Raw genomic sequence first — 121,896 nt, 5'->3', positions numbered from 1 at the left:
AACATTTTTTAACACCTACAACACTTTTTAACGGTTGTATGAGGACTTGTCCAGCACTTAAAAACCGTTGTAGGGGTCATTTTTCCCGTACAACGATTAAAAAGCGATGTATGTATTAAAAAAATGTTATAATCCTGATCGCTGGATATTTATCCAATAACCCAAAAATAATGTCACATATAACTCGTCCACAATCATAATAACTTGGTCCACAAACTTTAAAATAAATACATCAATACATCAAATTAGTAACAACCAAATACATATTTTACCTTCGAATCAATAAATACATACATCAATACATCAAATTAATAACAATAAATACATCCATACATCAAATTAATAACAACCGAATACATATTTTACTTTCGAATTAATAAAATATGAAAAAAAATACACAAAATCAAAGTACATAATAAAGAGAATTGACAGCTCTAATCGTACAGGAACAGCGTATGTACTTGCAATGAAATTGTTACAACTTCAACTGGTTTCCTGTTACTGTGTTTTTTTACTTGCATTCCCTATATCTGTTTTTAACCAGAAAGCTCATCGGACGGCACTCATTCACAGCCGTGGCTATGGTAGTTACGTCGCTCTCTTATTATGTGTGTATGGGATTAATAACGAGCACTCCAGTTGTTTGTATAAACTCCTCGCAGAGTAATTCCTATTGATTATTATTCTAAAAAGTAACCGTAAATATCTATTTGCATGATGAGACTATACTTGCTCCTTCTGTTAATGATTTGTCTTTACACTATTGTTTTCCTGTGTAAAAGTTTATGTGTGGGGCACTCGGGCTTATTAAGTTATTTGTTCTTGCTTCTACTAATAAAATAAACTAGCATAACAGTATCTTAGTTAGTAACCCTGTTGCTGCATTGAAACAATGTGTGTGTTTTGTTTACAAGATGTAGTAAAACGATGCCTATTAGACTCTCTGCCTTTGTTGTGCCTCGAGGCAGTTGGATATACGGGTGTCGTTCGACTTGGTTCCAAGCATTTACACTCGTTGTCACTGTGGTAATGAAATCAGTATAGTCTTTGATGAGTATAGACGAAAGGATAATATTCTGTGTACTAGATATTCAGTTTAATTATTTTGATGTTAATATTATGGTTCAGGTTTCTCATTAATGCTTTCGAAATTGTATGATACTTGCTGGTATAGGCGTATAGCAGACAAGAGACTTGAACTTCTGTCAATAAATTTTGTATACTGTGTTCTGTTGAGTTTCAACTTCCAAATCACGTGTAATTAGTGTTCTTCATAGCCTTAATTTTAATCTTCTCTTATTACACTGGACATTGATAACAAGACTGGCCTGTCAGGGACATTGAAAACTGGAATACATGTACAATCAAAGTGGTCACTACGCAAATATACGGACACTTTAGTCAACCAACTCTTTCTGAATGTGTTTTCAGCATGTTTTCATAGGAGGTTATAATATAACAACTTGTTGATTCATCTCAATTTTATTTGTCTCATTATATGTTTGTTTAGTTATATTCATTTTATAGGTGTTTTGAGAGGCAACTGAATCCACATTTCAGTGGCAATGGCCTCAGGTATGCAGTAATCTTCATTGTATTATTATATGTTCACTTATTATTACGTAACAACATTTAAGGCTTTACCAATTATATTGAAATAGAGCATGTTGCTTAGTCTAGACGATTTTTCTCAAATCAAAAATAGGTATACTTAGGAAACTAAACTCCTGGCACAGTTACAATTAAATTTTTATTGACCATAGTCTCAAAAGTCAAAACTAACAATGGGTTTTCTACTTGCATGAAACGTTACATGGTCCTTTTCTATTGATTGTTGTGTGTTTTCCTGTATCAAAGTGTATGCCTGGAGCTATTTTTATTTATATACTTTTGCTGTTATTAATAAGAAGATTAGCATAGTAGTATCTGACTTGGTGAGTGGTTGTGTTGCGTTGGGATAAATGTTTGTGTTCTGTTTACAAGGAAGATATTGTAAAACAATACATATTAGACTCTTTGCCTCTGTCTTCTTTCAAGCCAGTTGGATATAGGGGCGTGGCAGTGAAATCAGTAGAGTCTCTGATGAGTATAAACAAAAGGATAATAATATGTGTATTAGATATTCAGAACTTCCTCACAATTATTTTAATTATTTTTATGCAAACATTATTGTTCAGGTTTCTCATTGATGCTTTCGGATTTGTATAATACTTGCAGCTGGTAGCAGATAAAGGACATGAACTTCTGTCAAAGAAATTTATATACTATGTTCTGATGAGTTTTAACTTTCAAATCATACATACATAGTGTTCTGCATTCTCTAAATTATATTTGTTTGATTATATGCTTCTTTATTTAATTATATTTATGTATAGGTGTTTTGAGATAGAACTGAATCCTCATATAACTGGCAATGACCCCAGGTAAGTAGTGATCTTCATTGTATTTATATTTGTTCATTTTTGTGTTAATTTACTGCTATGATTGTGTTGGTTATTATGACAAAGTACTTATGTTGTGTTCACTTGGATTGAATGGAATGGAGGGGGAATGGAATGAATTTTATACTCCAAAATGGTGTTGTTTAGGGAGAATGTTTATAATTTTATTCCTTCAATCATTCCATTGCTACTATTTTACCTAAAATTCTAACCCACATGTTTTGAAATGAATGCTCATTCCATCTCTACATCATGTTTCCTTACAATCTTTATCACAAGAAATTTAAACTCATTCATATTTAGTCTATATTATCTCATACTTTTTTCTTTCTCCATGAAACTTTTATATAATTTAATATTCCATTCCTCTCTCATTCCATTCCATCCAAGTGAACACAGCCGGTAATAAGTATTTTATTGCGTAGTAATAGCCTAAATCTGTGTAATGAACTGAGATAACTATTGCATCACTACCAACCCTAACGATGCAACTCAATCAAAAGACAGCAGTACAACAAAGAACAATCACCAGAGTAATAATAAAATAGATCTGCAAAGTCTAAACAATGATAGATAGATACGAATTACAATTACTGGGCGAGTTCAAGAGCCCAATTCTCTCTCACAAGTCGGCTAACAAAACACACAAATAGGATAACCCTTTTGTTCTCCTTCCTTGGACCCCACTTCTTCCAGCCATTTCATCTCTTTTATCCTTTATTTATTTTCTAAGTATTGTTGTCTCCAATAACTGAAATGCGCCCGATAACCTTGGTGCATTGCAATCTGGCACTTCTTGGTTTATAGTTTCCTGTATTTAAAATTTAGCTAATCATATTGATGGATTCCAATCTGTAAATTGCTTGATTTATCTATTTGTGTTTTCTCTTAAATAACTATAATGTCTGTAAGATGATTGAATTATCAAAATGTGTTTTTTTCAATAACTAGAATGAGGCAGTAAAATAATTGGTTGTTAGAAATGGGATGATCGATGGCTATGTATGTTGGAGGGGAAGCTGCTTGTTTCTGGTTACTGGTACTATTTTAGTGTAGTCTATTATTTGTCAAGTGGTCTGGCTAATCTCTATAAACACTCTGAATTAAAACCACCAAGTGTTTGGCATAATTCATTACTATTTTACAGGGAATCTGCCCCATGGTTTTGGTTTTCTTTTGTATAAACCTTTCTTGAGTAGACCATTTACACTTGTTAATCAGAAATGGTTATCCGTTATCCACAACATATTATATTGTTATTGTCTCCACCATCAGCTAATTAGTCCACCATCAGCTAATTAGATGCCATGATTATTAATTATGATGATAAATTAAAGAAAATTGAGATGATGTCTTTGTCATTTCCAGCAAAGTGAGATACTAGTTGATGCTGAGTTACCATTAACGGCCAACATGTGCTGTTAAACTAAACCAACAGATGATACCTTCATAGTAATTTCAAATGCTTTAACGTGCTTCTTCTGATATTTGACATTTTGTTGTATTATGAACTCTTAAGTACCAGCCTGCCTCTTTTCTTGAGTACTGGTGACTGGTGAGCGTCTACAGGTATAATTTTACATGTCCTTTAGGCTTTATCTGGTCTCTGTTTACAATGCTTCAGCTTGTGGAATTCTTGTTTCTGGCTTTTTCGTTAAACATTTCCATCAAATTTGTTATAGGGGGATTGCTATAGCCTGTGGTTAACTTGGAGATATGTTATTGGACTCGGCTAGAACAAAAGGATTTCTTGTTGCCATTGTCCTTCGGGTTGCTTTGTGTGATCAGGTAATTTTCCCATTAATGTTTTGTTTCTTATGCAATGTTTCCGTTATTTTCTATTTTTTACATTTTTTGCTAGATTCCTTTGTATTTCCTTGGTACAGTAATATATGTCAAGAGTCGCAATAAAAACCTTAAATTCCAACAAAAGCTTTGCGGTTCCGGTCCTTATTTATTTCCAGTATTTCTTCTTTTCAAGAGCCTGATACATTTTTGTGGTCAAACATGATATACCTGAGGATGGAGTTCCAAATTTCAACTAACAAAATTAAGGGTATTTATGCTATCATCCTTGTTGTAATAGCTAGTATTGTATCAAGTATTAACTGTTTCCTTCACTGTTACCTTTTAACTAAGGTTTTTGTCCGACCCTAAAATACAGAAACACCTAATTACAGTAGAAAACCTTTATGTCTATAATTTTTATGGCTCTATGTCACTGTAAGAAGTGGGTTTGACGATGAAGCAGTTCATTTGCTGAATCTTTTGCAAGAGTGTTTCTAGGGAGAATTCAAAATCTTCATTTCAATTTAAAGTTTCAAACTCACAATCTTGTTTACAGGCCCCTCTATCTTCTATTAACCACATAGTTGATATCAGGCAAATTCACATATTTTAGTGACACCTCAACATAAGTATAACTTCGATCCAGTTGTTATTTTTTTTAACTGAAAGAAGTGTGCCGAACACCCATGCCACCTACTTGACCTACACCAAAAACATTAGTGTCTTTGAAGAAATTTTACATCTTCAACCTCTTCTGAAATCCCAACTTGTTTGGAAGCTCTTTTTGGGTGCTATCAAACACAACCCCAGTATTTGTTTAGCACTGCAGAAGCAACCATACATCACAACCATGTGTATCTGTAGAATCTGTCAACTATTAAGAAATTTTTGCCCCACACCGCCCAAATCCAAATTTTGAACCACGAATATAACAATTTGTAGGGAAAAGACAATTTAATCAAAAAAACATATATCAAATGACCTACCAAGAAAAAGGCAAATATCAAATAACTTGAAAATGAGAGACATGAGTTATTGTTCTTCGATCTATGCTAGCTTTTCATAGAGAATATTTGTTAATACACACACCGACACACGCAGTGGTGCTCCATGTTAGCTTTCCATAGGAAATATAGTTTTTTATACGCACACGCACGACACATATGTACGTCGTGATAAGATAACGTACGTATCTTGATAAATCTGTTATGCGCTTTTCTGCTGAATAATCTTTGTCATTTGACTGTCAGTCTTTTAACGGAAACATATAGTCACTTTTCTGCAGTTCTTAGTGGCCGAGTCAAAATGGTAGTCCATGGAAGTGCCACTTGGTGTCACAATTAATCACCAAAATTTGTTAAACCGTATTGTCAACATGGAGAGGAAGGAAAGATATGAAGCAAGGTGTTCCCAGAAGTATAGAGAAAAATGCAGAATATTGTATGTTTCTTCCACAGAGAATACTCCCCTATGTTTATTAGCATCAAAAGTCAGTCATACTAGCTTTACTGAATAGCTGTCATGTGTTGCACAGTTTCTATGACAAGTATTTATTTTTGGGGAGCCCTTTGCCCCTTTCTATGAGAAACTGAGATGTAATTATGAGCAGACAGAATTCAGAGCAGAAAAAGAGAGAGGATAAAAGTGAAATGCGATGCTTTCACTGTATATGTTGAGAATATGTACTAGTATAAAATATGGATTCTTTGTTAGGATGGGTGGTCAAATAAGAAAAACTGTGGGAGCAAAAGTAAAGTATGGCACAATTTAGCAGAATGTTGCAGTCTAACATTATTTAGGGGGTGGTTGGCATCCTTCAAAACTACACCTCCTCTACTGCTTCATTAAGAAGTCGCTCACTAACCAAGAAAGGAAATTTTGAAGTGGCTGTGGCTCCCTAATTCAATGCCGTTTAATATGTTCAATCATATTTTTTATAGTTGAACTCTCAATTTGCAAGTGGACTAGAACATACTACTGTCCCGTGTAGGGTTAACATGTCCAATGCACCATCAAACACAAAGGAGGATACTTTTAAACGGTCGCCAGGACTAGTCTAGCTAAAAAAATATTTTGTAAATTATAGTCGAAGAAAATATTCTATATATAACACACATACACCATGCACTGAGCACCTAACTTGTGCTTATCCACATAAGCCGGCCCCAGAAGATGTATTGATGGAGGCTGACCACGCTACCAAACCAACACTCACCGAGAGTTTAAAGGGTGGGTACAAAATCAGTAGTACTTCGTAATACTCCTTCTGTCCCCTTCTTTACGTTACTTTTGGCACGTATTTGGAGATTTTTATAGAGAATACTTACACAATATATATATTTTTAAAAAAAAATAGAAAAAAAGTTTGATGTTTTAACTTTTATTAAAAAAAATTAAAAAAATATTATAGAATTATACTTTATAAGAGTCTCAAAATACGTGCAAATAGTGCACGTAAACTATCTGGTGAGACGGAGTGAGTAGTCTTTTATCATAAAAAATGATAAATTAAATTCTGTATATATTCTAATGCAGTTTAGAAGTAATGAAAATATATGAATCATAAGTATATAAATTTTGCATATAATTTCACTAAACATTAAATGCCCAGCATTTACTAAGGATATTGATGTAGTAGAGAACCCTTAGAACCTTTACTTTATTTCTAGTACTACTTAGGCTTTTGCAGCGGAACTTCTTATTATATTTTAAAATTATTTTTGAACACACACAATGATGAAAAACATGAGAAAAATATGTATTTCGATTTAGATCCTAAAAATCTATTTAAAATTTAGGGTTCTGCAGCTTTAGTGGTTCTCTGGTTCTATTTTAAGCACTGGTTCCTTCTTGAACGCGGCCCTATTGACGTATACTCACTGTTGCACATATTTTGAGACTCTTGTAAAATATAGTTGCCGTTATCGTAACAGAGCGGGTAATTTTTAGTAATGTTTATGACAAAGTATAAATAGAAAATGCAGGTGTCTTATATCAAAACAGAGATTGCAAACAAGTATTGCAAGAATATGGGATATTACTCTGGCGCATTGTTATCCTCTCCTGCCGGAAACGGGGAGAATACCCCTTGACCAAAAAACACAAACCAAAAGAAACGATGGTTAGACCGGACAATTTGACTTAATAAACTAATGTATTGAGATGGACCCACGTAAATGTTTCGAGGATAATATAAATTGACCAAGGTAGACCTTAGGCCTAACTCCCAAGCGAGGCTAGGCCCTCATCATTAAGCACTCATGTTTCTTTAGAAAATACTCCTACCATCATGTCAATACTTAACTGTTGTAGTGTCACTGCACTGCATAAAAATACTCGATTCTTATATGCATATCTTCCCCCCTCCTATTTATTTTTATATAATCTTTCGACATTTTTTAATTATCTATTAAAACTTCAAATTAATATAATTCTAATTTTTTTAATTTTAAATATTAATTTTTGTTCAGAAAATATTTTCAGAAATAATTTATTATTTATATTTTTAATAATTTTAAATTTTACGTTGAGTCGTCTTTACTATTAAACCGGAGAAATTTTGTATTATATCATACCAATATACGACTGCAATACTATTTTGTGATATCAAGCGTTTAAATGGATATAAGAAGACATTTATTAATTTTGTGTATTTAATAATTATTATAAAACTTTTTTTTAATATGTATGGGACTTAGTTTGATATAACTTTTATTAATGAGAATTATAAAATAAGTTTTTCCTCTATGGCTCTTGGATGTTATATAAAAAAAATACAAACCCCAGGGATGGCAAGCAGCTTGCATGATCAGAAATTCAATTTACATTTGAGATAGTGAGAATCAACCGAGAATATTTTATTGGTTTCAAAAAAAAAACCCGAAAATATTTTATAATAATTTATTACTCTCAAATTATCTGTCTTGTTTGACTTTTGTGGTCAAATTGACTAAAATTTGACTCATGATCTTGAAAATCGAAAAAAATACATTTTGAAGTAGAATAGATGATGATTTTAGTAAAATGTTTTTCATAATTTTTTCAAATATTTCTATATGTATAAATTTCATTCAAAATTTGGTCAATTTGACTAGAAAAAGTAGACAAATAAATTAGGACGGAGGGAGTATTATTTATATATTTATAGATTAACTATTATATTATATGTTTTCCAAAAAAACATTTATTAGGTGCATTTAATCAAAGTATTTTTAATATGTGTGTAATAAATTTATGAATAATGACTATATAATGATAAAATAGATATTTAATAATTTAAATATTCTTCATATTTCATATAAATATTTAAAATTTAGAGCTAGTAATTTTTTTTAGTAGATCAACATCATAAAAGAAAATTGTTCAATAGCTAGAATTATGTTGTTTATATAAATAAATAATTTCTAATAAAATCACCTCATTAATTTATAATTACTTTTGTAAATAAATTAACTAAACGACTTCATTAACATTATAATAAGTTATTATAAATTTTACAAAACCCGTGATTTGTTTTTAAAATACCTTCACTAATTTGTCAGACTTTCAATGCTACGAGGCTTGCTGCATGTTCATCGTTTTTGTTGTCCAGACACGTGGTAAACTATATGATTAACACTTCACCGTACCACTGCTAACATCTCAACATTTACTCACATTTACTCACTATAACGACCTAGCCATAATATTATTAAAATAATTTACTAGAGCTTATATATTAAAATATTCAACAAAACATTAATTAATTAGATAGCATCTGTGTCAGTCTATAAATATATAACTTCTAACCAAATTTGGTCATAAATTTCCTATTTCACCTCATCTGCTGTTAGCCATTGCATCACACACATTCAACAATTAAGTGAAAGTCTGATCTTTGATGATAACCAAACTCTTTCTAAGCGCCTACCTAAGATTAGATTCACTTGTGCTTCTTGTTAAACTGTATGTACAATTTTCTATCCTAGTTTCCATTATTGAAGGAAGAAAGGTAAAATTGTAATCTGTCAAAGATCACAATTTGTGTTGCATTTATGTTTGTGAGGCCTCTTTATTTCTCTAATTGTTCTGCTGTGACCAATTTATGAGAGATCTGTTGAGTATGAGAGTTGCTACTTTGTTAATTTCAAGAATTTTAGCTTGTTTTTGAGTGTTTTAGTTTTGTAGCTCACTGATAATTGAGGCTGTTTACATGTGGTATGTATTGATGAGTTCTTCTTATATGATGTTATGTGTTCTTCCCTAAAATTTAACTCTTTTGTTGCAGATATTGACATGGATATGAGCGGAGATAATTCAAGAGCTTCCTGGGTTTCTATTACCCCAGTGAAGCAAAATCGAGACCCGATCTGTAGTTATCAGCAAGAAAATCAAACAACTCAGCCTTGCAACTTTGTTCCTGGACAAGTTTGCAAAGAAACTGAGCTGCCTGAATCAAGTCAGGTCTCCCATGTTCTTCATGGAACTGGGTTTCCTGAATTATCTGCTCACAGCAGTTTGACAAATCCTGTGAAAGCAACCACTGAATTGAGTGGTACAACCTTCTCCATGGATTGTGTTGATAAAAATATTCCATTTTGCGATCTATTGGCACTTGCAAATGCTGCTGCCAAGACAGCTTTGGGGTCAAACGATGTTATTGGTTCTATACCAGTAACTCGGTTTGAAGGTATTTCATCACAAGAACCCAAGTTCATTACTTTTCATTTCTTGAACTGAGTGTGCTACTTGCACACATGTACTTGGTTGATTCATGACATGACTATATGTTTATATTGAAAAATATGCACCACTTTATTACTGGGATTAGAGACAGGGAGGGAGGGATTTTTTTAACGTCGACATGAATTTGGTAATCAATTTACAAAGCATTGTTTAGCACCCAAAAAAGGAAAAGGCACTAACTTGCATTTACACTTGATACAGATAAAGAAGCAGAAGAAGGGAATGAAACAAATCAATTAGGAAAGGAGAAACAATTTGATAACAATATGGGTGTTGTCCAGCAAACAGAACAATCAAGTGATGCCATATCCTCACAAGTGTTAGAGAAAAACAATTCTGGTCCAGGGGGTAATGTAAGTTTGGGCAGAAGCACACCAGCGCAGCAAAAACCAAGGAGAAAAAGGTACATGCCCAAGGTAGTAAGAGAAGGCCAGCCTAAAAGAACCCCCAAACCAACAACCCCAAAACCTGTTAAACCAAATGATACCCCAAAACCTAAGAGAAAATATGTTCGAAAGAAAGGAACCAGCATTCCACAAAATCCTCTCTTTGTAGATTTAACTGAAACAGATGAGGAAACTCCAATAAACTTAACTAACACAACCAGAAACTTTTACCCAGACACTCCCTCGGTAAATTTAGACAGCAGTAAGTCAGAGACAGCTGGCCGTCCCCAAAGATCCTGCAGAAGATCGTTGAACTTTGACAGTTTGCAAGAGGAAGAAGAAAGTTCTCCATACAGCAATGCCTCAGGATTTCAATCACAAATTTCTTACGCAAAATTTCAATCTCAGCTTGGGCAGGGACCGGACGTGAGTGCTGTAAAAGGTCAATTGGATCAAATAGCTGATGTCCAAAGTTGGAGTACAAGAGCCAAATGTCGCATTGTTTTCTCAGACGTAACTCATGACAAGGAGTCGAATGTCATACAGATGATAGATTTAAATTCTCCTCCAGCGTCTAGTAGTCCAAATGATTCCAACTGCAGCACCAGTACCCCATTATCCAAAGAGGAACATGCTAGAAGGATGAAGAGAGGACATCCAAGTCCCGCTGATGATCTCTATAACACCAATATAGTTGGGGCACGCCAAAATTCTGTACAAGCATATCTAGCAAAGTTCCCAGTTGATCAGGATATCGATGATGGTATTCCTGGAATGCACTTTCCAGCGATTTATAAGAAAAAGAGAACTGAAAAATGCCAAAATGTAATAGATCAGACAACTGGATACTCTCCAAAGGTTAACTGGGGGGGTGCTTTCACACCAGAGTCATTTGCAGCTCAATGTGCTAAACCTCTCATTACTGGAACCATGATGGATACAGGCAATAAGGGAACTAGAAAGAAGCGCTCAAAGGCCTCTACTAGAGTACGGGATATCGCTTCTCTGATTGAAATTGCAGAGAGCATACAATCAACAAGATTAAGTATCCAGCAAGTTGGAACTTCCCGTCAATCATACTGCCATACAGCAAAAACAACCAAGAAGCGAACTAAGAGAAATCATCGGGCTTCAGGTAACAACTTGATGTTTTCCTCTTAAGGGGACATTCACTCATCAACTTTTCTAACCATTTTCTCATTTGTTGGGTATCTTATCCAGGTGCGTTTCCTGTTGATGCGCTAGTTGAACATTTAAGGCATCTAGATATCAATGCAGAAAGAAAGCAGGTTGCATACCCTAATGTGTGGGCACGCAGCTACAATACTGCACAATATCAAGAGCAAAATGCAATCGTTGTTTATCAGAGAGATGGCACTCTTGTGACTGTTAAGAAACGAAAATCACGCCCTAGAGTTGACCTAGATGATGAGACAACTAGAGTCTGGAAACTTCTGCTGCAGGACATAAATAGTGAAGGTATTAATGGGACAGATGAAGAGAAAGAAAAATGGTGGGAAGAGGAGAGAAGAATTTTTGATGGAAGGGCAAACTCATTTATTAAGTGCATGCATCTTATTCAAGGTAATTATATACTTTCCATATTTTATAAACATGTCAACTAACTAGGAAGACCTTTGGTACTTCTTTTGCAGAGTTAACTTTGGATTTAGAAAACAAATCTTTAACTCAAAGGATGTACAAGTAAGCTTCCCATATAATAAAACCACAAGAGATGATTTTCGAGCCCAGTGGTACTTTTATATGATATTATATGTGTAAGCATTTATCTGATAAAAAATACAAGCACCTTCTGACCAATCTCAAGTTCCAGACAGTAATTGTGGAAGAGTTGTCGGGGTGAAACTATGAAAAATAAGAAGAAGCATTTAAGGCACTCCAACCTTTTATATGAAGCTCATGTATAAGAGGCATATAAAGCCACCCTTATATATGTAGCTCATGAATAAAATGCGTAAAAAGCCATAGTATAGAATTGGAGATATTACCTGGATTTTGATGGTGACGCCACAAGAAATCAATCCTGACCATCCTAACAATGTGAAATATACCTCATCATAAATGGTGCTTTTCTAGCTTCCAGGTACCCTGATATTGTGAGTCGTGTGATGATAAGTTATGGATGTTATACTATTATAGCAACAATGAAAATGTTGATCATTTAAATGGTAAAACATGCTGCCCCATAGGTATCATTGTTCACTTTATTACATTCCTTCCAATTGCATGTTCCAAATGGTGTTTGTGAAAGGTGAAACTATAATAATTAGTAAAAGGCCATTTTAATTAGTCTACTCCGTATGTTATGAGTAACTGATGCATAGAACTTCTTAAACATGAATAAGAATTGCAAATCTTACTTGGATTTTGGTGGTAACTGCAGAAAGTCCGTCTTGTTTTTACAGGAGACAGGACCTTTTCCAGGTGGAAGGGGTCAGTTGTGGACTCTGTTGTTGGTGTTTTCCTTACACAGAATGTCTCAGACCATCTGTCCAGGTCAGCTGGCCATTTGTGTCTTTTAAAGAAATTGATACAATAAAATGTAAGTGAAAGCACTTTTGACATCTTTAATTTTTGTCCTTGAAGTTCTGCCTATATGTCACTCGCTGCACAATTTCCCCTTGTTGAAAAGAGCAACCATAATCCACTTTCGGAAGACGTGGTGAACATTACAGTAAATGACTTAGAAGCATGCATACTAAATCCAGATGATACCATCGAATGGCATGGTATTAAGTCAAAGCCACCCACTTTAACCCAAAAATCAACAATACTTGAGGATGTTGAAAGTAATGAAGACATAGAAGTAGTCAACAGCAATGAATCCTCTGTAAGCAGCATGTGTTGTATTATACCAAAAGATATTTCAAGCTGCAATTGCTCGGACATTGCTGGGACCACATCTTTTGTTGAGCTTCTACATATGACAGAACAAAACAAGTACAATGGGACAGCCATATCAGGCATACACTGGGAAGGAAAAGAAGTTTTTTGTAGTTCAGAAAGTGGATTATCAAGAGAAAATGCAAGCCACAGTGTAGTTCATCACATGGTGGAAATCCAAAGTAAAGAGGTACAGAGCTGCACTCGAAATGATTTCCCAGATTGCAGCATTCAAACTGAGTTGGATATAGTGTGTCATCCTCAAACATCTTCTTCAGACCTTAAGAATGAGGTCAAATCCTCTGATCAAGACCAGGTCGAGAGAATTAATTATACTGAAGGACCTAGGACATTGGAAGAGACAGGTGGCACTGGTACTTCTGATATTTCTACAAAGAATGAGCAGGAATCAAGTCTAGAAAAACACAATTCTCTTTCACCCACGATCACTGATGGCAAGACTTATAAACCCAAAAGGGGAAGAAAAGGTAAACAACCTGCAGTTAAATGGGATAGCTTAAGAAAGCAAGCACAGGTCAATGGTGAAAGAGTGCGCACGCCTGATACATCTGACTCGGTGGACTGGGAGGCAGTAAGGCGTGCTGATGTTGAAGAAGTTGCTCACACAATCAGAGAAAGGGGAATGAACAACATGCTTGCCGAAAGGATTAAGGTATGACATACCTTTCATAGTTAAGAACCTCATTTTGTGGCACACCTATCTTCTACTAGTAATGTGTGAAGTCCTTCACAGCAGTTCAAAATCTGTTTGAAATTTATACAGGCATTCCTTGATAGACTTGTTAGTGATCACGGAAGCATTAACCTTGAGTGGTTGAGGGATGTCCCACCTGACAAAGCAAAGTAAGTATTTACTTCCACTATTCTTTATATTCAAGACAACCGTACATGTAATTAATGAAATGCTTTCTTCAACAGAGAATATCTACTGAGCATCAGGGGGCTGGGTTTAAAGAGTGTCGAATGTGTTCGGCTTCTAACGCTGCACCATATTGCTTTCCCAGTAAGTTGCATACCTTTGCATTTCACAACATCTTGCACCAACTTGGTATAAATGAGACACTAAACATGTCTTGTTGAGCAGGTTGACACAAATGTGGGACGTATAGCTGTTAGACTGGGATGGGTACCGCTTCAGCCACTGCCTGAATCGCTGCAGTTGCATTTGCTTGAATTGTGAGTTCTTAATCACAGTATATACTATCAAGCCAAACTGGAAACGTAATAAGCTATAAAATATTAGGTATCCTGTGCTGGAGTCGATCCAAAAGTATCTCTGGCCAAGACTCTGCAAGCTGGACCAAAGAACATTGTAAGCCAACTTTCCATTCACATATCAAAATACACTAAATTCATTTAGTAGATCACTTCTCTATTACTTGCTTATAATGGTGCTTCTACCAGATATGAATTGCACTACCAGATGATCACATTTGGGAAGGTAACTCTATCATTTTAAGTACAAGTACATATTTCCAGTTTTATGTTCATGATGAAATGGCTAAGAGAAAGTTGTGACCTGTGCAGGTCTTCTGCACAAAAAGTAAACCTAATTGCAATGCGTGCCCCCTAAGAGGAGAGTGCAGACATTTTGCAAGCGCATTTGCAAGGTATGATATCCACCTCATTAAAAAAACAATCAAGTGTATCAACACCCAGGCAGATATTTACAGGTAGTCCAGAATACTTAAATGTAAAAGGGGTTGATATTCAAAATGGCTACCCAGCATATACATATGCAGAGACTTCAGACTAGTAGTTGACCAGAAATGCAGAGATGAGCATAATAATAGCAAGCACCGAAAGATATTGTTAGTGGTGTACTGATGGATTATTCACAAAATTATATCATTGCATCATAATAACTGAAGTTATCTAACACAAGTATCCATGTTACTTTTTGGTCAGATGTGTAACAAACTTATTTTATGCAGTGCAAGGCTTGCCCTACCAGGGCCAGAGGAAAGAAGTATTGTTGCATCAGGATATAATGTAGTCAATCCAAACCCTGTTGTGAACATAAATAGATTACAGCTACCTGCATCTCAGAGTGATCAATTATCGGAAAAGAATATGCAGATCAGCCATTGTGAGCCTATAGTTGAAGTACCTGCATCACCAGAGCCCATAATTGAGGTGCCAGCAACACCAGAGCCTGAAAGAGCAGAAGGAGGAGAAGATGACATTGAGGACCTTTTTGATGAAGATCCCGATGAAATTCCTACAATCAAGTTGGACATCCAGGAGTTCACACAAACCTTGCAGGAGTACATTCACAGGAATATGGAACTTCAAGAATGTGATGTGTCCAAGGCTTTGGTGGCTTTAACTCCAGAAGCTGCATCCATCCCAGCAGTAAAACTAAAAAATGTTAGCCGACTAAGAACAGAACACCAAGTGTAAGTGTGTACTTCAATTCATTACATAGTAACCAGCTAATTTGCGTAGTATATAAAATGTGGGAGGGCCGGTTTCCCAAGTTGAATAATTTACTGAAGTAAAAAACATGTTCAAGGTTGGCTAGAATAGTGAGCAGTTTCAACAATTGCTAATTTGTATTAAATGCTTCTTCTTTGTATGTAGGTATGAGCTTCCTGATACACACCCTCTGTTGGATGGGGTTAGTATAAAACTAGATTGAGCATAAATTTCTGCAATTACTTCTTTTATGTTACAGTATTGTCTAATTGATATAATATTACAGCTGGACCGAAGAGAACCTGATGACCCATGCAGTTACCTTCTTGCTATATGGACTCCTGGTACGCATTTGAACTATTGTTAAAGACCTAGATCACTAATATCGTATATTACTTTAAATTTCAAGGGTCATGACTACTATCTTGTGTTAACCTCATCTAGTTCCATGCATGAGCAAAGGTGAAATTGACATGCATCCAACATTTTTGCATCAGGTGAAACAGCAGATTCGATTCAACCACCAGCAGGACCATGTAACAACCAGGAATCAGGTGGATTATGCAGTGATGAAACCTGTTTTGCATGCAGCAGCACAAGGGAAGCACAATCCCAAACTGTTCGAGGGACTATTTTGGTAAGAATGGCACTGGTTAGTTTTGGATAGGCCGCTAGTACACATGTCAACATTGAATTTAACGTCTTATGTACAGATACCCTGCCGGACTGCTATGAGAGGGAGTTTTCCACTCAATGGGACATACTTCCAGGTTAATGAGGTAACTACGGAATCAGCTAGCTAGCTTATATTTTCAACAGTGATTATACTGTGATGTAAACTTTTTGTTATATATATCCATTTTTCTACAGGTGTTTGCAGACCATGCTTCTAGCATAAACCCACTCAACATACCTAGATATTTGTTGTGGAATTTGCCAAGGAAAACAGTGTACTTCGGAACCTCTGTAACTTCTATATTTAGAGGTAAAAAATCTTAAACCACCATGATTTTGAAATAATCGTCGAATTGGGATAATAACACTCTCTTATCTTATTAGGTATGGAAACTAAAGACATCCAGTTTTGCTTCTGGAGAGGTAATAATAAGCCCGCCTACTCTTGATAACTAAACACTAGTTACGAATGATATTTTTTTATAAGCCTGTGGCACCAGCAGTGCAATAAAATTCTGTTGGATGTCTACAGGTTTCGTTTGCGTGAGAGGATTTGACCGGGAGAGCAGATCTCCAAGACCACTTATGGCGAGGCTACATTTTCCGCCAAGCAAGTTATCCAGAGGGAAAGAGAAGAAAGAAAGCGAGTAGATTGTAACACTCATTGAACACGGAATTCGGGTTCATGTAACAGGCTCAACTTTGTAACCATTAATCTTTAACTGCTAATGAGAGTGACTGATTGTTTTTCTTCATCATCCCTATCAATCTTCAACTAATTTGAGTGTATAATTGCGTCTAAGGGACTTATACTTGGTAACAGCATTCTAGCTGCATCACACTCTGTCTAAAGTGACAACTGACAAGTAGAAGTCATGGATTTCATTTTGGTATAAAAATAATAGTCATGAAAATTTAATTGAAATTGTTTGCTGATTCTAATATATCCACATCAACAATTAGGCAATCCAAAATCATTCGTATCCAGCAAATAAGGCATATTACGGTAAAAGAAAAATAATTTTCGTAAAATAATCGAGTCGGAGTCGAGATCAAAGTTTTGAAGCAATGTGTATTACCTGAGAATCTGAGATGCTTGTGTGGAGTAAAGGGACCAGAGAGGAGACACCAAAATGATTTTCAAGAATATTTGGGCGTCTCGAAGAAATTAAAGTAGATCGGGCACCTATTTATAGGTGTTTTGGCGGGTTCCAGATTTTAGATTTCCCTCCATTCCATTGGGAATTTGTGATTACTGATTTTAGTCCGAACAAACTACTAAGATTTTGTTAGATTAATATTCTAAAAAAAAAAAAAAGATTTTGTTGAGCACGATTGGATAGCCCAGGTGGTGGGTCTATCCTCTGTTGTCCCGGGAGATCCGGGTTCGACTCTGGCTCACCCGAAAAGTATTGGAACAGATACTAATTTGTAAGGCATATAAGCCTGCATTTAATTTGTAAGGCATATAAGCCTGCATTGTCAAAAAAAAAAAAGATTTTGTTACTATAAAAAATAGTTTAACTTTAAATAGAACTGGAATAGAAATAAATATAATGAATATTTTAATATTTTTTATCAGTTTGTTAGCACAATTGCTCTTAAAATTTTACTAGTACTAGCTTTTAACCTGTGCAAAGCACGGGCGGATATATAATTTGTAATTTATTTATTATAATTTAAATTTTAACTCCATCTTATTAGTATTTTAGTATTAATGAATTAGATTTTAATTAAATTATATTAACCATTAAACAACTGATTATATTTTCCAACAGAATTTTAACTTTTAAAATTTATTATCTATCTATAAATATTTTTCTGATATTAAAATGTGACCGTTTATTATTCAATTAGTTTTAATCAAAATTTTCATACGTAATGGTTCGTGTTTGTAATGAAGTAGAACACGTTAGAGTTAAATTTTGAGAAAAATACGTTATAATTAAAAAATAACGTCTCTTATTATTTATATGTATTTTAGACAAAAGATATTCAAAATAATATATTTATAATTTTATTTGTAACGTCATTATAATTTTCTATATGAAATATTATATGATAATGTATCGAAATTTGATAAAATATTGTTAACGAAATTTTTTATTTGACTTCCGGCTTGTCTTTATAAGTTATACATTTATCTATAAGTGTTTTTCAATATTAACATATATTATCAACAGTAGTTTCACCTTCTTTCAACTCATTATAAATATATTTAAAAGGACATCAATATACGTTTTTAGTATATGAAACTGTTTAATAATGCAAGAGTTTCAATTTCAGAGGAGAGTACCAAAACCAAGAGATACATATAAAGAGTGTTTTTAATTTTTTAGTATATGAAACTGTTTAATAATGAAAGAGTTTTCCAGAAGAGAGTACCAAACCAAAATTTTGTACCACTGCAAATTATATCCATGTTAGCTTTTGATAGTATAGTATAGATAGTATAGATTCACTAATTTCCCAAGTGAAGAAACATGGAGGGCAAAAAAGAAGTCCAACACGACACTGGAATTCATTAATAGACAGTGTATTAATATAATTATATTTTTCTCGAATATAATACATTGATCCAATTAATAGAATAGTTAATCTAGGATTATTTTATTTCAATTTTAGAGTTCTAACCGAAAAATTTGAATATTTAAGTAAAACTGAAAGTTGGCCTCACCTCCCCGAAATTTAAGTACCGTATATATATCTTCACTAGTGCGTAAACCGATTCAATATATAAATTGAACAAGTTTGTTTCCTTCATCTTATTAGTATTCTGTTTTGTCTTTGAAATTTATCTGAAAAACTGAAATCGAAATTGTACTGATAATTTTTGAAATCGAACCATGCTCTCCCATACTCTGCCTGGCCTGCAGAGCTTGTGACTTGGGGAGGGAGGCAAGGAACTAATGCATATTGCATTACAGGTTTTACAGAAAGTCTGCAACTTATTCCCGTGAGCTGCTTTGGGAGAAGCATGTTGAATTTTCTCAGAGTTGAAATACTCGTTAGCAATTACTTTGAGAGAGATGCATTGGAAAATGAAAAGCATGACAATTTTTCAACACGGCACCTACAGATAACTGAATATGCTCGTTGTTTTGTGCATCCAGCCAGGTTATGAATACTCCATGCTTATATATGAGTCTTGTGAGCTAGCTGCTTCAAATATCAGAAAGGCTTGTCCTTATGCTACTGTTGGCATCGGATAGTCTCGAAAACAGAAGTTTTTATAATTCTGGGTGCCAAAAAGGGCTAGCAGTAGTGCAGTTTATAGTGGAACTTGTGCGGTTGTGCCATGATGCAACAGCATCCGGGCTTTGGGAATATGTAGTTTTGACAATTTGTGTATTGATTCAATGCATGATATTTCGTCTGTTTGTGCAGGGTTAAAATTTCCACAATACAACTGAGCCCACTTCTGTGAATTTGAGTTTTGTTTTTTCAGCAGCATGTGAACTTGTGTGTTTTACTAGCTAGTCATCCATATCAGTGTAAGTAACACAGAGCCATCTCATCTGTGGTGTCATTCGAGATGTAAAGATATCTGATCACTTGTGGCCCTCATTTTCCGCTAATAAGAATTTTGTAACTTTTTTCCACATTGTAGGTTGTTATGAATTATGATGGTAATATGGATTTTGGCAAGCAGCTCTACTAAAACTAAAATCTTAACGAAAAATATTGGTGAAGTGTCATGTCCACTTTGACGACAACAATGTGTCAAATATAAACTTAGAGGGAAGATGTGTTAATAAAGCATGAGATGGTGTCCATATTTTTTATTAATCAATATGTAATAAGAATCGGTATTTCCGGTGTGTGCCCATGGGCACACACCAAGCTCCAATTTCTATAACTATGGCGGATTTTGATTGGCTTCTACTTGTTTATAACGGTGGACCCCCTGCAAATCCACCAACCACACCAATAAAAATCCACCAATCTTATAGAATTTGGTGCTTAGCATGTGCCCATGGGCACACACTAGACAAACCCAATAAGAATTAAATCATACTATCGAATATCTGTTTCATAAATATAAAGAATCATAAATTAGTTTGACTTATAAATTATTTATATAGACCCTATAATATTACTGTTTTACATTCCAAGAATTCTATGTTATAGGCATGAATAACACAGTGAGCAAGCTGGGCAGTCTCTGGTGAGGTTGATGGACTGAATTCTGAAGTGGAAGTTGATGAGGAGATCCAGATGAATGATCAGGCCTAGCCTCTTAAGACCTGGATGCAGTTTACTACTTGATTGGGCTAATTTACTTCTTAGGATGATCACTTGTTATGTTTTTCTTACAAGACTACGGCCTTATTTGTTTTCCAGGCTGATTTTAATTCAAGGCTTTTGAGGGCTTAGCCCTCATCTTTTACTCTCCATCAACTTGTTGTCCCTTGTTCTTAATTGGTTTGGATTGTAAATTTTTGTTAATACACATTCTTAGATCATTTTGTATCAGCATTTGCCTCCTTGCCTTGAATTGAAGATTATCATATTATTCATATCTCAAGAAATCGGAAAAATCGAATCTTTAAAATCCATATACTAAAGTATTTATTTCTTACAAAAAGAATTATTTGATACTTACCAGTTACCACAGATATCAAACATAATAGAAGAATACTGTTACAAACCTCAGGAAAACATGCAAAATAAAATCAATAAATGTTTTCAGTCTATGACTGGGAAACGACAGTTATATCCATCACCATAGGCAATGAAATTATTGGAGCATCACAAAAATAAGAACATACCTGATAAAAAATGATCAAAACCAAACAAAAATTCTTCATAGGTTTTCAAACAGAAAACATATCATTCCTCTGCTTCTCCTTGATTCCTGCTCTGATATGATACTAAGGAAAAAATGCACTTGACCACATGCCATTCTGCGCATCTCCATAAGGCATCATCATCTCCTCTCCGCGACTAAACCCCATATTCGGGTGCTGCTGCTGCTGGTTCTGTATCTGATCATTACTGCTATTACCATTATTTGTGTTCATCCATTCACTAAACCAGTGCGGTCTCTGCTGCTGCTGCTGGTGCTGCATTGGCTCCACATCCCCCCCTGCTGCCTTTTCTTCCACTCCCTCGACACAATTAGCCACACCTTTACCTTTCATCATTGCAGCCACTGAGCCTGAGCTCGAATACGAGCTGTTACAATTGACATTAAAAGGCTGCATCACTACTTTCCCACCAGCTGCAGGAGCCACCTGGTTAATAATCTGAGCAGCAGTACTCTTCTTCTTGGCTGGTGAAAGCTGATCAATTCTCTTATTAATCTCCTTCAGCTTCTGATCAATCAGCCAACCAAGATCATTCAAATCAGGAATCATCAAATTCTGCAATCCCAATTTCCCCGTCAAGCACTGGTACATAACCTCAATCATTTCCTTCTCCCTGTTATCCTTGTGCTGTTTCTTGAGCTGTTCATTAGCCTTCGCGATCCTCTGACGGATAAAACTCTCCTGATTAACCATCTTTTTGCTTTGTTCCATCTCAGGCATCCGCTTGAACTGGGCTAACACGCGTTGGACCCCCAAAGTATTAGGCCAAACCTCAGGCTGAGGCTCATATTGGCTATAAATGATAGCACAAGCATCAATACCACATAAGGTACTCAACTCACCAACCTTCTTCATAAGACCCTTCTTCCTTTTCTTGAATGTTGCTTTTCTCGACGCGTCATTACTGATGAATGCTAGCTTCACCTTCTTTCTTGTCATGGCCTCTTTAACTTTGTGTAAACACCAAACAGGGCAAGATCAAGTATATGGAAGCTAGGTGTTTATATATAACTTTTTCTGCTCTTTCACTTCCAAGTATGAAATGTGGGGATTTGTTTGCCAATTAGGCAAATCACTCGCACTTAATGACTTGATGCATAACTTAAACACAAAGTTATACGTTGAGATCTTCTTCTTTGTGTGTGTTACTTTTTTATATTAATTTGTAATATTTCAGATGTTCGCTAAAACTTTTATCAATTGCGAAAGTGAATTATTAATCGAATTCCATGATTTGCTAATAATTAGTTATTATCTCGTTATATGGCAAGGTAATTACATCAGAATCCTGCTGAATATATTCAGTAGGAAATATATTAATGTTGTTGATTGTTTTCCTAATCTGTAGAGAATACTTGCGTGATCCTTAGGTACAATCGCGTACTGGTTGTATTGAAATATTAAAATGTGCTTGAATTGAAATTTGAAAGACTAGCTTTTCATTATGAAAAAAAAGCTGAGAATAAAGGGCATGCAGCTGAATATAAATCTGTAATGTGAGCTGTTTCACTTGTTTTTGAGACTCCTAGCTCTCTGCTTGATATATAGATTGAACTTGAACTTTAATATAGCATTACAGCATTCACCACTCGTCCACAACGGATGATCTACATATTATCAGGAAACATTGAAGATTCGTGGTTTGATAACTAGGGCGAGCACGGTTCGGTTTGAACATTTTTGGAAGTCCAAACCGAATCAAACCGATTTTTCAGGTTTCGAAAATTTACAAATCGTACTCAAACCGAATGTTATAAAAACTAATCCAAATCGACCCGATTCTTAACGAATTGGTTCGGTTTGATTTCGGTTTAATACGAAAATATTTTAAAAAAATTATACACTTTTATTAAATTATAATAATCCTAGGTGCTCCCTTTTTTTGTCACTTAATAAAATATTTAATAAAAAATAAAGGTGGAACTTTTTAAATAATCTCGTGAAAATATCACCTTTCAACCCTTCTCTCTTTGTCTAACTTATTTTTATCTAACCCCTTTTTTACTGACCCAACTTTTAACCCATGTAAATAAGCGTTTCTTCTGTTTTTTGATTATTTTTTTTTTTTTTATGATTAATTTTGATTAATTTAGGATTGGTAGACTAACGGGGCTTAACGGGAGAGGTATTATAGAGAGTGGTATAATAGTATATGTCTATCAATCGGAACTCAACTAGAAAAGCAAAAATTATTCTGTTGAAAAGCCAAAATCATGAGTGTATCATTAAAAATTTCTCTTATATACTCTCTCCGTCCTCTTTTACATGTCCACTTTAAAAAAAAATTTGTCCCGAATTAATTGTCCACTTCTCTTTTCAAAGCAATTTTTTGTATGTTTTTTCAAAAAGTAACAACTTCCAATGTTTGACTAGCATATATATATATATACACAACTCTATCTAATTCATTACATTTATTAGGGATATGTATGAAAACAAGATATCCAACTAACATTTTCCTTAAGATGCGTATTTTTTCAAAAGGAACAAGTAAAAGGGGACGGAGGGAGTATAATAAAATGCAATTTATATACTCCCTCCGTTTCAAATTAGATGTCCACTTTCAAAAATTCACATAGTTTAAGAAAAGTAGATTTTGAGAAAAAAGAGGCGTAATAAGTCATTAACTGAACCCAATGTGTGGTATATGGTTGATCTTGGAAATATAAATTTGAAATATGTGGAGGAGAGTTGATTTTGGAAATATAACTTTACATTGAAAGTTGAAGTGGACAAGTATTTTGATACAAATTTTTGTTTTCTAAAGTGGACATGTATTTTGAAACGGAAAAAGTATAAATTATCATATAAGAAACCAAAAGCTAAATATAATATAGTATCCGAGGGATCCATTGAAATGGATAACATTAATCACATGAAATCTACAAAGGCAGAGTAGAGGCTGTCATGCATATATAGAAAGAGTAGTGCTAACAAATTGTAGCCTCAGTCTTCTCCTTCAGTCATATAGTTATCTGTAAAAATGACATTCTCCAGACTCCTTATTTCCAGCATCTTCTTAATATTTCTTTCAATTTTCTGCCTAAACTCGGAGGCTGCAGTTAGCCGAGTTTCGACTTTCAACCAAGTAGGAGCCCTTACTGATCATCCTTTAAAAAGTAAGCAAGCTATAAAGGAGTCTTGCCATTATGTTCTTGAAAACTAATTAATTCATACTTTCCCACATTTAAAGAACTTAAATTTTGTTATATTTATGGTGCAGGAAGGCCATGTCCCGATTGTATTCCTACAGGAGAATGTTGTTGGTTGATATTTTGCTGTCAAGATACTGGGGATAACAAAGAAGGTGTCACCCCTTTGAACCATTTTGATGCAGGAAACTGAAATTAATCAATTCAACTGTGCATCAAATAAGATCACATAGCACAAATGTAATGTCTACAAATAAATATGACTAACTTTTAATTTATTTCTCCAAAATCAATTTTATACAATGTACGGATGATTTTTGATAGTTAATGATTGTCATAATATTTTTAAATTAATATTGTTGACGGGAGTCAACCTTATACTTTTTGACAAATATGGCTTATAGCCTTACAAATGAGTATCTGTTCTACGAAATTCAGGGTGAGTCAGGATCGAACCCTGGGACGACAGACGATAAGCTCTTTACCACTTTAATACAATAAATATAAAAAATTTAATATAACATTTCTCAATTTGATGTGAGTAATCCAATTATTATAGAAAGATCAAACTTTACCTGTTTAATTATTTTAAATAGTTCAGATTTGTGGTCCAAGTCCTTTAACCCAGTCCAATATCCAAAATTACTTTGCATTTAACAATTCAATATTTAGTTGAATTTAAAAAACAATTTAACATAGGCTCAAATACCATAAATATCTGATCCGAAACAAGACTAATATCTTATTTCTATTTTTTTAGCCCAACCCGATTATTCTCAACAGAAAAAGGAGCATCCCTGTAAACAAGAATATAATAATTTTGTGGATTTTATAATCCAATAATTTTGAGAACCAATTATATTGACAATAAGTGGGTGGCGTAAAATATTATAATACTGTGAAGCGCAGCCATTGAGATTCTTCACGGCTCTTCTAGACATGATGGAACCACTTGCAAATTTTGTATACAAATTTAGTAGGTGGCCAGTGGATTGAAGTTAGAGATAGACACCAAGGCAAACAAGATATGGTGCAAAATAATTGTAGTAATGAATTTCTGGGTCGACCATGACTTAGAAAGCATCTGGAATCCAGATAGGGATGTCACCGATTGAGACCTCCTCATCTCCTTGTCCATATCCATATCCATTTTCACACTCCATATTTTTCTCACTGTATTGTTTATCATACATGTCTCTGTTAGTGGTGGGCGTTACGTGTCCCCCAAGTCTGAAATAGCTTAGCTTTTCCATGACATTGGCCTTCCCGTGAATTTACACCAACAACAAAAGTCAATATTTTGCATAAATTCAGCCGCTCAACTATGTGCTCCATTCCTACTCTTTAGAGTAGATATGCACTCCTGGTTCAATGGTATCGAACTCGCTAAATGGTATCGGTCTCGACCTCGACGACAAGTATATAAGAAAATATCACATCTCAAAACCATAACACTACACACACAAACTTTCAACATTATTATAAAATTTACAAGTATATATTCCACCTCCACTATGCATAGTATCTACTTTGTATAAGGAACATAGACAAAGGTCGTTCCTCCCTTTCTATAAAGCCAAAAGCTTAAACTACTTGTCTTGCATGATTATATGTACACCAGATACTAACAAAAGCCAGTTACATGTATATGTACATTACAGATTCTTCATTTTGGATTATTCATTGAAGCCGCTGTTTTGTTTCTAACCTTTGGTCCCTGTTCACATCACTCGCTCCACAATGGGCAAGATGGATGATGGAAGAGCCTTGACATTATCAAAAAGGGGCACGATGCGGAATGCCCTTTCTCCTACTAGAACTGTGATGATTGAATATTGGGGGTGTTCCGGGGGAGATACTGTGACTAGTTTGCTCATCATCTCCTGAAGTAGAGCCATGGAATTTGTCGAAACCTCCATTATGGAAATGCTGAAAAACAGTAGGAAACACTGGGGAATCAATGAAACGACTAAAGCCATTGTTTTTGCGGATCTTTCTTGGGGTTGTTGGCTCATCGGAGTCGGATCCATAAAGTCCATCTCGACTGTGTTTCAACTTCGGTGTGAATGTGAGCTCTGGTTCACCCCGCATAATGGCCCCAAGCTGTTATAATTCAAGAAAGGCAACCAACACTGTTAACAATCAACATCATACACGGATGAAATATAATGAAAATGAATTCCACATTTAGATAATCAAACAAGGACGATTCTAAATCTTCTTTCTAATAGAAAAGGGATCAACTATCAAGAGTAATTCAATATTACAAACACCAAAGCTAATTCCATCATTGTAATTCAGAGTTCCTTGAAGTAGGACATCCTGAAATAGTATTACTTGGGACCAAGATGAGATAAAATTGAACTACAAATCAAACACTAGTCAAAAGCGGCCAAAAACTTATACCAAGAACTCCATCTTCGTAATGCTTGAATTGCTAACAATTTCAAATTTATAGTGCCTAGAATGTGAAAGGGAGAAAAAGTATTCACCTTGCAACCAAGAGAACAGAATCTGAAAGTGTCAAGGAGACTCCTTCCGCAAATTTCACAAGTATTGGTAACCCCTTTTCCAGGCCTGGGCTGTGGACGCTCATTCAGAAACACAATCTTGGCACTGTTGATGATATATGTTTGAACACAAGCTATGTCTATGTATTTCTGAATTTCACTCACTCTCACCACATTATGGTACGAAGACCTCCTTATCTGCAAACATCAATCAATCTCAATCCCCTAACAATTCAAAAATTAAATTGAATAGAAGCATATAACTCTAAGTATTATAAACAAACCTGAATAACATGGTGATCTTTGTGATGAACTAAACAGTAAGAACACAGGGCATTTCCCATGCAATCCAAACAGTACAGATTGCATTCACTTTTGCCCGAGACGCCATGAGACGGGCAGGGAACAAAGTAATTAGCTTTTAGCAGTGGTTTCAACCATGGCGGCCTTATCTCATCAGTTGCCATTCCAACAATTGGACTCACCTACAACATAATCAATATCAAAACCACATACATATATCAGTTTTCATTCTGAAAGACTGAAACAAACTAATTTAATCTGATCAGTAACTTGTAACATCTATACAGCTGATCAGTAACTTGTAACATATATACAAACTAACTAACAACAAAACAGGGCATCAGCTCTTGGAAAAGTGATACAAACGCAAAAAAGATTAAAATTTAAAACAGGGGAAAACATATTACCATAACTTCACTTGACAACCTGAAATTACAGATTAAACCTGTAAAAACATCAAGAATTTTACCATTTTATAGATTACAATACAAACACCAAAGAAAACCCGCAAATCAAACAAGATTATTGAAATTTATACCTTGGAAATAGCCTGGTGCAAAATATGGATGAACTCAAGTTGGTCTTATCACTTGGTTTCTTGTTGGCTGGAAGAGCAGGGGATGTATGTAGAAGAGGTAAAGACTGTATAAAGACAAGGACATTCAATGAATAGTTATATAAAGAGAGTTTACTAGAAACATTAAGGCGGTCCAAACTAATATTATTAAAATAATATTTTCTTTTGTTTATTAGTATTTATCTTTGACCAAAAAATTTATTGTTTTTATTTTTTATTTGATTTGATCTTTTATGAGAGGAACATTATTCAATATTCATCTCTTTGTATTGATGACATAATAAATATATTATTTATAAGTGAAAAGATTATAAAATAAAATTCTTAGAAGTAAATGTGCATTATGGATTAAGAGCATGTAATGAAAAATGAAAATTATAGTTTGTATTATGGATATTGTACTATATTTTATTTAAGCATTATAAATATCTTCTCCCAAATAAAAAAGCATGATATCCCAAAATATATCATAAATTTTTTTATACTTATTTCAGTGAATATATTAATTGCACGTATATAGATGTGGATAAGACAACATGCTAAAATTAAAAAAAAAAATGCACACCTAGGGATTAATGAGGTCAATAATGGAACAGAGCAAAGGATATGAACGAGTTGAATGGACCCTTCTTCGGTTGTTTTTGTATGACACAACCTTATAACTTACTGGGACCTTATACCTCTGTACATGGTCACAATCATCATATCCTTCAACCCTCAAACCAGTTTGACACTTTCATCCTATTTTACATAATATTTTATAAAAATATTTCAAGATAATCAAGTTTTATAACTAATTTATTATTCTATCTGTTAAGTAATTTGAAAATAAATCGACTATTTTATGTTTTATGTTCAATAAAATTTTATTATTCGTAAAAAAAAAAATGTCAGATCACATCATTCTCCAAATAATGCTTATTCGTATAACTAAACATGAATAAATTTGTTGCATAATTTCTCCATCTATATAACTTATACGGACAAACTTGTTAATATCATGTACATCTATGATCTATGATTAATGTTTAATGTCAAGCACACCAGGTGGTATCATCCTGTGAAGAAATCATGTATATGTTTATATATTTTTTCAACATGTGTCCATGTACACATGTGAAGTACCAAAGTTATAAGTTTAATGTATTTTGATCAGTTCCTATTTATTAATAATGATAACCCCCTCATATATAAAAACTAGCCAAATCAAAAATAAGCTAAACGTGGTTTATTCCTACTTATTAATAATGATAACTCCTGCATATATAAAAATTAGCCAAATCAAAAATGAACTAAATATGATTATAGATGCACACTATACAAAGAGTTGTTAGCCATATCAAAAATGAACTAAATGTGGTTATAGATGCACACTATACAAAGAGTTGTTATATACAACCAGTTTCACTCTTAATTAAACAAGAAAACAATGCCATCTCACGATTCTCACCCGTTTAGCATACTAAAAAAACCCTAATTTAGCTTGTTACTACATTTAAAATGCACATGAAAATAAACCGACAAACAGGATTTATGTTAGTACATATCTGAAATTTTTATATTTTCCTATTTTTTTACATAACATAGTTTTTACATAACATAGTAAAAGAACCTTTTTCTACAATCTACATGCGACGAAACCAAGGCAATGTTGCCAACTGAAAACAAGTTCAACAAATAAAAGACTCAAATTAGTCATGGTGAACACCAGACAAATAGGAACAGGATTTAGAAATGCCTCTGCCTAAGATTGCCAAATAGGCTGCGCTGGGGGATGGTTGCCAAACAAACTGTCATCTTTCCGAGATCTGAGGTTCTTAAAAGCTCCACCATTCCCCGCCAAGAATATAAAAAGAACAATCAGCCCACCAAAAATCCACCACATTAATTGTTTCAAGCGTCTCTTCCCCCTGTTTCGAAGAGCAGGAGGGATAGTAGCTTTTGCTTTGCTGTGCTTGTTGAAATGTGAAGTTTTATTAGGTTTTGTTGGAGCACTATCCTTACTCTCATCCTTAATATGGTTTGTCTGAGGTTCTAGGCCAATTTCACCATCACCATTCTTCTTTTCCTTCTTTCGCAAACGCTTTTCCCTCTCCTACATAGTCAACAGTTTCTAACATCAAGACAAGGGTACAACACAAGGTATTCAACTTGTGGAACAATTTCATGCTTGTAAAAAAATTTGAAGACAGATAAATGCACTAAATGGAATTATGTTCACCTTTTCCTTCTGTTCAGCTTCCTTTTGAGCTCGTAACACGGCCCTCATTTGGGCCTTGTCTGCATTTCTCTTTTTCCTCTCAATCGCTTCCTGAGCTTTCACTTTCTCCTCCTGTCGAAGTTGCTCCTTCAACTTTGCAGCAATCTCCTCTTTTCTTAATATCTCAGTCTTCATCGCCAATTCCAGCTCCTCCTTTGTTTGCTGTTTCGCTTCCTCCCTTGTGTCCTCAGTCTCAAGCTGGCCAGAACCAGTATGCAAGCCACTCTCCGGAATAGGGTTGTCAGATGTTTTAATTTTCAACATCTTGCTCTTTGGCTCTGACACCACCAAGATATTACCATCTATCTGTTCCCCTTCAACCACTTCCACTGTGTTTTCTTGTTTCAAAATTGTAGGTGATGATAGGTTGGTTGTTCTTGAAGGATTATAGAATTTCGGAACCTCTCTTGCACCCACATTAACAGGGAGGACATGTACCTCCTCATCAGGGCCAAGTGAACGGCCATCCAATGTCTTTAATCTCCTAAGAGTACTCTTCATGTTGCATCTAACATAATCTTCTCGGAACTCATCATTCTTGTTCCAAAGGTCCATGAACGTTTCGACCTATATAATATACTTTCAAACATTATTCCAAGGAAAATCCAACAGAGAAAATAAATAAAATAGGGGAAGGCTGATAAACCTGTTTAGCGCAAAGACGATAAAGTGCCTCTTTATCTCGGTTTAGCGCATAATCACTAGCTGCCTTTGCATCATCCTTGTACATCCAATAATGCTTACTCTGCAATGTAATATTCATTTTTAGTCAAATGCTCCATTATACTACTTTTTGTTAGTGTAATTTATGTTGCTTCAGTCAATATATCTACTATATTGATGCTTCTAGTGTTATATTCTGTAGTTCACCAAATGTGTGACTTTTACCAATGAATTCTGTTGTAAGGCAATCATGAGTATCCACCAAGAATATAACGAACAACGAGTAGGCATATAATAATTGTAAATAAACTTTCAACTTATTGAGTGTGATTTCTAATAATAGATGTTAATAAACAGTGTAATTTAATTGGAAACTGTACTTCGATTTTTAGCAGTGCACTAATGTTTTTAAATGACTCAAAACAACACCTTAGCCAAAATGATTAGATCTTTCATAAAATTTATAGAAGTTCAAGAGTCAGCACTCTGATTTGATATATTTTCTCAATATTCTAGACAAATTTAGGTTGCAAAAGCAAAAATATTGACACAGGGACTTTCAGAGAAGACTCCAGCAGTCCAATACTATCTATTACCCATTCTTTGGCACTAGTTTTGGTATATTGCACCAGAGACATGTGAAAGACTAAAAGGCATAAATCTAAACATTTTGGTATTGCTGCAGTAAACTTAACACCAGCATGAACAATATCTGACACTGACAGGGAAAATTGAAATGTTCTATTGCCATCCAATAATTAGTAATTATCATGAAATTTTGTTTCCATTGACAAGAAAACAGATAGAAAGGACTCAAGTGACATCAATATCTTTATTACAAACAATGGTATAATATTTAGATAGCTCTAGACAGGGGAGGACCCAAGCCAAATAAAAAAAACCTGTGTGTGTGTGTGTGTGGGGGGGGGGGGGGGGGGGGGGGGGGTAACATGGAAGAAAAAGAAACAAATTCAGCCCGGATAAACACAAGGCTTTTGATGGTGTGGTCATGGGTTTAAGCTATTAATGTGTTGTGAATACAAGTCTTTACACATTTGGTTAATTTAGCTAAAAACAATCAATGAGCAAAACTTAATTTTTGATGTTCTGTGTAACAAAATCATACAAACCATTTATACTACCCAAATAAGTTAAAATTCACAGAATTTACAACTACTTATCTACGCCCTGGGTCACTTCAGTGTTCTAAACTTCTAATCTCCTTGTACAGTTTTTGAATTCTTTGGTTCAATATCTTTCTAAATTCAACGTAGCAATAAAATGTATAAGTAGAGAAGCCAGAGTGGAGCTCCATCAAATTGGTAGAATATGCTTGGTTCAATTAATATAGGACAAAGAGAGAAATGTGCAAATATGAGAACAAACCTTCTCATGCAATTGCCTTTTCAAACCAAAGAGATATCTGTATGCATTTTGCCGAATATCATTTGCAGCTCGGAACCGAGCCTGTAATTCTCTTAGCCTTCTACTTTCATCATTGTAATCCTTTCCTAGCAGTATAACAGCAGCTTCAGCTTTAGAAACCTTGTTCTTGAGATCACCAAGTTCCTTCTTTAATGTCTAAACATGCCAAATACAAAACCAACAAACAAGATTATATAGTAGATTCATGCGAATAATGTTCCGCCTTCTACATAAAGAATTAACTGCTAATGTATAACTGGAAGTCTGGAACTCAGAGCAAGGAGAAATGAAGTGAGAGATATAAAGATCTGACCAGAAATTAACAAAGAGAGACCAGAGGAACACGTACCTTTAGCTGGATCTCTGTAGGTTCTACTTCATTCAGAGCCTGAGTAACTTCCTCTTGGGAACAGACATTTGAAGATATTTGACCTCGTAGCTTCTTCATCACATTAATTTCGTGAAGCAACTGCCTTTCCTCCTTTAATGGACGGGTCTCATGCTCCATCATGTGTTCCATATGTGCTATCTATTGTTATGGCATACGAAATCACCAAAGTATAATTTATACATAATGAACTAAATTTAAGTCAAATTTGATTTCAGTTGTTATAATTGTGGGTATCATATTATAAGGGATCAAAAAGCGAACGCGTACCCTGTTAGTAATATCCATAACTGAAACTGAATTCTTTACTCTATTAATTTTATCTTGAACAGAGTCTATTTCCTGCCTCTTTAGCTTAACTAGTCTCCTTGCAGCTCTCTCATCTGACTTTGTAGCTTCAAACTCATCCCTAAGTGACTGGAGACTGGCCTGTTCACAGAAGCATTCAAATGATTATATTAACTAAGATATGATTATATCATAATGCTTATTACAACAAGATTACATACCCTTGTTATATCGATTTCACGTTTAATATTGTCTCTTAGAACAGTCTTATCCTCAACTAAGAGCTGAGAATCTCTTATCTGTTCTCGAATCTTATCATCATCAATTCTAGGAAATTTTGCGAGGAACTGAAATGGCTTTGCTTTCGCCACATTTACCAGACTTTGCCCATCTACAGAGTCACCAATAGAACGTTTAGCTACAGTTGAATCTTGGCAAGGCATATCAGAATGGTTCATGGCAGAATGATTTTGAACATCAGTTTTAAAACTCATATCAGCACAACTTTCAGACTCGACTGAATCAGTTGTGAAGATAGCCTGTTTCTGGTTACATTCAATGTCTCCATTCAAGACTTGGGATTCGGAAAGTGAACTGTAACCCGATTCAATAACTTCCTCTGGCGAGTCTATAGTACCAAACTCAATCTTCATCACAGACCTCATATCATTAGGAGCGCAACTCGAAAGACCATTATCAACTCCATTTTTGAATTTTCTGCCATTAGTTACAGAGAAGATCCCAGTCTTCAGATCTTTTGTATCAAGAGGCTTAGTTTCCAATTCAGACTTGTCTATAATCGGACAAACTAGACGCCTAACTTCTGGTTCAATTATTGTAGCATCATTGCAATCAGAGCACAAGATGTCATCACTTTGAACTTGTGGCACTATACAATCATCATGAGCATCTTCAGGATTTCCGTTCAGCTCGGGTGATTGTGTGCAGTCACTTCTCTGTTCCCCAAGATCTAATTGTGAAATATTACACTGATCTGTGACGGATCTGGTGTCAGTATCATGGGCTACTCCTGCTTCATACCCCTGAACTAGGCCAGCTCCGCAGTTAGCATAATCAGGTCCTTGGTCTGAAACTGTACCATCATCAGTTATTGTAGCATCATTGCAATCAGACTGCAAAATTTCATCGCTTTGAACTTGTGGCACTATACCATCATCAGGGTTTCCATTCAGCTCGAGAGATTGTGTGCATACAATTCTCTGTTCCCCAAGATTTAACTGTGAAATTTTACTTCGACCTCTAACAGATCTGGTGTCGATATCATGGGCTACTCTTTCTTCTTCATACCCCTGAACTAAGCCAGCTCCGCAGTCAGCATCCACAGGTCCTTGGTCTGAAACTGTACCATCATCAATACTAGCAAAGCTGCTTCTAAAGATTTTAGCTGGAACATGCCCAATCGATTCAGCATAAGTTTTAGTTATATTGGAGTCGAGTTCTGTCGAGTTTACTGCACCAATTTCCTGAGCTACAAAACTTCTGGATGCCTCATGTTCCGCTGCTTCACAATCATCTGTACCAGCAGTGAATTTTTCACCACTTTCAATTGGCACTTTGTCCATGGAAAAAGGATTTGCAGCATCTGAGAGAGTTGAATCCTGTTTGTCTACACTTTGGCTTCCATCAATGCATTCATCAAGGTGTTTGTCTCTACCAACTATAAAATCATCTGCAGCAGCCGTGCAATTGACTCCTTCATCCGCTACTGCATTAGTCTGACTACCCAGTTGAACACTCCCATCAATCTCACTATCCAAATCCGTCATATGTTTAGACTTGTCCTGGTTTTCTTCAAGATCATGGGACGCACAGTTAACAGATTCTGTGGTCCTGATTTCAGATTCCAAACTTTCTTTTACTGAATTCAGCTCATTTTGCTCCTTCGGATCTCCATCTCCAATATCAAGCTCAATTCCAGCCTGAATCTCTTCTAACTCACATATATCAGCCCACGAAGCAAAGGTGTTTGACCGATTACCCTCGAAATCTGCAGGCGAGCCTATGAGATCTTGCTCGACAGCCTTTACACTCTTATCAATTTCATTTGTGTCGTCTAATTTAATCACCCCCTCCTGGCTCTGTATAAGTTCTGCATCACTACTCAAATCTTTTATTTGCTTTAAATTGTTCTGATCTTTCTCAAATTCACAGAGCAATGGATCAGCAGATATTCTAATTTGAGATTCCATATCTCCCACTACAGACTTCAGCTTAGTTGGCTCCTGTGACACTTCCTCCCCAATCTGAGCATCAAGCTTTCCCAGTCCACATTCAGAAGCCCCCATACCAATCATATCCACTTGCTCACTCTCTCCCACCTCAGATACTGAGACTACAATATCCTGATCCACATCCTTTATGCTCTTATCCAACAAATCACCATCCCCTACTGATACAATCACTGTCACCCCACTCTCTCCAATTTCTAAACCATTTCCATCCCGAGACTCTGAATCCTCTCCAGGCTCAAACTTAACTCGATCCTCAACCATCCCCTCACTCTCTCCAATCTCTAAACCATTGCCAGCCTCAGCCTCCAAATTCTCTCTCGTCTCAAACTCAACTCCGCCCTCAACCGTCCCCTCAAAATCATCCTTACCATTCTCCACCTCACCGCTCGCCACACTCTCAACAACCTCCCCAACAAATTCACCATGCAAGTCCACCTCTTTATCCACCTCCGCCGCAAAATCATGATCAATTCCTCCACCACCGTCACCCTTCAACTCCACCCCATCTCTAACCTCCCCATCAGAATTCCCCTCAACAATAAAACCACCCCTAACCTCACCGACACCGCTAACAAAAACATAAGAACCACCAAGATCATCACCCACATTGCCTTTCCCATTCCCATCACCCTCAAACCTGTTCCCACCACAATTCACCAGATCCTGGTGTGAACACAATTCTGTCTCACCCTCTAAACCCTTATAACCCCCAACATCACCTTCACTGCCAGCCATCATTAACAACTGCATGATCACCAGCAAAACAAATAAATATACCAACAAACAATTAAACACATAAAAATTTTACCCACATAGATCCACAACCAAGTGCAACAAACAAAGCATAATTAATCAAAACAAAACATCCCAACTCGTGCAATGTATGCAAAAACATGTGTGTCAGCATATATACATGACAGAGAGAGAGAGAGAGAGAGGGAGAGAGAGGGAGGGAGGGAGAGAGAGACCTGAGTTCTTGTGATCCAGAGAAAAGCAAGTGATCAAACTTAGAGTTGTATGAGCACATTCAATTGAATTACGAGCAAATATATATTTATTTATTTATATGTATGTATAATTTTTTTTTCTTCTTTCTTGCAGAAACGTAACAGTTGAAGAGAGAACTAGCTGTGCTTGTGTGCGGTTTCAGCTTGTGTTCATATAAATGGTCTGTATATAGCTGTAATCTGTATGTATAGCTGTAAGCACTGTTACATATTAGTCTCCTGTTTCTAATACGTGGGCCCCTGTTTACCTTCTTTTGTCCAAAATTTCATTTTTATCCTTAAGAAAGGAGGGTCAATTCTGGGTCATTTTCGATTGTGGCACAACGTTTCAATTGACATGTGATTGTAACAAATTATTTTTACTTTATTGGCGTAGACAGAGAATCGTAGTGTTTATTTCGTTTGAATCTTTATTTTTGTACCCTAATTCGGATGTTTCTACCTAGAAACAGATGCCAATTACTTTGGTACTTGAGTGATTTAAGAAACTGATGTGATATTTCAATTTCGAATTTTCTATGGTGTGTCCATGGGCATACAATAGTCGCTAACTCTCATGAGAATACTAACTTTTGATTGGTGGATGGATAATAAATGTTGATGGCCCCCCTGCATTCACACCAATCCCACCAATCAGAAGAAGCCATTTTCATGAGAGTCGGTGCTTATTGTGTGCCCTTGGGCACACATTAGAAAGACCGTTTCAATTTTGATCAATCATAGGTCGAATAATAGAGAGAATCGATAAATTATCATCAGTGAGTGAAAAACGCGGAAAATTTAAAGTATAATTGAATTTAGTTATAAAAGCAGAACTGTACTAAGATTATTTAGCTACCAACTTGTTTCTTCATGAATTCTAAATCAACGGTTGTTCAACTTCAATACAAAGTATATAAATTAAAATTACTAATCATAAATTTGATAGAATGTATTATAATTTAAGAATATTTTACAATCTTGTATTATTGAATAAAAAATTTGTATGCTATTCAAATAACAATTATACGCCATTTTTAAAACATAATCAGTTAAAACATAATATCTTACACATTCAACAAAGTTTACCTATTCAATTTAATCAATTATTTATACCCAATCCAATATGCTCTTATTATGATAAAAAAATAATTACATAAAATCATCATGACATGTTACCATGATCATAACAGATTTTTATTTGTATCTAAAAAAAAATTAAAAATAATAATTTTACTATCCGGTCAAGTGTCAAAAATCTAAGACGTTAAATAAAAAACAGAAGAAAAAAATATTTTTTATAATTAAATTAATTTTGTTTATCATAATCGTTAAAATTTCGCGGGAAATGCGGTAATCTTGAGGCAGCAAAACAAACGGACGCTAAAGATTTCTCTTACCTAACCCACTTTCTGTTGGGAAAACGTCAACGGGGATGTATCCTTGCAATTGATTGCTCCCCTACTTTATCACTCTCCTTTCTCTCTTTTTGTCACTACCTATTCTTTTCCTATAATCCCCGCCTTTTTCTTTTTCAGTTTCACCCTTTCACGGTGCTAACATACAATAGTATCTAATAACCTTATCTGCCGAAAAAATCTTCTCAACCATTACAATATTAAACCCCGTAAATTAACATACATTATTATGTTATAATATAAGAACTAAGTCTCATCAAGTTCACATTTAAGCTACACTATGAAAATATTCATTATGATTTTATAATATAATTTTAAATTATATTTTTTACTATCAAAATTAATATATAATTTATTAAAGGAATTGACATATTTTAATATTTTTATAAAAATATAATTTAATTTTTTTTAAGTTTTTAAGTTTTTTAAGTTTGAATGAGAAATGAAACGTTAAATTTTTATTAAAACAATTAAAATAATTTATAAATTTTAAAATATGTGAGAAATCTTCGTTCCCGAATCCTGAATACAGCTAAGGTAAAATACAGCTATGCGAGAATGCTGTTGAAAAGTAATTCAGCTTTTGCAAAGCACATGTAAGAGCTGTTCACTTGCACAGAATTTTAGGCAATACTATGACCAAACATGCGTAAAAAAGCAAAACTCACGTTCCTCGGCTCAACAACAACTCAATTACTACTTCACAATGACTTCCGGGAACCGATCCGACCCGGTACGAAAATTCAAAAATGTACTCCCCTATCCTCCCTCTCCCTTATTTTGTTACGTTATTTTTTGCACGTTTTTCCACACTCATTTAGAGTATAATTTCATAATATATTTTTTAATTTTTTTCTTTGAATAAAAGTTTGATAATTAAACTTTTACAGTACATGTAAACTACCATGGGACGGAGATAGGGCTGAGCATAATTATCCGAAACCGGTCCAAACCGGCCGATCCAAACCGTCCAAACCGAATATTTCGGTTTATTAACAGTTTGGTTTGGTTTTGGTGATATCACTATTTTGTATGTATCACATGTGATGCCCCCGATCCGGGATGACCTCAGCAACCCGACCATGGTGATGTCATTCTACTAAACATATCGAAACATATTTTCATAATCTCGAACTTAATATAACTTAAAGGCATATTTTTACTTTACATCAAAAGTCTTGCATCGCTCCTCTGAACGTCCAGAACACAAGTCTAATATGAAATACACATTTAAAATACTTCTGTCTCTTTCTAAATGTGTCATGGATGTTTAGAGGAGCGATGCAAGACTTCTGGTGTAACGTAAAATATGCCTTTAAGTTATACTAAGTTTGAGATTATGAAGATATAATTCGGTGTGTTCAGTAGACTAGCACTCCGGATCGGGTTGCTGAGGTCATCCCGGGTCGGGGGTGTCACATCACATCTCCCAAAGTATACACTTATATATTTTTTGATAAGCAAATTATATACTCATATATATTAAGTGTAAAAGAGATAATTTGGTTGCATGATTGCGATTTTTACAAAATGATTTTTACAAAAATGAGAGGAGAAATTAGTGAGCTTAATGTAGAGTGATTTATGTTCAAGATCTTGGCCAAATTTATATTTGAAAGATTTTGGTGTTGTTCCCGATGCCCCCAATGCTGAAGATTCTGCTATGAATAATGTTTTTGATTAATTTGTATTTATATAGGAGAATTTTGTATGTAATATCAACTTCTGTTATGATAATTTCACGTCTTTCTCTTGATTTGTTTTTTCGTTGGTATGTATTTGTATTAGCACGGTTTTATTTATGTGATACCAACTTTTATTAGATTATATTTATAAAGATATTTTATATTAGAATTATGATACCTAATAAAAATGTAAAATTTGTTTTGAATTAAGAAAAGGTTTTCGTGTTCGTTCCTCACATAAATCCGGTTTATTAATTTTAATTTTGTGCATAATATTATTTTTATCTAGTATATTGTTTAAGAAAATATATTGGATAAAAATAATTTGTGAGGGTGTGATTTATATGTTTTGACAATTAAAACTAGTAGTAATTATTTATTTTTAGATTTCAAAAAAAATCGTAAACATGTGAAAGGTAGAATTTCTTTTGAATTAGGAGAAGGAATCATAAATATGCAGGGAGATATCAGATGCTTTATAGAATAGAACATTATTTTGTTCTAATCTAATGCAGCTTATTTGTTCTGTATATAATCAAATGGATGATAAGTTTTTGGCAGTAAAACGACCATACAACCAAATTCTCTTTCTTACGCTTATTACATATAAGTATATAATAAGGTATTCTCTGAACTTGATAACCACTCTAGATAAAAATTCCGAATTTATGTAAAATACTAGATCTAATAAAATCAAAATGCAAATGAATGTGATATATTTCCCGATATCGAGCTTTTAAGTATTTCAATTTATAATTCCTTTTGTTTTAGACATTTTAAAATTTTAGTTTTGAACAATACATTGATAATAATGAATTTATATTGTGAAAATGTTATAAGATAGTCTGGCTTTAAATATTAATTATTTTTTTTAAGAGAAGGAGATAATTCAATAAATAATAGTTATACGGCATCTACAAGAATGATCGAGTCGAACAAATATAGAATAGAATAGCACGTCTTCATACCCAAGATGAGACAAATAAGCAATGTTGAAATTGACGATGGTATATTTATAGATCCTTGCTATGTGTTCACCATCTTTTCCAAACAATCCGTTTGAGCTATCAACCACAAATACAATTCCCGGAAGGCTTTTATCAATAAATCCAAACCAACTCTCATAAAAGAAGGAGAGAAATACCACACACTCAGAAAAAAAAGGAGAGAAAAATCACACTCTCGCCGAGGAGAGAAATCAAACTATAATTATAACACACGAGAAACGATTAGATCTACACCACAAACCTACACTTGAAGATAATCGATCCACTCACAAATCCCAAAAACCCTCTGAAAGCGGATAAGAACGAAAATCAAAAGTTTCAGTGATATAGATGTAAAATAACTTTGTCCAAAGAGGGAGTTTTATTGAGAAAATCGAAGAAACAAGAAAGAACAACAAAAAAAAAGCAATTAAACGAAAAGATTTAGGGCTTTCCACCGGAAAACCGATGGAAGCCCCGTCGGAATGAGAAGGGGGAAGCGCTAGAGAGATGAGAGAAAATAAAGCTAGGGTTTTTGAGTGGTATGTAATAATTTTTTTATATATTTTAAAAAACATGAAAAAGATAAATGGTGTTTTTAACTGAAATTTTTTTTAAAAAAAATTCATTTACGAAATTCGAGGACATTCAACTCGAATTTTAAAAAATATATCAGAATATCAATCCCCACCGTTAATGTAACACCTATTTTTGCGTCGACCGCACTAAAAACTCTCTTTTTCTTTTCAATCTGTAAAATAACAAAACTCCCCCATTGGTCCAATGACGTTGTAATTGAGATAGTCTGATCCCATGCAACGCGGGTGCACCAAAGGTCTTCGTAAAGTCCTTCACGCTTCCTTAGCCTGCAAGCGTCAAAGCCGCGTTACTATTCCTTTTCCATATACAACTCATACACGCACATATAAATACAATTCAACAGTTTCGCAACACTAAATCGTCAATTTATCTTTTTTTTCTTTTTAAATTTTCTCTTCTCTGTATGCACAAGTTTGATTTCAATTTTATAATCAGGGTTAGGGTTCTTCCGTTTGTACATAACTTATTTATTTAATTTAAAAAAAACAATGAGCGATTTGATTACAGGAGACGATGAGTTCAATTTGGACCAGCTACTAAACGATCCTGATTTCCTCAACGACGTTAATTTGTTCGATGAATTACCGGGTCAGATTTCGGGTCCTGATCCGTATCCGAATGAAAAGTTCGCCGAAATTGAGCAGTTATTGATGAACGACGACTTTGATCAAAGTAAGGGCGATGAATTATTGTTTGATGTGTTGCTTGATTCGCCGGTTGAGTCGGAGGCGTCGCGTGGCGAGGTGCTTGATGATTCGAAAACGAGTTCTCCCGAGACGGTGGTGCAGAATGGTGATAAGGACGCTAATGATGGAGAAGAGGATGATAAGAATTTTAATGAGGAAAGCGGTGACGGAGAAAAAGATGATCCTGTTTCGAAGAAACGGAAGAGGTATTTTACGATTTTCGATGATTTTCTTGATTGTTTGATTGAATGCTAGGTGTTTAGATTGTTCGGATTATATTTATTGGATATGATGATTTCAAAAGTGTAAATTAATATTTGTAATGAACTTATTGTTTTAAAATTGCGATGATTATTTCTGTGTAGCTTAATTCCACTTTTTTAGTACATTCTATGGGATTATTTTTATTGGATATGATATTTTTGGGAGAATGTAAATTAAATTGTAATCAACGTATGATTTTAGACTGGTGATAATTAATTGTGTAGTTAAATTATGTTTGTTGATTGTGGGTATAATTATTGATCGGTGATGAGGGTTTTTGAGGCTGGTTATGTGCTGTGATTGTGATGGCTAAGTTGAAGCGTTATGATAATTTTTAGGCAAGAGAGGAACAGGGATGCAGCTGTTAAATCTCGAGAGAGAAAGAAACTGTATGTGAAGGACTTGGAGATGAAGAGTAGGTACTTTGAAGGGGAGTGCCGGAGGCTTGGGATGTTGCTTAACTGTGTTATAGCTGAGAACCAAGCTTTACGACTTTCCTTACATAGTAGCAAGGCATTTGATGCTTCCATGACCAAGCAGGAGTCTGCTGTGCTCTTGTTGGGTATGAAAATTGATTTAAGTCCTTGTTTTATTTGTCCTGTTATTATATTGTTGAGTATATGCTTATATCCTATTATGAGCATGGTTTATCAAGCTTCAGTCACTGTTTGTCTATTTTGATGGTTAAGTTATTATCACACGTAGGCTCTCTATAGTAGAAATTGAAGTATTTTGTGTTTGTTGGCCTTTAAAATCAACTACCTTACTACCATGTACAAATTGACTGACTACTTGAAATTAGTTATCCTGGGTCACAACTATTGCATGACTTGATGCTATCATGGGCATAATGCGTGTTTAGACAGAGGGTCTCATAATTCGTGGAACTTTTGTATCCGTTGATGCACCTGGTTGGTCTTTGTTGCAAATACCCTTTGTTAGTAAGAGAGCCAAAATTTTATGTTTCCCATGCAGCCACTGTTTTTAATGCACATGGTTGAATGTGATATGGTTCACCTCAATTTTTAAGTTCCAAACTCTATAGAGAGTTTATTCTGTCTACAAATGATAAGGGGAAATGAATCTGTTTGTGATGGACATCTCCATTGTTAGATAAGTTTCGAAAAATAGGTTATCAGCTGTATTCTATTAATATTTTGGCCCTTTCTTAATTATCATTCGTTGAAAGGGCTCCGGAATTTTAATTGCTTTTGCCAAGTTTCTTGTTACATAATTACATTAGGACCAAATTTTGTTTGCATTTGGAACTTTTTCCTATTACTATACAGATTTGTCACTGGGGGCACAGTTTCTTGTTGCAGTTTAATGTTTACAAAAATTGAATTGACCATCAGGAATGCCCTTAAGAACTTGCATTTCTGGTTCCTCACAACTGATTTGTAAAATGGCAGACCTTTGTAGTAGGATGAATAATTGAACTAATAAAATTACTCATGGGTACAGAATAATTTCATTTATTCTAGTAAAACATGTAATTATGAATTTGGAACTTTTAAGGGGATTGACTTTTGCAAGACAGATATGATTCTTTATCTTGAATGTAAAAAGCTTAATGTAGAATATTTCTTTAATGTTCATTTGTCCAGTTTATTTCTGGCTCCTTTATTTTTATTCTGTAAACCATTTTTGTGCTACTTTATTAGCAAAGACGAAATGGACCTAAAAACTAAGCCTGTCTCTGCCTTCTTGTCCACCCTTCTCATACAGTGTATAATACGAGCAAGACTTGGGGCATTGATATACTTCCTATAGCATTCTATAACTTAATCAGGACTTCAGAATAGGTAGTCATGAAGAAACAAATGTTCCACTTTTTTAGAGATCTAGACCCTTTAAGTAGTTGTGCTGATATATGGGTTATAAGGCACGTGAGTGGTTTGGGGATCCAGTTATTTATTATAGTATTAATTTTTATTTCTAATTATAAGATGTATTTCTGGGTAAACCCTTATGCAGCTCTAATTATTAGTATAATCATTTTATACTGGCCTTCAATCAATGTGCAGAATCCCTGCTGTTGGGTTCCCTGCTTTGGTTCCTGGGCAACATGTGTCTTCTAATCCTGCCAGACTCCCTTCAATCAACAAAGGAAGAAGTTCCACTGGAAAACGTGGACAACGGAAATCAGGGAAGTCTGGCTCTAGTAAAGGCGGGAAGAGTTGAACATGGGCTACATCAGAACATGTTAGGTAAGAGGTGCAAAGCTTCAAGGTCAAGGATGAGGCCGAGTTACTTGGTACCAGAAGTTATAGCCTAGCTACCAGGGTGAGAGGGGGAAGATGTGATGACTTGTTATCGTTGATTAGGAATAAAATATATTATCCTTGTTTTTTTTTTGGACAAGTAATTTTAGTCGTTCCTTAAGTTACTTGTTTCGGTATGATATGTGTTTTATGCGGATTCTAAAAAATCTCAGTAGATCGGGGAAGAGTTATTTATTTTGATACTATGTTGGAGTTCTGAAAAACTAAAACGACAGTATATAAGTAGGTCTCGGTTGATCAATTAGTTAGGTGGATTCGTTTTTGTATTTAGAAAAAGGCCTCTAGAAAAATTCCGCAAGAAAGATACATGAAAAGGATAAATATGTAATGTAGGGCCAATAATTCGTTTGAAAGGCAGCTATAAACTCTCCAACTCAACAAGGAATATTAGTTGAGTTTTAGAGAAAAAGAGTGAAAGCGGTGGTTTGGTTAGGTGTTGAGCCTTCGGTCACAAATGATCAGAGCTGTCAGAGTCCATGGGCGTGGGACCTGTTGGGACTCCAAGCATATCCACTGTATGATTAGTAGATCCGCTAAATTTCTCCGATGACACACTTATCCAGTGTGAGGAAAATACTTTTTTACTACTCCCCTTGTTCTTTTTAACATTTGTGTTTTAGATTGTTACAGTAATATTTTGGATAGAGGTTAACATTATATTATATATTTCGTGCAGGTACGTATTAAGTAGCGGAAAAAATGTTAACAATAATGGGGATGCAAATATTTTTGTTTACCAGCCTTAGTTTACTAGACCGAATGCGATTCGTAAAGTTTATTTTGATTTTAGATCACTAAAATTTCAAATCACATTTGTCATTTAACATAAAAAACCGCTTACAAGATTGAGTTATATATCAAATTGGCCGCCCGTTGCCCGTTGCATTAAAATATCTCATTTTAGTCACCCAATATCTCATTTTAGCCACCCATCTTATCAGAGACTCGTTTAAGCCACTATGAACAAAATATATATCATTTTACCCACATCACTATTCATACATTTATACTTAATCATTTATAAAAAATTAACCGTTTGTTTTTTTACTACAAAACCACTTCAAGTACCTTCATAATTATTTCTAGTATTTATCAAAATAATTTGCGAATTAATAAAGCAACATAGCTATGTATTTAAAAAAAATATTTAGTTATAAATATATATTTATGTGATCACCATAAAAATGTTGTTTTAGAAAATTTTAAATTATTTTGATAAATACTAGAGACAATTACGAAGATACTCAAAGTGGTTTCGTAAACAAACGGTTGATTTTTGATAAATGATTAAGTAAAGAGGTATTAATAGTGATGTGGGTAAAATGATATATATTTTGTTTATAGGGGCTTAAACGAGTCTCCGAGAAGATGGGTGGCTGAAGTGAGATATTTTGACGAAATGGGTGGCTAGTTTGATATATAACCCTACAAAATTTGTTTCATGAATAAATTGACCCAATCATGAAATTTTACCAAACGCAAAGCTCATATTTTACTCTCTAAATTATAGGTATTAATATTCCCATGTCTCATATAAGAGTTGCTTTAATCTTTTATACATAATTTGAGATGTAAAAAAATGCACTTTTATATATTATTTTTTAGATTTTATTTTTCTAAATAAAAATTGAACATCTAAATTTTATTCAGAAAATAAAAATACAAATAATATGCAAATGCATGTCTTTCTTACATATTAAATTACGTGTAAAAGTCAATATATTTCTGATAAAGATAATAATTTTTTAATATTAAATTAAAATCTACTGGAATATTACGAAAAAAAGAGAAGGAAGGCGCAAAGTACAACATGTTTGTCTTACGCTACAAAACAGGTAAAAAGTTGGTGAATCTAAATGAAATGGCATTATCGTAATATGAGCAATACAATGGGCTTTAAAAGATTTAAAAAAATGTGGGCTGAATGAGTGCTGATATACAACACACTTCACTCGTATGAATCGCCGTCCTGCTGCATATAAATAATAAGATAATACAAAACCCCAAGGTAGGTGGTTTATTTATAACTAGGTATTCATCACTCTCTATCGCCGGAGAATCGTCGGAAAACTCGTCGGAGAATGGATTCAGATTTCGGAATTCCAAGACAACTCTCTCACTTGCAGAAACTCCGATCTCAATATCAGCCGGAGCTTCCTCCTTGTCTTCAGGTCTGATTCATCTCGTCAAAGCTATGTATTTGTGTGTGTTAATGCTGTATTGCTGTTATTGGTTCGATTGATTTTGTTTGTTTGTCATTGGATGCTTTTGACTTGAACTTTACTGTTTAATTGTTTAGTTTGATTATAAAAATGCTTGTTTTTGTATTTGATTCGATGAAATTTGTCAGTTTAGTTTGATTTGGTGAATGTAGAGGTGTAGATCTGAAGTGCTGGATTACGATAGATGCGGTGTCATGTTTAGGAGCCTTTTCGAGTTGTTTGTTTGCTTTTGCTTGCTCGTAATGACAATGTGTTGTAGGTTTTGGATTGCTGTGGTTTTGATTTGTGTATTGTAGTAATGATAAACTGATCTTTGTTTGTATAATGTGTATTGTTAAATTTGTTTACTCTAAGTTGATTGAGCAAATGTATGTATCGTCTTGGAAGTGGCGAAGTTTATAAGCATCAAAGTGGAATTTAATCCCGCACTGAAATGTATGTGTTGTTGGTTGTAATTAGATCTTAGTTGAATAAAATTAGATCCTATTTGTCAACAGTTGTCTTGTTCTGTTATGATAATTATGTTGATTGAATGTTATATCGTGAGTGATCTGAACACATCTTCTTTATCTTCTGTATACTTAAAATCATGTTGTATTCTATGTTGTTCTGTTTAGATCTGGCTTTGTGATTTGTTATGAATGGAATTTGAAGAATGTTTACTTTTAAGTTTCCTACTTTTGTATACTCATGTGATTTAATATACAGGGAAAAAGTGTGCGGGTTGAGTTTAGTGATGCAACTGCTTCTGCAGACCCTTCTGGTGCTCACACCATAAGTCGATCCTTTCCACACACTTATGGTCAGCCGTTAGCTCATTTTCTTAGAGCAACTGCCAAGGTGCCTGATGCTCAGATAATTACTGAGCAGCCAGCAGTAAGGTATACATGTGACCTTGACCTACTTTTTCTTTCAGTTAAATGTTGGAATCTTACTTGAACAGGATCTGTTCCATAGGAATGTACCTCTGCATCCTTGATTTCAAAGGAAATTTGTCTGCAATACTTATGTATTTATAATGAAAACCTAAATATGGACAAAATTAATTACTTTCACTTTCCCTTGAGATATCTCCATGTTCTTTTAGTTGATGCTGTAATGAACTGATGATAATTAACTATGTTGGTAGTATAAATGTGTGGAAGAACCTTACATCTATCCATAGACACGCACCCTAATATGTGTGTTTTAATCAGGGTGGGAGTGGTTTTCTGTGGTAGACAATCACCTGGAGGACATAATGTCATATGGGGACTTCATGATGCTCTTAAAACTCATAACTCCAGCAGTACTTTGCTCGGGTTTCTTGGTAAGTGTTGTACTTATTCTTTTAGCAGACCTGTATAAAATTTTCCAGACACATAGCAATTATGAAAATAATGGTATTTAGTTGAACATTTCTTCTTTGCATTACCTTCTAGAACACAATTTTCTTGTTGCAGATTTCCAGATCACAATTTGAAATGTTCAGTGAGTTGGAAAGCCAATATCACTTCCATTGAAAATTTGCTCTGGTTATAGTTATTCCCTCAGCAGAAGAGGACTATCTGCTATTTCTTTTTTTTGATTGATTACTTGAGTACATCAACACTATCATATAGAAGGCTTATTATTCCACGTATAGGTTTTGATTAAAGGAGTATGAGCGCCTATAAATTTCTATTCTAGATGTGAAGTGGTGTGTAACCAGTTTGTTCCCCTTAACAGGTGGATCTGAAGGTTTATTTGCCCAAAAGACTCTTGAAATCACTGATGACATTCTTGCATCCTACAAAAATCAAGGTTTGGATGAGCTCATGAGCAAGAGTAATCCTATAGTAAGATAACCATATTCCATTGTGTTCCAGTAGACTTATACTTTGTCAACCCCATTAAGGTGGTTATGACTTGCTGGGAAGGACAAAAGATCAGATAAGAACAACAGAACAAGTGAATGCTGCGTTGGCTGCATGCAAAGCTTTGAAGTTGGACAGCCTTGTCATCATTGGGGGTACTTTGGTCTCTCTCCTCTCCTCATATCCTCTTCTCTTCTCCTTCGGCCCTAACAATGTACTCGGTTTTAACAGGGGTAACATCAAACACAGATGCTGCGCAGCTTGCAGAGACTTTTGCAGAAGCAAAATGCCCTACAAAGGTATTTTCTGTGCTATCATATATTGGTAAACATTGTTTGATGATAAGGAATAACTTTGTGGTGATGATATTTCTTCATATCAATTAGGTACAATCAATGTGTTTCGCTGCCTCTCTGATTTCATTGTGTTTGAGTTTTGCAGGTGGTTGGTGTTCCTGTTACATTGAATGGGGATCTCAAAAACCAGTTTGTTGAAGCAAATGTTGGATTTGATACTATCTGTAAGGTGTGTAATTTCTTGAAAATTCATCAGATTACATCAAGTTGCTTCTCAGTGTCATCCTCCCAAGTTACCTTGGTACTTGCTGTGAATTACAGGACAAAATTTGTAAATATGAGTGTTCTTCCCTTGTATACAGGTCAATTCCCAGCTTATTAGCAATGTCTGCACTGATGCCCTTTCAGCGGAGAAGGTAATATATTCCCTCAGAAATACAGGTTTTCATATGAGCTGTGCGCTGGACCGTATTTCTTTATCCTTTTGTTTGCTAGATTGTTTGTTCTTTTCTCTATTTACTTTGGGATAACTATTTAGGTTTGAATACAACTGAATGACTTTCTGTTCTCCTCAGTATTATTACTTTATCAGACTCATGGGCCGGAAGGCATCACATGTTGCTCTAGAATGCACTCTCCAGTCCCATCCAAACATGGTGTGTTTTTTTTACTTTTTTTCCAATTTATATTTGAATTGATTGTTAGGATACACCTAATTTTTAGTTTGTAGACGAATGCTGATTTGATAATTGCAGGTTATTTTAGGCGAGGAGGTGGCTGCATCAAAACTCACTCTTTTTGACCTTACAAAACAACTGTGTGATGCAGTGCAAGCCAGAGCAGAACAGGGTGAGATATCCCTTATCACTGTTGTCTTCTTCTGTGATCCTTACTTATTCACTTAACGGTATTTATATTAAACAGACAAGTACCATGGTGTCATCTTACTACCAGAGGGGCTTATAGAAAGCATTCCTGAAGTTTATGCTTTGTTGCAGGTAAAGTCCTCTAAGAAGTGATAAATAAGTGTTCATTTGATGATTTGCTTACTGCTATCCCACCTTACATTGTTTTGCAACGTGCTAGCTTTGAACTTAAAATTTTTGTTCATTTGCAGGAAATTCATGGTTTGCTCCGTGAAGGCTATTCAGTTGATAATATATCCTCACAATTGTCACCGTGGGCATCTGCCTTGTTTGAATTCTTGCCTCCCTTTATTAGGAAACAGGTCTATTTTTGCATTTTGTTGATATTATTCACTTTATCTCCGTGTAAGGGTATTAATTTTAAGTTGTAATATTGCAGTTGCTCCTCAATCCTGAATCAGATGACTCTGCACAACTCTCTCAGGTATCCAGAAATGCCGCCTTTGTGGTAATACACAGTGAAATCTGTGAACTTAGTAATCATTAATATCTCACTTCACTGCAGATTGAGACAGAGAAGCTTCTTGCTCATCTCGTGGAAGAAGAAATGAACAAGCGCTTGGTAAGTTTTTCTTTTCACAGATTACAGTGCAATGCTCATGGGCTCGTTATTACTCATTTTTCATATGACAATTGACTGAAAATTATGAGTCCACTTCTCATTGCTTAATCTCCCCTCAAGTCTTTATTTTCCTCTACAACAATCTACACACTTATATATGCTTTGCTAGGTTATTCAGTAATTGCAGAGAACATATTCATTATTCCAACTATATCATGTTCAATAGCCTCTTTCTACCTAACAGAGGATAGATGTTTGTATCTTTGATCAGATATGCAACATCCTCTCATTTTGACATCTATTCCATCTTCGGCCAAGTTTTGTGGATATATAAACATTGAACAATATTGTGTTTAAGATCTGTTCCTGTTGCTCGGAACCAATGTCTTGGATATCTGTATTTTGTGAAACTACTGCATATCTCTCTTGTCAGCATAGTAGCAATATTTCTACGCATATTTTCATTTGCTGCATTTTAGTTACACATTTTACTGCCTTTAGAATAACTTCTCGGATAGCATTGGAGCTCTGGAAGTCTGATCTCCCACTGTTGTGTTTAAAAACTTGAAATTTATTTCAAATGAGACGAACTAAGGTGTCATTTAAATTCTTAAATTTGTTCTCGAATTGGAATGGATTGGAATTTAATCGAAGCAAATTAATTTTGGTTATCCAAACATGTCATTTGTTCAAATCCAGAATTTCAAGTTTCCAAACTGGGCATTATTGTAACCGGATTTTCTACCTTGGGGAATTGCTTTCTATATAGATGGCTACAGGGTCCATTTGACTCCGTTTTAGATATGAAGCTCTCCATAGTAACGGCGCCGCATGTCTTTCTAATTTAAATAACACTCTAGACAGTATGTTATTGAAGTTCGAAGTGGCTGTAAACACAGATTTTTTTCATTACATAATTTATCACTTCATCTATGTGTAAAGATATGGTTTGATGTTTCATTTTATCTTCCAGAAAGAAGGAACATACAAAGGGAAAAAATTCAATGCTATATGTCACTTTTTTGGCTATCAAGCTCGGGGATCTTTACCGTCGAAATTTGACTGTGACTTTGCCTATGTAAGCAAGCTTTTACTCTGAAATTTCGCATCTCATTTGCCCTTCATTATTTTTAGAGAACCTTTTGATATAAAATTTGTTTTGAAACAATGTTCATTAGGTGCTTGGACACATTGCTTATCATATTCTGGCGGCTGGGCTTAATGGGTACTTGGCAACTGTAACCAACCTGAAGAATCCTGTGAATAAGTGGCGTTGTGGTGCCGCTCCGATAACTGTATGGTTTTCCTTTGTATTCTGAGTTTGATTGACTTTCAAATTCTACATGTTATTGATATTCTGGACATTAAAATGTCTGGGTGTATCTTCCGATCTAGAGCCTGTTTGCCTAGGCTTAAAGCCCGGGCTTTAAGTCATTTTTGACTTTAATTTGAAATATGTCTGATTGTGTAGTACGTCACAAGTCAGCTTAAAGTCAGAAATAAGCGAGAAACTGACTTAAAGCCATAACTTAGTTTGAGGTACTTTTTTCAGTGGCTTAATTTTTTTGAACTTTTTTTTTTGATAAAAATTACCCATAAGTCATAAGTTACCCATACATCACTTTTATTTTTATTATTATATTTTTAGTAACCCATAAGTCATTAATAAGTCAAAATTACCCAAACGGACATTTTAAGCTCCCAGCTTATCACATAAGTCACGTTAAGTCATAAATCATAAGCTCAGCCAAACGGGCTCCTAGTATGTTTATACTAATATCTATATGTAGGTTTAAAGATGATGTACATCTTCTATCTTGTGCGATAGTAATCTTCATGTTAGGCTGAATGGGAGACTGTGTTGTGCCTTTAGCAATTATTACTGTAATTTAAATCTGCCTAACTGGTATCTGCAGGCAATGATGACTGTCAAGAGGTATGGTAGTGGTCCAGGTGCCGCATTTAAAGGGAAACCTGCCGTTCATCCTGCCACTGTGGATTTGAAAGGCAAAGCATATGAGTAAGTCCTACTTCTGTATTATCTTACAAGTCTCTTTGTAATATTAAATTATACACTTTTATGTTGCAACATAAAACTGTGATGTACCATCTTTGCCATTATGAAATAACATTGGTAGATACAATTTATGAGCACTACTGACAGTACCTGTTATCCTTCTGTTGCTAATCACTAGTTTGTGCAGGTTGTTAAGTCAAAATGCGACAAAATTTTTGCTCGAAGACATCTATAGAAATCCAGGACCCCTTCAGTTTGATGGTCCTGGTGCAGATGCAAAGGCCGTGACTTTATGTGTTGAGGACCAGGATTACATGGGTCGTATAAAGGAATTGCAAGTATATCTTGACAAGGTATATATGTAATGTACTATATTAGCATTCTTTAATTTTTAATTTAAGCATAAATGAATCATAAAAATGTATGTACAGCAGTTCTACAAAGTACTGGCCATGTTGCTTGCAATTACTAAACTATCATGGATCAGTATTGAATTTATTTTGAAACGGACGGAAAAATTTTGTGTTTTCGTTTTCTTTTGTATTGCTGTGTTTACCATTAGACCTTGTCTGGGCTTGTATGTGTTGGTTGATAGGACTGAAAGATATGAGCAAATCACTGTTTGAACTTTTCCTGAAGACTTTATAAGCGAGTTTAAAAGTGACTCTTAAGAGCAGAGGGATTGATCTACTTTGAACTGAATGTTAACCTATTTTTTGTCATCTCTTATCTACCAGGTCCGGACAATTGTCAAACCAGGATGTTCACAGGATGTCTTGAAAGCAGCATTGAGTGCCATGGCTGCAGTGACAAACATTCTCTCCGTGATGTCATCCCCTGCCAATAGCGGACTTTAGAAGAAATGTCCTGTATTTATCTTTTAGGGGATTTTTTATTATGCGGCAACTTTTCTGATTTTTCTTCAATTATGACCCAACAACTTTAGGTGCAAAAATAGATATGAAGATAAACCTTGGTGTCTGAAATTGGCAACTTCTTCATTTCGAATAATTATAAGAGTGGCGCTGGTGTTTATGATTGAATTTATGTTTATTATTTGTTGTGTCAAATGTTAAGATGTTATTCTGGCAAAAAAAAAAAATGTTAAGATGTTTATAAGTGTCTGTTTTTTTTATGCCAATTAATTTGAATATTTGATCTAGTTGATAAATTTCCCTTGGTACTATATTTTAGAAGTAAGCACGTTTGAAAATCTTAAAGGAAATGAAAGAAATATGCGTCAAAAGTCTGTGTGTTAAATATTTAAAACCTGTTCACGGAATTAGATATTAGCTATGAAAATTGTAATGTTAATACTTATAAATTGTTGCCGGAAGGGGAGATTGGAAGGGGAGATTAGTTATATACTTATATGATGTTATAAGTTGTAATTTTGAAAATTTGGCATAGTATTGAGATGTTCAAAGTTATAATTTGAAATTTGGCATTTTAATAGTGTCCTAGTCACTTTTTTTTTTCTGCAAAAAACTTCACCAAATACTTTCAAGTTTTACCCTAGTTTTCTTTTTCTCTCTTCTCTCTAGCCGTCTCTTTCTTTTCATCTCCGACGGGGCTTCCATCAGAGTCCGGTGGAAAGCCCCAAATCTTTCCTTTTCATTGCTAGTTCTTTGATTGTTCTTTAACCGGAAAACCCCAAATCTTTTCTTTTCATTGCTAATTCTTTGATTGTTCTTGCTTTTTCATTGATTTTCTTAATAAATCTCCTTCTTCGGGGAATGTTTTATTAGATCAATATCATCGAAATTTTCGATTTTCGTTCTTATTCCAGAGGCCTTTTTGGATTTGTGGGTGGATCGATTATCTCCCCAGCGTCGTGGTGCAGATCTAATTGTTTTAGTTTATTTTGATTATAGTTTGATTTCTCTTCTTGGTGAGAGTGTGTGATTTTTCTGTCCTTATGTGAGAGTGGTTTGGATTCATCGATAAAGCCTTTCGGGAATTGCATTTGTGGTTGATAGCTCAAACGGAGTTTTTGGAAAAGATGGTGAACACGGAGCAAGGTTCTATACATGTACCATCGTTAATTTCAACATCGCTTATTTGTCTCATCTTGAGTATGAAGACAAGCATGTTAATTTTTTCTATATTTGTTCGACTCGATCATTCTTGTAGATGCCGTATGGCTATTATTTATTGAATTATCTCTTTTTCTTAAAAAAAAAAAGTTTGGTGCATCTCTAACAATGTCGAGGGTGGGGTTTTTCAAAATCTATAATAAACAATTCAGTTTTTAAAAAGTGAAGATACGTTATTGAATTACAACTTCAACAATTATTCCTACTAGCTTATAGCCCGTGCAAGGCACGAGAGCTTTTTAATCATTTATAAACTTTTTAAATATATTTAAATGGTGTGAACAAATTTAATTTAACAATAATAAATTAAAGTTTTCAATAAAATAAAATTTGAAATTATGATTTGTTTGTAAGTAGTCATTAATGGCTTCAAATAAATAAACTATTGTAATCAAGTCATCCCTTTTCTCGTATGTATCATGCCAAAGTATTAAATTCTTGGGGAATTATCTTGTATATTGTTTTTTCAATCTTATTTTCAAAAATACTACCTTCTCCAATCTTATTTTCAAATCTCTAAAAATATTTTCAAAAATACTACCTTCTCTAAAATATTTTCAAAAAATACTATATATATATATATTATATATATATATATATATATATATATATATATACAAATATGAGGTCGAAAATGACATTTGAAATCTGAAACTTGAAATCAGGATTTGTAGTTGCATATATGGTTGCATATGCAACCACAGTATTTTTTGAAAATATTTTCAAAAAGGTAGTATTTTTGAAAATAAGATTGGATAAGGTAGTCTTTTTGGAAATAAGATTGAAAACGTGGTTATGAATAAAAAAAGCCCTAAATTCTTTCTATCAAATTTAAATATATTTTGAGTAGAATACGTTACGCCAACTCCTATTAGATTATATTTATAAATGTATTTAATATTAGAAATATTATAATGTGATTTAAATATTTTTCAAAAAAATTATATGGTTCTAGATTAAAATGGATAAACATAATTTGTTTTGAATTAAGAAAAAGAATCATAAACATGCAATAAGAAGGTAGAATCTATTTTGGATTAAGAATTTTTTTTTGTATTCGTTCCTCACATAAATCCAGCTTATTAATTTTAAAATATATTATAAAAAAATTGTGACAGTGCGGTTTATATGATTCAACAAATAAAATTGGTAGGAAATATATATTTTGAATTAAAAAAATCATAAACACGTGAAAAACAGAATTTGTTTTGGATTCAGAAAAAGAATTATAAACATGCAAGTAGATATCAGTTGCCTTATAGAACAGAAGTTAATTTTGTTCCAATCTAACGGTGCTTATTTGTTCAATATACGATCCAACGAATGATAAGCTTTTGGTCCATAGGACCATGCGACCAAATTATCTCCCTTACGCTTATTAAATATAAGTATATAATTTGTGTTTTCAATAAATATTATAGTATTAAATTCAAAATCTATCGACAAAAAGATAATGTAAAAAATTGTATGGAAGAAGATGGTAAGTGCTAATCATTAAAAACAAAATCAGGAATAATTAGTCATGACTTATTTATAAGGATTGAAAGGTGAATCCTAAATGTTAGGGAATGATCACGACTTTGTTTAAATAAATCTTTTTAACATATTCTACAAAATTATGATTTAGGACATCATAAAACTCATCCTTTGAAGATATTTTTAGGATACCCACTGTATATCTCATTTTCGAGGAACGAGGAACCGTTCCTCATTTTATTTTCTTAGGATTAAAATATTTACTTCCCATTTCTCTTACCTTCCTTTCTCTTTCACGTTTATTCTCTTATAATGAATTTTGAATTTAATATTATAATAATAATGAAAACCACAAATAAGGGTTTTTATAACTGTCATTGAACAAAGTTTCCTAATGTATCATATTTTTATTATTGTTATGAAATGAAAAACTAGAGGGTGAGTTTCGTACTTTTTAATTGCTCTTGTGAGTCTGAACTCGAATGGTTCTTACGAGTGTACATATTTTTACAGGTGTAAAGAATCATGTCAAAAAACATAATTCTAGTTGTATGCAGTAGAAATCCCTATATAGCAGTTTTCCAAGTCTATGAGCTAGACTTGGTTTAGATTTTCGAGTTCGAGATAATAGAAGTTTGGTTTGATCATTATCAACAATAGTTTTTCATCATTTAGAACTCTTAGCGTTTATTTATAATTGTTGGTGGTCATCTAAAACTTTTAAATATAGAGTTCTAGACCTTTTTTGGAATCTCGCATAGGGCCTTGACGAAACTTTAGGCTCAAGCCTTGAGTTTTGACACCCACGCCCCTCAATTGTGGACATATACATCACTACCCGAAGAACTTAAATATGAGGAATCATAGCAACTAGTTTTGGCAGAAGTTCCTTGATATTTGAGAAATGATATTTTGAATCCACCGAACTAACAACTACTTACAATCATTTTAGTTTTTGATATACCACCATCATTTTAAAAATTGATCACCCCAGATTAACACACTCATTTGCTTCATCTAATTAAAAGCTCCTTATAATTTTGTGTTCATCATTTCATTCATCCTTACCTAGATGACACTACTATGTTTGCTTGCTCCCGAACCAAATACATCTTTAGTTTTGGCACTTCCACCAACCCCTCTAACACGTCGTTCATGCTCCTTACGTCCAAGGGCACATGACAATATGCAACTCCATGAACGACAACTATCTCCTTAATATATATATATATATATATATATATATATATATATATATATATATATATATATATAGAGTTGGGTTCCATGGAATACTTTAAAAATTGGAGTACTTGGAGTCCCCTGTTTTCACCATTGGATCATATCCAATCCTGCGGCCCAGATTAAAAGGATTTAGTTATTATTCTGCATTTTACAGTTTTTTAAAAAACAAAAATACATACACGCAGCGTATCCATAATCGTATCTCCGCTATTCGCGTGGTTGTTAATCCCGCATTGGACTCCGTAGAAAATCGTCAGTTACAAACGGAGTGCAAGATACACGCGACATATAATCCCGCAGTTGACGACAAGAAGACGATTTTGTTTTGGGGCTTTTAAAGTTGTGAAGAACATAACCCAAAAGCACAAAATGAAATCTGGTTAGTATCTCCGATTCTGATTTCGGCGGAAGTTATTTGTGTTGCACGTCCTGTATGTATACAACACCCACTTTGGAGTTCGATTATTAGGTTAAATATTCGAATCACCCATATTTAGGCATTGATATTTGGATTTCATCGCGAGGCTAAATTGTGCCGCACCTTTTTTTTGTTTTGATTGTGACAACATTTAAATGTTCTTTGTTTTGCATGTGGTATATTGATTGCTATTGTGGTAAAATAAATGGATGTTGCAAGGCTATATTGTGGTGTGTATAGTGCGAATGATCCATTTTTTTTGGGCATTGCAAGTTTGATTTCTTCTGCAACTGATTTCGGTGTAGCCTGTAGTATATTTTTTTGTTATGCAACGACTTGCTCTGTGTGGAACATTCTGAATATTCCTTGGTAATTTATAGTGCTACTTGTAATTAGTGAAGTTTTTTTGTGCACCAAGTGATGTATTCTGTTCTAGGCATTGCAATAATTAATTGTTCTGCATACCTATTGTAGAACGAGAACAAAGTCAGAATCAAGCGAGATCGAATTGCATCGTTGATTGTCTTGCAGAATGAATTCTGGTATGTGAATGTGTTGTCCTTTTCCGGTTTTGATTCTTAATTGTTCTGCATACCTATTGAAGAACGAGAACAAAATCAGAATCAAGCGAGATCGAATTGCATTGTTGATTGTCCTGCAGAATGAGTTCTGATATGTGAATGTGTTTACCTTTTTTGATTTTGATGCTTAATTGTGCTGCATACCTATTGTAGAAAGAGAACAAAGTCAGGATCAAGCGAGATCGAATTGCATTGTTGATTGTCTTGCAGAATGAATTCTGGTATGTGAATGTGTTCACCTTTTTTGGTTTTGTTTTTTAATTATGAGGAGCAACCCAATTCTAATTGAAGATCAGTTCAGGTATTATTCGCTCCACAAACCATAATTTGCGTATGTAAATGTGGTGCATTTAATCCGAATGTTCTGTATTGGTGCTTCTAAGGTAATTTGTCCGTTGTTTTTTTGTGTTTCGGCTTCGTAAGGCAGCTTTAATAGTTTTTCATCTCTGATTGTAATATAGCATGTGCAGGACACCCCGGTTTGTAGTTCTTTATTAGGGTTAGTATTTACAGCGTGTTTTTTTTATTATAATGTGTTAGTGAATTTTGGTGTAAATATTGATGATGGGTTTAGTGTGCAGATTTGTATTGTGTTTTTTTTGTCTACTTAGTAAAAGGCTTTTGTTTGTTTATTGTTCAGATATATGTATTAGGGGGTTATTGTTTGCAGATCGAGGATATTGTGTGATTAGGAGTTTAGGGAATGTAACCTGACTATAATGGGTTTGGTGATATTTAATTGGACAAAACTGATAATGTGCTTTTGTACTGTTAATTCATTTGTAGGTCTGTTCAACTGAACAGTTAGCGTGACCAGCCTAGTCAATTCATAGCCTGTTATTTAAATGCAGAACTCATCAATTTGCTTGTGAAAAACAATTCGGGATGCAGAGTTTTATCCCTCAGTGCCCCATGTCTTAATATAACGTGTGTTCAATGCCTGAACTATAATTTTTTTTCCTATGCAGACCTATGAGGAACGGCTTGTCGTAGACGAGCAATACGACGGTAGTAGATAGTGCATCTTAATGTTTTAAAATCCGAACTTTCTAATTAATGAATATGACATATTGGGGACACTAGTGGAGAACTGAAAGTTATTAAGGGCTTAATTGTATTCTATGTCTATTCAAAATGTATTCAACAGTACATTTTGTCTATTTATGCAGGATTTTGATGGGAGCGCAAGAGCTAAATATATTTTAACAAAAGACATGCACGTGGATGACAACGTTTCAGGAGATAACGATAAATCTAATGGGGATGATTTCAATAATGAAATATTCTACGAGAAGATGATGGTGACAATTCTAATTAAAGATTTGAGCACTTTGTTGCTTTTAATGTAAGACGACATTTTTTTTTCAACTTTATATTTAAACTTGTATATACGGTTGTAGTTATACTGAAGTGGTAAGCGTAATTGCAGGATATTTTGGAAGGAGGAATTGAGTCTGGACAGGACTTCCAAATGAAGATGATGAAAATATGATAATCTAAATGCCGCTGCTGATGAGATGAGTTAATGTTGTGTAGGAGAACCAGAAGAGTGTTCTCCACAATCATAAAGTCATTTATGCTCACTGTATGCTGACATGGTTGGAGAATTGAATACGGCACATTGTCTTGGATAAGCTTGTTAAGTGCAGCAAGAGGAAGTTGATGGAAATGTGAAATGCATCTTTAAGAATATGTACTCAGTTTAAATTTATTTGGATGAGTAAAACAATTGTCTATAAACTAAATTGGGATTGTCTGAATTGTTTTGCAATAATGGCATATGTGATTCTCTGAAAATATGTACAAGTTTATCAAGTGTTACCCATCACCTGTTCAATTTTTCGCCTCTTTTTAGTCAGAAGCTGAAAGGTGTACTTATTCTTAAAGTTGTACAAACTAAATGATTATAACATGATATTTGTTATCTAAATTTCAGTTATAACGGAAATGGCTCAAGAGAATGATGTTTCATGTATATTTTTGACATTGACTAGACAAACATTACACGGTTTAGTATTCTTGCACTCGATATAGAGTAGTACATATAGAATGATTATGAGTTACTGTATAAGAGGCTTTACAAAAATTTGGTGCTTAAAGAGCATCAAAATATTGAATGAAACACCAAACATATCCACACAGAAAATGGCAATGACACTCTCACGAGTCATTTTAAGCTTGATTATGTCCCATGTGTTTTTAATGTTAAAATTTTTTGTTGTATAGTGTGTATTTTTTTTTGTTTTGCTGTTGGAAGGCTTATAGTATATATAATGCAGAACATTAAGAATTAAAAGCATTTATTTGTTATGACCTTATAGGTAAAAGACATACAGTGGTGAAAGAATAACAAGAAAGTTATCGGTAGCCAGTACTCTAATAACTCTAGCACATAACACGGGTATAATACTAATGTAAACTACTAATCTTGTACCTCTCTGTGGTTGGCTAAAAAAAATCTGAAATTTACTATGTGCTAGTGTCAAGAATTCGGATGGGAATTCACTATTACACAGGACTTGCATATATAGTGGTATTGCGTCATCCCAAAAGGCCAAAATAAAATTTACTGCGGAAACCTGTTCATGGCTTGGTATAAAACTGCACATAAAGAGTACTTTGAATGTGATCCTTGTGACCTTGTTGGTTTTTATTGTCAAGATGGTCGTTATTAAGAACATCAAAAATCAAGTCAAAAGCTTTTGCCTCTCAGTTTTGAATGGATATATTGTAATTATCTATTAGTATACGTAAATGAGCAAGAGTATAATTACTTTTGTAGTAAAGGAGCAAGTCAAAGTTAAATGATTGTCTCTATCCCTCAAAAAATGATGGCAAAAAAAAGAATAATATTGAAGACATTCGTGGACTGAAATAAATCATCCAAGTTGCAATCTGATCCTCCATTACATTGCCTGAGCTTCCAATTTCGGATGTAGCAAGTTCTTTAATGTAATTTTAGATCTTCCTTGTTCGCGAAACCTATCAAATGCTCTAGTGCCAAGATATGCTGCAAAACCAATCAGGAGAAAGTAACGGTCGAGGTGTTCTGCACCACAGTTCAGTCCCACTCTCCTTACCGTCGGCTCGTACTGTTGTTGATGGAATATCTTTTTGTGGTGCAGGGCTGCTTGACGTATGTCCTGTAGAGTTGAAAATTAATCGGGGATAGGATCTAAGGCCTTCCTACACATTACTAGCTCTCTCACTCTCCTTTCTTTCTTCACCATATGCTTAAAGCTTTTCCTCTGATTAATGAGGTTTGTGTTTGTCCACCAGTTGCGGTAACTCTGCATTCAACTCCTCTTCCAGCTTTACTTTCTGCTTGTACCGTTGCCTTCTTAACTCAGCCCTCCTCTATTCTTGCTCCTTTAGCAATCTGTTCCTCTCTTCCGCATATATATATATATATCATTATCTTGCTGCTGAGACAAGATCGATGCAGTACCAGTTTCGAACATATTCAAGGAACAAGATATAGATAACAAAATGTAAGTACAAGTAGTACACGACTAATACTACACAAGTCTTGAAAATTAGTTTAACAGGACAAGCTGTTTCAAGAGATCACATGATTAAAGGTTTTCGAAGAACAAATATTATGATCACAGGATTAAGGGTTTTCGAAGAACAAAAAACACATAATTCGCCGCTTGCAAAACAGAAAATCTTTATAAATTACCCTAAATCTTAACAGACAAAACAATAAAACAGAGTATAATTCTTAAAGCCAACAAACCTGATTGATGCCGGTCAATTGCCATATGTGCTGGCGGAGAACGAAGAAGATAAATAAAAGAAAAAAGCCACTTGAACCGTGTAAGATCTTTGATAGTGGAGTGCAAGACAAAATAAGAACAATTGAAAAACAAAGTACGCGTCTATTGATCAGTAACCGGGGATGCTACAATCTTGGAGATGTTGTAACTGCCAATTAAAGAAGACAATATACGTATAAACAGACTAGAGTATATACGATCTTACTGTGATGATTTAGTTTTGTATTAAAAATAAAAAAAATAGCCAAACAAATGCTAGCCCTAGGATGAGAAATGAATGGACGGTAGATGCTTTGTCCTCCAATACTCCAAAAAATATGGTACTCCATATAACTTTTCTCTCTCTCTCTCTCTCTCTCTCTCTCTCTCTCTCTATATATATATATATATATATATATATATATATATATATATATATATTCTCCAATATATAAACCGAATACTTTTCACTAGTTGGCAGAAAATGAGTCGATATATTAAGTCTATCTAGTCTCACCCATACAACATCATGATTCAACTTCACTTTAGGTAATCTAACAAGATGAATAAATATCTCGAATTATGAGTTTCGCTAAATATTTCTTCCTTTAACTCTATCACATTGGGTATCTAAATACGAAAAGCCAATCTCTTAATTGATTCCTTGACTACCTTTTGGACTCTCGCATTCATCTCCTGTCAACTTTGACCGTTTTCTTCTACCATTCTTTTTTAAAAAATCCCAGCCTCTTATAACAACTCAGGTGCTACAATCACTTCAAAACATCTATCCTTAGGTTGAACATCAATACTTATCTTTATTTCAAATTTCTCTTTATCTTGTAGCTAGTAACTTTACCGAAGTCACGAATAGTTAAGTATTCATTTCTACTTATGCTTTCAGAACTACATTAGCTTTTCTGGGAGATAATTGATAGTACACTCGTAATTCTAATTGATAGTAGAGCCTGATTCGAGTGACTAAAATAGGGGTTTACCTTATATAGGTCCGAGTAGGTGAAAAATGCAAAGAATCGGTATAGTTAATTCAAGTTTTTTCGAGTAACATGCTTATATTTCTGCATGTGTAAGGCAAGTGTTCTATCTCCACCTTCCATCCATATATTTGATTTTATATATTGATAATTATGCTTTTGAGACCGGCCAAAAGAAAGTGGCAGGACCAGTACCATTAATTAGATTTCAGTAGCCTGCTAATGTAGGTTTAGATTAGATTGGTTGTATTGTAAAAGTGATGAATTTTATTTTGTTAAATTGATTTAGACTTTGGTTATTATCATAATTTCCACCCTTAAGTTACAAGAATAACACATGATGTTGTAATAATGGTTTCATGTAATATTTGTATTGTTTCATAAGGTGGTCGAGAACCTTAGCTTGTTCACATGTTCTCGAGAACGCACCTCATAAAAAAAAACATGTAGACATGTGAAGCTGTTATAATTGGGTGAAAAAGGAAAATTTATGTTGGAGGAGGCTCAACTTAAAGTTGTCTATTTGACATCTTGAATACCTTGTTTTTATATAGAAAAGTTTCACATTAACTTTTTTTCTTTTCTTATCTTTTACATCTTAATTTAATTAATAATTTAAATGATATAACGAGATAGTAAACTTTGAGATTAACTAATCTTTTATTTCACCTTATCTCAAATACATCAAAACAAATTATGTAATTTTTATTAAATTTTGTAAATATAAAAGTACACTCCTCGATCAACAATATAAAATGTTCATATTTTAATAAGATTTGAGTTAGTGTTGAAATTTTTATAATCAATTTAAATCTATATATAAATTTTTAAGTCCAAACTTCTAAAATATTAAGGCCCAATATTGGCCTTGATATGATTTGAGTTGGGTTGAAATTTTTATAAACTATACAAATCCATAGATAAATTTTTAAGTCCAAACTTCTAAAATATTATGGCCCAATATTAGCCCACCCACTAATATTAGGGTTAGGTGGTATTATAAATACACAAGGAAAGGGGTGCACCTCAATCAGCCGCAGCATCTTCTTCATCTAAGCTTTGATAAAAAAACACATCTTAACTTTGTGAACATTTCAATTTTCTCTTTTCTTTATATCTTGTTTTAGCCTATCTCCTATTCAAAACTTTAGGAAATAGCACATCTCACAATATTAGCCTGTTAATGCTATTTTACTGCCCAACGATTATTCAAATCACATGTTATTATTATGTACTCTCTCTTTGTTCATGATTAACAATGTTAGGTACGTTGTACTCCAATATTGAAAGTAATTTTTGAAATATTTGATGTGATTAACTATAATCGATCTATAATAATTTTTTATATTTTAAGTTAGAATGAGTTCTGTTTGATTAATTATTCTTCTGTTGGTTTTTTTAAAAGATTATAGCTGGCGAATTATGGAAAACAATGAAGAAATTGCTTCAAGACAATGATATGCAACATTGGTAATATGTATATATTATACTTCTTATTCTTGTTGTATTAATTTAGTTCTCACATCACTTAAAATTAATCATGTGTTTATCATTCTTGATTGGTGTACTTCTATGAACAAGTATCAATGGTTAGTCATTTTGTATTTAATGACATACTTTCAAAACTAAGGTAAATATTTTGCATAAAATAAAAAATTTAATAAATCATTGATTTAAGAATTACTTAAATGATGTAAGAGTATTTAGTATATTTTTAAAAAAGTAAGAGTTAGCATATAATTAAATTCTTATTTTTATATATTATGGTAGTACTTTGATATTAAATAAAAATAGAATAATTTTATAAAATACATAAATATTAGAAAATAGCATTTTAACACAAATAATTAAGATTAAAACCGGTTAATGTTAAAGATCTTAAAGATTTGTCAATATTATTTTAACCCTTTAATGCAATCTTAAAGATCTATTAATCAGATTACTAGATGTTATAATCTATTATATAAAATAAAATTAAAGTTGATCTAGTTGGTAGCATGCTAGTTTGTTCAGTAGAAGATTTGAAATACAAGTTAAATTTGTTGATTAAAGTCGTTTCTACAGAGTATTTGTCTTATGGGATCAAGTTATATTCTAGTGTGATCTTTTAATTGAATAGGTTTCTTCCATCTTGGGAAGCGCCTTCTTGCTTATTAGATGGCACAAAGAGTAGTGCCTCTTCCTTTTGTCACCAAAGAGTTCAAAATTGTTCTCACTGATGAAGATGATGATCAGGTGGTGCAAGGTATATTTTGGATGTAATTATATAATAACTTTTTTGAATGCCGAAGTGGGCTTCGTTGTAACTATTTGATTCACCTACCCTGAATGCAGGAGAGGAGAGAAAGGGACTTTAAAGTTCTCATCAAAGAGAAAGGGACTTTAAAGTTGTCATCAAATTAGCTTCACAAGCTGACTTGCACCACCTAGAAATGTTTCTGGGAGGAAGGCTGACGCACCTCAAGAAGCTTTGCAGGTTTTAGACATTGTTCTAAGGGCAATGCCTAATGCTAGGAAAAGGTTACATAGACTTGAACATTGCTGCCCATCTGTATTATAAAACTAGGACATTTTAAGTAGATGGACTGACATATGAGCAATTGAGATTTATATATATAGTGTGGCTGTTATGCTATAGGTTTTCACAAATAAATATTAGATCAGTTAATGTTGAATCATGTGTTTCCATTCTTGATTGATGCACTTCAAATTATGGCATCTCAATCCATGGCCTATATGAAGGAAAATTGGCACAAGCAACTACCATCAATGGCTAGTCATTTTGTACACAGTGACAGGCTTTCAAAACAAAGAAAAATAATATTTTGCATATATTTAACAATTCAATAAATATTTAAGTTTAGAACTATTTAAATGTCATAAGAGTATTTAATAGATTTTTTTTGAAAAGTAAGAGCTTACGTGCAAATGAATTCTTGTATATAATATAACGGTATTTTCCTATTAAATAATGTTGGTAGTTTTTTTATAAAAAAAACCTTAAATATTAGAAACTATAATTTTAGCAACACGGGGCTAGTGCCTATCTTTAGCATCCTCCATGTCTTGATTTGAAAAATCATAGTTTCTCCTCCAAAAATAGCTTACATAACGAGAGTTTATAAAAAACATAAGTCACCTTGGCTAATCCTCTTATTTCCCATACAAAAAAAATCATGGCATCAAATTATTAGATAGATGTAGGCATATGCTACTTTAATCACATGTAATCGTCCATTTTAAATAGTAAATAAATGAGCAAGAATTTAATGTTAGCCACAAGTATGTTATACGTGAATATGAGTGAGATACCAAAGAAATTCATTTCTAGTCCATCTTGAGATACATACAATTTAAATATCCGGTAAAATACATATGTCATCACCTCTCTTGCAAAACTAATACACTGCATTACATGAAATTTGAATTTATATTCCTCTCTTACAAAACTAATACACTACATTACATGAAATTTGAATTTATTTTTGACTTATATTCGTGCAGGGATAGTCAACTCTTTCTTTAATTGATTTATTCTCACTATTAGATGTAAGGTGCAAGGACGTTTACTCTTATGGTAACCAAAAATTATGCCATGTCATGCAACCAAAAATTATGTCATATATTCATTTATTTCTTTTTAATGTCATTGATAATCATTGTTACATGGTATTGCTAATCTTGATGGCCACATAGAAAAAAAAGGTGTCATCCTTCAATTATTTTCATAATTTGCTAACAACCTACAAATATTTACCACAATAAACATGTCAATTAAAATTTTTTTAAAATAATTCTAGATGAAAAAACTTAGTCTAACATCATAAATATTCTGAAAATAGATATATTTAACCAGCTCATTGTCAAAAATAGATCGACAAGTTAGTTGCGTTGTAAAAGTTATGTTGTATCCATTCTTTAATTTGTTCACATGAAATAATCATGTCATTTCGAATAATAAATTGGGAGAAATTAGATTTTAGTTGAGCTTACTTGAACCTCTATTTACAACTTAACCTATTTAACCTTTACAATTCAATATAGAATTTTTACAGAAGATAGATAATAATGATTAATAACATATAAGGAGGATTGAAAAATAACGTTATAATATGAGAATAAATAAAATAAAACTGTATGTATTTACTTTATAAGAGAATAAATAAAATAAAACTGTATTATTTTATATGAGAATAAATAAAATAAAACTGTATGTATAGAATAAAGCTTGCCTCATGGAGAGGATGGAGCTTGGACTACTCCTTATTTTTAAATTTCAGTTAATTGTGATATTTTAAGACTTGTTTTGCTGGTTCTGGATACACCATTGTGGGGTGTTTGGATTTTGAAATTGTTAAATTTTGTTTTGAGGATTTGCATGATTAGCAACTATATGAATCATATTTTATATTTATGATTAGCACTCGTTGTGAGCGAACCTGTAGCGGGACCCATCAAAACAGTGGACCTAATATATAGACCCACTACTTGGTGGGTCCCACATTTTTTCAGAAAAAAATTGTGTGTTATTGGAAACAAAATTTTCGATGTTGTCTTTAGATATAAATTTTTGACTTTGCAAGCTAAGGCAACGCCGAAAATACTAAGAGCCAGAAACTGTTAGCCATTGAAAATTTTCAGTTTGCTGCAACAGTTTTTGGACCTCTGGTAACTTATTGATAATGTTGCTGAAAGCCATTTATGGCATAGCGAGTACATTATTTTGTTTAATAATATTAGCTATTAAGTATATAATTTAAATACTTTTACATATGGTAAAAAAGTAATTTAATTTAATTAATTAAATATTATATAAGTAGTTAATAATGATTAAACATTATACCTAAAATTATATAGTGTAATATAAAATTTATGAATATAATACACAAAAAATAATTTGGATCAAAATTTTGGATCACGTTGGTGGAGTTAGTCAGAAATTTGGATCAGAATTTGGATTAATTAGTGATCCAAATTTGGATTTTTGAATCTCAAATGAAGATGGTAATGCTTCCAGAAATGGGTTGAATGCTAGTGTGATGAAAATAGGTTTGAGAACTTGAAAGAGATATGGAGACAATTCACAAGGATTAAATAGTGTTATGGATAAAAAATTAGGGTGTATAAAATTCCCGAGGCTTTAAGCTGTGCTCTGACAATTAGGGTTGTTCTCGTCGACTAGGCTAAGTTATGTCTTATACAAGTTGTCTACGTATCTCAAGCTTGTTTTGAGGATCAAGTTCTGTTTGCAAGGGTTGAGGTGTTTTTATAAGGCTATTAGATAGCAATCTTGAAATAAGCTTAGGTTTTTCTAGAGGCCAAGGCTTCCCTTTTTTCTCATTCTAGAAAATTCCCATGCAGAAATCAGTTTCGTTATAGAATGTGATGACTTGCAAGTCACTCTTTTCCTTCATAGTATATCCAATTAGGTCTCTGACTAATGGGTTGTTTTATTGCCCTTTTTTTTTGAATAAATTGGCCCATTAATTAACAACAAATTGATTAATTAATTAGGGTTTGCAAGCATATTTGATTGGTTTCTTCCTGACCATATTAGGTCATATTTAATTTCCACATTTATTGTGTTGTTAGTATAATTTCAACCCATATCAGAAAGGCTCTTCTAATTCTCACATTAGAGGAAAGTTGGCTTTGAACAAGGTTTCACATGTGGGGGTGCACACAACAAACCACAATACAGATAAAAAAAACAAATATGTGATTGTAATATTCATAAGAATAGTTCTCTCCATAATGTTGATCGAACAATTGGTAGATGGAACTTTTGGAACACCAACTTCCTGCAAAAATAATTAGAACAAATTGCTTTGAGGCGTGATACTATCACTTTCTTTAAGGATTTATTTCGCCCCAATTGTTTAACAATTTGCTAAGAGGTTACTAGCGAAATTATTCCTACAGGATACAACAAAGCATGAAGGATGACAACTAGCAATATTGGTATCCTTCCTAATTACTTAGGAACAAGATTTCATAATTATGTATAGCATTTGTGTCGTGAGAAAAACTCAAAAGCTTTTTCTTCTTGTGTATCTCATACAAGATTTGCCTCTCTATTTATAATGTGTTCTCAATAAATATAACTCCCTCAGCTTTAATTATATTTATGACTATCTCAATAAATATATTCATTCAATCTAGGAGTTTCATATCAATAAAACCAACACATTATCTGCAGCTTTTATTTCTCATCTGCTTTAAATATAAAATATTTAAATATATAAAAAGATTTCACAAATATCTTCTTATTTTATTGGTTCTATAAAACAAAAATCCAACAATCCCCCACTTTTGTTTATAGAAGCAATAATCTCAACACAATTAATCCACACATAGACAATATACATAATAAAGGCATCTTTCGATTTAAACCTCTACTTAGTGCTAGCATCTCAAAGTTTATCAGAATTCTAGTTGCCTTAGCATTAAACTAGTCATCTATACAATAAACCGGAGAATGCTGAACATACATTGTCTTTAATGTTCCAAGTAGTAATTCTCACACATTTTTGCACTATTATGGCCATGTGCTCATGCTCCTGTTCTCGTGAACTCTCTTGAGAGTAAATCCATAACTCCCGCAAGAAGCGGCACCACTTCTAAGTTCACATAGGTGAAATGTTTCAATGTGTTTCCGTTATTTTCAACACACTACCAATATGGTCAAAACATTTCATTAAGAGTCTAACTCAACCTTTCTACATAACGGATGATATTGACACCACATGTCGGGACCAACTACGTCAATATCTACAATTATCTAGTAACTTGTTATTACCCATTAAACTTTTAAACTAATAACTTATTAGAGTAAAGGTTGGGTTACCACTACTAAATAATTTAATCAATGGATTTTAGTCCCATTTCCCAACTAGTTGTCTTCACTACCTCTCTCGACAGAGGTTTAGTAAACGGATCCGAAAGATTTTTACAAGATTTCACATAAACAATTGTCAATGTACCATTTTGTAACAATTGTTTCACATGTCCATGTCTCAAGCTTATGTGTCTAGACTGCCCATTATATGTATTTTTATAAGCATTAGACATGGTATTTTGACTATCACAATGTATTGAGATAGGAGGCATCGGACTAGACCACAACTTAATGTCCAACAATAAGTTTCCATTCAGCCTCTCTCCCACATGCTGCAAGAGCAATAAATTCTGACTCCATAGTCGAATGAGATATGCATGTTTGTTTCTTGCTCGACCAAGAAACTGCACATCCTCCCAAAGTAAATAACCAACCAGAAACAGATTGATTATCTCCCACATTATTAATCCAACTTGCATCGGTGTATCCCTCTAATACAGTCGGATAATCATTGAAAACTAAACCAAGATTTTTGTATTTTTCCAAATAACCAAAAATCCTAGTTACACATTTCCAATGCTCCACATTTGGATTACTAGTGTATCTACTCATTTTGCCTACGGCAAAAATAATATCTGGTCTTGTGCAACGCATTGCATACATTAAAGAACCAATGGCACTGGCATACTCAAGTTGTGCAACAGCTCTTCCTTCATTTTTACACAACTTTACACTAGAATCAAATGGAGTATTTACCTCTGTAAATCCTAGATGATTAAATTTGTTTAATATCTTCTCAATATAATGAGTTTGATTTAAAGAGTAACCTCCACTATGTTTTCTCACTTTAATTCCCAAAAAGGTATCCACTTCTCCAAGATCTTTCATTTTAAAATTCGAAGATAAATACTCTTTTACTTTATTTATGCCTGAAATATTGGTCCCAAAAAGTAACAAGTCATCAACATAAAGACAAACAGTTACCCCATACTCATTTATGAATTTAGAATAAATGCATTTATCTGCACCATTATGCACAAAACCATCACGTAAAATAGTTGTATCAAATTTTCATGCCAATATTTGGGTGTCTGCTTTAAACCATAAAGAGATTTCACAGGCTTATACATTTTATTCTCATACCCTTTTTAAACAAATCCTTCAGGTTGCTCAACATAAATCTCTTCATTTAAATCACCATTTAAAAATGCTGTTTTAACATCCATCTGATGCACATGCAAATGATATATAGATGCCAATGCAAATAAAACTCTGATTGAAGTGATACGAGCTACTGGTGCATAGGTATCAAAATAATTCATTCCTTCTTTTTGTTTATAGCCTTTGACTACTAATCTAGCCTTAAAGGACTGCACCTTATGATTAGTATCATATTTTCTTCTAAACACCCATTTACATTCAATAGACTTAGAGCCTTTGGGAAGATCCACTAAAACCCAAGTATTATTTCCAACTATGGAATCCATTTCATCATCAATAGCTTCTTTCCAAAAGGAACTATCTCTCGATGACATGGCTTCACTATAGGTTTTTGGATCATCATCAATGTTTAGAACTACTTTGTGCTTATTAACAACATTATTATGTTGATCCCCTTCCACTAAACACACTATAAATTCTGAAGAAATAAAATCAGGATGTATTGATGTTTCTTTCCTTGGTCTAACACTTCTTCTTGGCTCCACCACATGAGAATCATCATTATTCTCTATAATTTTATTTGAACCTTCTGAAGTGCTAGAGCTAGGAATATTGGAATTATCTTCCCCCACTATTTCATTATTAAAATGAAATTTATTTTCGAAAAATACAACATCTCTTGATTCCACAATTGTATTAGTATTTACATCTAAAATTCTATATGCCTTACCAGTATACCCAATAAAGACCCCTTTCAAAGCTCTAGGTCCAAGTTTAGTTCTTTTAGGATCAGGCACTCTGTAATATGCCAAACACCCCCACACTTTAAGATATGAAAGATCTGGTTTTCTTTCCTTTATAATCTCGTAAGGTGACTTTTTTGTTTTCTTTGAGACAATTCTATTATGAATATAACACGCGGTAAGTAATGCTTCACCCCACAAATTAAATGGCAATTTTGACTTATTAAGCATACAATTAACCATTTCACCAAGTGTTCCATTTTTTCTCTCAGCAAGTCCATTTTGTTGAGGAGTATATGGTGCACTACATTGATGAATAATTCCATGCTCCTCACAAAAAATATTAAAATCATGCATAAAATATTCACCACCTCTATCTGATCTTAACACTTTAATATTTTTCCCAAATTGTTTTTCAACCTAGGCTTTATAAATTTTAAACATCTCAAAAGCTTCATTTTTTGTTCTCAGCAAATACACATGCAAGTATCTACTACAATCATCAATAAAAGTAATAAAATATCTTTTTCCTCCACGAGTAAGCATGCCGTTAAATTCACAAATATCAGAATGAATTAATTCTAAAATTTTAGAATCCCTTTTTACACTCGGAAAAGGTTTCTTCACCATTTTAGACTCTACACATGTCTCACATTTATCAAGTGCATCACTAAAATTTATTAATCCCAATTTCTTCATCAATTTCAAAGAATTAAAATTTATATGTGCTAAACGATCATGCCACAAATAAGAGGACTCCACCATATAAACAGAAGAAGCATTTTCATTATTAAGAGAAAATTTAAACATACCAGTTGATCCATAGCCTTTTCCTACAAACATACCAGCTTTGGACAAGATAACCTTGTCACTCTCAAAAACAACTCGAAATCCTTTCTTACAAAGTAAATCAACCGAAACTAAATTCTTCCTCATATCAGGAACATACAAAACATTAAGAAGAGTCAACTTTTTGCCACTTGTGAAATCAAGCTCCACACTTCCTTGGCCGGCAACGTTAATGCATGCAGTATTACCCATTTGTACCTCTTTAACAAATGAGTTCGCGTCAAATGTTTTAAACAATGACCTATCCTTGCATGAACAGTTGCTCCAGAATCAAGCCACCAACCCGGATTCGTCGAAGTTAAATTAACCTCTGGCAACCAGATTCTCTTCCTCAACAATATTTGCAGTAGCCTTTTTTATAAATTTCAGAAAGCGACAAAATCTTGCAAAATGTCCAGGCTTACCACAAACAAAGCAATCTCCATTTTTCTTAACATTGTTATTGAATAATGAAGAACATCCATATTTTTAGTAAATTTAATATTAAATAAAAACCACTAATTTATATATGGTTTAAAAAGATTATTTGTTAACTACCATTAGATAGTAATGATGTATAATTTATTTTCTAATTTTGTATGTCATCCTGTAAGTATAAATAGGTTCATACAAATTGTTGTAATCAAGTTGAAGAGATATATATTTTTACATATATTTTATACTCTTTTATCTTCTCAGCACTATTAGCAATTAACTCAAATACCCAACATTTTGGTATCAGAGCCTCAAGATCAAAAGGCCTATATCATACTTCCGCAATATAATATATAAATATGTCATTTTCTCAACAACAAGTTATTCCCATTTTTAATGGAGAAAACTATAAATTCTGGAGTATTAAAATGAAGGTGGTTCTACAAGCAAGCCCACACTTATGGAATGTTGTAGAAACTGGCATACCTCAAAATGTTGCAACTGAAGCCACCACCACATCGACACAGGCATCAACACAGGTTGATTGGCCACAAAGAGATGCAGAGGCATTAGCCAAAATTCATCTTGCAGTAACAGATACAATATTCCCCCGAATAATGAATGTTACCTCAGCAAAACAAGCATGGGACATCTTGAAAGCTGAATTCGAGGGAAATGAGAAAACGACAAATATAAGGCTTCAGAATTTGAGACGTGAATTCGAGAATCTCAAGATGAAAGATGGAGAGGTAATTAAGGATTACTCTTCTCGAATTATAAAGTTAGTGAATGAATTAAAATCAAATGGTGATAATATTACTGACCAAAGAGTTGTTGAAAAAATACTGGTTAGTTTGTCCGAGAAATTTGATACAATGGTGACTGTGATAGAAGAATCTAAGGATCTCACGCAGTTAACTATCTCGGAGTTGATAGCATCCTTACAAATCCACGAGGATAGGATGTCAAAAAGAAATGAAACATCGGGTGAAGGAGCTTTTCAGTCAAAACATAAAGCTTCATCATTCAAACAAAATAAAAGAGGAGGAGCACCTAGAAAGTGTATTCCTAGCAACTTCAAAGAATTTGAGAGAAAAGCCAAATTTTCTCCATGTTCGATTTGCAAGAAAACAAATCATGCTGAAAAGAATTGCTGGTACAAAGGAAAAACTCAATGCACTTATTGTAAGAAATTCAACCATACCGAGGATGAATGTAGAGTCAAAAATCAGCAAGCAAGTAGATCAGAGACAATGGAGGACGAGAATAAATTATTTTATGCATGTCAAAATTCAACAAATCAGAAGGATGCATGGCTTGTTGATAGTGGTTGTACTAATCATATGACCAAACACTCTCACATTTTCACCGAAATAGACTCCTCTATTAAAGTACCGGTAAGAATGGGCAATGGAGAAATGGTGAAATCTGAAGGTAAAGGTACCATCACTATTCAAACAAAGAAAGGAGCAAAACACATTAAGGACGTTCTATACGTTCCTAATCTCGATCAGAATTTACTCAGTGTTCCTCAAATGATGCAGAATGGATATTCAATTCATTTCGAAGGAGACACATGTGATATTTATGATCCAGAAGGGAATAACATTGCTTGCATAAAAATGCTACAAAAATGTTTCCCTATTCAATGGCAATACAAGATACAAGAAAAGTCAATGCAGGCAAAAACAAATGAGTTAACAAGGTTATGGCACAAGCGCTTTGGACATAGTAATCTACAAAGCTTGAAATTTCTTTCGAGCAAAAATATGGTCAAAGGTCTTCCTCTAATTTCAGAAACTATTGGTGTATGCGAAGGATGTCAGTTTGGGAAAATGTCTAGAAAATCTTTTCCTACTGGACAAGCATGGAGAGCATCAAAGAAATTAGAATTGGTACATACAGATGTCTGCGGACCTATGAGGACTTCCTCACTTGATAATAGCAAGTATTTTATACTGTTCATTGACGACTACTCTAGAATGACTTGGGTATACTTCCTGAAAGAAAAGTCGGAAGTATTTAATATCTTTAATAAATTTAAGAGCCATGTTGAGAAGGAGAGTGGTTGTAAAATCAAGTGCCTAAGGAGCGATAACGGGACAGAGTATACCTCATCAAAATTTAAAGCATTTTGTGAAGTGGAAGGTATACATCGACAAATGACCGTTCCGTATACACCTCAACAAAATGGTGTAAGTGAGAGAAAAAATAGAACCGTGATGGAGATGGCAAGATCAATGTTGAAAGATAAAAATTTGCCAAATAAGTTTTGGGCAGAAGCCGTCTACACAGCCGTATATCTTCAGAATCGTCTACCAACAAAGGCAGTTAATAAAAGAACACCTCTTAAAGCATGGTCTGGGCATAGACCATCTGTTAGTCACTTGAGAATATTTGGATGTATATGTTACATCTATGTACCAAGTGAAAAGCGTCATAAACTAGAAGGTAAAGCTGAAAAAGGAATATTTCTTGGCTACAGTTCACAGTCCAAGGGATATCGGGTTTACAACCCACAAAATAATAAAGTTCAAGTCAGCAGAGATGTTGTATTTGACGAAGATGCTTCTTGGGATTGGGAGCATGATGATATCAAGGAAAGATATGTTGTGACTCAACCAATTAATACAGAACCTACACATGAAATAGTTGGTCAACATGAACAACATTTTCAGGAGGAGTCTGAGAGTACTTCAGATGATCCAGACTCACCAAGGTATGAATATGATAGTTTTTTCTGATTCACCACCAACAAAAACTCGAAGACTATCAGATATATATGAAAATACAGACAGAATACCTGATCTAAATCCCGAGCAAGTTCAGTTTTGTTACTTTGTCTCGGATGAGCCAAATAATTATGAGCGTGCAGCTCAGCACAAAGAATGGAGAGATGCAATGAAGGAGGAAATCTCCATGATTGAAAAGAACCATACATGGGTTTTAGTAGATAAACCACCACACAAGGATACTATTGGCGTAAAGTGGGTATACAAAACCAAGCAACATCCAGATGGTTCAATACAAAAATACAAAGCAAGGCTAGTAGTGAAAGGCTACTCACAACAGTTTGGAGTAGATTATAATGAAACTTTTGCGCCTGTTTCCAGACAGGACACAATTAGAGCAATACTTGCTCTCACAGCCCAGCGTAAATGGAACATTTACCAGCTTGATGTGAAATCGGCATTTCTAAATGGATTCCTGGAAGAAGAAATTTATATTGAGCAACCACCAGGATTCATAATAAAAGGAAAGGAAGACAAAGTCTTAAGATTAAAAAAGGCTTTGTACGGACTTAAACAAGCTCCACGGGCATGGTATAGTCGGATTGATAAATATTTTCATCAACAAGGATTTAAGAAAAGTCCAAATGAAGCTACCTTATACATCAAAGTGGAAGGTTCTGATATATTAATTCTTTCTCTTTATGTTGATGATCTTATTGTCACAGGAAGTAATCTTTCAATGGTTACAAAATTTAAGCAACAAATGATGAAAATGTTTGAGATGACGGACCTGGGGCTGATGAACTATTTTCTAGGAATGGAGATTGATCAATCTAAAGAAGGAATCTTCATTTGTCAAGAAAGATATGCAAGAAACATCTTAAAGAAGTTCAACATGGAATGGTGTAAACCAATCTCAACTCCACTTGCTCAAAATGAAAAATTGAGTAAGGATGATGATTCAGGGGAAGCTGACTCCACACGTTATAGAAGTATAATAGGCAGTTTATTGTACTTAACTGCTACTAGGCCAGATTTGATGTATGCCACAAGTGTTCTCTCCAGATTTATGCAGAAACCAACACAAGCTCACATGAAAGGAGTAAAGAGAGTCCTTCGCTATGTGAAAGGAACCACAAATTACGGGATATGGTTCAACTCTACTGAAAATCCTGAACTGATTGGATATTCAGACAGTGATTGGGCTGGATCAATAGATGATATGAAAAGCACTTCAGGTTATGTGTTTTCACTCGGAAATGGTGTCTTTTCTTGGTTAAGTCAAAAACAAAATACAGTTGCACAATCAACAGCTGAAGCAGAATATATAGCAGCATGTGCAGCAGTTAACCAAGCAATTTGGCTTAGAAGGATACTCTCAGAATTGGGTGAGAAACAAAAATCAGCAACTAAAATATACTGTGATAGCACATCAGCAATTGCTATTGCAAAGAATCCGGTTCAACATCGCAAGACCAAACATATTAAAATAAAGTACCACTTTGTGAGAGAAGCTGAAAATAGAGGAAAAATCAATCTAGTTCACTGCAACACTGAAGAGCAACTGGCTGATATTTTCACTAAAGCACTTCCAAAACCAAAGTTCGAAATTCTCAGGAATAAGCTCTGCATACAAAGGAAGTTCTTCAAGGAGGAGTATTGAATAATGAAGAACATCCATATTTTTAGTAAATTTAATATTAAATAAAAACCACTAATTTATATATGGTTTAAAAAGATTATTTGTTAACTACCATTAGATAGTAATGATGTATAATTTATTTTCTAATTTTGTATGTCATCCTGTAAGTATAAATAGGTTCATACAAATTGTTGTAATCAAGTTGAAGAGATATATATTTTTACATATATTTTATACTCTTTTATCTTCTCAGCACTATTAGCAATTAACTCAAATACCCAACAATTGTTACCCTTCTTTTTAAATTGTTCCTTGTTCTTTTTAGTTTGTAAGGAAAGATTTTTCGCTCTAAAATTATTTCCCTCAGTGATATTAACTTTAGAGTAAAATTGACTAGAAATTCCCACATCTCTGTTAAGAGATTCTTCTTCGATACGAAGAATTTTCTGCAATTGTTCCAAAGAAATATCCTCGCTTTTTCTAATCAGTTTCTTTCCGAATTCTTTTCATGATGGTGGTAATTTTGCAATAATAGCACCAACTTGAAAAGCCTCCGGAATTTCAATTTTGAGAGAAATAAGTTTAGACACAATCACTTGTAATTCATGTATTTGCAACAACAAAGGTTTCGAATCAACCATTTTAAAATTTAAATATTTAGCAATAAGAAATCTGTTTGTACCTTCTTCTTCAGCCTGATATTTAAATTGAAGGGCTGCCCAAATCTCCTTCGCCGTTTTCATCTGTTGGAAGTATTCATAGAGACGATCCGAGAGAGTATTGAGAATATGTCCACGACATAAAAGTTCATCTTCCTCCCTTTGCTTACGCTGCTCCCTCACCTCATCAACTTTGGTTTGATCTGGAAGAGTACCGTCTTCACTCGGTTTCGGCTCTTCGGGCATAGGCGACAAATTTGGGTCTAGGATATAAAAAATTTTCAAAGCCGTGAGAAGAAATTTCATCTTGTCTTGCCAACGTGAAAAATTGCTTCCATCAAACCTATCGAGTTTTACCATATCTTGATTCATCAATTTGAGAGACTCCATTTCCATCACTGGTAAAATAAATCCTTAAAATTGTTGACCGAACAATTGGTAGATGGAATTTTGGAACACCAACTTCCTGCAAAAATAATTAGAACAAATTGCTTTGAGGCGTGATACTATCACTTTCTTTAAGGATTTATTTCGCCCCAATTGTTTAACAATTTGCTAAGAGGTTACTAGCGAAATTATTCCTACAGGATACAACAAAGCATGAAGGATGACAACTAGCAATATTGGTATCCTTCCTAATTACTTAGGAACAAGATTTCATAATTATGTATAGCATTTGTGTCGTGAGAAAAACTCAGAAGCTTTTTCTTCTTGTGTATCTCATACAAGATTTGCCTCTCTATTTATAATGTGTTCTCAATAAATATAACTCCCTCAGCTTTAATTATATTTATGACTATCTCAATAAATATAGTCATTCAATGTAGGAGTTTCATATCAATAAAACCAACACATTATCTGCAGCTTTTATTTCTCATCTGCTTTAAATATATAAAAAGATTTCACAAATATTTTCTTATTTTATTGGTTCTATAAAACAAAAATCCAACACATAAGGCATGTGATAATGAAATTATCATAACAACAAACTGATAGGATCAGAGCTACGAGACTCTATAAGCTGTTAAACTTATGCATGAAGGATGAAAAAAATACATATTACTGAAAGAATGGTTAAAAGTGTTCATGGATTGTAAATGGGGGATCAGTTTATTGAGGGTGACGGCCGGGACCAATCCACATAATCTGTTTTCGGGAGGGGGATTAGTTTGCTGATTGTGCAACTTCTTTAGTTTTTTGAAAAGAAGGGGATAATTCAATGAATAACAATCATACGGCATTTACAAGAATGATCGAGACGAACAAACATAAAAAGATTAACACGTCTGTCTTCGTCATACCAAGATGAGATCACAAATAAGCAATTTGAAATTGACGATGATATATTTATAGATATTTGCTCTGTGTTCACCATCTTTTCAAAAAATCCGTTTGAGGTGTCAACCACAAATGCAATTCCAGGAAGACTTTTATCGATAAATTCAAACCAACTCTCACAAAATTAGGAGAGAAAAATCACACACTCTCAGAAAAATCAAACTATAATTATAACACACGAGAAAAACTCCAACTACAAACTAAAACGATTAGATCTGCACCACGAATCCACACTAGGAGATAATCGATCCACTCACAAATCCAAAAAGTCCTTTGGCAGCGTATAAGAACGAAAATTAAAAATTTCGGTGATATAGATCTAAGAAAATTTTGCCCAAAGAGGGAGATTTATTAAGATTATCAATGAAACAAGGAAGAACAACCAAAAAACAAGGAATTAAACGGAAAGATTTGGGGCTTTTCATCAGAAAATCGGTGGAAGCCCCGTCGGAATGAGAAAAGAGGGAGGCGGCTATAGAGAGAGAAAAGGTTAGGGTTTTTAGTCGACCTGTAATGTTTTAATTATTCAACAGCTCACATCAATTTGCAACTTCCTTAGTTATTCCTCTAATATTGATAGGGAAACTTCTAACTAAAAGTAGGGCTATAGTATTATATTCAAGTAAAAAAATTTAATGATGGTGTATAATTCTTCCTCTATATTGTATACAGAATCTGAAATTTTTGAAGTTATATAGTTGGTGGTTGCTTCTGATTCCATTTATACTATAAAACTGGACATGTGAGTTTTTTCTCTTCTAGCTCCTCGCAAATAATAATTTTTTTAAAAATGTCAATAATCAATTGTGTATCATATTTTTTAGCTAACTAAACATGAATAGTTTAAATATCAATAATTTTTCTCTTCTTTTAAATGGATGCTTGGCAATATCCTGTTTTACATGAAGAGAACAACCATGTTTAGTAGCCAAGAATGATTTTTGCCTGCATTCCTCCTTTTAAGAATTTTGGCCATGCATAGGTAAATCCTTTAACTGAGATATAGGCACGCATATCTGGCTTGCTTCACTGCTTGTTCTTTCTCGTGCAAAACATTATCACTGCCTTGACTGCATTTTGCGCTCGTTCACCTCAGAGCTACATTGCAGTTAAAGTTAGCCATTTCAACACGGGGAGATGCCTAAAATGAAGCGAAGAGTTCCTTAAATAGCCAGGGATAATTTGCCTAGCTCCCATTTATAAACTAATTGTTAGCTAGCTACTAATTTTATTTGTTTCTGCGGGACTATCTAAATGGATTCTTCTCCATCATTCTTGGCACTTGGCAGTTTCTCTTATCTCATTAATGTTGCAAAGAATTAGACGCCCAATCATCCCTTTTAGGCACGGTTTCAATCAAACTTCAAATAATATTTTTAATGTTATAAATCTGTAAAAAGTAAGAAATAGGTTTCGTAAATAGATTAACAAAAGAGAAGGAGGGTTAGGAACAATCAGGTTTTCTAAGTGGAATACAACTTCTTCTTTTTTATGTTTAAAACCAATAAGAGAATGTTTTGTAAATAGAATATCATACTTTTTATAAAAATTCTAACTATGTAATATATTTCTTGTTTTCTATTCAAATCAAAATATGATTGTTAAGAATCATACATTTTGCTAATATATGGCACGATATCTATATTCATTTTCATAACTAATAATAACTTAGATTCTTGTTAATTGATTTTTAATATTTTTGTAATTATTTTCATAATTTATAATCAATTTTATTCTACTATGTATTAAGTTGTCATCATAATTTTTGGATAATGAGCTCGCTAAAATTCTAAATAAATAACAAAGACTTAGGAGACGTTTGGACAAATTTAAAAAATGTGATTTTTTGTTTAAAGTAATAAAAGAGTAGAAGTGAGAAGTAAATAAGTCAATAAAATGTTTGAAAAAGAAGTAGAAATTTTGAGGAAAAAACGAACATTCTAAACTCCGTAAAAATGTTTCTGCTTATTTATACAAATGAGTTAAGAAAAAACAAAAATCACTAGGAGAAGTTGCTTATGATTATGCTAAACAAACACTGGGTTAATTTATATGAGCTATATATACTAACATATTTCATAATATCAATTTTAGAGGGCCAGCCCGAGCTCCAGCATGTGCACACGAAATCGAATTACGTGCAAAGAGAAATGTTCAATATTCCTTTAAAAACAGGAGACAGGTATGTAAATTGGATCATACAAAAGATCTACCAGCACACCAACAAAGCCTAGTTTCCGACCTCAAATCATAATTTAAAAATAAAAATAAAAAATTAATTTATTTTTTCCTAAATTAGAAATCGTTTATGGTTTAGGTCACTCAACTAAAAAAATCTAATTTCTTTATATCTAAAATCTGATTTAAGTCCTTCCGTTAAAACTCGATTAACGGAAGTTAATGCTGACGTGGAATTGAAAAAAATATATTAAAAATATGAAAAATCAAAATTTAAGGGATTGAAGTGAAATTTTGCTAATGTTAATCTATAGGTGTTTTCAAAAACACGTGCGTTGAAAGTTTTTGATTTCTAGTTCGTACAAAAATCTGCACTTATTTAAAAAAAATCAGCACTTTAACCTCAAGAACATGAGAAAAAAACTTATTAAAATGTATATTTTTATATGTTAGTGAACTCGAAATCGAAAATATTCACCACCCGTGTTCTTAAAATGATCACTCGTAGATTAACATATCAAAATTTGATTTTAGTCTGTGAAGTTTTGGTTTTTCGTGTTTTTAGTTATAATTTTTTCAATTTCCGCGTCATCATAACTTTGACGAAGGGAATTGAATCAGATTTTTCAAAATTTTAGGTATCAAAAAATTGGATTTCTTAGTTGAGGGACATAAATCATAAGGGTTTGTCTAGTGTGTGCCCATGGGCACATGCTAAGTGCGAAATTTTATATCTTTGAGAGATTTTGATTGGTGTGGTTGTTGCATTTGCAGGAGGGTCCATCATTTTATATCCGCGCTTAGTGTGTGCCCATGGGCACACACTAGAAAAACCGAAATCATAAACATAATGAATGATTTATTTTTCCAAATAATCTGGTGTTTGTGCCAGTCCATGTTATATAACCATGTTCCAAGGTTTCTACAAAATCTGGGACCGGGAAAGGACTGGCCGCCCACCCAAAAACTAGCAAACATATTGGAAGATCCCAAAGCTGATCTTTACGGAATATTTCGAGGGGTTGTAGTTGGTGAATGGATGCGAGGCTGAGCCAGATGTGGGACCTGATGACGTTCTCCAAGGGATACTATATGGCTGAGTTGAAAATTCGAGAATTCTTTACAAGGTATTATTTTTTTTTTTTGTTGAAAATGAGAATGAATCTCAACGAGAATCGGCAATTCACCGTGAAATTCTTTAATTCAAGAAAGCTTATTATCTAACCGTCGGACATGCAAGATGACCGGGGAAATTTAGACAATAAAACTTTAATGTCCGAAAAGAAAAAACGGTCTTCTTCCAAGAATCCTGAAAATAAAACAAGAGAAACAAAAAGAATATAAGTCGATATATTTAACAGATTACATCAAAATATTCGCACAATCATGATAACTCATGATTGAGACAATTAAGCTCTTAATTAAGGCATAATAATAAAATATTAATATCCTTAATTAAGACACAATTAACGCCTTAAATAAGGCCCAATTAACGCCCTCAATAAAGAGGCACAAATTACGCCCTCAATAATTGAGGCACAATTTACGCACTCAAGAGGCACAATTAACGAGGCACAATTACCGCCCTCAATTAAGGCACAATTAGCGCGCTTTCCTTTCTGAAACCGGATTCCGTCCTGAAACCGCCGTCACTGCCACCATCGGCCACCACCGCTATGCTATCGGTCAAGTTGCCTCGTCGTATGCGAAGCGAACAACGAAGCGTCTCATATGTAACACGAAAAATCGCCAAAAACACCAAAAACCAAACAAAATACGGGGATTAAACAAACAAACAAATACGCACAAACAAACAAGATTAAAGTCAACACCTTTCGCAATTCCAATCAAAATCATGAGAAAAAGAAATATTATTGTAAATAATTGTAATAAAAGGGCATACCAGTTGAGCCATGAGGAACCCCATAGGATTTGAAAGTCGGAGTAGCATCATGTGTTTGTGTTCGGATATGAAACATGATATTTCGATGTTCTTAATAGATTATAGAACAGACTCGAAATTGATCGGTTTATAAAATCCAAAATCCGAAACTCGAAAATAAGTTAAAAGGAGAAAAAACTGACCGTGAGCATGATCCCAATAAAACACAAAAAGTAACAGCAGCGTGGGCGTGGTGAAAAGAAACACTCAGTCTTAAATATATACTTCTCGCCACAACAAAAAAAAGTATTAGATAATCTCGTGAAGAAAAGCTCGAATCTTTTAAGTTCCTAAACGAACATCCATTTGTTTTCCAAACAAAGACGAGGAACAAATTTTAACGGATCGAATAATGTTCGCTAAGACCCTATTGGATCTGATAAGAGATTCATAATCGACAGGTGCGGGTGGAACTGAGGTTTCTCCCAGTGTACTATTGGAATCCAGTTAGCTAGGACTTTTTCTAGCATATATTACTCTTTACAAGGTATTTTGTTATTCAAAATATTCAAATTGCTTTTACATGTGTATATATTTTAACATGCTTTTTATTTATATTCGTAACAGTAATATTTTTTGTGATTTCATTGAGGACATACATATATGCAGGAGGTGCCGAGTGATCGACAACCACCGTGTGCTCGAATGATTTGTTGTTCACGGTCATCATTCCTAAAATTGCTCCTCCCGGTCTACAGCATCAGCGGAAAGCATGTCTATGAAGAGGCGGACTTACAGGTAAGCGGGCCCAGCTCATGCTGGGTGAAAATTTCTAATTTTTACTGTCAATAATTTTACCGCTGGGTGAAAAATTAAAAAAAATAATAGTGTTTTATTTATTTTGGACTTTGGAGTGGGTAACTTAAATTAAACAAAACGCAGTAACACATTACACACTAATAGTCTAACACAGAAATTGGGTGAGAGAGCAAGTCAGCAAGCGTGAGCAGACGAGCACGGAGCACTATCAACTGGAGTTTGGAATTTGGATAATTGAATTGATATTTCAATCAACATTCAGAAGAAAGTAATTCAGGTAGCTTTGTGACAAGTTTTGACTTGTTTTATATTAAGTATACAAATTGTAGCCTAACTGTTTGATAGAATGCATCAAAGAAAATTGAAGTTCTGAATTTACACAAAGTTTTTATAGTTGTGTTATGAGATTAAAGGCATAACTTTTATCAGTATCAGTATTTCTTGGTTGCTAAACACTTGAGTGTGTTTAATTTTTTTACCTAACTTCACTATCTCTTGACTCTTGTTCAAAATTCTGGTTGTGGGATGTCTGATCAACGGTCGAAAAAAAGAATGAAGTCACTATTTTCTTTTTACAAGAGAGAAGGGGATTCTACTGAAGCACCAACACCTAATAATCCTGCCACAGTGACTCCTGATTCCCCAAATTCTTTGCCTAGAGATGAAATGGAAATCATTGTTGAGGCTCCAAAAAACCCAACTGTTCAAACTGATCCAGGATTACGTGATTTGATATGTACATTTCCGGTAAATCAGCAAGATCGTATACGAAAAGAGTATCTACAATTGGGTCCTTGTCAACCGAAATTGCAAAATTACCCAACAACTTTTGATGGACGCGATAATCGTCGTTTTCAACATAGATGGTTTTCATTGTTTCCTTGGTTGGAATATTCAGTTGCAAAAGATAAAGCATTCTGCTTCCCTTGTTTTCTTTTTGAAAAAAATCCACCGAAGTTTCCTTTGTTCACAACTACAGGATGTTGTAATTGGAGTCGAATGTTGGCTGGGAAAAAAGGAATTTGTGAGCAGCATGTTGGACAAACAAATTCTTTACATAAAAGGAATGTTCAGAGTTGGGCCGATTTGCTAAAAACATCTCAACACATTGATCGAGTGATCGAGAAACTTCCACCAGAAATTGTGAGGCAGAACAGGTTGCGTTTAAAAACAACGATAGCAGCTGTTAAGTATCTTGGTAAAGAAGGATTGCCCTTTGGAGGTCACGATGAATCTTCCAGTTCTAGTAGCAGAGGGCATTTCATTGAGATGATAAAGAGTTATGCAAGTCTGGAGAATGAAATTGCTAAGGTGGTTCTTGAAAATGCTCCCAAACATGCCATGTACATAGCACCATCGATTCAGAAAGAAATTTTAGATATCATTGCAACTAAGATTCGAAGTAAAATTCGACAAGAAATTGGAGATTCCAAGTTCTGTATCCTAGTTGATGAATCACTTGATGTATCTCATAAGGAGCAAATGGCAATTATTCTCAGATTTGTTGATCAAGAAGGATATGTTCGAGAAAGGTACTTTGAAATTGTTAGTGTTAAAGACACTACTTCCATTACTCTCAAGGAACATATATGCTCTGTGCTTTCTACAAACAAACTCCAAGTGCAAAACATTCGTGGTCAAGGATATGACGGAGCTAGCAATATGCGTGGTCAGTTTCATGGACTAAAGACATTATTCCTTCAAGACAATCCATATGCATATTACGTTCATTGCTTTGCTCATCGGTTACAATTAGCTTTAAAAGCATGTGCTAGAGATGTTCCTGATATGCATATATTTTTTCAAATGCTAAGCTCCATTGTCAATTTTGTCGGATCTTCATCAAAGCGTACTAATCTGTTAAAAAGAGATATTCAGGAAGCAGAACACTTAGAAAGTTTAGCAGATGGAAATCTTGAGACAGGAAAAGGTCTTAATCAGATTCGCAGTTTAAAAAGAGCAGGTATGACTCGATGGGGTTCTCATTTTGCTTCTGTTAATACTCTGGTTCATATTTTTGACGAGGTTACTCAGCTACTTGAAAGAGGTGATGCAAAAGGTTTTCTTAAAGCATTAAGGACATTTGATTTTATATTTTGTTTGTTACTTACTAACAAAATCATGGGTATAACTGATTTACTTTCTCAAGCATTACAAAGACAATCACAAGATATTGTTAATGCTATGAATTTGACTTCAAGTACAAAGGCACTTCTGCAAGAATTGAGGGATCATGGTTGGGATGAGTTTTTGCTAAATGTCTATAAATTTGGAGAAAATCATGATCTTGAAATGCCTAAAATGGATGCATCCTACTCAATGGGGACTGGTCGTGGTTGTCAACAACATGATTTTGTCACAAATGAACATCATTATCATTTTAGCATGTTTAATGTGATTATTGATGTCCAAATGACAGAGCTAAATGACAGATTCACGGAGCAAAGGATAGAACTGCTTGTTTTGAGTGCTGCATTGGATCCTAAAGATCACTTTAAAAGGTTTGACATCGACAAGATTTGTGAACTTGCAGAAAAGTTCTATCCAGGAGACTTTGATGCATCAGAGGTACGTGCTTTAAGACTACAATTAGAACATTATAGATGTCAAGTAGTTTCCCATAAAGATTTTCAAGATTTGTCTTCTCTTGCACAATTGTGTAGACAATTTGTTGAAACAGGCTTAGCTAAACTTTTCCCCCTAGTTGATATATTGATTCGTTTGGTCTTGACACTTCCTGTTTCCACTGCCACTACTGAACGTGCATTCTCGGCAATGAAAATTATAAAAACTCGGCTTAGAAACAAGATGGAAGACGGATATCTTTCAGGTTGTATGATGCTTCACATTGAAAAAGAATATGTTGATGCTGTTGATTCGGAGGATGTAATTGATCATTTCGAGTCTATTGGAGATCGTAGAGCTCAATTTAGATAAGGTACTATGTTTTACTTGTAATTTATATGTTATGAAAAAATTCTGTCCGTGTTAAACAATTCCGCTGGGTGAATTATTTTGGTTAGATTCGCCACTGTGTCTATGCCAAGATGTCATTTACAACAAGGGTAAGAAAAAACGTCGGGTCAACTTCTCAAGCTACAAATATTTAAATTACATATGTATTAAGTTTCAAAATTCTCTTGATTATTGAACAAAATAGTCAATCCGAACATGGTTAATGATCTGTTAATGGGGTTTGATATGTTGGCATAGGTAAGGTCGAGTGACTTGGAAGTCAGAATACAACCTGTTGAGAGAATAGAATTAATTTTCTCTTGTTTTTTCTTCCTTTTCATTCCAAACTTGTTATTTCTGGCTTTATAAAGATAACTGGAACAATGGAGGCTGAAAAATCTCCTGCAGAACCCACGTTTCTGTTTTGTATGAATCATGATTTCCCGCGACAGCCTAAGCCTACAAAATATGAATTGCCTCAGAAAAAGCCTACAATTACCTCGGTTCCCAAAAGCCAAGAAGCATTGGGCAAGCTTATTGGCGATTCAAATCAAGGGGCTTCAAATCAAGGGGCCTAAACAAAAAACAGAGGTAGGACTCTCTCCAAAAATAGGACTCTCTCTCTTTCATTTGTGCATCTCTCCTAAAGTAGGTATATTTCTTTGTATGTTTATATAAGATATTTAGTATAATGTGTTTTGATCTCTTTTGCTCTCTTATTCTCACTATCTGATCCATTTGATTTGCGTTTTCAACTGAATCAAATATTGGGATCTCGATCTACTCACCGACATCTACAAGGATATCTTTGGAAACGACTCATTTTGGGTGAATATACTCCAGAAAATTAAGGTGTATTTTTTCTAATTCACAATCTTAATTGTTTATGTGATCCGTTGATGATGTAGATATCTTCATCAAATCTTAATATTTTTATTCATAAAATATATCTTTTGCATTTTGATTTTGCTTGCGTAAGAATAAACTCTTTGCAATCTTGAGTCTTGACCAAACATAGATTTTTAATTTAGTGTTAATATGTTGTTCTTGCGAGATATTAGATTCCGGGTAGATGATGGTGGTCTGCGGTGGTGTTTGTATTATCTTTGACTAAATTTTGGTATAATTTATGATTTCGGTTTTATAAAATTGTATTTAATTTTCGGTTTTTAATTGTCTGCATTAAATTTCTAATTATTTTGGTTGCAATAGAGGCAAATTTTATCATGCAATATTATTTCCTTTTATAGTGATTGACTCATGTGTTTATATTTTAAATTTTGATATTAACCTCTCTAGTAATTGCTATAGTAAATTTAGTGATTGATGTTTTACTTAGATTCCAAGGATATTGTATAAAAATTCAAATTTCTTTAATTAGAATTCTTTTATCATGTTAAAGTTGATTCTTTTGTACAAATAAAAATTATTTGAATTTTTTTAAATATGTCTTGATTCTCATTTAATCAGTTAGTATGTTAATTGTGCCTCTATTGATGGCTAATTTTGTACCATTTATGGGTGGCCATGATTGATGGCATATTATTGGCTTGTAAGGAGCAATTATGTGCCACTTTGTTGGCTGCAATTATGTGCCATTTTGTTGGCTTTTTAATAATTGTTATGTTATATTTTTGGTATATTATATTTTTCTTTCGTGTCTCACCAAAGATCCATCTTTGGTTGGGACTTTAGTTAATTTCCCTTTCACTACTTAAAATGATATACACATGATTTTAATAATTATTATTTATTGGATGTATTATCCTTTATTTTTTAATAATATATATAATCAGTCATACATATGGACTTATATTCTCCCTGTTTCATTTGTTTATATTTTCAGGATGCTTGGAAGAAGACGGGTTTTTCTTTTCGGACATTAAAGTTTTATTATCTAAATTTCCCCGGTCATCTTGCATGTCCGATGGTTAGATGATAAGTTTTCTTGAATTAAAGAATTATCACGGTGCATTGGCGAATCATATCGGTTGAGATTCATTCTCATTTTCAAAAAAAAAATAAAAAAATCTCTTGATTTGTGTATTCATATTTGATTTAATGAAGATCCAGCTTTTTTTAAAGAATATTTGTGATGTTATCCAATTCTTAATTTAAATATATTCAAAATTTTGATTAATAAATACTAGAGATAGAGGAAACAATTAAAACCACCTTACTATTAAGATCTTGGAATTATTTTCTATTTCTTCTTGCTAGGTAGATAATATTTTTCTCACAAACTATATAAATATTACATATTATTATGATATATTTTTATCATTTAGTTTTTCTAAAATAATTAAATATAAGGAAAAAAATGTTTTGGGAGTACTATAATCTATCATATAAGTCACAAGAAAATAGGAAATTAACAACAGTTGAAGGCTTCAATATACAAGCTCCTGTCAGTGTAGGTCAACTTTTTCTTTGTTTTGTTCTTGTTTTTCAATAATACTCCTCCCCAGGTAAGAATTTCTATCTTTCAAGATTGTGCCTTTGTTTGATAAAATCTTTTTTAGGTGAGTTTTGTTCCCAATTTATTTGGGTTTTGTTTATTCTCTCCTTGTGAGAGCTTGATGTGTTTTTTGGTGTGTTTTGGTGTGATTCAATGTCCAGGACATTAGATCTGCCAGATTTTCAAGGTATTGATTCAGTGGTAAAGATTTATATGAGATTACAGTTATGATCGATAGTTCAAACGAGTTTTGATGAAGGCTATATGTGTATATATCAATTTCAACAAATCGCTTGATTGTGTCTTTGTAAAGACTAGATTAATCAGCGATATGATCTGTTTTATGTTTGTTCGACTCGATTGTTCTTGTAGATGCCGTATGGCTTTTCATTATTGAATTAATTTCTTTTTTTCAAAAAAAAAAGTTTTAATATGAACTTGCCTATTGTAATCCAGATACATCAATCAATTATCAATTATTAATAAAATAAACCGAACAAACATATGATAAAACTTTCATCAGATTTTTCTGGAGGCGGAAAGTCTGCTGTTTAGTCAACTTCTAAAAGTACTCAAATTCCCTATGTGATAACAGAAAATAAACAAAATAGATTAAATAATTCCCAAAAACTTACATTAAAGTCTTATCTAAATAAACCAAATTAATTAGAGGTCTGTCAATTTTATCTTCTTGAAGTGGAACTTGCGGAACCCGGAGTATCATAATTAACGGACAGATCAATCAAAATTTCCTAAAAAAAGAATAGAAATTATTTCAATAATTATAATAGATTTCATCAGTATTATTGTATGGATTTTATCGTTAAACTTACTTCCCCATAGTTGAACTAGAGCAAGTTGCTACAGATGTGTCAGGCTGGGAAACTGACCGCATGCTAGGATTATATGCATCTACTGCAGTGTAATTAGAAACAGTGAACTGTTATGGTAAATATATATAATTATATCCCAAAAATCGCAACCAACAACATTGATATGAAGAATATCCGAGATCGCTCTTCCTTTTCGATCAACAATGCCAGCAGGAATTCGAAACAACACTGTATCGACAGAAATTGAAAATGGTTGTAATAAACAAAGAGGCTGAAATATGAATGTACATGATAGTATAAACAAAAAATTCACAAACATAAAGTTAATTAATTCCTATGGCGTCCATATACAAATTTTGAAATAGAAAAACTACTACAGTAGAGATGTATACCTATAACCAATGATTGAAACACAAAATAAAATATTGTTATTACTCACTCTTATGAGAAGGAGAAGGATATAGTGTTGACAAAGGAAAACATTTTTGAACTGTTGTAACATGACATAAATAGATATCTATTAGCCCAAAAACCCAAAAAAAAAGAAGAGATGATCAACGACAAAGAAGAAAACCCAAAAATCTGTATAATCTATTAGCCCAGAATTCACAAGCTTGAATAGATTATGAAATCATGAAGATGAATATTTTGAAAAAGATGTGATGAATAGATAAAGGCGTGATTGATGGAACTGCTAAAAAAAGTGTAGATTTGAATTTTAAATTATTTGAACTAAATTGATAAGAAATCAACTTCCAAACTGAATGGGTATGGGTCGGATCATTCAATGATCCAAAAGTAGCTATCAAAGCTTTATTTTGTATATGATAGAAACCGGGTTGCTCCTAGTGCATATGGATCGATCTAGGCCCATGTGAATAATGAATTTACCAGAATAGCCTTAAAATCTTAGCTTCCGAAGGAAGCCAAAGGTTTATGCTTTTATAATAATGTAGAAATATAGATATAGATAATATAGATATAGATATTATAAATCTGAAGTTGTACATACGTGTTGGCCTGTTTGTTTGCTCGTGTCTAATATTTCTTCTGATCCAAGAAATTGTTGTTATGCATATTAATATATGTTCATATCAACAACAATAAAAGACTTGTTTATATTAAACATATTAATATATGTTCATATCAACAACAATAAAAGACTTATTTATATTAAATATCTTTATATAGGGATTATTCTTTAAAAAATAAATATTCGATGCCCTTAACTAAAACGGAGTTGGCATATTAAAAATAAAAAAATAGTCAATCTCTTCAAGAAGTCACACTCCAACTATACACACACTTATTTATAATTTTAGCTAACCTCCTATGAATATTATTTTTTTTTTGTCAGGAATAACTATATTTTTTGAACCTCTACAGACTTGTAGGAAATCTGTAAAAAGATTACACATGAGTTATTATCATATTAAATTGTATATTCTGTTTATAATAATCTAAATAATAATAACATACTATTTTTTAACTACAACCAACTAATGTAGTCAATATCATTGAAGAACAATATTTTACAAGTTCAGTAAATTTTACGTAATATCTTACCGGTTCAATTTAGTCAACGATTATAGTAACCATTGGATATACCCTCACATTTAAATGGCGAGAATAAATCTATATTTAAAAAATAAATCCTAAGATTAAATGCAATTTAAACCATGGGCATGGGGGGAAATACATAATCCGCGCTTATGCCGCACATTTGAATTTCAAACAAATGTTCACTTTAACAACCCAGAGTAGCACCATCCGTTATAACCGCATTCAAAATTCTCCACGAACCCTAATTACATTTCTATTCCTCTCCTAAGATCCAAGTCGAACTAATATTCAAGACAAAGAATAGATGGAGAATTTAACAGTTTCTGCGATGGATGCGTACGAGAAGCTCGAAAAAGTAGGCGAAGGAACGTACGGAAAGGTGTACAAAGCCAGAGAAAAGGCCACCGGGAAAATCGTGGCCTTGAAGAAGACGAAACTCCTTGAGGATAGTGAAGGTGTTCCTCCTACTACTCTTCGCGAGGTCTCGCTTCTTCGTATGTTATCCACTGATCCACATATCGTTCGGTACTCCTTTTCTCTCATCTCGCAATTTCTGTATTATAATTTTTTATTAGTTCGATGTGTTTTGAGTTTTTTTTTTTTTGATCGATTATTTGTGTGATTAATTATCATTGTAAGTAACAGAATGAGGTCAGTTTGAATGTTTTGTACTGGATTGTGTTTTTCTGTTAGGATTATGATTGGTGATTATGTTGAATTTTATAATTTATTTACGCCACTGGAAAATTGTTAACGAAAGGGAGGCCAGATGAAAGATATTATGTGAAAGAATGATGGAAAAAAGTGAGTGTTGCAGATAAAATGAACAGGAAGTATTATTGTAATATAATTTGAAATATGTGAGACTGAGCGGTAGCTCAACACGGATGAAGTGAATCGAGGAAGAGATGAGAATTATAGTAGTATGAATTTGGTAAAATTTAGGTAAATGATGTAGTATTGGACATTTTGGACTATTGGTTACTGATAAAATGACTGTGATACTGATGCCTATGTTACTTGGCAAAGGAAATATATATTTAGAAGCCTTTTAACAGTAATGGTAACTATGCTTGTTCTTGTTATTGTATTTAATATCTATAAAGGCTGATGGATGTCAAGCAAGGACAAAATAAAGAAGGGAAGACGGTTTTATATCTGGTGTTTGAGTACATGGATACTGATCTCAGAAAATATATAAAATCATTTCGTCACACAGAGGAGAACATTCCATCTAAAACTGTTAAGGTAAAAACAGGGACAAGGGTTGATCAATGAGTTCGATTCTTGTATTTAGTTGAGAATGTGGTTTTATTATATAGGTTTCTAAAACTTTCTTATGCAGAGCTTGATGTATCAACTCTGTAAGGGGGTTGCTTTCTGCCATGGTCATGGTGTGTTGCACAGGTTTGTAATCAGATGTTATTTGTCATATCATCTTTCATTATAACTTCAAGTTATTTGTAGTTAAACTGATATAGTCCTCATACTGGTATAAATTAGGGACCTTAAGCCTCATAATCTCTTGATGGACGAAAAGAAATCTATGCTTAAGATAGCAGATCTTGGATTGGCTAGAGCATTTACTTTACCTATTAAGAAGTATACACATGAGGTAGTATATTTGTTTCCATCTGTTGATAGTCACTTTCAAATTCGATACAGATCTTGAGGAGATGTTGTTTTTGCTTTAACCTAATATCCATCGACTGCAGATATTGACTCTGTGGTACAGAGCTCCTGAGGTCCTTTTGGGGGCTACCCATTACTCGACAGCAGTGGATATGTGGTCTGTTGGCTGTATATTTGGTACATCACTTTTTGAATATTCTTCACCAGATTATCGAGTTTTATCTTCTTTATTTAATTGTATTTTCATTGCATATAGATATGTTTAACTTGCCAAAGTTCTTATTTTCATCCCTATCTATATTCTAGCTGAGCTGGTAACTAAGAAAGCACTGTTCCAGGGAGATTCTGAGCTGCAGCAGTTGCTTCACATTTTCAGGTTTATTGATTTATTATAATTTTTGAGTTGTACTTGCCTCCTGTAACGCAAACAGTCCTAACATGTTTTTGGGCTATATCGTACAGGTTATTAGGCACTCCGAATGAGGAAATGTGGCCAGGAGTCAGCAAGCTCTTAAATTGGCATGAGTACCCCCAGTGGAAACCTCGGCAACTCTCAGCAGCTGTAACTAATTTAAAAGAGGATGGTCTAGATTTGTTATCGGTAAGCTTAAGAATAGTTTCTGAATCTTACAAGTTTTCAATAAGTGATAGAAGTGTGAGCTTTTTCCAAATGTTTTGGAGGATTTGCAGCAAATGTTGCAATATGAGCCATCACAACGGATCTCTGCAAAGAAAGCTATGGAGCACTGTTACTTTGATGATCTAGACGTAGCTGCGCTCCAAGATTAACTGGTTATACCACAGCTGGATTAGCACATTTACCCTTTTGATGTGATTCAATTGCTTCTCCCGAGCATTCTTTAATCATTACTGAAATGGTGTTTTAATATTTGTACCCCGGTCTTGGCTTTTTCTGATGCAATCTGTGTATTGGATTAGTATTTCAGTCTCATTTCTGTCACCTTTGATTAAAAAAGTTTTAAGTTGTATCCCCCAAGTTCAATTGGCAAACATGTAGCACACTTTTTACATAGTTGGAGCCTGGAGGCTTTCTGGCATTAAAAGGGTTTGAAGTTTTAAGTAAGAACTTCACTGAAAGTGATTCCATCGTACTGATAAGTATTTAAATCCAATTCAATCATTCATACTCTTATTCTGACCTCCATATTCTTTTGGATTCATTTATTGTTCCTGCATATAGCTTCATTAATACTTACTGAAAATTTCATTAGTGACAAGCCACAAGAAGCAAGCTGAACAAAAAAGAAACCATGCTCTTTAATTGCTGAGCAAGATTGGTTCTAGTTTAGGCTATCTTCTGTGCTATCTATTTTCTACATACATAATGGATAAAGAATGAATCAAGTCTCATCTATCCTAAGAAGCTGTTCGGTCATCCTTTTTGATTAACGTAATGTTGAAAAGAAGGACAAAACAGAACTAAAGCTATGAAACGACTTGAGACAAAAGATTGCTGTGCCGTGGAATTAAAAACAAACTGAAATCGTTGTTATGTCAGCACGGCTACTCATATCTACTTAAACTTATTAATCTCAGTCCAGCACTGAATGCTACGCTTGCCAACTTCCCAAGTCTATTACAAGATGGAAAATATAAGCATATAAAAGGAGTTCAAGTTTTATCTCAGAGGATGCCTATGTGCATAAAATTTAAAATCTAAATTTATAACATTATAATTACAATAAATAAAAATAATTATTGTAATATATACATATATAGTTATATACATACATACATACATATATATATAGGGGTGAGTTCTGGTACAAATTTACAAACTTACAAACTTACAAACTTTATGCGTTCAACACATATATAATTTGAGTTCAACACTTTTTTTAACATATTTTGTTGAACATCGATTAAAATTGTGTTGGAGAAGTACATAAACTAATTTTTCAATGTAAAAACTAAGTTAAACGTATTATATAATTAATATTTATGTTTCTAGACCCTCTCCAAACCCCAGAGGTATAGTTTAAGCATATTTATGGATATATTCAACACAATGATAACTAGTATTCTACACCCGATGTTGAACTCCAGTTAAAAATGTGTTGAATGCATGGTTTATTTATGCGTTATTTTTAAAAATTGTGATGTTTTTTCAAAAATTTTCAACATGGATATTTGCTATAACTAAGGATTAACACGACGGGAGAATAAAAAAAATTCAAAAAAAAGTTTGTAAGTTTGTAACTTAAAAAAGTTTTTATTTGATCCTATCCATATATATATATACATACATACATACATACATATATATATATACATATATAGGGGGATGATCAAATACAAACCCCAATTTTTGTAAAAACTAAAAACTAATCAGGACCTTTGACTACAATTTAGCAGCTTTTAATCTTGGCCATCCATTTAGTTGATATAAAAATAAGGAAAAAGTCAGAGATTTTATCGATCAGCTGTCATTAACGGATGTAACTTTCTCTCTCAAATGTTTCTCTCTCTACTAACAGATTTTCTTTGAAATCTCTTCTCTCTCGCTGCTATCCTCTCTCTCGGTGTTATCGATCCTCTCTCTCGCGTAGATTTCGTCTACCGGTGCTCTATCTTCTTCGCTTCACATCTTCATCAGCTATTGAAATCGAATCAAAAACAGTTTTGGAGGTGTTGATTTTATAATCTGTGTACGATGATAACAAAAGATCTCATCAAAATCAGTGATAATCAAGGTGATTGCTTTAGTTTTATTGTTCGATTAACTATGTAAATATGGAGATGCTGATTTTAGTAGTTGTTGTTGTGTGTGTGATTAACTATGTAGATATGGAGATGCTGATTTTATTAGTTGTTGTGTGTGATTAACTATGTAGATATGGAGATGCTAATTTTAGTAGTTGTTGTGTGTGAAACTTGTAGTTTTGTGTTTATTCAATTAGCATACCTGTGAATGATTAATTTCTGTTAATGATATATGAATTTAATTAACTAATATATTAGATGAGTTTAATTAGTAAATTGGGTATTCAGTGATAATTTTATGTTCATGCTTTGGTTTATTATTGGACTTGTGATGTGTTTTTGTCACATCTGGACTTGTTTTGTTTAGTGTGCTTTGTTTTGAAATTAGGTCTCAATCTTTTGTTTTGTTTTGTTTTGTTTAGATGATATGTGTTTTGTTTTGTAGTTTATCATTGTTATATGTTCAATATAAATGTACAATCATTATAATACAAATCTGCAATGACTATAGTTTGATAATATAAATCAGTAAATCACTATAATATAATATAGCTTGATAATTGTTATGTAGTTGATTAGTAGTGTCTGTAGTTTTTGCTTTTAATGGTTATTCATATGTGGATGCAGGTTCTAGTTGTGACTCAGCTTAGTTCTGATCTTGACAATAATAGCACGAATTTTACGAAAAAGGATTACGTGGCAGCTATGATTGGTGAACAACCTTCAGGGATATCACCATTCTTGCACCATATATTTGCAAGAATAAGTGACAGAGAAAAGGCCGTTATGAAAGCCAAAAAAAAGAGCACGAAAATGTAGAGAGTGTGGTGCAACTACTCATGACTCTAGGACATGTGATAAGAAGAAGAAGAAAGCATGGATTAAAGAAATCGCATATTGAAGAGAAGTTTGTTGGAAAAGTGGTCATATTATGTTTATAATATATAGTAGTTTAGTATGAATTTGATATTATGTTTATAATGTACAGTAGTTTTTGAGAATTGATATTCATATGAACGAAAATATTATGGATTATATAGTAAATTTTTGTGGAATCACTAAATTCATATGGGCCAACTACTAAAATGTGATGTTGTAATCACTAGAATGTGAGCTCCAATCACTGAAGTTTAGTCGTGTTTTGACAATAGTAGTTATGTTTTTTAGTAGTTAGTTTGTATTTTGCAGTTCAATGAATTAGGATTTTGTACATATTATAGTAAAATTCGAAGCACGTAATATAATTTTGGAACATGTTGGTAGCATAAGTTAAATTACTCATATAACTGAATTTAAATTTGCTAGATCTGAAGAAGTAAAAAGTAAGATTGATACTTGTAGAACATTTTAAAATCTTTGTACAATAGCATCATGAAAAAGTCAATAACCAAGCTAGAATGCCACGGATAATTTTCCACATTGTGGATTTTAGTAATATTCGACACGAAAGTATATACAAAAATAAACTGATTAGTTCTTTAAACAATCATTGCTTGTCGAGTGGTCGTTGTGGATTTTCATCAAAAGTAGTTGCTGAAACAATCATTAGTTTCTGAAACAATCATTGGTTGTCATTCTGGACTTCATTAAAATTGCTGGTGAGGTTCTTTGCAAATCTGACTGTCTTCTTAGCAGGCTTTGGTTGAGTAGTTGCTGCTATGTCTTCTTCTTGAGACGCTTGTGTAGATTGGATGGAAAAATTGATCAGTTTCTTTGACGCCATATCAATATATATTTGCTTCCCCACTTTTATGATTTCTGATCTCCTCTGATTCAGTGATGATGATAAAATCACATTGTTATATTTGACTCGGAGTCTGATAATGTGATTTTGTTGGCCATGCTGCAGTATTAAGTACAAATATACTATTATTAGCCATGGGAAGCCTACAATCACTATTATACATGCCTAAGTTAAAAAAAAAAAGATCACAGGACTCTAATATATAGTAGTTTCTTATCAGAATCACTATAATATATAATTCTACAATCAACTAAAACAGACAGAGCACAATATCATGTTGTTTTTAAACAAATTGATATTGCACAAGAAGCAAGGTATTTTACAAATCATCACAAAATTCATTTATAAACTCATCCAGAACAAATTTCAACTTTTTCAACGTGTATAGAACCACTATAAACGACTGGAACAAAAACCACAAAATAAAAACTAAGTTAGTTAACCCCCTAGAAGTCTTCACCCGCCCTGTAAAAGTCATCATCCTCCCTAGAAGTCATCACCCGCCCTGTAAAAGTCATCATGCCCCCTAGAAGTCATCACCCGCCATGTAAAAGTCATCACCCGCCCTCTAAAAGTCATTATTGAATTCTCATTAGCTTGGGCTGATCAACTTAGTACTCAAAACACACATAGGCTGTTCAATCACTATAATATAGCTCTTAATCACTGGAGTTTAAATAGGAGAACCTAATACTTTCAATTTGTTACCACAATCAGCATGACAATCACTAAAATATAAACAAATAACTACTAACATAAATTGAGTCAGAAGATAGTGATTAACACATAATGTGCTGAAACTTACAATCATAAAAAACAAGTATGCAATTACAGAAAATTTTATGATAAATACAATCACTAACACATAATGTGCTGAAAAATACAATCACTAGCAGTGTGATATTCAATAACAGTCAAATCATAAAAAAGTATGTAATCATAAGAAATTTTCAAAATCTCCTCGCAAACAAAAATGAACATACGTCCTCTAGTTCTAGCCATTAAATTATGCTTTCACAATCAAATAAATAAGATCTACTTGCTGTTATAGAGAAACATAAAGATGAACAATTAGTTTTTTGTCAAAAACTAAAAATAAACCCTAGAATCATCATTATACTGACATGTAGTCACTACGAAAGTTTTATTGACTTGTTTATTAACTTAAATCAATAAAAACGCCTAGGAATGTACCTTCTGAAGATTTTTGAAACTGATTTTGCTTAATTCGACTTCAGTGATTGAAGTCGTTCGACTTCGGTGCTCGATTTCGCTGTGAAATTGAACCGTTGTGTCAAATACATGAAGAAATCAGTGAGTAATTGAAAGAAAATGCGATTCGTACCTTTGTTTGAGGAAGATAAACAGTGCGAGAGCAAAGAAGCGTAACTGTAATGTATGTATATGTGTATTTAAGTGTAATATTAAATTTGCCTGGGCGGGTGTTTTGTATAATGGATTGGGCGGTGTTTGTTTAATGGACTGGGCTTTGCTATTGGGCTGGACCAGGTTTGTAGGTTTTTAGATTATTTTAGTTTGTACTAGAATAGCCCCCTACATATATATATATACATACATACATACATACATATATATATATACATATATATATATATATATACATACATACATACATACATATATATATATATATGTATATATATATATATATATATATACTACCGGATAGGGTCATTAACGGATCGGATCACCTTAAAATCCATATCTGCTCTATTTATTATCGGATTTTTCTTATCGGATCAAATTTCGGATCGGATTTTTGTTGGACGAATCCATATCCGCTAAAAAGGTCCCGAATCGGGTCGGATCGGAGCTCCGGTCCATTGACAGGCCTACCTGAAACAGAAAGTTAAAAGACATTACCGTTTATTCACAGCACTCTTACATATGAAGAAACTGAAAAGAAGTAATTGTCTGAAGATTTATCAGAGTAATTAGTAATACTTCTATGGCGAATTAATCACAAGGGAATATGCCCTGATTTAGATGGCAAAGTGATTAAACATCACATAACAGATAGTTCCTGATATAAATGCCGGAGTTGGAACTTTTCAGGGAAAACAGCTTTGTATTGTCTTGAACCATCCTAAAGGGATTCTCATAGTAATTTGGCAATATTGGAAGGGCTTGTTTATCCTGTGCCCGGGCACATGTTAAGCTACATTAAATGATCTCTCTTTCTGCAACCAGTACTCTCTTTCTCTCCTTCTTTTCACGTGAATAATTAATGTTTTCTTGGTTACCGTGTTTTCTTTTTAACTGCTTATTTTACTTTTTTTACATATTATATTCAAAGCATTATTTATAAATTATATACAAATTAAAATCGTCCCACAAATAATAATGAGACCCCGTGCATATACATTAATTTTCTAATTAAAACCATCCAATTTGATATTTAATAAAAAAAATTAGTTAGAAGGTGATTTTAATTAGAAAATCAGTGTATATGCAGGGGGGGCCTCGTTATTATTTGTGGGACGAAATTAATTAATAGTTGTCATATAAAATTTGATAAAAAATTTATTTTACGTTGACATTTTTAAAAATTAAATAACATTTTATTATAAATATAAAATTTTGAAAGATAGTATTTAAATTTTTTTTAACTTGTATATAATTTATAAATAATATTTTTTTAATATGATATGTAAAAAGAGTAAAGTAGGTAGTTAAAAAAGAAAACACAGTAACCAAAAAAACATTAATTATTCACGTGAAAAGAAGGAGAGAGAGTACTGATTGCAGAAAAAGAGATCATTTAATATAGCTTAACCTGTGCCGTGAGGGCACAGGATAAACAAACCCTATTTTTTCGATTAATAAAATATTAATAAATTTCAGTCAAAATTTGATCAATTGAATCTGAACAAAATCAAATGTGACAATAAAAAGGGATGGAGGGCAACTAAGCCCCCAACCCCAAAAAAAAAAAGAGTAAAGATCCTGCTTGATGGGTTTTTGCCTCCTGTACTATCCTTCTCAAGTTCAGTATATATCCTAGCTTCCGAGAGGGAAAAAGAAAGGAAGGCCAGTAGTCTTCAGGTGAATAAATTAACAGCTTCAAGAATTTGGAAAGGGAGAATATTAATGTCAAACATGCAAAACTTTGTGCTAATGTGCAGAAAGTATATACAGTAGTACATGAGTAATAAACTCAGCTCAATCAAAGTGATGTATTTACCGATGTTCATAGAAGGCCCTGACCTACTTTTCACTTTCTCAAACTAATTTATTTTGTTCAATTATTTCCAAAAAAATGACATACTTTTTTCAACCTTTTCCAAACTAACCTTATTTTTCTATTTTCTAATATTTGTTTATAATTATAAATTATACAATATTAATAATATATATATATATACTAAATTAATATTTTGATATTATATATTTCCAATAACAAGTTCAAATAATAAAATAAAATAATTCATTAATACTTCCTTGAATATAATATATATTATAAATTTTTTCTATTTTGTTTCGCATATTTCTTGTTTGAGCAATTAAAAAACTTATTTTGAAGGCATATTGAGGGCTTTAAAAAACATGGTTTGAAATATATTTTTTTTTCATTTTTTTTCTTCGGTATTCAAACACTAACGTTCTACTTTGGAACAAACTAAAAATCTCGAAAAAATATAATGTCTAATTATATTATTTTAAGCTCCGAAAGTGACTACAAAATAGACCCCAACATATTATATTTTTTGAAACAGACCCGCTACATTATTGATATCAGATATGAATCAAATATAAAATCTTGACAACTAATAGAAATGAAGATATTGAGATAATATTTTATCTTTAAAATTTAATGAAATATGTAAAAGTAATGGTTCATATGCATGTCCGATCCGAATAAATTGGACCAGATGTCCGATCCGGTTTTTTCTTATGAATTCGGATTCGGATCCGGATCACATATACATGAGAAAGCGGATATCCGGATCCAATTCGGTTTTATTATTATTAATTAAAAAACACTTTTATAAATATATAATATTATATTAAAAGTCTATATTTATTATTATTACTCCCTCCGTCCCTGGATAGTATACATTGGGGGACGGAGACGCGGCATGGACTTTAATGCTCCTGTAAAATGTAGTTGTGCAATCTATTTTTAAATTTTTTTTCTGAATTAAAGTTTGGACGTTATATTTTTATACAAAAAAAGAAAATTTCAAAATTAAATTACAAAATTATATTTTATAAGAGCATTAAAATGCGTGTCGACCAGTTGAAAAGAATTATATAGAATTAAATGGGACATAGGGAGTAGTCTATTACTGTTACAAGGTTTACCGGCATACATTATAAGTTGTCTCTATAACTCTTTTGTCTTTACATTGAATTGATTACAATCACCGAGTCCGAATAATGTTAGTGGTACAATTCACATACTTACTGCCTTACTTAGAGATTGTTGTTTGATTTTTTGTTTAAACAAGCGAAGCTTTAGCGTTGACATGCGAGGGCACCTTCATTTACAAAGAAAAAATCAGGCTGCACATAAGGAAAATTATCCTGCTTGAATTTCTTTTTATAGTTGGTGAAAAAAAAGAGTGAAGTTAACCGTTACAAACTTATTGAATCAGAAAATAGTATATATTTTTTTAGAAGAAATAGGTTCCGGATAATCCGTTTTTCGATCCGGTTTAAGAGGATATCCGAGTATCCGGATATCCGGTTAAACCGGAACCAGAATGAAAATTTAGTGATCCGAAAAACCAGAAATCCGGTTTATAATTCATAACCAGACCGGATATCCGGTTATGCTCACCCCTAGATGAAACTGATGGTGAATATGGAGACAATCCCGATTCGGATTCAGCAAATTCTGATGGTGAAGGAGACAATCTAAGCACAACAATCAGCACACATGTACCTACTGCCTCATGGTTACAATAATACAGTAGCATCAATGACGAATGTGAATATAGAAGGTGATGTTTTGGTTCCCAACATGACATTATTTATGAATGAGTTGTTAACAATCTGATGTATGTTATGAATGCGTACATGTAAATTAATAAGTGCAACAAAAAAGGAGATATAGGAAAAAGATTAGATGCAACACGAAATACATCAGAGAGTTTTCTGATTTGTCAGTTGAGTGGATAGGCATATATGCGTATAATTTTAGTAACTCTGAATTTACATTCAATCCAAAGGTTAAAGTAATACGGTTAGTGTGGAGTCTCCAAGTCCCCATTTTAAAATTAAATAACAGATGCCAAAGAGTTCATCACTAATAAGATAATTAATGAAAAAAAGTAAACCTAATAAAAATAATAAATATGAAATCCTAGAATACGAGAATTAAACATTGAACATAATTCTATGTGTACACACACGTATAAACCCTCACAAATTAGATACTAGACATATAAAACAGCACGAAATAATAGATGCCAAAGAGTTCAATCTGGTCAATTTTTAGGGATTTCATCGCTTATAAAATAATTAATGAAAACAAGTAAACCTTATAAAAATAATAAATATGAAACCCTAGACTACGAGAATCAAACATACCCAAAGGCAGATCCTCATAGAGGCAAGAGGGGTCAGTCGACCCCTATTAGATTTTGAGGAAAAACATTATACTACTAGCATTGTACAATGATAAAAAATAATATATTCTAAATATTAAAATTTTGTTTTCTATATTATGATTTTTGTATTGAACATTCCAATCAAAGTGAACATAACTTCTTTATATTGTGCAACGGTAAAAAAATACATAATATGATTATTAATATACGATATTAGAGTTGATTTTAATATAACCATTCAAAAAGTTAACGTAAACCGATTAGAGTTGATTTTAATATAACCATTCAAAAAGTTAATGTAAACCGATTAATCATTGTTATAACATATTACATACGACCCCATTAATTTCGGAATTAGATCCGCCACTGAACATATCCTGGTGTTTTTGATATCACAGTCCTTAAGAATCCGCTTTATTTCGTGACATGTTTCCAATTCATCTAGCTGCTCATTCTTCGTGTCAAACGGAAACAACAAATCAAAATCACTCGCAGCCAAAGCAACACCAGCCGGATACGAACCGTATGATACCAGCCTTCCCTTAGGAAGCTTAGGTCGTAATTCTCGCTTTATTGTCTTGAAAAGAATCTCAAAGCCCTTTTGTCTAATGGGCAGAAAGAATTAGAGATCCGCATCTTTGATTAAGACGTTCGTTGAGTGTCGGAAATAGACGAGCAAGCGTGTAATGTTGCAGAGTTATGGTTGAATTGCTTCGAGACAGAGAGATGCGGAAGTGAAGACGACGACACTGTAATTTGATTTGAGAGACAAAGGGGATTTTCAAATTGATTTTATTAGGTTTAGGATTCCAGAGTTGTTATTACGTGTAATAAAACCTATTTTTCTTTAATAATTTTTCAATATGTGTGTGTGTTAATTTAATTAAAACAATCTCTTTATATATAACTAGTTGAGAAGCCGCGCGTTGCGGCGGCCTATAAAAATTATATTAATTATTCAAAATTAGTATGTGTAAGATAAAGTAATTGTGTGGTAGTCTATAAAATTTATATTAATGATTCAAAATTTATATTTATAGAATAAAATAAATTTAATATTATAAACATCTCCATGCAATACCAATATTAATATATAAAATTAAAAAATTGGACTATAATTCATGAGCGAAAAAATGAAAATAAATTTCTACATATAATTAACGATTTAAAGCATGTCGAATCTTAATTTAGTTGTGTGTTTTTTTTTAAAGGAATCATATTTTTCACTAACATTGTTATTCATTTCCAAACACTACTTCTTATACATATAACAATGCCCTACATGTAAAAAGCATACGACTCTTTTAACAGAATTGATTGATGACATCTAGCCATATACATTGATTGACCAATAAAGTAAGGTTGCAAGAACATAAGTGTAAAAGTCAAAAAGATATTGAGATGCAATTTCAAAACCATTGTTGTGTTATTTTATAACTGACCGCAAGCGCACGGTGTCTATCGTAGTGCAGACTGGCAAATGCGGGTCGTATCCTCAAGGAGACAGATGCTATCAATTTTATTCAGTTATATTCGATTGTTTTAAGAGCAAACGATGAGTAAAAATATTTAACTAACTAATACAACTAAATTATTACTAAACTAAAAAGATACTAAAATAATATATTTAAAACCTAGGGCAATCAGGTCCACCATGCTTACACAATGACTAGCTCTAAGCTAAAGCAATTAAAGCGGTCATGCAACTGGAGTTTGTTAATCTCTCTCAAGTATCAACACTCTCGAAACATGCTTACACAAATAATCACTTTTAGTAATTCAATTAATCGGGTAATTAAAGCAATGTTAATCTCTCTCGAGTATTAACGCTCTCAGAAATCCAATGATGCTCTCGCACTCAAATTCAATTCTGCTGATTGTATGTGTGCCTCTAGTAGTATATCTCTCGATTATACTCCTATTCGCATATAATCAATTCATGATATCGGCCGATTACACAAATCAATATTAAAACATATCATTCAGAATTACCACAACAAATCAAATCACTGTGAAATCATGCCAACATCATAATGCAAACATGGCTTCCCCTTAAGCCCTAGAACACATTACTCGATACTAATTAAACAAGTAAAACAACTAAGACAATCATAAGACATAATAAAACTAATAACGAAAGAGAAGAAAACTTTAGAAGAAAACCTTTATTAACTTTCATTGTTGTCATCCAAGAAAGTCATAGCCTCCTCCTTAGTCTCTCTAACCCTAATTCTATTCTAATAATGTACAATAATCAAAACTGATCCTCTCTCTAATCATATATGTCTTTTTAATATTTAAAACTAATATATAAATAAAACTCCAAAACCAAGTAGGATTTATCCTTTAAAATTCGCAGCTGTATGTTCTGTCCAGTTTTCGGGCTTTTCCAGTTGGATTTTGCATCCTGGACCACTTCTGAATTAAAGGAAATATCAAGAGCTTCGCGTGGGCTGTAAGATCGTCCAAATCCGACATCCGGAACTCAAGATATGGCCCAAACAGTGCAGAAATCGGGTTGAACCCAATAAATCCGAATTTTAGTAGAAATTAGCTCCAAAATAGCTAATTTATCTCCAAATCCTTCTCAACTTGGAATTCTTTATTTCCTACAATAAAACATGAAAATATATTAAATAAATATCCAAATCAGTGCAAAATATAATTAAATATGAGAATAAAATCATATAGAATATATATAAAAATATATTCTATCAAACATCCCCACACTAAGCTTTTGCACGTCCTCGGGCAAATAAGCGAAATAAAATCTAAGTCCTAACTAACTAACACCACTTTCGTAGATGACACGATTGCATTGAGCGCATGCAACAAGCCGTTAAACCTCTAGGCAGCCCTAGTAGGACGAGTTTTGTCTCGTGAGGGTTTATAGCGAATCTACCCACAAAATTCATTATTTTCTACCGGTCTTAAACATGCAACTACTATGAATGCAATCTAAATGAAAATGCCTAAAAACAAATCATGAAAGCATCAACCTCGTCAATATATATATCCTCAGAATATGCAACAATCAAGGCATTCATCTATCTCACATATTAGTCATACAACTCATCCATTGCAAGTACGGAGTGCATCGTGTGTGTGCTTAACATGCTCTCTAGTGAAACAAAACAGAGACCAACAAACTTCAACAGAGTCTTAACCATGAGTCGTTAATCAGAATAATGCTTAAACACTTCGTTACATTAGAGTCAACTACAGCTCAGGGTCGCAAAAGAACTTCTATGCCTTTCTTATTTTTTCCAATTTTTTTTCGATTTTTTTTTCATGCTCGGTCTAAGGTCGGGACGCTTCTCAGGGTAAGTGAGTTACGACCACCATAAGACTTTGCAATTTTATTTTTTTTTCCTCTTTTTTTTCAAAGTCAAGTAATTCTCCAGTAACCAAGGGTTGTGAAAAGTCACCAAGAAAATTTATTTCTAGTACAATTGCACTTAATACCAGCACAAGTACCTGGATCATCCCTTTCAAATTTTACCACCCGTTGATCTCAAAGGAGTACTCGATACTTTATTTGCAATATTCTATTTTTTTTTCAATTTTTTTTTATTAAGAAAGGCATATACATCCTAAAGCCCCCCTAAACTTAAGATTTACATACTCTAAGCTCAAAAGGGAATAGTCAAAATTCTACGCCCGACTCATAACTAAGACTCAAGAATTAAGCTAGCCTAAGTCTTGTCTCTAGAGCATTTTATAGCGTATTTAAAATTTCTGCACAAGCAATTTCTAAGCATGCAAGACATCACATATGATCAAGTCTACTAGCCAAGAATTATGCAAATAAAATCATCACGAGAAATTAACTTGGTATTATTTACTTTCATGATTATGCAAGCTAAATGAAATTAAAAAAAAAAAAAAAAAACTACTAAGAAAAATGCATACAAAGTTAAGTAACTATATGCTCTAATTTAAATGCAACTAACAAGAATTTCCTAAATTTAAGACATGGCAATATACCTTTTTTTTCTAATTTTTAATTTTTTTAATTTTTTTTTTTAGTCATTGAGAAACCATCCCCACACTAAAATGGTTCATTGTCCTCAATGAACATATATAAAATATAATATATATAAAAGTTGAAAAGAAACTCCCCTGGATTGCCATTAGGTGGTGGTGAATTGATTCTGGCTTGTCAAATATTTATTCAAGTGGATGCACCTTTTGAATAGATGAGTAAGTTGTCTCAGCGGTTGGAGGGTTGCTCATAAAACACACCAGAGGTCTACCGTTCAACTCCAGGCAGCCTCGTTTCTTTTTTAAACACCGCAAGGACCTCTGTTGCTGAGATTCTCTTGGAGAGCAGTAACGTTGGACACCCCTGTACTGGGCTTGGAATGGGCTGTTAGGACGGACTGGGCTTGAGCGAGGCCCATTAGGTTTGTAATCGCTTGCTGCTGCAGAAAAAAGAATTCAGGACCAGAAGATCGCGGAGCCGTGGCTAGAGCACAGCGGAGCCGCAGCTCTGTAGATCATCTCCTCAATTGTGTAAAACAGTAGATATTGAGCCGCAAGTATGTAATACGGAGCCGTGGGTCTTAGTTCCCTTCACATTTTTTTCTTTTCTTTATCTACTGCCATAGCTGTTCCAGTAGGTCGGGAGCCGCAGCTCCCTGTTAGAGCACTGCAGCTCTTTCTTTTAAGCACAGAGCAGCTTGTTTTCTTTTCTTTTTTTTTTCGTTTTTTTTTTCTTCCTTCCCTCTCATGCATTCATCCTACAAGCTTAATATATTGCCTTTTTATATCTGAAACACTTCACACAAATTCATCAAGGTATCTTATGGGAGTAGAAAAAAATGAAAATAAAATTTCTAAGCTCCTAAAAAAAATACAAAAATATATTATATAATATATTAACTAATAGGGACCTTGGGTTGCCTCCCAAGTAGCGCTTTTTTAAAGTCATTAGCTTGACTTTTTACCTCCAAAAAGAATCTGTAAAAGGCGGAGTTTCCGCTTTCTCAAACATGACCTCACCACCAAAAATAAAATCCTCAGCATCAAATGTTGTCTTTATCCTGCAGAAAGTCTCCAAACAAGCATTAATAAAATTAATTGTCGCATCAAGATACAACAACTGATCAATATATTTCATAGATTTGGAGAACTTTGTGATAAAGCAACGATAGAATTCACATCCATCAAAAGATTGAACTCCCTTGATATTCACATGAGGTGGAGGCTCTGGTGGTGGTTTTTCTGAACTCCTCACTTTCGCAGGAGTTAGTTGAATCTCTTGGCTTCTTCTTGCTTCGATGAATAAAAAGTCAATATTGCAAACACCTTCGTCCGAGACTAGAGATGTAAGAGCCTTTTGAAATGGAGCATAGGACAAATTCTGAGAAATCTCATCTTGGACAATCATCACGTCAACTTTAAAACATGTGTTCTCAAATATGGGAGCAGAGGTCCGAGTAAAAGCAAAGTTTTCCATATCAAATTGTTGATCTGCCTTGATTAAGTTGATTCCTTTCGAGAATGGTAATTTAAGCACACAAGGCGGTGGAGAAACTGCTACCAACTCGATATTGCTTTCTTCACTTAGCTCATCATCACGCACATGGTCCACAACATCAACAATTTCATTGGCAATGACATGATCCTCCCCTTTATCAATAGGTGCATGATCATCACAGATCGAAAAACTATCATAGTCTTCATCACTTGAAAGAATGATAGTATTTATGTCATCTTCAACTTGAAGACATGGAGGTAGAGAGGATTCGGTTTGCCATGTAGAAGAAGAACTGGACAATTGTGCAATTTGACCCTCCATCATCAGTTGTTCAGCTTTTAATTCTTTAATCATCATGGTACTCTCTTCAATGCATTTCCGGAAGTTCATGATACCATCCTCAAAACTCTTGGTCATATATATCAACATATCACATACCTCATTCGTCTGATACGATGGCACATCTACATTGGTTAAAGGAACCTGTAGCTCTTGTTGAAGTGGAGAATAGTGATACTGCTGAAACTGAGGTTGCTCATATTGAGGTTGATGATATTCCTGCTCAAACTGATCATATTGCTGTAGTGGTGGTTCTTCATAACGATGTTGCTGAAATTGTTGTTGATCATGATATGAGAAATTCTGAAATTCATTGTCCATGTAAGAGAAATCTGGTTGATCCATCCATTGTTGATCACAAGAACTAGAATAGTGATTGTACTCATATCTTTCTTGATAATCATTCACATGTGCCAACTGAGCATTCTGAGAATTAAAGACATTGTAAGAACATTCATAACCATAGTGACCCTGAACACCACAAACTTGACAGAAGTTATAAGTCTTCGGGGCAGCTTGTGACATCTCGTTGATACTCAGTGGACGTGTATTGGGCTCTGTAGCATTCAATGAGGCATTTTCACGAGTATATGCCTCGATCAGGGAAGATAGACGTGCAAAGTTATCAACTCCGTCCATTGACAACCTGAAAAAAAAAACTCAACAAAGCCAAGAAACACAGTAAAATCTACCTCACTTGGAACGGAAGTCCCAAGGAGGCAATGGAAACAATCTAAATAGCCAAATAAAATCAATAGAAACTAGCCGTCTCCCCGGCAGCGGCGCCAAAAACTTGTTGTGTTATTTTATAACTGACCGCAAGCGCACGGTGTCTATCGTAGTGCAGACTGGCAAATGCGGGTCGTATCCTCAAGGAGACAGATGCTATCAATTTTATTCAGTTATATTCGATTGTTTTAAGAGCAAACGATGAGTAAAAATATTTAACTAACTAATACAACTAAATTATTACTAAACTAAAAAGATACTAAAATAATATATTTAAAACCTAGGGCAATCAGGTCCACCATGCTTACACAATGACTAGCTCTAAGCTAAAGCAATTAAAGCGGTCATGCAACTGGAGTTTGTTAATCTCTCTCAAGTATCAACACTCTCGAAACATGCTTACACAAATAATCACTTTTAGTAATTCAATTAATCGGGTAATTAAAGCAATGTTAATCTCTCTCGAGTATTAACGCTCTCAGAAATCCAATGATGCTCTCGCACTCAAATTCAATTCTGCTGATTGTATGTGTGCCTCTAGTAGTATATCTCTCGATTATACTCCTATTCGCATATAATCAATTCATGATATCGGCCGATTACACAAATCAATATTAAAACATATCATTCAGAATTACCACAACAAATCAAATCACTGTGAAATCATGCCAACATCATAATGCAAACATGGTTTCCCCTTAAGCCCTAGAACACATTACTCGATACTAATTAAACAAGTAAAACAACTAAGACAATCATAAGACATAATAAAACTAATAACGAAAGAGAAGAAAACTTTAGAAGAAAACCTTTATTAACTTTCATTGTTGTCATCCAAGAAAGTCATAGCCTCCTCCTTAGTCTCTCTAACCCTAATTCTATTCTAATAATGTACAATAATCAAAACTGATCCTCTCTCTAATCATATATGTCTTTTTAATATTTAAAACTAATATATAAATAAAACTCCAAAACCAAGTAGGATTTATCCTTTAAAATTCGCAGCTGTATGTTCTGTCCAGTTTTCGGGCTTTTCCAGTTGGATTTTGCATCCTGGACCACTTCTGAATTAAAGGAAATATCAAGGGCTTCGCGTGGGCTGTAAGATCGTCCAAATCCGACATCCGGAACTCAAGATATGGCCCAAACAGTGCAGAAATCGGGTTGAACCCAATAAATCCGAATTTTAGTAGAAATTAGCTCCAAAATAGCTAATTTATCTCCAAATCCTTCTCAACTTGGAATTCTTTATTTCCTACAATAAAACATGAAAATATATTAAATAAATATCCAAATCAGTGCAAAATATAATTAAATATGAGAATAAAATCATATAGAATATATATAAAAATATATTCTATCAACCATCCCCAGTTTTAATAGGGATAAACATTATGTTCTAGTTATACGAACATTAATCATGTTGGGACGTATGAATTCCAATCCATGCAGGTGTATATTAGTAACCTCTTCCTCCAATTTCTTTGGATTGGTTGTCTGCAAAAATATCAATTTAAATTCATAAGATAGCAGTTTACTCCCGCATCCGACAAACTCTTACTCTTGTCAATCAATCATCTCTATCGCCATTCAAAACATCTGTATATGTATGAGTATAAAAAAAATACTAACCTACACGGGCTAGGTAGTTTATTTTATTTTTTCATATAAATTAATATAGTTTATTTTAGGTACTTTAATTTATAATTTAAACAAATATCGTGTCAAATCTCAACCATTCATATATTCAATCATTTATATATAGAGAATATCTTAAATAATTTAATGAAGAAGAAGAAACATTAACATATAAAATTATACAGTTCGAGAATTTATTGTTATAATACAACGATTGATTTACTTCTTGTGATATGTCCTGTTTATATAGTAGTTGAATACATACTTGCCCTCTCTTTAACTAACTCCAACAGTACTATAACCAACTTTATTTCTACAAACTTTGTTGACTTATACCGACTTGATCTGTGTGATAGATTGATTGATGACGAGATCACTTTGCAGCCTCAGTATTCTCATCATCCCTCCTCGAACTTGGAGTCCGTTAAGATAGGTGCTACAAAAAAAAGCCATCATGGTGCTAGTGTTGGTGTTCATACAATGCTCTGTGTTGGTCAGTTATACACTTTCACTCTACAGTTCATCTTTCAGCCTCACTGTTTGACATGATATCAGAACCAAAGAATTCTCTCTACTTCCGTGTTTATCTCTCTGCTTCACTTGTTCGATCTCTCTCTCTCTCTATATCTCGATCTCTCTCTTCTTACATCGTGATCTCTCTCGCGACGTCGCGTTTCCTCGATTTGTCCTTGAGATTTCTAGATCTTTAAGCTTTGATTTGTTGTTAGCTCTTATTTGTTTTACAACCGTTCGTTGTGGTTTCGTGCGTGTTGTGATTGTGATAATGTGTTGTGATAAATAACTGGTTAAGAACTCTGAGCTCGGACAACAAATATCTGAGGGAATAGACTTAGTAAAGAGATCTGCGGGTTGGTCTTTAGAGGCAATGGAAGCAATAGAAATAACATTTCATTGAAACTTCTCACGAAAATTACGGAAATATGAGGGAATAGACTCTTTTGTGAAGATTACGGAAATCTCGGTTAATAAACGAAAAATATTGTTGAATCTAATAATATATAAGAATGATATTTGTTTCGGTATATAAACTACTCCTTGAATTCAAAATATTATTTATTCCGGTATCTAAACTACTCACAGTTCGAGACACAAAATATAAACTAGCATTTAATATATAATTAAGAAAAGCTCGGATAAAAGTCTGGTTCGGTCCAATCCAACCCGGTCCGCCGGCCTTAAACGGGCCTCATATTTTGAAGAAAGCCCGGCCCGACCCCGATTATTAAAAAAATCCGGCCGATCCATTTCTAAAGAGCTTGAATTTTTTGAAACCCCGGAAAAAATCCAGACCCGATGAACTTTCTGTGCATCTCTACCTAAGCCCCCATGATTTTGATCGTATGAAACCTACCTACGGGGGTGTATTCGATTGGGATTTTAATGGATTGTTTTTCGTCTATGGATTTTAATGGATTGTATGGGATTTTGATTTTGTGCGGATTCTTGATAAAATGTCGCAGAGTTGATAGGATTTAAGTACAATGCTTCAAAATCCCATTGATTTTGATGAGATTTCAAAAAACTTCAAATACACTGAAGAATGCCACAAAATCCATCATTTTATGAAATGAAAAAAAATCCATCAGCATTTGAATACCATCAGATTTTAATGCATTTTAAACAATCCCAATTGAATACCATCGGATTTTAAAGTATAATTTAAAATCCCAATTGAATACCACCAGATTTTGTAGCATAATTTAAAATCCCAATTGAATACCTCAAGATTTTAATGGATTTCAAACAATCCCAATCGAATACCCTCGGATTTCATGAATGCAAAAAAATGCTTTAAAATCCCAATCCAATACACCCCTGCTAGATTCGAATGCATTTTGTTTTGTATTAACATGACTAATATCCGAAATTTCTCCACTATAGAACCGCCGATCTTGAGAATGAATTCACGAAAATCAAAAACTTGATGCGTCCAAATCTTTAGGACGGTTCTAATTTCGTGGAGGCGACTTGTCTTTCACCAAATTCACCTCACAATCTTCATTAAACAAAATTATGTGTCGGCCTCAATTTTTGCAGGAATTTTTGTTCTGATTTTCTTCCCTTTTGAGTTTTTTTTTCTCGGTGTTGAGATATCATATCTTTGTCTTTTCTAAATCAAAACCGCATGCATAAAGAGTCGAAGCACAATCCTGGACACTCATTTCAGTGGCAAACTCATTCTCCAAAATCTTTGATTAAACTTGATAAAACCAAGAAGCTGAGAGGATTACGCGAGCCTTTCGCTGTATATACTCTACCCTAATTAGCCCAAAATTTTGGTGTTGTTTTGACGAAAGAGAAGTCAGCATGCGTTTGGGAGCAATCCCAATATATATATAATGAATGTTTTCAGCAAAAATACATACTCAAGGATATATTCAGACAAGTGAGAAGCTTGGCAAATAATATCTAGCTTGTTGTGCCAATAAAATGGAGGCTCTTTTCTCTCAATTTCCAACCCCTTATCTTCAGATTTGAGCTTTGTATATATAGCCCTCCCGCGCGTGTCTTGCGTGTAATCTCTTCTGCATCTACTTGTTTTAGGCTTTCCCTGGGCTTTTGTGGTTTTGGGCTGGAGGTCCAAAGGTGATCCGGGGCTTGAGGCCCAACATAGCTAGCTTTGTGTTATTTTCAGTTAAATCCATAAAAAAATAGTAGTATAGAATAACGTAAGACTGCTTCATTTCAAGTAAAAAGATCGCATGATCAATGAATGTGGAGTTGCCAAATCATACTTAGTAAATCGACCGCTAGAAACTAAATTTGTTTGAATGCCGACATAACTAGTCATGACGTAGTGATCTGCATATGAAAGAGACAAGTCACAAAGTGGTTCAAGGATGCAAGCCTTGATTCATATAATTTACCTCAACCCATTACTGGCTTCGCTGGAAACTTTGATAGATGAATGTCCACAAAGGAAATTTGTAGATTCGGAAGTATTTTATTAGAATTAGCAAATAAACCTGCAATTGTTCTTAGAACCAAACTCTCCGGTTTATATAACTTTTAACCATCAAGAAAACATCAGCTTCATGGTATATGTTTAGTGTTTGGTGCAATCAATTTTCTTAAACGACTAGTTCGATTATATAGGTTTCTTGTGGAGATGATGTTTTTGCTTCGACTTAATATCCATCGACTGCAGATATTGACTCTGTGGTACAGAGTTCCCAAGGTCCTTTTAGGGGCTACCCATTACTCGACAGCAGTGGATATGTGGTCTGTTGGCTGTATATTTGGTACATCACTTTTTGAATATTCTTCACCAGATTATCAAGTTTTATCTTCTTTATTTAATTTTATTTTCATTGTATATAAGAATGTTAAACTTGCCAAAGTACTAATTTTCAATTCTAGCTGAGCTGGTAACTAAGAAAGCACTGTTCCAAAAAGATTCTGAGCTGCAGCAGTTGCTTCACATTTTCAGGTTTATTGATTTCTTATAAATCATTCATCTTATTCTGACCTCCATATTCTTTTGCATCCATTTATTGTGCCTGCATATAGCTTCATAAATACTTACTGAATTTCATTAGTGACAAGCCACAAGAAGCAAGCTGAACAAAAAAGAAACCATGCTCTTTAATTGCTGAGCAAGATCGATTCTAGTTTAGGCTATCCTCTGTGCTATCTATTTTCTACATACATAATGGATAAAGAATGAATCAAGTCTCATCTATCCTAAGAAGCTATTCGGACATCCTTTTTGATTAATTTAACTGATTTATTTCTGCTGTTTCGTGATTTACCATTCTTTGTCTATAGAGAATGATGAAATCAAGCAACCACCCACATGAAGAAAGTACACCAGAGAGTGAGTGATACTATAGAACAGGCGTAGGTCCAAAGCATAATTACAGAACACTCTGATTCACCTTTACCAAATAACTGTGTTATCGTACCTGAAACAGACAAGTTAAAAGACATTACCGTTTATTCACAGCACTCTTACATATGAAGAAACTGATAATAAGTAATTGTCTGAAGATTTATCAGAGTAATTAGTAATACTTCTATGGAGAATTAATCACAAGGGATATGCCCTGATTTAGATGGCAAAGTGATTAAACATCGCATAACAGATAGTTCCTAATGTATATGCCAGAGTTGGGAAATTTCAGGAAAAACAGCTTTGTATTGTCTTGAGCCAGTCCTAAAGGGATTTTAATAGGTATTTGGCAATATCGGAATGATCCTAGTGAGAATTAGGAAGTGCCGGAGTGGTAACAAAGATGCTCCCCCTTCCCCTACCGCCTAGATAGAAAAATATATACACAAAGCCCCCCAACCCCCCAAAAAAAGAGTAGAGATCCTCCTGAATGGGTTTTTGCCTCTCTGTACTATCCTTCTCAAGTTCAGTACTATATCCTAGCTTCCGAGAAGGAAAAAGAAAGAAAGGCCAGTAGTCTTGAAGTGAATAAATTCACAACTTCAAGAATTTGGAAAGGGAGAATGTCAAACATGCAAAACTTTGTGCTAATGTGCAGAAAGTTAATACAGTACATGAGTAATGCTCAGCTCAATCAAAGTAATGTATTTACCCATGTTCATAGCAGGTGGAACAGCAAACTGCAGCAAAAGAACAAACTGGTACAAAGGATCTGCATGCACCAAATTAAATCTTACTGCAGTCCTGACAACTAAAGTGCCTATCAATGGCAAGGCAATGTGACGAGCAACTATAACGCCAACAACCATGGATTTCTGGACTCCTGATGCTCGCAAACCTGAAAGGATATAATCAGAAGCATCAGAGGCCTGATTTTTTCGTAGATATTTCAGCCTTAGATAAATTTAGTTCCTTATTACCTTTAAGAAGGTTTGCACCTATTATCAGAGTGAGAACTGGGACAGCTGCATCCCTGCATTTTAAGGAGCGTAGAAAAAGAACACGATTTAGCACAAAAAGATCATGACACATACTTTACATTGAGTTATAGTGTAAACTTGACCATGAATATCACCCCGTGAATGATTACGATGTCAAAATGCAATTGCTGTTTTGCTTACAATTACTGGCAAGGCATATGGAAATCAGTTAAGAGTTGTTGCCTTTTGCAACCAAAACCCGACTCGTATTTATATGTGATACAAGCTTTCAGAACTTTTACCCGATCATGACAGTCGAGTCTTCAATCACGCGAAGAGGTGCTTCATCACCAATCACAGAGTTTCTAAGCAGAGGCACGAGTCCAACTATAAACCCCACAATCTGTACAAGAAAAAGGTCTCTGATAAGTTACCACTCATCTTTTAACCAGTGTCTTCACTTACAAATATTTAAAAGATGTTGCTTTTGCATGCTGTTGTATGATAAAGACCTAATGTCACAAAAAGTTTTACAGGATAATACTTTACCAACAATATCAATCGTAGATATATGGCATTTAACGTTAACCATAAAAGATAGGACCTTACTGCTCCATTTGTTGACGGGGCAAATAATCTCTTCAAATTGAGCTTCCTTGAGATTTTTGCTACATTCAGCTTCAGTTTTTCAGTAAACCCCTGCTGCCAAAACAATCATTGACTTTAAATAATTAGAGAAATACAATTACAAATTTCTGTTATGGAACTATGTATTTTTGGGATAAATGACAAAGTTTGTTGGATGTGCTATAAAGATAGCTTAGAGATGTCTGGTAAGCAGACCTGGGCTGGAAGTATGCTAATTTCGTATAAGAAAGAGAATTATAGCTCATGGTAATGGCTAATTTAGAGTCCTGTTCTATGAAAAAAGAGTATACCTTCGGTGAAGGGGCAAGTCCACTCAACTGAAATGAGAGGGATACTAAAGATAGGGAGAAGTCCTACAGACTTGTATTCTTTATTAGCAGTTTCTGCTTTAGATGCATTCCATATTATTTCTTTTAAAAAATTGTAATCTTTTCTGGTCCCAGCTTCTAATCAATTCATGCTTATCTGGACAACAGTACATGTATAAAAACTCCAGGACAATGACTATCTATCTTTATCGTGGCATAATCAAGAGTTTTATGTTTAACTAGAAACTGGTTATTGGTAATACACATGAAAGCATAAGTTTCCTTTCATTTTTCTGTAGCTCAGTGCTGACTGTCAGAATTTTAAGAAAAAAATAGTAAAATCTAAATTTGTATTCGAGACTTCCATAAACGTGTTAACAAAGAGATCCAGAAGGATGACGAATATAAAAGAAAAAGAAGCAGTAATCTACCTGTGCTTTTCCGCCAAATGTAGTGAGAGGTAAGGAATCGGTGCTGTCTTCAGATGTGTTGTATTCTTTTGGTGATAGTAATGGTTCGGTGAAACTCTCTGGTTTTAAAGTTGATGAGTGACTAACAACTGAACCATTTACATCACCACAATTTGCTTCGAGAGATATCCTAACTATGTTATAAACATAAACCCACAAAAAGATAGCTCCCAACTGCAGTGCAGCAACAACCACAAAATAAGTAACTGATGATAAAGTATCACACTTATTTACATAATAATTATGCTTAAGCTAGAATTTGAGCACTAACAATTTCATAATGAGAAACCAACTAAGAGCATCTCTAGCAGATTAGCTATATGAGATCCTAAGCTATTATTTTAAGGAATATGCACAAAAATTCACTCCAGCAGAGTCCCTACTCATTCCCTAAGGTTGTGTTCACTTGGAGTGAATGGAATGAAGAAAGAATGGAATGAATTTTGTACCCAAAAATGGTGTTGATTAAAGAAAATATATACAATTTTCATTCCTTCAATCATTCAATTCCTACTATTTTAACTAGAATTCTATCCCACATGTTTTTGAAGGAATGCTCATTCCATCTCTACATCATATTTTTTACAATCTTTATCACAAAAAATTGAACTCATTCATATTTAGTCACTATTTGCTCATCCTTTCTTCTTTCTCCATAAAATCTCTATATAATTTTTCATTCCATTCTCCTCTCATTTCATTCCATCCAAGTGAACACAGCCTAAATGTTAGGATCCAATTTGCATTCCTCATAAGAGCATCTCCAGCAGCTTCCCTATATGGTGTCCTAAGCTATTAATATAAGGAATATGACATAAAACACAACTCCAGCAGAGTCCTAGCCATCCCTTAAAAAGTTAGGATGCCCACTTCATTCCTCATTTTTAAGGATTGTGGAACCATTCCTCATACTATTTTAAATAATAAAATATTCACTTCTCTCCTTTTTCTTCCTCTTTCCCTCCTTTCTCTCTCCTACTTACAAGTTGAATATAATATTATAATAATAATAGGGAATAGAAATAGGGAATATTGTTGGAGTTCCCATTCAATAAAATGTAGTAATCCCTTAAAAATTGAATATTTTATTATATATTTAGGGAACATGTTAAGACTCTGCTGGAGATGCTCTAAGTAGGGAATCCCTAACCCATTCCTCATTTCATTTTTAATGATTAAATATTCAACTCTCACCTTTTGCACACTCTTTCCCACATATTTTGTGTTATCTTTTTGTTAAAAGAATTTGAATTTAATATTATAACAATAATAGGGAAGATAAATAAGGATCATTGTTGGAGTTGTCAATCAATATAGGATCCCTGTTATTTGGAATTTGAATTGTTTATTATATATTTAGGGAACCTCTTTAGGACACTGTTGGAGATGCTCTAAGGTGTGTACTAACTATACAGAAAAGTCAGTACAGAACGTCTAAAATATTTACTTAAGACAACTTTTTTGTGATAAACAAACTTCTCAGAAGTGGATGTAGCATGATAAAGCTCAATCTACTTGAGGTCTAAGGCTGTGTCCTCTACTCCTCTTTGAGAGAATGGAACAAAAAATTATGAACAATATCATGGAGAAAGAAAGGATGTAATAGTAAACAAAAATGATAATGTAGAAATGTTCTATGATGAAGATTGTAAAGAAAATAAAGAAACATAATGAAGCATTCCTTCCAAAAATAGTGAGATACAATACAGGGATAGAGTTCTACTTTAAATTTTTTGGAAACGATAGGATTGTAAATTATAAACATTCTCCCCAAATAACTGCGCAAAACTCATTCTGTCGTCCCCCATTTCATTCCATCAAAGTGAAAACTTAAGTGTGATACATGTACACCCAGAGTAGAACAAGAAATAATACTGAAGTTTGCATTAAAATAATGGACATACCGCCATAGAGAGTGAAGCATAAGCCATTCCGTATGTACTACATACACTGGGATCTCCAAAAGGGCTTCCTTTCTCCTTACAAACTGCTGGGACTATAATGATAAGAATGTTGCCCAGGTTCCCTGCAATCATTAGATTGTAAAACTACAGTATATCTAAAAAGCATAGTATATTAATAATTTTGGCATACAAGGTATTAGCATTCTACTTTGTATCTAGATTATAGTTTAACAACAATAAAGAAGCAATACAGATTAGTATTATTACTATAGATGTAGCAAGTCAAGCCCTGATTTAGTGGGGATGGAAAAATAGGCACAGTACCTAAAGAACTGCAAGACTCTCAATCCTCAGTCAAAACTATACAGAAACAATTAGTTTGCCTTCAATACTTACCTGCAGCACAACAGCCAATAACAAGGCCTCGAAGATGTGGTGGAGGTCTTGTGATTAGGTTAACCAGCCAACCAAGCAAGGAGCCAATCAAAAATGTTAGGAAGACATTCACTGGCATGAACCACCTAAAATCAAATTGAAATGCAATTCAATAAATTAAATCCACGTAGGTAAGTAAATATGTTCTTCAAGTTATAGTGATTATTAATAAAACTCACAATTTAACCATGCTGTCATATGTTACTGTTTTGGACAAGTTGCCAATAATCAGCGCTGGATTAAAAACATAAAACACAACCTGTCAGCAGAAAATGTCAGTGATGTAAGAAGACCTTTGCCATTGAATAATAAATCATGTTTTTAAGATATTAATGGAGGTACTACAATGCTAGAATATAGCAAGGAGTAAGCTGATTAGTGCAGCACCAAGAACTCGTACGAATGAATAGGTGAAAACTGAATAGTGACATAAGACATCTCTTTGTATTCAAATCCAGATGGATTAACAGTTAAATAGATTAAATTCTCCGTTAGTTACTGAAAATTATATTACAGTTTGAGGCCCCTCAGTTACCAGCAAGAACTATATATTTTCAGATTGCAGAAGGGGCATTGGCTATGCTTGTTTCATGCAATTTCAGCTTATAAACAGGGGACCATATAATCCTTACAATAAAAAATAGCCCAGAAAATTCAGTTTATCATCGTATAGTTGTCTGATCCAAACCCTCAGTTTCAACCAATTCATAAAAATCAAGTACCAAACAAACAAAGTAATTCAGGACTATACTGATTCTTGTTTTAATTTACTTTCCAGGGTAGAAGAAAACAAATGGCAGCTAAAAATAACTTATGAGGAAAACAGAAATATTCTTACAGTGTTGATATGCTTCCGCGCATCCTCGGACAATATATTGACATGGTCTAGCGCAAGGAATGAACCAACAGCCGTGACCAAAAGCACCTTGAGCACCGGCATTGAAGACGCAACGAAAAGAGTCACGAGTCCCATGTCTGCAAATCCTTTTAGCAACCCGAACGAAAAATGATGTTCAAGATTGGTGAAAACACAGAACAAAGAAACGCTTACTATGCAAAATATGTTGTTATTGAAGGCAATGAGGCATGATGGGGCAAGTGGTGAACAAACAGCTACCCAAGTAGATATGTTAAGGTAAGTAGCCGTGCGAGAAGAATGTGATGTGATGGCTCGGAAGGTGTTCAAATAATATGGAAAACGATTTAATATATGACAACTGACAAGAGATTACAAAGACAGGTCATGCTAGTTTGGTTACAAGGTTGTTCCAAGTAATGTCAAAACAACACGAGTCCTAACTCCTACGTACTGAATACGCACTCCCATGCGTCTCAAAATTTGTTGTTTTATTAGAGTCCCAGCCACCCCTCTAACCTTACCTCGGCCTCCACAATTTCTCGTTTCACTTGCCACCAAGAGTCAATGTCGGTGGGTACCTTCCACAGATGCACCAAAGTAAACGGACTGTCCTTTTCGATGACAGGAATGTGCTAGCAGTTTTTCAGGTTTTCGAATAGTGAAGGTGTATTGTCCTTGTTCATGACAGGAGTGTGCTAGAAGTTTTTCAGATCAGTAGAGTTTCACGTTTCCACAACAGAAATGTGTTAATAATTTTCCAAATATGAAGGTACATGGACAATGAGTGTGTTAGCAGTTCTTCGAATTAGTGGAGGGGCGCGTTTCCAGCCCCTAACATCAGGATTATAAAAAAAGAAAAAAAAAGTCAAACATCGCAATAGTTTCAATTTCTATAAACTTGCAAATAATTCTGTGCTACTGTTTAGTTTATTAATCAATCATCTGCTCCCTCCCTTTAAAAATACTACTCCCTCCATCCCAAATTAGATGGCCCCGTTGACTTGGGGCACATAGTTTAAGGTTCATTGACCGCATAGCTACATGACTTATTTTTAAAATTTTATTTTTGCAAATAAATATTTAAATATGAAATTTTTATTTACAAAAGAAAAAATAAAAAAATAAATTTTGGAAGTAGACGGTCAATGCACCTAAAGTTACGTGTCTAAAGTCAACGGGGCCATCTAA

General features: G+C 33.7%; 10 protein-coding genes and 2 long non-coding RNA genes across 34 annotated transcripts; 8 read left to right on the top strand and 4 right to left on the bottom strand.

Annotated features, from left to right (window-relative positions):
* The first annotated feature begins 281 nt into the window (after nucleotides 1–281).
* LOC108222810 (uncharacterized) lies at nucleotides 282–5,941 on the top strand. Of its 17 annotated transcripts, none has more exons than XM_064092846.1 (7): nucleotides 282–584; nucleotides 1,336–1,447; nucleotides 1,528–1,575; nucleotides 2,376–2,423; nucleotides 3,967–4,010; nucleotides 4,124–4,229; nucleotides 5,515–5,941. In XM_064092846.1, the coding sequence occupies exons 1-5, from the start codon at nucleotides 467–469 to the stop codon at nucleotides 3,998–4,000; spliced, it is 360 nt and encodes a 119-aa protein (XP_063948916.1). In that variant the 5' UTR covers nucleotides 282–466; the 3' UTR covers nucleotides 4,001–4,010; nucleotides 4,124–4,229; nucleotides 5,515–5,941. The 17 variants fall into 17 exon arrangements, 6 of the variants coding, with proteins under 6 accessions (XP_063948916.1, XP_017252215.1, XP_017252216.1 ...); XM_017396726.2 differs by having other exon boundaries at nucleotides 3,961–4,010; XM_017396727.2 differs by having other exon boundaries at nucleotides 3,961–4,010; nucleotides 5,501–5,941.
* Nucleotides 5,942–9,028: 3,087 nt separating this feature from the next.
* On the top strand, nucleotides 9,029–17,115 carry LOC108222809 (DNA glycosylase/AP lyase ROS1). Of its 2 annotated transcripts, none has more exons than XM_064094640.1 (20): nucleotides 9,029–9,219; nucleotides 9,496–9,897; nucleotides 10,155–11,474; nucleotides 11,561–11,923; nucleotides 12,766–12,856; nucleotides 12,947–13,916; nucleotides 14,028–14,107; nucleotides 14,183–14,267; nucleotides 14,349–14,440; nucleotides 14,508–14,576; nucleotides 14,669–14,705; nucleotides 14,792–14,874; nucleotides 15,199–15,663; nucleotides 15,848–15,884; nucleotides 15,969–16,026; nucleotides 16,180–16,319; nucleotides 16,396–16,461; nucleotides 16,553–16,667; nucleotides 16,742–16,780; nucleotides 16,890–17,115. In XM_064094640.1, exons 2-20 carry the CDS (start codon nucleotides 9,504–9,506, stop codon nucleotides 17,006–17,008), a joined length of 4,623 nt encoding a protein of 1,540 aa, XP_063950710.1. In that variant the 5' UTR covers nucleotides 9,029–9,219; nucleotides 9,496–9,503; the 3' UTR covers nucleotides 17,009–17,115. The 2 variants fall into 2 exon arrangements, with proteins under 2 accessions (XP_063950710.1, XP_063950711.1); XM_064094641.1 differs by having other exon boundaries at nucleotides 9,037–9,173.
* A 3,915-nt stretch (nucleotides 17,116–21,030) lies between these two features.
* LOC108220945 (agamous-like MADS-box protein AGL80) lies at nucleotides 21,031–22,539 on the bottom strand. The gene has a single exon (XM_017394843.2). The coding sequence runs from the start codon at nucleotides 22,105–22,107 to the stop codon at nucleotides 21,232–21,234; it is 876 nt and encodes a 291-aa protein (XP_017250332.1). The 5' UTR covers nucleotides 22,108–22,539; the 3' UTR covers nucleotides 21,031–21,231.
* A 3,236-nt stretch (nucleotides 22,540–25,775) lies between these two features.
* Nucleotides 25,776–27,804, bottom strand: LOC108222800 (protein RGF1 INDUCIBLE TRANSCRIPTION FACTOR 1). Of its 2 annotated transcripts, XM_017396713.2 has the most exons (5): nucleotides 27,672–27,804; nucleotides 27,541–27,578; nucleotides 27,115–27,315; nucleotides 26,813–27,028; nucleotides 25,776–26,423 (listed from the first exon to the last, which is right to left on the bottom strand). In XM_017396713.2, the coding sequence occupies exons 2-5, from the start codon at nucleotides 27,541–27,543 to the stop codon at nucleotides 26,097–26,099; spliced, it is 747 nt and encodes a 248-aa protein (XP_017252202.1). In that variant the 5' UTR covers nucleotides 27,544–27,578; nucleotides 27,672–27,804; the 3' UTR covers nucleotides 25,776–26,096. The 2 variants fall into 2 exon arrangements, with proteins under 2 accessions (XP_017252202.1, XP_017252203.1); XM_017396714.2 differs by lacking the exon at nucleotides 27,541–27,578 and having other exon boundaries at nucleotides 27,672–27,792.
* Nucleotides 27,805–29,223: 1,419 nt separating this feature from the next.
* Nucleotides 29,224–36,096, bottom strand: LOC108222799 (uncharacterized). Its single transcript, XM_017396711.2, has 8 exons — nucleotides 35,955–36,096; nucleotides 32,956–35,730; nucleotides 32,717–32,875; nucleotides 32,408–32,587; nucleotides 32,020–32,214; nucleotides 30,617–30,715; nucleotides 29,932–30,537; nucleotides 29,224–29,805 (listed from the first exon to the last, which is right to left on the bottom strand). Exons 2-8 carry the CDS (start codon nucleotides 35,722–35,724, stop codon nucleotides 29,455–29,457), a joined length of 4,359 nt encoding a protein of 1,452 aa, XP_017252200.1. The 5' UTR covers nucleotides 35,725–35,730; nucleotides 35,955–36,096; the 3' UTR covers nucleotides 29,224–29,454.
* A 4,856-nt stretch (nucleotides 36,097–40,952) lies between these two features.
* Nucleotides 40,953–44,081, top strand: LOC108223963 (bZIP transcription factor 60). Its single transcript, XM_017398447.2, has 3 exons — nucleotides 40,953–41,553; nucleotides 41,950–42,173; nucleotides 43,639–44,081. Exons 1-3 carry the CDS (start codon nucleotides 41,150–41,152, stop codon nucleotides 43,887–43,889), a joined length of 879 nt encoding a protein of 292 aa, XP_017253936.1. The 5' UTR covers nucleotides 40,953–41,149; the 3' UTR covers nucleotides 43,890–44,081.
* Nucleotides 44,082–44,333: 252 nt separating this feature from the next.
* LOC135152985 (uncharacterized) lies at nucleotides 44,334–44,635 on the top strand. Its single transcript, XR_010292397.1, has 2 exons — nucleotides 44,334–44,460; nucleotides 44,573–44,635. It is a non-coding gene; the product is annotated as an uncharacterized LOC135152985 (long non-coding RNA).
* A 1,119-nt stretch (nucleotides 44,636–45,754) lies between these two features.
* Nucleotides 45,755–52,797, top strand: LOC108223602 (pyrophosphate--fructose 6-phosphate 1-phosphotransferase subunit alpha). The gene is made up of 19 exons (XM_017397939.2): nucleotides 45,755–46,067; nucleotides 46,827–46,999; nucleotides 47,315–47,427; nucleotides 47,826–47,900; nucleotides 47,995–48,108; nucleotides 48,185–48,252; nucleotides 48,395–48,478; nucleotides 48,612–48,665; nucleotides 48,825–48,905; nucleotides 49,005–49,098; nucleotides 49,174–49,247; nucleotides 49,367–49,477; nucleotides 49,555–49,599; nucleotides 49,681–49,737; nucleotides 50,711–50,815; nucleotides 50,916–51,032; nucleotides 51,654–51,757; nucleotides 51,942–52,107; nucleotides 52,492–52,797. Exons 1-19 carry the CDS (start codon nucleotides 45,978–45,980, stop codon nucleotides 52,609–52,611), a joined length of 1,845 nt encoding a protein of 614 aa, XP_017253428.1. The 5' UTR covers nucleotides 45,755–45,977; the 3' UTR covers nucleotides 52,612–52,797.
* Nucleotides 52,798–56,730: 3,933 nt separating this feature from the next.
* Nucleotides 56,731–59,500, top strand: LOC135152630 (uncharacterized). 3 transcript variants are annotated; one of them, XR_010292001.1, is made up of 5 exons: nucleotides 56,731–56,950; nucleotides 57,464–57,531; nucleotides 57,724–57,791; nucleotides 57,872–58,915; nucleotides 59,000–59,500. It is a non-coding gene; the product is annotated as an uncharacterized LOC135152630 (long non-coding RNA). The 3 variants fall into 3 exon arrangements; XR_010292000.1 differs by having other exon boundaries at nucleotides 57,724–58,578; nucleotides 58,740–58,915; XR_010291999.1 differs by having other exon boundaries at nucleotides 57,724–58,915.
* Nucleotides 59,501–84,130: 24,630 nt separating this feature from the next.
* On the top strand, nucleotides 84,131–86,515 carry LOC108221502 (uncharacterized). The gene has a single exon (XM_017395376.2). It carries the CDS (start codon nucleotides 84,131–84,133, stop codon nucleotides 86,513–86,515), a length of 2,385 nt encoding a protein of 794 aa, XP_017250865.2.
* A 5,012-nt stretch (nucleotides 86,516–91,527) lies between these two features.
* Nucleotides 91,528–94,131, top strand: LOC108223934 (cyclin-dependent kinase B2-1). Its single transcript, XM_017398409.2, has 8 exons — nucleotides 91,528–91,912; nucleotides 92,494–92,635; nucleotides 92,733–92,794; nucleotides 92,891–93,002; nucleotides 93,103–93,196; nucleotides 93,326–93,395; nucleotides 93,482–93,620; nucleotides 93,710–94,131. Exons 1-8 carry the CDS (start codon nucleotides 91,692–91,694, stop codon nucleotides 93,806–93,808), a joined length of 939 nt encoding a protein of 312 aa, XP_017253898.1. The 5' UTR covers nucleotides 91,528–91,691; the 3' UTR covers nucleotides 93,809–94,131.
* A 20,702-nt stretch (nucleotides 94,132–114,833) lies between these two features.
* Nucleotides 114,834–121,459, bottom strand: LOC108223933 (protein PIN-LIKES 3). 3 transcript variants are annotated; one of them, XM_017398408.2, is made up of 10 exons: nucleotides 120,688–121,459; nucleotides 120,029–120,108; nucleotides 119,811–119,935; nucleotides 119,415–119,536; nucleotides 117,472–117,684; nucleotides 116,694–116,783; nucleotides 116,387–116,487; nucleotides 116,085–116,137; nucleotides 115,817–116,002; nucleotides 114,834–115,177 (listed from the first exon to the last, which is right to left on the bottom strand). In XM_017398408.2, the coding sequence occupies exons 1-10, from the start codon at nucleotides 120,820–120,822 to the stop codon at nucleotides 115,053–115,055; spliced, it is 1,230 nt and encodes a 409-aa protein (XP_017253897.1). In that variant the 5' UTR covers nucleotides 120,823–121,459; the 3' UTR covers nucleotides 114,834–115,052. The 3 variants fall into 3 exon arrangements, with proteins under 3 accessions (XP_017253897.1, XP_017253896.1, XP_063950701.1); XM_017398407.2 differs by having other exon boundaries at nucleotides 116,694–116,786; nucleotides 120,688–121,063; XM_064094631.1 differs by having other exon boundaries at nucleotides 116,694–116,786; nucleotides 120,029–120,083; nucleotides 120,688–120,823.
* Nucleotides 121,460–121,896: the final 437 nt, after the last annotated feature.

This window comes from Daucus carota, chromosome 5, assembly GCF_001625215.2.
Source record: "Daucus carota subsp. sativus chromosome 5, DH1 v3.0, whole genome shotgun sequence".
Classification (NCBI taxonomy): domain Eukaryota; kingdom Viridiplantae; phylum Streptophyta; class Magnoliopsida; order Apiales; family Apiaceae; genus Daucus; species Daucus carota.
The sequence above is the reverse complement of the archived record's forward strand: the minus strand, read 5'-3'. Positions and strand labels throughout refer to the sequence as shown.

Excerpts from the sequence above, each read along its gene's own strand:
- LOC108222810 (XM_017396726.2), top strand. The coding sequence starts at position 467 with ATGAAATTGTTACAACTTCAACTGGTTTCCTGTTACTGTGTTTTTTTA. Across the intron at positions 1,448-1,527 it reads TCAGCATGTTTTCATAGGAG|GTGTTTTGAGAGGCAACTGA; the intron begins GTTATAATATAA and ends TTCATTTTATAG. Across the intron at positions 2,424-3,960 it reads ATAACTGGCAATGACCCCAG|TACCAGCCTGCCTCTTTTCT; the intron begins GTAAGTAGTGAT and ends TGAACTCTTAAG.
- LOC108222809 (XM_064094640.1), top strand. The coding sequence starts at position 9,504 with ATGGATATGAGCGGAGATAATTCAAGAGCTTCCTGGGTTTCTATTACC. Across the intron at positions 11,924-12,765 it reads GTGCATGCATCTTATTCAAG|GAGACAGGACCTTTTCCAGG; the intron begins GTAATTATATAC and ends TTGTTTTTACAG. Across the intron at positions 14,268-14,348 it reads TGCACCATATTGCTTTCCCA|GTTGACACAAATGTGGGACG; the intron begins GTAAGTTGCATA and ends CTTGTTGAGCAG.
- LOC108220945 (XM_017394843.2), bottom strand. The coding sequence starts at position 22,107 with ATGACAAGAAAGAAGGTGAAGCTAGCATTCATCAGTAATGACGCGTCG.
- LOC108222800 (XM_017396713.2), bottom strand. Across the intron at positions 27,029-27,114 it reads AAGATCACCATGTTATTCAG|ATAAGGAGGTCTTCGTACCA; the intron begins GTTTGTTTATAA and ends TGATGTTTGCAG. Across the intron at positions 26,424-26,812 it reads TCTGTTCTCTTGGTTGCAAG|CTTGGGGCCATTATGCGGGG; the intron begins GTGAATACTTTT and ends GAATTATAACAG.
- LOC108222799 (XM_017396711.2), bottom strand. The coding sequence starts at position 35,724 with ATGATGGCTGGCAGTGAAGGTGATGTTGGGGGTTATAAGGGTTTAGAG. Across the intron at positions 32,588-32,716 it reads TTATGGATATTACTAACAGG|ATAGCACATATGGAACACAT; the intron begins GTACGCGTTCGC and ends CCATAACAATAG. Across the intron at positions 30,716-32,019 it reads AAAGGCAATTGCATGAGAAG|AGTAAGCATTATTGGATGTA; the intron begins GTTTGTTCTCAT and ends ATTACATTGCAG.
- LOC108223963 (XM_017398447.2), top strand. The coding sequence starts at position 41,150 with ATGAGCGATTTGATTACAGGAGACGATGAGTTCAATTTGGACCAGCTA. Across the intron at positions 41,554-41,949 it reads GTTTCGAAGAAACGGAAGAG|GCAAGAGAGGAACAGGGATG; the intron begins GTATTTTACGAT and ends GATAATTTTTAG. Across the intron at positions 42,174-43,638 it reads GTCTGCTGTGCTCTTGTTGG|AATCCCTGCTGTTGGGTTCC; the intron begins GTATGAAAATTG and ends ATCAATGTGCAG.
- LOC108223602 (XM_017397939.2), top strand. The coding sequence starts at position 45,978 with ATGGATTCAGATTTCGGAATTCCAAGACAACTCTCTCACTTGCAGAAA. Across the intron at positions 48,109-48,184 it reads CAGCCTTGTCATCATTGGGG|GGGTAACATCAAACACAGAT; the intron begins GTACTTTGGTCT and ends CGGTTTTAACAG. Across the intron at positions 49,099-49,173 it reads GCAAGCCAGAGCAGAACAGG|ACAAGTACCATGGTGTCATC; the intron begins GTGAGATATCCC and ends TATATTAAACAG.
- LOC108221502 (XM_017395376.2), top strand. The coding sequence starts at position 84,131 with ATGAAGTCACTATTTTCTTTTTACAAGAGAGAAGGGGATTCTACTGAA.
- LOC108223934 (XM_017398409.2), top strand. The coding sequence starts at position 91,692 with ATGGAGAATTTAACAGTTTCTGCGATGGATGCGTACGAGAAGCTCGAA. Across the intron at positions 92,636-92,732 it reads TTCCATCTAAAACTGTTAAG|AGCTTGATGTATCAACTCTG; the intron begins GTAAAAACAGGG and ends TTTCTTATGCAG. Across the intron at positions 93,396-93,481 it reads CAGTTGCTTCACATTTTCAG|GTTATTAGGCACTCCGAATG; the intron begins GTTTATTGATTT and ends TATATCGTACAG.
- LOC108223933 (XM_017398407.2), bottom strand. The coding sequence starts at position 120,822 with ATGGGACTCGTGACTCTTTTCGTTGCGTCTTCAATGCCGGTGCTCAAG. Across the intron at positions 116,138-116,386 it reads GACTCGACTGTCATGATCGG|GGATGCAGCTGTCCCAGTTC; the intron begins GTAAAAGTTCTG and ends CTTAAAATGCAG. Across the intron at positions 116,003-116,084 it reads AGGTGCAAACCTTCTTAAAG|GTTTGCGAGCATCAGGAGTC; the intron begins GTAATAAGGAAC and ends ATATCCTTTCAG.